The sequence below is a fragment of the Xenopus laevis genome, chromosome 3L (assembly GCF_017654675.1).
Source record: "Xenopus laevis strain J_2021 chromosome 3L, Xenopus_laevis_v10.1, whole genome shotgun sequence".
NCBI lineage: Eukaryota > Metazoa > Chordata > Amphibia > Anura > Pipidae > Xenopus > Xenopus laevis.
Genome location: NC_054375.1, coordinates 777368 through 917500, shown reverse-complemented (window position 1 = coordinate 917500; position 140133 = coordinate 777368). Strand labels below are relative to the sequence as shown.

Below are 140133 nucleotides of genomic sequence, written 5' to 3'. Positions count from 1 at the left end.
ACTGTTTCCATCTTGCCCTACTGTCTCCATCTTGTCCTACTGTCTCCATCTTGTCCTACTGTCTCCATCTAGTCCTAATGTCTCCATCTTGTCCTACTGTCTCCATCTTGTCCTACTGTCTCCATCTTGCCCTACTGTCTCCATCTAGTCCTACTGTCTCCATCTTGTCCTACTGTCTCCATCTTGTCCTACTGTCTCCATCTTGTCCTACTGTCTCCATCTGGTCTTACTGTCTCCATCTTGTCCTACTGTCTCCATCTTGTCCTACTGTCTCCATCTTGCCCTACTGTCTCCATCTAGTCCTACTGTCTCCATCTTGTCCTACTGTCTCCATCTTGCCCTACTGTCTCCATCTAGTCCTACTGTCTCCATCTTGTCCTACTGTCTCCATCTTGTCCTACTGTCTCCATCTGGTCCTACTGTCTCCATCTTGTCCTACTGTCTCCATCTTGCCCTACTGTCTCCATCTAGTTCTACTGTCTCCATCTTGTCCTACTGTCTCCATCTTGTCCTACTGTCTCCATCTTGCCTTTGCACCAATCATAGACAAAGGCTGGAGGTTATAGTGTGTCAGCCACAAGAATTTGGGGAGCTGAAACACCTCTGTTGATGGATGAGACATTTCTGAGAGACAAGTGAATCATTCATAAAGGAGAACTAAACCCTAAGAATGAATGTGGCTAAAAATGTCCTATTTTCTATAGTGAACTTATTGCAGGAGGCTAAAGTTTGAGCTTGTCAATAGCAGCAATGATCCAGGACTTCAAACTTGTCACAGGGGGTCACCATCTTGGAAAGTGTCTGTGACACTCACATGCTCAGTGGGCTCTGATTGGCTGTTGAGAAGCTAAGCTTAGGGCTCGTCACTAATTATCCAGCAGAAAATGAGCTTCCCTGGCTGTAATATAAGCTGATGCTACAGGTTTGCTGATTATTCCATTCTGATGCTAATTGCACTGGTTTCTGTGCTGCTGCCATGTAGTAATTATGTGTATTAATTACTAATCAGCCTTATATTGTGACATTTCTATTCTATGTGTACTGTATATTGTGAGTGGCTCCCTAAGCTCAGTAAGTGACAGCAGCACAGAGCATGTGAATCAGTGAATCAGCAGAAAAGAAGATGGGGAGCTACTGGGGCATCTTTGGAGACACAGATCTTTACTGCTAAAGGGCTGTGGTTGCTTTGGGCTGGTACAGAAGCACAAAATACAACATTTCTACCTACTTCTTTAGTTAGGCTTTAGTTCTCCTTTAAAGTCGTTGAAGAATTGAACTCGTCAGCCATAATGAATTAAATAGAAGAAGCCGCTAATCCTTTAATCTAATTGTACAAATCCGCAGATGAGGCTGATTCCTCCCATCACAAGTTACACATCCCAACCTGTGACGCAGGAACTATTAGTAGTAAGTAGCAAGACCTACTCACAGCTTCTCACATCTCTACTCACAGGAGCTGAAGAGCAAAGGATTTAGGGATAAATGGAATTCAGTCCCTGTCACTCACAAGCAGGGATTTGGGGATGTAACTGACTGTGCCCAGAGCATTCCTACTGATAATAATATTAATATAATAATAATAATAATAATAATAATAATAATAATAATAATAATAATAATAATAATAATAAATAGGAATATAATAATAATAATAATAATATAATACAATATTAATGCCCTGCCCACAGCCAGACTTTCTGTACCTCTTTTAGGAACCAGGCGGTGAGAGATCCAAATATGAGGGCGTCATTGGCTTCCCGGTCATTGTAGGGAATCCCCACGGTGCAGCAGTCCCAGAATTCCCCTTTCCACCTGTCCAAATTCCAGGCCGCCGACCCAATGTCAAACAGAACCACATATGGGTTTCCTTCAATCAGCCACCTCCCGAAATACACCTGCCAATAGACAAGCACTGTGGGCGGGGATACGGACACTGAGTCACATGGTACATTCAGCTGGTAAAAGAGACACACCTCCAATCTTATAAAGAGGCACCCGGCCCTTCCTTAAAGCTATTGAATGTATCTGCCCTCAGACTATACCAGTGCACTGGTTCTTGTAGCTTTGCTCTCCTACATTCTTATCCTGACTACATTTGAAGGGGTAACTGGGGTTCATTTTATATCCCATCACTACATTAGGGATGCACCCCATTTCCTTGCACTACAGAACTCACCAAGCAACCAATCACAGTGGGAATGGTAACATTTGACTCCTCCCTCTTGACTTTCTGTTGTCCCCTTCATGTAGCCCAACCCACTTCTCTCTGTGTTTCATGTAATGTCCCACTCACATCTCACTCACATCCTCACTCAAATCCTCACTCAAATCCTCACTCATAGCACTCACATCCTCACTCACAGCTCTTACTCACAGCCCCATTTACAGCTATTACTTATCTCTTACCTTATACTGCCAATGTTTTATTGGGGGACTGTTCCTGCTGAATTGTGCTTAGTACAGGGGATACCTATGTACCATAGTTTTATGGGATCTCTCTGTACAGACTATGAGCAAACTTAGGGGCTGTTCCTGCTGAATTGTGCTTAGTACAGGGAATACCTATGCTGCCATAGTTTTATGGGATCTCTCTGTACAGACTATGAGCAAACTTAGGGACTGTTCCTGCTGAATTGTGCTTAGTACAGGGAATACCTATGTGCCATAGTTTTATGGGATCTCTCTGTACAGACTATGAGCAAACTTAGGGACTGTTCCTGCTGAATTGTGCTTAGTACAGGGAATACCTATGCTGCCATAGTTTTATGGGATCTCTCTGTACAGACTATGAGCAAACTTAGGGGACTGTTCCTGCTGAATTGTGCTTAGTACAGGGAATACCTATGTACCATAGTTTTATGGGATCTCTCTGTACAGACTATGAGCAAATTTAGGGGACTGTTCCTGCTGAATTGTGCTTAGTACAGGGAATACCTATGTACCATAGTTTTATGGGATCTCTCTGTACAGACTATGAGCAAACTTAGGGGCTGTTCCTGCTGAATTGTGCTTAGTACAGAGGAATACCTATGCTGCCATAGTTTTATGGGATCTCTCTGTACAGACTATGAGCAAACTTAGGGACTGTTCCTGCTGAATTGTGCTTAGTACAGGGAATACCTATGTACCATAGTTTTATGGGATCTCTCTGTACAGACTATGAGCAAACTTAGGGGACTGTTCCTGCTGAATTGTGCTTAGTACAGGGAATACCTATGTACCATAGTTTTATGGGATCTCTCTGTACAGACTATGAACAAACTTAGGGACTGTTCCTGCTGAATTGTGCTTAGTACAGGGAATACCTATGCTGCCATAGTTTTATGGGATCTCTCTGTACAGACTATGAGCAAACGTAGGGGCTGTTCCTGCTGAATTGTGCTTAGTACAGGGAATACCTATGCTGCCATAGTTTTATGGGATTTCTCTGTACAGACTATGAGCAAACTTAGGGACTGTTCCTGCTGAATTGTGCTTAGTACAGGGAATACCTATGTACCATAGTTTTATGGGATCTCTCTGTACAGACTATGAGCAAACTTAGGGGACTGTTCCTGCTGAATTGTGCTTAGTACAGGGAATACCTATGTACCATAGTTTTATGGGATCTCCCTGTACAGACTATGAGCAAACTTAGGGACTGTTCCTGCTGAATTGTGCTTAGTACAGGGGAATACCTATGCTGCCATAGTTTTATGGGATCTCTCTGTACAGACTATGAGCAAACTTAGGGACTGTTCCTGCTGAATTGTGCTTAGTACAGGGAATCCCTATGTACCATAGTTTTCTGCCTGTGAGGTGGGTGCAGGGATTAGGCAGGAGGATGAGATTATTGTGGGTAAAGAAGTTAATAGGATGTCGGTTCCTGCTGTTCGTGACGTTTCTGTCCCTCCTGTGCTCGTTGCACCAATAAAGCATCAGAAGAGCAAATCGGCCCCATAATCCCATAGGAAAGTTTTTCGTTCCCATAGGAATGAGATTTCGGTACCTGACACCCCTGGGACTGCAGGACATCGATGGCTTTTCGGATGTGGCCGTTGGGGGGGTCACAAATCTCCACCTGAGTCCTGACGTTGTGCTCCATGTAGGGCCCCATCAGGAAGTAATTGTCCCCCCACTCGTCCGCCGTCACCTTGGCTTTGGTCTGGATAACGGTGTAAATTCCCCCCACTGTAACAAACACAGAGACTCGTCGTTAGCCTGACAACAGGAGCTCAGGAGCAGCACATCCTTCAATCACTGCTTTCAATTGGCGAGGAAGTGTGAGCTCTGTGGGATAGAGATTTTTCACGAGGGTGGGCTTGTGGGTCGTCCCTGGGTCCCCCTATAGTTATATAATATTTATTGGGGTGTCTGTCCCCCTGCCGTGGGAATAAAAACACAACAGAATCTTTGCTGGTTCTGTGCTGCCCCCTTGTGGTCCAATCCTGTCACTGCCTCATTGAACTAAATCCACTGCCTGTTGCTCAACCCAAATATTCTCCCAAATAACATTCGCCCTTTGCCTCCTCCTCAGTCTCTGAACTGGCCGATCCCATTAGAAATAACTGCCGTACCCCTTGCTCCTACATTTCTGTCAACAGACCCCGGGGAATCATTAACTCCATCAACTGATCTCGGCGCCTTTCTCCCATAGTGGTGCTTCCAAGGGAGATTAAAGGGGAAGTACACCCATGCTTCTGAAACCGAGGGAGCTTTTCTCGATTAGTAAAATAACGGGAGAGATATGGCTTGGAAGAAGCTGGAATTCTGCGACCTCTGCACAGGATTTTGGCTACTGGCTTTCAGGAGTCTTCACACTGAGAAAGCAATATGGCAGCTCCTACTGTCTCTCATGATTAGAAATAAGCTGATAAATAAAGTAGAATAATCTGTATCAATACTGTTTGTTATACAGAGAGGGAACAGGAAACTAAAGGGGAAGTACTCCATCTCTAATTGAGATATATCTTATAAATGCACTCATTTTATTCTATTTGAACTAGAGATATAGGAGAACTACAGACGTATATTAATAGATATTATCATTACTACCAGTTGCAGAGGGATCGTTGGGCTGGTGGGAGGCTATCCCTACAGGTGCACAAAAGGGGGCAGGTAAGTAGTGTAGGTAAGTAGCCCTGGTCTATAAAAAGCATAAATTGGGGGTTCCAGACCTTTGTTAGTGACCTCCCAGGCCACCTCGAAGAGCAGCAGGTCCTGTAGGGGCAAATCTTCATCCTGCCACAGGGGGAGGCCATTGAGAGAGGAGACAGACAGGGAGCGGCTCAGAGGCATGGCTACTGGTCCTTCCACAACGGCCGGGCAAGTTGGGCTACTGACCCAGGGGATGTGACATTCAGGGGTCGCTCTGCTGGATGACAAGTGCTGGATAATCCTCGGACTTAGAGTTGTGCCTGTGACACAGGGACTTACACAGATAAATCCCCTCTCTCTGGAGCCGCTAATTGGCCGGATCTGGGCGAGTGTGTGTGAGTCTCTGTTGGATCTGACCCAACCGCAGAACCTTGAAATGAACCAACCCCAGTGCTGCTGCAATCATTAGCCAGGGCTTCTCCTGGGCCGACAACTCCCCGTACCCTCTGCATCCCAATAACAGCAGGATAAAGTAACAACGTATTTCTAACCCAGTAACATTGTCACCCTATAAGAGTATTTATAGGAACGGAGTAACATTATTTTTTATAGGAACAGAAGCAGAATACAGAAACCAGGCTCTTCAACACAGACATAGACCTTGGCATTACAAGTACAGGGATTCCGTCCTACGTTTTTATTTCTAAATGACACTGCGAATAATTCACTGTACAATATAAAATGTCATTCCTGAAGCAGCAAGTGTATTTAGTTGTAATATTGGTGTGTAGGTGCATCTCAGGTCATTTTGCCTGGTCATGTGATTTCAGAAAGAGCCAGTACTGCACAATGGAACTGCTTTCTGGCAGGCTGTTGTTTCTCCTACTCAATGGAACTGAATGTGTCTCAGTGGGACCTGGATTTTTACTATTGAGTGTTGTTCTTAGATCTACCAGGCAGCTGTTAAAATACTACACTTAAAAATAACAACAAATCAAATAATCAATCTGTAACCTTCAATATTATCATTAAAGTTAGGGAACTTTCTATTCCTCAATCCATTTACTTTTACGGTTTCAGAGATTTAGCTGCTGATGTTCCCCGTTCTCCTGATCTTTCCTCCTGAACCCCACTCATTCCTGGGGATCCCTCATCCTCTTCTAAGAAGAAACTTTGCCCTTCACTTGAAACCTCCAACTTTCCCTTCTTTTTCTTCCCAGAATCCTCTTTCAGCCTCCTGAGACTTGTTGTTTTACAGGGGAGTCTAAAGTGCCCCCCAACTGCCCATCACCATTTCTTTCCTCCTCAGAACCCCCCACCTCTGTGTCTCTGCTTTTGTCTCTCTCCAACCGTTTTAGTTCCTCTTCCTCCTGTTCCCTCATCTCTCCCCAACTGTTGAAAAAAGAAGTTCTATTGGAGGTCATTGGTTTTGCCTTGGATGTAAATCTCTTCTTCCTTCTTTTGTTTCTCACCTTCTGCCACAACTAACCTTCTACTACTGCTCTGGTTACTTCAACCCTGACCTCCTTCATCTCTGTGTCGCCTTCCTCTCTCCTCTCTATGCTGCTCTTCTCCCTAGGGGTTTCCTGTTCTCTCTGCACCACACTTACTTCCTCCTGTCCCACCTGCACTTCCTCCTGCCCCTCCTTCAGTTCCTCCTGCCCCTCCTGCACTTCCTCCTGCACTTCTTCCTGCCCCTCCTGCACTTCCTCCTGCCCCTCCTTCAGTTCCTCCTGCCCATTCTGCACTTCCTCCTGCCCTTCCTGCCCTTCCTCCTGCCCCTCCTGCACTTCCTTCTGTCTCTCCTGCACTTCCTCCTGTCTCTCCTGCACTTCCTCCTGCCCCTCCTTCAGTTCCTCCTGACCCTTCTGCACTTCCTCCTGCCCTTCCTGCACTTCCTCCTGCCCCTCCTGCACTTCCTCCTGCCCCTCCTGCACTTCCTCCTGCCCCTCCTGCACTTCCTCCTGCCCCTCCTTCAGTTCCTCCTGCCCCTTCTGCACTTCCTCCTGCCCCTCCTGCACTTCCTCCTGACCCTCCTTCAGTTCCTCCTGCCCCTTCTGCACTTCCTCCTGCCCCTCCTGCACTTCCTCCTGCCCCTCCTTCAGTTCCTCCTGCCCCTTCTGCACTTCCTCTTGCCATTCCTGCACTTCCTCCTGCCTCTCCTGCACTTTCTCCTACCCCTCCTGCACTTCCTCCTGTCTCTCCTGCACTTCCTCCTGTCCCACCTGCACTTCCTCCTGTCCCACCTGCACTTCCTCCTGCCCCTCCTGCACTTCCTCCTGTCTCTCCTGCACTTCCTCCTGCCCCTCCTGTACTTCCTCCTGTCTCTCCTGCATTCCTCCTGCCCCTCCTGCACTTCCTCCTGTCCCACCTGCACTTCCTCCTGTCCCACCTGCACTTCCTCCTGCCTCTCCTGCACTTCCTCCTGCCCCTCCTGCACTTCCTCCTGTCTCTCCTGCACTTCCTCCTGCCCCTCCTGTACTTCCTCCTGTCTCTCCTGCATTCCTCCCGCCCCTCCTGCACTTCCTCCTGTCCCACCTGCACTTCCTCCTGCCCCACCTGCACTTCCTCCTGTCTCTCCTGCACTTCCTCCTGACCCTCCTGCACTTCCTCCTGTCCCACCTGCACTTCCTCCCGCCCCTCCTGCACTTCCTCCTGCCCCTCCTGCACTTCCTCCTGTCCCACCTGCACTTCCTCCCGCCCCTCCTGCACTTCCTCCTGTCCCACCTGCACTTCCTCCTGTCTCTCCTGCACTTCCTCCTGTCCCACCTGCACTTCCTCCCGCCCCTCCTGCACTTCCTCCTGTCCCACATGCACTTCCTCCTGCATTTCTTCCTGAGTTTTGGGCACTTGCTGCTTTGACTCCCCAGACTGCAATAGCTCCTGTTCCACCATGGGACAAGCCCTGAGGATATTGTGCGAGGCCTCAGGACATTTGGAGTGTGAGTGACCCAAGGCCCTGCACAGGTTTATGTTAGGGAGCTGCTATCTGATTACCTTCCCATTGCTGGGGAGGGGATGATAGCATTCCAACTTGCAGCACAGCAGTAAAGAGTGATTGAAGTTTATCAGAGCACAAGTCACATGACTGGGGGCAGCTGGGAAACTGACAATATGTCTAGCCCCATGTCTGATTTCAAAATTGAATATACCAAAATCTGTGGAGCAGCACTATTAACTGATGAAAACATTTTTTCCCATGACAGTATCCCTTTAAACAGCCCCCAGCAGCCCACTAAATAGTGAGTGTCTATGGCATGTTCCAGCAGCCCCGCAGACTCTACAGATTGGCCTGTTCTCTCCTCATGCCCCAGTGTTGCAGGTGAGCCAGTTACTAGAGTATTGTTACAATTACAATGCTGCCGGCTCTAAAGGGTTAACAGCTGTTATGGACTAATGTATGTGATATGGGGGGGGGGGAATGTGAATAGAATAAAAACCTGCTCCTGGGGGGGTGACACCCAATGGGAGTGAAGGGAAAATGACTGGATCGGGAGAAGCTCTAGAGATAATGGCAGTTAATAGGCGCAGTAAATGGCAGTTAATAGGGGGGCACCTGGGTGTAACCAGCACAAACTGTCAGTTCTTGGAAAAAGACAATTAGGCTCACAACCAAAAACTCCATGAAAATCCTACTCAAGCCCCCCCCCCTTTCTTCAACATAAAATGACTGCGGCCGCAAAGATAAGTCGCATAATTTAACTCTTCCGTCTCTGCGGGTTCCCCCCCCCACCGTTATCATCTTGTAATAGGCATTTAGTCTATGGGGGTCTGCGAGGCCCCCCCCCCCAACTCTACTTTTATTGTTCAGGAAACAAAGGGCAATTAATTTCCCTGATAATAAAGTCACCGTCTTATTGGGAATAAATCGCAGCTGTGCGTGTGGGGGAGGGGTTTGAATCCAAAACACAGGAATTTGATTGGACATAAGAGAAGATTCATTGTTTCTCTGCCCACAACGTTGGCTCCTGAGACCAAACAAACAGTGATGTGTCCAGAACCCGACAAGAACCACAGACTCAACTGATGTACCAAATCCACTAAATAACCACAATCTCCAGACACCCCCTCTGATATCTCAGTCTTTGCTCTGGATAATGGGCTGGGGCTGTTTTGTCGGTATGGGCCTTTGGTTCCAGTCAAACCTTGAAGTTATAGAGATATTCCTGACAATTCCATGCTTCCTACTTTGTGGAACAATTTGGGGGAACAGTTTCTGTTTATTGCCCTTCTGTCTCCATCTTCTCCTGCTGTCTCTGCCTTGTCCTACTGTCTCCATCTTGTCCTACTGTCTCTGCCTTGTCCTACTGTCTCCATCTTGTCCTACTGTCTCCATCTTGTCCTACTGTCTCCATCTTGACCTACTGTCACCATCTTGCCCTACTGTCTCCATCTTGTCCTACTGTCTCCATCTTGCCCTACTGTCTCCATCTTGTCCTACTGTTTCCATCTTGTCCTACTGTCTCCATCTTGTCCTACTGTCTCCATCTTGTCCTACTGTCTCCATCTTGTCCTACTGTCTCAGTCTTATCCTACTGCCTCTGTCTTGTCCTACTGTCTCAGTCTTGTCCTACTGTCTATGTCTTGTCCTATATATAGTCTGTAGTGTATAAAGTCTGTATTATATATAGTCTGTAGTATATATAGTCTGTATTATATATAGTCTGGAACAATTTAAGTGAACAGTTTCTGTTTATTGCCCTTCTGTCTCCATCTTCTCCTGCTGTCTCTGCCTTGTCCTACTGTCGCCATCTTGTCCTACTGTCTCCATCTTGCCCTACTGTCTCTATCTTGCCCTACTATCTCCATCTTGCCCTACTGTCTCTATCTTGCCCTACTATCTCCATCTTGTCCTACTGTCTCAGTCTTGACCTACTGTCTCCATCTTCTCCTACTGTCTCCATCTGGTCTTACTGTCTCCATCTTGCCCTACTGTCTCCACTTTACCAGACTCTCCATTTTCCCTGTCTCCATCTTGCTCTGCTTTACTATAGTCATCTTGTCCTATTGTCTCCATCTTGTCCTACTGTCTCTATCTTGCCCTACTGTCTCCATCTTGTCCTACTGTCTCTATCTTGCCCTACTGTCTCCATCTTGACCTACTGTCACCATCTTGCCCTACTGTCTCCATCTTGTCCTACTGTCTCAGTCTTGACCTACTGTCTCCATCTTGTCCTACTGTCTCCATCTGGTCCTACAGTCTCCATCTGGTCCTACAGTCTCCATCTGGTCTAACTGTCTCCATCTTGCCCTACTGTCTCCACTTTACCAGACTCTCCATTTTCCCTGTCTCCATCTTGCTCTGCTTTACTATAGTCATCTTGTCCTACTGACTCCATCTTGCCCTACTGTCTCCATCTTGCCCTACTGTCTCCATCTTGTCCTACTGTCTCCATCTTGTCCTGCTGTCTCCATCTTGTCCTACTGTCTCCATCTTGCCCTACTGTCTCCATCTTGTCCTACTGTCTCCATCTTGTCCTACTGTCTCCATCTTGCCCTACTGTCTCCATCTTGTCCTACTGTCTCCATCTTGTCCTACTGTCTCCATCTTGCCCTACTGTCTCCATCTTGTCCTACTGTCTCCATCTTGTCCTACTGTCTCCATCTTGGCCTACTGTCTCTATCTTGCCCTACTGTCTCTATCTTGTCCTACTGTCTCAGTCTTGACCTACTGTCTCCATCTTGTCCTACTGTCTCCATCTTGCCCTACTGTCTCCATCTTGTCCTACTGTCTCCCTCTTGTCCTACTGTCTCAGTCTTGTCCTACTGTCTCTGTCTTGTCCTATATATAGTCTGTAGTATATATAGTCTGTAGTATAGTCTGTAGTATAGTCTGTAGTATATATAGTCTGTATTATATATAGTCTGGAACAATTTAAGTGAACAGTTTCTGTTTATTGCCCTTCTGTCTCCATCTTCTCCTGCTGTCTCTGCCTTGTCCTACTGTCGCCATCTTGTCCTACTGTCTCCATCTTGCCCTACTGTCTCTATCTTGCCCTACTATCTCCATCTTGCCCTACTGTCTCTATCTTGCCCTACTGTCTCCGTCTTGCCCTACTGTCTCCATCTTGCCCTACTATCTCCATCTTGCCCTACTATCTCCATCTTGTCCTACTGTCTCAGTCTTGCCCTACTGTCTCCATCTTCTCCTACTGTCTCCATCTTGTCCTACTGTCTTCATCTGCTCCTACAGTCTCCATCTGGTCTTACTGTCTCCATCTTGCCCTACTATCTCCACTTTACCAGACTCTCCATTTTCCCTGTCTCCATCTTGCTCTGCTTTACTATAGTCATCTTGTCTATTGTCTCCATCTTGTCCTACTGTCTCTATCTTGCCCTACTATCTCCATCTTGTCCTCCTGTCTCTATCTTGCCCTACTGTCTCCATCTTGACCTACTGTCACCGTCTTGCCCTACTGTCTCTATCTTGTCCTACTGTCTCAGTCTTGACCTACTGTCTCCATCTTCTCCTACTGTCTCCATCTTGTCCTACTGTCTCCATCTTGTCCTACTGTCTCCATCTTGTCCTACTGTCTCCATCTTGTCCTACTGTCTCCATCTTGCCCTACTGTCTCTATCTTGTCCTACTGTCTCCATCTTGTCCTACTGTCTCCATCTTGCCCTACTGTCTCTATCTTGTCCTACTGTCTCCATCTTGTCCTACTGTCTCCATCTTGCCTACTGTCTCCATCTTGTCCTACTGTCTCCATCTTGTCCTACTGTCTCCATCTTGTCCTACTGTCTCCATCTTGTCCTACTGTCTCCATCTTGTCCTACTGTTCTCCCTCTTGTCCTACTGTCTCAGTCTTGACCTACTGTCTCCATCTTCTCCTACTGTCTCCATCTTGTCCTACTGTCTCCATCTTGTCCTACTGTCTCCATCTTGTCCTACTGTCTCCATCTTGTCCTACTGTCTCCATCTTGCCCTACTGTCTCTATCTTGTCCTACTGTCTCCATCTTGTCCTACTGTCTCCATCTTGTCCTACTGTCTCCCTCTTGTCCTACTGTCTCAGTCTTGACCTACTGTCTCCATCTTCTCCTACTGTCTCCATCTTGTCCTACTGTCTCCATCTTGCCCTACTGTCTCCATCTTGTCCTACTGTCTCCATCTTGTCCTACTGTCTCCATCTTGCCCTACTGTCTCTATCTTGTCCTACTGTCTCCATCTTGTCCTACTGTCTCCATCTTGCCCTACTGTCTCCATCTTGTCCTACTGTCTCCATCTTGTCCTACTGTCTCCATCTTGTCCTACTGTCTCCATCTTGTCCTACTGTCTCCATCTTGTCCTACTGTCTCCATCTTGTCCTACTGTCTCCCTCTTGTCCTACTGTCTCTGTCTTGTCCTACTGTCTCTGTCTTGTCCTATATATAGTCTGTGGTATATTTAGTCTGTAGTACAAATAGTCTGTAGTATATATAGTCTGTAGTATATGTAGTCTGTAGTATAGTTTGTAGTATAGTCTGTAGTATATATATATATATATATATATATATATATATATATCCACCATTAAGGTCCGCACTCGTCGTTATAAATCCAGACTCGGGTGCTGTGTATAGATCGTGAAATCCAGAAGTCCAGTGGTTACACGCACACCGATGTTAATATTAAAATTAATTTATTGGAAAATCATTGAAAATACATTGCATCAACGTTTCGGTTCGGAGTTTAGAACCTTTCTCAAGATGCCTTTCCCTCTCCATATATATAGTCTGTAGTATAGTCTGTAGTATATATAGTCAGTAGTATAAATAGTCAGTAGTATATATATAGTCTGTAGTATAAATAGTCTGTAGTATATACAGATGAAGCCACTTGGATTTGTGAGATAAATGCGTCATGACTCATGGTTAATTGAAGAAACTGCGTTATCTAAAGTTATCTTAACTCATTTAATGCATTTAACCTTTTCATTAGCATACCAAAGCACCATTGTTCACAATGGTGAATGCCTTAATTAGATGGGATGTTGTGACACAGTTTTCTGTGTTAAATGAGATAAATGGGATATCTGTGTTTAGTTATTCTGTGTCAAACAGAAGTGGCTGCATCTGTATAGTCAGTAGTATAAATAGTCAGTAGTATATATATAGTCTGTAGTATAAATAGTCTGTAGTATATATAGTCAGTAGTATAAATAGTCAGTAGTATAAATAGTCAGTAGTATATATATAGTCTGTAGTATAAATAGTCAGTAGTATATATAGTCTGTAGTATATATAGTCTGTACTATAAATAGTCTGTAGTATATATAGTCAGTAGTATAAATAGTCAGTAGTATATATATATAGTCTGTAGTATAGTCAGTAGTATAAATAGTCTGTAGTATATATAGTCTGTAGTATAGTCTGTAGTATAGTCTGTAGTATATATAGTCTGTAGTATACATATATATATAGTGTGAGAGGAGAGAAATGAATGTGTTGATATGAGGGAATGTTTATGAGAAGTTGGGGTGCAGGTGGGTGATTATTGGGAGGCTGCAGTTCACAGACAGGAGCAGTAGGTGGCGCTATCCACATAAACATGACAATTATTGTCTCTCTGACGAGGGAACCTATTATAATAATTATGATTCATGGAAAGAGTCTCAGTATAAATCCCATGAAGGTGCCGAGTTGGAGCAGAAAAGAGACGCACAGAGTTGGGCTCAGTCTGTACAAAGGCGACAGAGAGAGGTAAGTACTTTGCCTGGGGAAGGGGGGAAGTAAGTGGGGGGCACCAGTGTAAAGTGAGGGTCACAAACTGTTACATTCTGACAGAATTCTGATGTAAATATGAAGCAAAGGGAAAGTATCACTTACAGGCAAACAATGTGGCACCAGGAGCAGCAGCTTCACCCCTAGTTGTGCCCATGAAATGCCCCAATACCTGAGATTTACCCCAAATTCCTGCAGGAAAAATTACACTTTCTATTTCCCCTTTATGGAAAGCAGAATAGGAACATCGGGGGCTTCTTTCATTTACTTTTGTGTCAAATATTCTTGCTGAGAAGATTCATATACTTGATGGATTTCCAACTGTAGGATAAGTACGATACAGTCTTGGGGTAGATATATTTATGGAGTAGAGTAGAGTTATGGGGTAGATACATTTATGGAGTAGAGTAGAGTTATGGGGTAGATATATTTATGGAGTAGAGTAGAGTTATGGGGTAGATACATTTATGGATTAGAGTAGAGTTATGGGGTAGATATATTTATGGAGTAGAGTAGAGTCATGGGGTAGATATATTTATGGAGTAGAGTAGAGTTATGGGGTAGATATATTTATGGAGTAGAGTAGAGTTATGGGGTAGATACATTTATGGATTAGAGTAGAGTTATGGGGTAGATATATTTATGGAGTAGAGTAGAGTTATGGGGCAGATACATTTATGGAGTAGAGTAGAGTTATGGGGCAGATACATTTATGGAGTAGAGTTATGGGGTAGATGTATTTATGGAGTAGTGTAGAGTTATTGGGTAGATACATTTATAGAGTAGAGTTATGGGGCAGATATATTTATGGAGTAAAGTAGAGTCATGGGGTAGATGTATTTATGGAGTAGAGTAGAGTTATTGGGTAGATACATTTATGAAGTAAAGTAGAGTTGTGGGGCAAATACATTCATGGAGTAGAGTAGAGTTATGGGGCAGATACAGTTATCGAGTAGAGTTATGGGGTAGATACATTTATGGAGTAAAGTAGAGGCATGGGGTATATACATTTATGGAGTAAAGTAGAGTTATGGGGTAGATATATTTTTGGAGTAGAGTAGAGTTATGGGGTAGATATATTTATGGAGTAAAGTCATGGGGTAGATATATTTATGGAGTAGAGTAGAGTCATGGGGTAGATATATTTATGGAGTAGAGTAGAGTCATGGGGTAGATATATTTATGAAGTAGAGTCATGGGGTAGATATATTTATGGAGTAGAGTAGAGTCATGGGGGAGATATATTTATGGAGTAGAGTAGAGTTATGGGGTAGATATATTTATGGAGTAGAGTAGAGTCATGGGGTAGACATATTTATGGAGTAGAGTAGAGTCATGGGGGAGATATATTTATGGAGAAGAGTAGAGTCATGGGGTAGATATATTTATGGAGTAGAGTAGAGTCATGGGGTAGATATATTTATGGAGTAGAGTAGAGTTATGGGGTAGATATATTTATGGAGTAGAGTACAGTTATGGGGTAGATACATTTATGGAGTAGAGTAGAGTTATGGGGTAGATATATTTATGGAGTAGAGTAGAGTCATGGGGTAGACATATTTATGGAGTAGAGTAGAGTCATGGGGGAGATATATTTATGGAGAAGAGTAGAGTCATGGGGTAGATATATTTATGGAGTAGAGTAGAGTCATGGGGTAGATATATTTATGGAGTAGAGTAGAGTTATGGGGTAGATATATTTATGGAGTAGAGTACAGTTATGGGGTAGATACATTTATGGAGTAGAGTAGAGTTATGGGGTAGATACATTTATGGATTAGAGTAGAGTTATGGGGTAGATATATTTATGGAGTAGAGTAGAGTCATGGGGTAGATATATTTATGGAGTAGAGTAGAGTTATGGGGTAGATACATTTATGGATTAGAGTAGAGTTATGGGGTAGATATATTTATGGAGTAGAGTAGAGTTATGGGGTAGATACATTTATGGAGTAGAGTAGAGTTATGGGGTAGATACATTTATGGATTAGAGTAGAGTTATGGGGTAGATATATTTATGGAGTAGAGTAGAGTCATGGGGTAGATATATTTATGGAGTAGAGTAGAGTTATGGGGTAGATATATTTATGGAGTAGAGTAGAGTTATGGGGCAGATACATTTATGGAGTAGAGTAGAGTTATGGGGCAGGTACAGTTATGGAGTAGAGTTATGGGGTAGACATTTTTATGGAGTAGAGTAGAGTTATTGGGCAGATATATTTATGGAGTTGAGTAGAATTATTGGGCAGATACATTTATGGAGTAGAGTAGAGTTATGGGGCAGATACATTTATGGAGTAGAGTAGAGTTATGGGGTAGATGTATTTATGGAGTAGTGTAGAGTTATTGGGTAGATACATTTATAGAGTAGAGTTATGGGGCAGATATATTTATGGAGTAAAGTAGAGTTATGGGGTAGATGTATTTATGGAGTAGAGTAGAGTTATTGGGTAGATACATTTATGAAGTAAAGTAGAGTTGTGGGGCAAATACATTCATGGAGTAGAGTAGAGTTATGGGGCAGATACAGTTATCGAGTAGAGTTATGGGGTAGATACATTTATGGAGTAAAGTAGAGGCATGGGGTATATACATTTATGGAGTAAAGTAGAGTTATGGGGTAGATATATTTTTGGAGTAGAGTAGAGTTATGGGGTAGATATATTTATGGAGTAAAGTCATGGGGTAGATATATTTATGGAGTAGAGTAGAGTCATGGGGTACATATATTTATGGAGTAGAGTAGAGTCATGGGGTAGATATATTTATGAAATAGAGTCATGGGGTAGATATATTTATGGAGTAGAGTAGAGTCATGGGGGAGATATATTTATGGAGTAGAGTAGAGTTATGGGGTAGATATATTTATGGAGTAAAGTCATGGGGTAGATATATTTATGGAGTAGAGTAGAGTCATGGGGTAGATATATTTATGGAGTAGAGTAGAGTCATGGGGTAGATATATTTATGAAATAGAGTCATGGGGTAGATATATTTATGGAGTAGAGTAGAGTCATGGGGGAGATATATTTATGGAGTAGAGTAGAGTTATGGGGTAGATATATTTATGGAGTAGAGTAGAGTTATGGGGTAGGTATATTTATGGAGTAGAGTAGAGTCATGGGGTAGATATATTTATGGAGTAGAGTAGAGTCATGGGGTAGATATATTTATGAAGTAGAGTCATGGGGTAGATATATTTATGGAGTAAAGTAGAGTTATGGGGTAGGTATATTTATGGAGTAAAGTAGAGTTATGGGGTAGATATATTTATGGAGTAGAGTAGAGTTATGGCGTAGGTATATTTATAGAGTAGAGTAGAGTTATGGGGTAGATATATTTATGGAGTAGAGTAGAGTCATGGGGTAGATATATTTATGGAGTAGAGTAGAGTCATGGGGTAGATATATTTATGGAGTAGAGTAGAGTTATGGGGTAGATATATTTATGGAGTAGAGTAGAGTCATGGGGTAGATATATTTATGGAGTAGAGTAGAGTCATGGGGTAGATATATTTATGGAGTAGAGTAGAGTCATGGGGTAGATATATTTATGGAGTAGAGTAGAGTTATGGGGTAGATATATTTATGGAGTAGAGTAGAGTCATGGGGTAGATATATTTATGGAGTAGAGTAGAGTTATGGGGTAGATATATTTATGGAGTAGAGTCATGGGGTAGATATATTTATGGAGTAGAGTAGAGTTATGGGGTAGATATATTTATGGAGTAGAGTAGAGTTATGGGGTAGGTATATTTATGGAGTAGAGTAGAGTCAAGGGGTAGATATATTTATGGAGTAGAGTAGAGTTATGGGGTAGGTATATTTATGGAGTAGAGTAGAGTCAAGGGGTAGATATATTTATGGAGTAAAGTAGAGTTATGGGGTAGGTATATTTATGGAGTAGAGTAGAGTCATGGGGTAGATATATTTATGGAGTAGAGTAGAGTTATGGGGTAGGTATATTTATGGAGTAGAGTAGAGTCAAGGGGTAGATATATTTATGGAGTAAAGTAGAGTTATGGGGTAGATATATTTATGGAGTAGAGTAGAGTTATGGGGTAGATATATTTATGGAGTAAAGTAGAGTTATGGGGTAGATATATTTATGGAGTAGAGTAGAGTCAAGGGGTAGATATATTTATGGAGTAAAGTAGAGTTATGGGGTAGATATATTTATGGAGTAAAGTAGAGTTATGGGGTAGATATATTTATGGAGTAAAGTAGAGTTATGGGGTAGATATATTTATGGAGTAGAGTAGAGTTATGGGGTAGATATATTTATGGAGTAAAGTAGAGTTATGGGGTAGATATATTTATGGAGTAAAGTAGAGTTATGGGGTAGATATATTTATGGAGTAAAGTAGAGTTATGGGGTAGATATATTTATGGAGTAGAGTAGAGTCAAGGGGTAGATATATTTATGGAGTAAAGTAGAGTTATGGGGTAGATATATTTATGGAGTAAAGTAGAGTTATGGGGTAGATATATTTATGGAGTAAAGTAGAGTTATGGGGTAGATATATTTATGGAGTAGAGTAGAGTCAAGGGGTAGATATATTTATGGAGTAAAGTAGAGTTATGGGGTAGATATATTTATGGAGTAAAGTAGAGTTATGGGGTAGATATATTTATGGAGTAGAGTAGAGTTATGGGGTAGATATATTTTTGGAGTAAAGTAGCGTTATGGGGTAGATATATTTATGGAGTAGAGTAGAGTCATGGGGTAGATATATTTATGGAGTAAAGTAGAGTAAGATGAGTAAATAGATCCCTTGGTATTACAGAAATCTGTCCCTTTCTGGGGGTAGCGCAGCAACAGGAACACATTGTATTATTGCAGCCTCCAGCTGTTGCTGAACTACAACTCCCTGACAGCAGGCGGGTCATAGGCTGGTGAATAAGGTTTCTCCCCAGCACTCATTAAGGGCAGCCCAGTATATTAACAAAGATTCTAAATGACAAAAAAAAGACAATTTTATGAATCCTGATTTTCCCTTTTCTTCTCCTCAGCTGACGGCAATGACCAGGGCAAAGCTGCTCCTCCTTCTCACGCTGCTCATTTACCAAGACGCTGCCGGGGGGCCGCTCTACGGGGGGAATGAGGAGGGTCTGGGACTGGAGGAGATTGCGGGTCAGTATCTACCAATCATAAGCGCAATAAAGGGGAAGTAAAGAAGTAACTGTACATTATACACGGGGGTCCCACAGGCAATTTGAATGAAAAGATAAAGAATTCTGTTCCTCCCACCGAAAAATTTGTGACAAATCTGCACCTTAAAGGGGAACTGCGCTCGTTCTCATTCTCTAATGAAAGAAAACGTCACGCTAAGCAACTTTACATGATGGTTTTGGGTGGAGTTCCCCTTTAATAAAAGAAGAGGAGTAGCAGCAGAAATATAAGTGTAGTACTGGGGCAGTACCACTTGGGGGCAGAAAGTGGCAACAGATTCCGACCCCTTAGTATTTCCCAGAATTCTCCCTTAGACACAGATTTCTGTGCAGTGAGAGCGGCTCCCAGTCATTGGTCCCTAGAGACATCCCATAATAAACCTAATGTCTTATCCAATGATAGTGACAGCACCAATCACTCCATCAGGAATAAGGATTCTCATTCCACGAATCACTCCATTTAGTCACGGAATGTGGGACAGGGACCTGTCAGCGAAAATTCCTTCTACTCATTTTATTTCCCCAAGGGGCCCAGTTCTACCCACTTAAAGGGGAACAACTTTATTATCTGTTAAACATTAAGTGCAGGATGGGTATTCATGTTACTGTGTGCCCAGAGCATTCCTTCTCTGTATATTTGTATTTATACATATGGGAGGAGGTGCCATATTGATTCCCTTAGACAGTACAGTATGAATGTCTAGCTTATTGTGTGCCCAGAACATTCCTTCTCTGTATATTTGTATTTATACATATGGGAGGAGGAGGTGCCATATTGATTCCCTTAGACAGTACAGTATGAGGGTATAGCTTATTGTGTGCCCAGAACATTCCTTCTCTGTATATTTGTATTTATACATATGGGAGGAGGAGGTGCCATATTGATTCCCTTAGACAGTACAGTATGAGGGTATAGCTTATTGTGTGCCCAGAACATTCCTTCTCTGTATATTTGTATTTATACATATGGGAGGAGGAGGTGCCATATTGATTCCCTTAGACAGTACAGTATGAGGGTATAGCTTATTGTGTGCCCAGAACATTCCTTCTCTGTATATTTGTATTTATACATATGGGAGGAGGAGGTGCCATATTGATTCCCTTAGACAGTACAGTATGAGGGTATAGCTTATTGTGTGCCCAGAGCATTCCTTCTCTGTATATTTGTATTTATACATATGGGAGGAGGTGCCATATTGATTCCCTTAGACAGTACAGTATGAGGGTATAGCTTATTGTGTGCCCAGAACATTCCTTCTCTGTATATTTGTATTTATACATATGGGAGGAGGTGCCATATTGATTCCCTTAGACAGTACAGTATGAGGGTATAGCTTATTGTGTGCCCAGAACATTCCTTCTCTGTATATTTGTATTTATACATATGGGAGGAGGAGGTGCCATATTGATTCCCTTAGACAGTACAGTATGAGGGTATAGCTTATTGTGTGCCCAGAACATTCCTTCTCTGTATATTTGTATTTATACATATGGGAGGAGGAGGTGCCATATTGATTCCCTTAGACAGTACAGTATGAGGGTATAGCTTATTGTGTGCCCAGAACATTCCTTCTCTGTATATTTGTATTTATACATATAGGAGGAGGAGGTGCCATATTGATTCCCTTAGACAGTACAGTATGAGGGTATAGCTTATTGTGTGCCCAGAACATTCCTTCTCTGTAATTTGTATTTATACATATGGGAGGAGGAGGTGCCATATTGATTCCCTTAGACAGTACAGTATGAGGGTATAGCTTATTGTGTGCCCAGAACATTCCTTCTCTGTATATTTGTATTTATACATATGGGAGGAGGAGGTGCCATATTGATTCCCTTAGACAGTACAGTATGAGGGTATAGCTTATTGTGTGCCCAGAACATTCCTTCTCTGTATATTTGTATTTATACATATGGGAGGAGGAGGTGCCATATTGATTCCCTTAGACAGTACAGTATGAGGGTATAGCTTATTGTGTGCCCAGAACATTCCTTCTCTGTATATTTGTATTTATACATATAGGAGGAGGAGGTGCCATATTGATTCCCTTAGACAGTACAGTATGAGGGTATAGCTTATTGTGTGCCCAGAACATTCCTTCTCTGTATATTTGTATTTATACATATGGGAGGAGGAGGTGCCATATTGATTCCCTTAGACAGTACAGTATGAGGGTATAGCTTATTGTGTGCCCAGAACATTCCTTCTCTGTATATTTGTATTTATACATATGGGAGGAGGAGGTGCCATATTGATTCCCTTAGACAGTACAGTATGAGGGTTGAATAGTAGAAGTAGAAGTAATTGCCCCTCTCTCTCCATTCAGGCCCAGAGACAAGTTACCCAGAAGGAGACCCCCAGGAGAAGAGTGAGTCCTATGAGCTGTTCTCCAAAGCTGACGCTCTACGCTGGCCAGGTCGCTCCAACATCTGCTACTTTATCCGCCAGGGGAGATTAGAGAGTCAGCTCTCCTGCCACCTTCGTTTCACCAGGAGCAAATTTAACTTTAACCCTTTCGGACTCCGTTTCGGGAAGCGAGAGACTGATGTCCCACCTGCTGAAACTGAAAGACAAACGGATAATGTGCTCCGGGGGCTCCGGGGAGACTTGTTCAATCCCTTTATTTAGAGTCTTTTGTAATTAAAGGTAAAACACACTCAGATATTTTGTATCCAGAACAGGGGGCGTGGCCTATGTCTACTGTGTATTGTGCTGCTTTTGGTTTACTTTGCCTTTATCTTTCCAATGTCTCATTAAGTGGCATCTCCTCTCCATGTTGGTGGTGGGCTCAGAGCTCAGCCGGACCCCCGGCACAAGGACTCTTTCAATGGACACAAAGGGGGGCTTTTTTGTACCCCTAAGTGTCGTAGCAGAGTCCAGGGTCAGAACTAATTACCTACACATTTCTCAAATGTCTCATATCCCTCCAATATTCTGCCCTGAGACCCCCGGTACTAATACAGGCAGCAACTCCCTGGCACCTGCAGAAAATGCCTGAATACCCCAACTCCCTGGACTCAAGCTTTAAAGGGGCTGTTCACCTTTAAATTAGCACGATGGAAGATAAGTTGTAGTTGGTTATCAGTTTTTATTATTTGTGGTTTTTGAGTTATTTAGCTTTTTTTTCAGCAACTCTCCAGTTTGTCATTTAAGTAGTCTGGTTGCTAGGGTCTGAATTCCCCTAGCAACCATGCATTGACTGGAATATGAACAGGAGAGACCTGAATAGAAAGTAATAAAACGTAGCACTAACAATACATTTGTACCCTTACAGAGTATTTGTTTTTTAGATGGGGTCAGCGACCCCCCTTTTGAAAGCTGGAAAGAGTCAGAAGAAGAAGGCAAAAAGCTATGAAAAAAGAATAAAGACCAATTAAAAAGTTGATTAGAATTAGCCATTCTATAATAGACTACAAGTTAACTTAAAGGATGAACCGCCCCTTTAAAAAAGAGTTTATGTTGCAAAGGAATTTTCTGCAGGGTTAATTATTGTTATTATTATCCTCTATTTACCCTGTGCTGATGTATTCCCCTGTGCTGTGCAGTATCTGTCCCACTGAGCTTACAATCTACTTTTCACACACACACTTGCTCATTCTTCCCGGGGGCAGCACAGTGGTCCCTATTGTAGGTCACTGGGGCAGGGACTGATGGCAATGTGATAGGGACCTTAGATTGTAAGCTCACTGGGACAGGGACTGATGGGAATGTGATAGGGACCTTAGATTGTAAGCTCACTGGGGCACGGATTGATGGGAATGTGATAGGGACCTTAGATTGTAAGCTCACTGGGACAGGGACTGATGGGAATGTGATAGGGACCTTAGATTGTAAACTCTCTGGGGCACGGATTGATGGGAATGTGATAGGGACCTTAGATTGTAAGCTCACTGGGACAGGGACTGATGGGAATGTGATAGGGATCTTAGAGTGTAAGCTCACTGGGGCAGGGGCTGATGGGAATGTCATAGGGACCTTAGATTGTAAACTCACTGGTACAGGAGCTAATAGGAATGTGATAGGGACCTTAGATTGTAAGCTCACTGGGGAAGGGACTGATGGGAATGGGATAGGGATCTTAGAATGTAAGCTCACTGGGACAGGGGCTAATATGAATGTGATGGGGACCTTAGATTGTAAGCTCACTGGGGAAGGGACTGATGGCAATGTGATAAGGACCTTAGAGTGTAAGCTCACTGGGACAGGGGCAAATAGGAATGTGATAGGGACCTCAGATTGTAAGCTCACTGGGGAAGGGACTGATAGGAATGTGATAGGGACCTTAGATTGTAAGCTCACTGGGGCCGGGATTGATGGGAATGTGATAGGGACATTAGATTGTAAGCTCACTGGGGCAGAGGCTGAAGGGAATGTGATAGGGACCTTAGAGTGTAAGCTCACTGGGGCAGAGGCTGATGTCTAATCTCTATACAGCATTGCGGTGTATGCAGGCGCTATATATATATATAAATAGAGGATAAATACGAGGGATCACTTGCATTGTTGTATTGTCGCTTTGTGGCATTGGCTCCAGTCATGTTGTTATCATATCGTTGTGTTTCTGTGAATGTGAAACAATAAAACTGTGACTGTGTCATTGGTGAGTGGGAAGTGATTGTGTCACAAAGAAAAGCCCTTTGTCCTGGAATTCGTCACAGAGAAACGATTCCTCCCCCGGCATTGGCACCTCTTCCTATTGCCCCAAACCCATTGGCACTGCCCCAGGGCACCAGTGATACGTCGCGGAGAGGCTGAATTATTGCCTAAATGAGCTCAGTTCTGATAAATAAAACTGCACAACAACATGGAACCAATGATTCCTGGGGACACACTCTGACTTATAATTCTCACAATCAATATAAAGTGATAGAAATATGTATTGGGCCAGTTCCACTTCCCTATCAGCAGGAAACTTCCTCATTGCTTCCTGTACTTCCTGCAATATCCTCTGCTGATCAGGAGGTGGCGATAGAGATCTCACATTAATAGGGAACAGAACCAGTTACTGGGGATCCCACTCCTACTGAAACCTTTATCTCTCCCCCACTAACCAGGCCTAACGAGCACAATTACTAATCTCTACATCGGTGGGAGGAGCTAGAAGAACCCAAGGGCCAATAACAAAGCAGAACTTGTAATGAAAGTAACCACATATACTCACTCCAACTCTCCAAACTACACTCACTCTATTGGATAGAAACACTCACAAGAGTACCAGGAAATACCCTCCCCCGTGCAAAGGAAGTAGAGACAGTCACACGAGTACCAGGAAATACCCTCCCCCGTGCAAAGGAAGTAGAGACAGTCACACGAGTACCAGGAAATACTCTCCCCCGTGCAAAGGAAGTAGAGACAGTCACACAAGTACCATTAAATACACTCCCCTGTGCAAAGGAAGTAGAGACAGTCACACGAGTACCAGGAAATACACTCCCCTGGGCAAAGGAAGTAGAGATAGTCACACGAGTACCAGGAAATACACTCCCCCGTGCAAAGGAAGTAGAGACAGTCACACGAGTACCAGGAAATACACTCCCCCGTGCAAAGGAAGAAGAGACAGTCACACGAGTACCAGGAAAAACTCTCCTCCATGCAAAGGAAATAGAGACAGTCACTGAGTACCAGGAAATACACTTCCCCTTGCAAAGGAAATAGAGACAGTCACACGAGTACCAGGAAATACACTCCCCCGTGCAAAGGAAGTAGAGACAGTCACACGAGTACCAGGAAAAACTCTCCTCCATGCAAAGGAAATAGAGACAGTGACTGAGTACCAGGAAATACACTCCCACATGCAAAGGAAGTAGAGACAGTCACACGAGTACCAGGAAATACACTCCCCCGTGCAAAGGAAGTAGAGACAGTGACATAAGTACCAGGAAATACAATCCCCTGTGCAAAGGAAGTAGAGACAGTCACACGAGTACCAGGAAATACACTCCCCCGTGTAAAGGAAGTAGAGACAGTCACACGAGTACCAGGAAATACACTCCCCCGTGCAAAGGAAGTAAAGACAGTCACACGAGTACCAGGAAATACACTCCCCTGTGCAAAGGAGGTAGAGAAAAGTCACACGAAGTACCAGGAAATACACTCCCCCGTGCAAAGGAAGTAGAGAAAGTCACACGAGTACCAGGAAATACACTCCCCCGTGCAAAGGAAGTAGAGACAGTCACACGAGTACCAGGAAATACACTCCCCCGTGCAAAGGAAGTAGAGACAGTCACACGAGTACCAGGAAATACACTCCCCCATGCAAAGGAAGTAGAGACAGTCACACAAGTACCAGGAAAAACCCTCCTCCATGCAAAAGAAGTAGAGAAAGTCACAAGAGTACCAGGAAATACACTTCCCTATGCAAAGGAAGTAGAGACAGTCACACGAGTACCAGGAAATACACTCCCCCATGCAAAGGAAGTAGAGACAGTCACACAAGTACCAGGAAAAACCCTCCTCCATGCAAAAGAAGTAGAGAAAGTCACAAGAGTACCAGGAAATACACTTCCCTATGCAAAGGAAGTAGAGACAGTCACACGAGTACCAGGAAATACACTCCCCCGTGCAAAGGAGGTAGAGACAGTCACACGAGTACCAGGAAATACACTCCCCCGTGCAAAGGAGGTAGAGACAGTCACACGAGTACCAGGAAATACACTCCCCCGTGCAAAGGAGGTAGAGACAGTCACACGAGTACCAGGAAATACACTACCCCTGTGCAAAGGAGGTAGAGACAGTCACACGAGTACCAGGAAATACACTCCCCCGTGCAAAGGAAGTAGAGACAGTCACACGAGTACCAGGAAATAAACGCCCCCTGTGCAAAGAAAGTAGAGACAATCACATGAGTACCAGGAAATAAACTCCCTCTGTGCAAAGGAAGTAGAGAAAGTCACACGAGTACCAGGAAATACACTCCCCCGTGCAAAGGAAGTAGAGACAGTCACACGAGTACCAGGAAATACACTCCCCCGTGCAAAGGAAGTAGAGAGACAGTCACACGAGTACCAGGAAATACACTCCCCTGTGTAAAGGAAGTAGAGACAGTCACACGAGTACCAGGAAATACACTCTCCATGCAAAAGAAGTAGAGAAAGTCACACGAGTACCAGGAAATACACTCCCCCATGCAAAGGAAGTAGAGACAGTCACACGAGTACCAGGAAATACACTCCCCCGTGCAAAGGAGGTAGAGGCAGTCACACGAGTACCAGGAAATACACTCCCCCATGCAAAGGAAGTAGAGACAGTCACACGAGTACCAGGAAATACACTCCCCCTGTGCAAAGGAAGTAGAGACAGTCACACGAGTACCAGGAAATACACTCCCTCTGTGCAAAGGAAGTAGAGACAGTCACACGAGTACCAGGAAATACACTCCCCTCTGCAAAGGAAGTAGAGACAGTCACACGAGTACCAGGAAATACACTCCCCCATGCAAAGGAAGTAGAGACACTCACATAAGTAAAAGGAAATACACTCCCCCGTGCAAAGGAAGTAAAGACAGTCACACGAGTACCAGGAAATACACTCCCCTGTGCAAAGGAGGTAGAGACAGTCACACGAGTACCAGGAAATACACTCCCCTGTGCAAAGGAAGTAAAGACAGTCACACGAGTACCAGGAAATACACTCCCCCGTGCAAAGGAAGTAGAGACAGTCACACGAGTACCAGAAAATACACTCCCCCATGCAAAGGAAGTAGAGACACTCACATAAGTAAAAGGAAATACACTCCCCCGTGCAAAGGAAGTAAAGACAGTCACACGAGTACCAGGAAATACACTCCCCTGTGCAAAGGAGGTAGAGACAGTCACACGAGTACCAGGAAATACACTCCCCCGTGCAAAGGAAGTAGAGAGACAGTCACACGAGTACCAGGAAATACACTCCCCTGTGTAAAGGAAGTAGAGATAGTCACACGAGTACCAGGAAATACACTCCCCATGCAAAAGAAGTAGAGAAAGTCACACGAGTACCAGGAAATACACTCCCCCATGCAAAGGAAGTAGAGACATCCACACGAGTACCAGGAAATACACTCCCCCGTGCAAAGGAGGTAGAGACAGTCACACGAGTACCAGGAAATACACTCCCCCGTGCAAAGGAGGTAGAGACAGTCACACGAGTACCAGGAAATACAATCCCCCGTGCAAAGGAAGTAGAGACAGTCACACGAGTACCAGGAAATACACTCCCCCTGTGCAAAGGAGGTAGAGACAGTCACACGAGTACCAGGAAATACACTCCCCCATGCAAAGGAAGTAGAGACAGTCACACGAGTACCAGGAAATAAACGCCCCCTGTGCAAAGAAAGTAGAGACAATCACATGAGTACCAGGAAATAAACTCCCTCTGTGCAAAGGAAGTAGAGAAAGTCACACGAGTACCAGGAAATACACTCCCCTGTGCAAAGGAGGTAGAGACAGTCACATGAGTACCAGGAAATACACTCCCCCGTGCAAAGGAAGTAGAGACAGTCACACGAGTACCAGGAAATACACTCCCCCGTGCAAAGGAAGTAGAGACACTCACATAAGTAAAAGGAAATACACTCCCCCGTGCAAAGGAAGTAAAAGACAGTCACAACGAGTACCAGGAAATACACTCCCCCGTGCAAAGGAGGTAGAGACAGTCACACGAGTACCAGGAAATACACTCCCCCGTGCAAAGGAAGTAGAGAGACAGTCACACGAGTACCAGGAAATACACTCCCCTGTGTAAAGGAAGTAGAGATAGTCACACGAGTACCAGGAAATACACTCCCCATGCAAAAGAAGTAGAGAAAGTCACACGAGTACCAGGAAATACACTCCCCCATGCAAAGGAAGTAGAGACATCCACACGAGTACCAGGAAATACACTCCCCCGTGCAAAGGAGGTAGAGACAGTCACACGAGTACCAGGAAATACACTCCCCCGTTGCAAAGGAGGTAGAGACAGTCACACGAGTACCAGGAAATACAATCCCCCGTGCAAAGGAAGTAGAGGACAGTCACACGAGTACCAGGAAATACCACTCCCCCTGTGCAAAGGAGGTAGAGGGCAGTCACACGAAATACCAGGAAATACACTCCCCCATGCAAAGGAAGTAGAGACAGTCACACGAGTACCAGGAAATAAACGCCCCCTGTGCAAAGAAAGTAGAAGACAATCACATGAGTACCAGGAAAATAAACTCCCTCTGTGCAAAGGAAGTTAGAGAGAAAGTCACACGAGTACCAGGAAATACACTCCCCTGTGCAAAGGAGGTAGAGACAGTCACATGAGTACCAGGAAATACACTCCCCCGTGCAAAGGAAGTAGAGACAGTCCACACGAGTACCAGGAAAATACACTCCCCCGTGCAAAGGAAGTAGAGAGACAGTCACACGAGTACCAGGAAATACACTCCCCTGTGTAAAGGAAGTAGAGACAGTCACACGAGTACCAGGAAATACACTCTCCATGCAAAAGAAGTAGAGAAAGTCACACGATTACCAGGAAATACACTCCCCCATGCAAAGGAAGTAGAGACAGTCACACGAGTACCAGGAAATACACTCCCCCGTGCAAAGGAGGTAGAGGCAGTCACACGAGTACCAGGAAATACACTCCCCCATGCAAAGGAAGTAGAGACAGTCACACGAGTACCAGGAAATACACTCCCCCTGTGCAAAGGAAGTAGAGACAGTCACACGAGTACCAGGAAATACACTCCCTCTGTGCAAAGGAAGTAGAGACAGTCACACGAAATTTCCAGGAAATACACTCCCCTCTGCAAAGGAAGTAGAGACAGTCACACGAGTACCAGGAAATACACTCCCCCATGCAAAGGAAGTAGAGACACTCACATAAGTAAAAGGAAATACACTCCCCCTGTGCAAAGGAGGTAGAGACAGTCACACGAGTACCAGGAAATACACTCCCCCATGCAAAGGAAGTAGAGACAGTCACACGAGTACCAGGAAATAAACGCCCCCTGTGCAAAGAAAGTAGAGACAATCACATGAGTACCAGGAAATAAACTCCCTCTGTGCAAAGGAAGTAGAGAAAGTCACACGAGTACCAGGAAATACACTCCCCTGTGCAAAGGAGGTAGAGACAGTCACATGAGTACCAGGAAATACACTCCCCCGTGCAAAGGAAGTAGAGACAGTCACACGAGTACAAGGAAATACACTCCCCCGTGCAAAGGAAGTAGAGAGACAGTCACACGAGTACCAGGAAATACACTCCCCTGTGTAAAGGAAGTAGAGACAGTCACACGAGTACCAGGAAATACACTCCCCTCTGCAAAGGAAGTAGAGACAGTCACACGAGTACCAGGAAATACACTCCCCCATGCAAAGGAAGTAGAGACACTCACATAAGTAAAAGGAAATACACTCCCCCTGTGCAAAGGAGGTAGAGACAGTCACACGAGTACCAGGAAATACACTCCCCCATGCAAAGGAAGTAGAGACAGTCACACGAGTACCAGGAAATAAACGCCCCCTGTGCAAAGAAAGTAGAGACAATCACATGAGTACCAGGAAATAAACTCCCTCTGTGCAAAGGAAGTAGAGAAAGTCACACGAGTACCAGGAAATACACTCCCCTGTGCAAAGGAGGTAGAGACAGTCACATGAGTACCAGGAAATACACTCCCCCGTGCAAAGGAAGTAGAGACAGTCACACGAGTACCAGGAAATACACTCCCCCGTGCAAAGGAAGTAGAGAGACAGTCACACGAGTACCAGGAAATACACTCCCCTGTGTAAAGGAAGTAGAGACAGTCACACGAGTACCAGGAAATACACTCTCCATGCAAAAGAAGTAGAGAAAGTCACACGATTACCAGGAAATACACTCCCCCATGCAAAGGAAGTAGAGACAGTCACACGAGTACCAGGAAATACACTCCCCCGTGCAAAGGAGGTAGAGGCAGTCACACGAGTACCAGGAAATACACTCCCCCATGCAAAGGAAGTAGAGACAGTCACACGAGTACCAGGAAATACACTCCCCCTGTGCAAAGAAAGTAGAGACAATCACATGAGTACCAGGAAATAAACTCCCTCTGTGCAAAGGAAGTAGAGAAAGTCACACGAGTACCAGGAAATACACTCCCCTGTGCAAAGGAGGTAGAGACAGTCACACGAGTACCAGGAAATACACTCCCCCGTGCAAAGGAAGTAGAGACAGTCACACGAGTACCAGGAAATACACTCCCCCGTGCAAAGGAAGTAGAGAGACAGTCACACGAGTACCAGGAAATACACTCCCCTGTGTAAAGGAAGTAGAGACAGTCACACGAGTACCAGGAAATACACTCTCCATGCAAAAGAAGTAGAGAAAGTCACACGAGTACCAGGAAATACACTCCCCCATGCAAAGGAAGTAGAGACAGTCACACGAGTACCAGGAAATACACTCCCCCGTGCAAAGGAGGTAGAGGCAGTCACACGAGTACCAGGAAATACACTCCCCCATGCAAAGGAAGTAGAGACAGTCACACGAGTACCAGGAAATACACTCCCCCTGTGCAAAGGAAGTAGAGACAGTCACACGAGTACCAGGAAATACACTCCCTCTGTGCAAAGGAAGTAGAGACAGTCACACGAGTACCAGGAAATACACTCCCCTCTGCAAAGGAAGTAGAGACAGTCACACGAGTCCCAGGAAATACACTCCCCCATGCAAAGGAAGTAGAGACACTCACATAAGTAAAAGGAAATACACTCCCCCGTGCAAAGGAAGTAAAGACAGTCACACGAGTACCAGGAAATACACTCCCCTGTGCAAAGGAGGTAGAGACAGTCACACGAGTACCAGGAAATACACTCCCCCGTGCAAAGGAAGTAGAGACAGTCACACGAGTACCAGGAAATACACTCCCCCATGCAAAGGAAGTAGAGACACTCACATAAGTAAAAGGAAATACACTCCCCCGTGCAAAGGAAGTAAAGACAGTCACACGAGTACCAGGAAATACACTCCCCTGTGCAAAGGAAGTAGAGAGACAGTCACACGAGTACCAGGAAATACACTCCCCTGTGTAAAGGAAGTAGAGATAGTCACATGAGTACCAGGAAATACACTCCCCATGCAAAAGAAGTAGAGAAAGTCACACGAGTACCAGGAAATACACTCCCCCATGCAAAGGAAGTAGAGACATCCACACGAGTACCAGGAAATACACTCCCCCGTGCAAAGGAGGTAGAGACAGTCACACGAGTACCAGGAAATACAATCCCCCGTGCAAAGGAAGTAGAGACAGTCACACGAGTACCAGGAAATACACTCCCCCTGTGCAAAGGAAGTAGAGACAGTCACACGAGTACCAGGAAATACACTCCCCTGTGCAAAGGAAGTAGAGACAGTCACATGAGTACCAGGAATACACTCCCCCGTGCAAAGGAAGTAGAGACAGTCACACGAGTACCAGGAAAGAGTATTTCTATGTCCTGTGTGATGACACTTCCCTGGTTCCCTGGAGGTTTATATGCAGATACTAAACAGTTTATGATTATTATAAAGAAGTAGCTTTAATTGTAATGACATATACATCCCTGAATCATATAGTCCCCCCCCTGTATCTACTGTAGGAGTTATTTTAACCCTCTGGCTGCTGGTTGACTCCAGCCCGACTGGTTTATTTGCGGTTGGTCATTTCCCTGCAGTTTCCAATTACACGAGTTCCATTATGTGTGATTTTCTCGAGGGTTTCTGCTGTATTTGCACCAAATTACATGTCATTTACAGCAGATGGGACATTGGTGATTTAAAGAGTCAAAATGTCTCTGTTACGTGATTGGCTTGTGCCGAGCGCTTGGGAGACTTCTGAGTGGAGATTGGGGGGGGGGGTTTATATGTCAGAGACACCGCGTTGGTCTATAATTCTTGGAAATTAGATTTTCTGCTGCATTTAGAGTTAGTCATTTAATTGACAGTTGATATAATAGGGACTTTAGATTGTAAGCTCTTCTGCGGGAAGTACAATGTACGGTGCTGGGTGTCAGGTCCAATAGGAAGAGGCAACTTAAATAACTAGAAATAAGGCCAATATATATTACCCAGAATGCTCCTCGCCTGAATAGTAACCCCTTCTCTAACATGTCTATAGAACCGCTGCCCCCCTACATTCATGGCTTAGTATGTTCCAGCAGGTTCTAATGGCTCCCCCCACCCCCTTCTGCGGGGGGAATATTTTGAGGGTCACTCCACAGAAATGGGCTCATTTACAAATGTCATTTGACAGAAAATTACTTTGTGTTTTTTCCCGTTCCCTTCGGTGCAATTTCCTGCTGTAAATTTAGGGCTCACAGTTTATCTGCCACTCGTGGGATCCTCTGTATTAAATGGAACCCGTAATTTGCCCTTTTATTACTATTATTATTATTATCCTTATTATTAGTACTATTATTATAATAATAATGGGGAGGAGGTGAGATGGGAGAATAACAGAGATACCCAGAATAAAATGCGAATATTCTGTAGCGCCGCCAGATCAAGATTTGCACAGAAATTCTATATTTACAGAAATTCTATATTTTATAGGGACACGTTCAGTATAGTGACTGGTCCTGGTTGGCAGCAGATTTGGCATCTAAAGATTCAGGTTCATCTAATTAGACGTAATTAGAGAAGCAACAGAAGCGACATTTGAACATTACGCCCACATCTTGCTGTTATTGTCCATAGGGAGATTATCGGGCTCTGTACATGGGCCCCATAGTGTTACACTGACATCAGGAGGGAGGACAGACTGCTGGACGGCTGTTTAGGGAAACTGGGTTTAACCCTTTCAGGTCCAGTTGCAGGAACAAAGAACCAGAATTACACAGCTCGATTCCTTATTGAAGCATTCACTTGAATATTAATATTCCAAGGCTTATTTATGTTATAGCCAATTAGAACATTCCCAAGGTCGGACCAACATGTAGCCAATCAGAACATTGGTACATTCCTAGGACCACACAAAACTGTACAAATCAGATCATTGGTACATTACAAGGGCCACGACAACCTTTAGCCAATCAGATCATTGTTACATTCCCAGGGCCACACCAACCTGTAGCCAATCAGATCATTGGTACATTACAAGGGCCACAACAACCTTTTTCCATTCAGATCATTGGTACATTCCGAGGGCCACACCAACCTGTAGCCAATCAGATCTTTGGTACATTATCAGGGCCACACCAACTTTTAGCCAATCAGATCTTTGGTACATTTCACTAAATTTCAGACGTGCAAACTTTGACAGTATAAGGGCATCTCTGCAACATATTAAGTGGGAAATGCTTTTCACAGGGTTAAACACAGAACAAAAATGGGAAGTCTTTAAAATGCTGCTTAATAAATCTACTTGTCAGTATATTCCACTTGTAAGCAAGGAACGTCGTTGCAAAGCAAAACCTTTTTGGTTCAATAGAAGCGTTGGTGTTGAGGTGGGTAAGAAAAGACGTGCTTTTAAGGCTTTCAAGTTAGCTGGTACAGCCGAAACATTTATAAGGTACAAGGAGGCCAATAAATCATGCAAAGAAGCTATAAGGCAAGCTAAAATTGCTATAGAAAAGGATATTGCAGCAAGCAGTAAAAAAAATCCCAAATTATTTTTTAAATATGTCAATAGTAAAAAAATGAAGCAGGAAGGGGTGGGACCCTTACTATCAGAGGGGGGTCAGCTGGTTGATGAAAACAAAATAAAAGCGCAGATTCTGAACTCGTATTTTTCATCTGTTTACACAAATGAAGAACCAGTAAGTGAAGGTTTCCTTCTTAACACTCCCAATTCTAGTAATACAACTAATGATGCATGGTTCACACAAGAAGAAATTCAAAAGAGACTTGAACAGGTTAAGATTAACAAAGGTCCAGGGCCAGATGGTATTCATCCCAGGGTAATTAGCGAGCTTAGCTCTGTGATTGCCAAACCTCTTTACTTAATTTTTCAGGATTCATTGAGATCTGGCATAGTGCCGAGAGACTGGCGAATTGCTAATGTGGTGCCTCTATTCAAAAAAGGATCCCGTTCTCAGCCTCAAAACTATAGGCCAGTTAGTCTGACGTCAGTGGTAGGAAAGATTTTCGAAGGGTTAATAAAGGATAAGATACTGGACTTCATAGCAAATCATAATACTATGAGTGTGTGCCAGCATGGTTTTATGCGTAATAGATCTTGCCAGACTAACTTAATTTCTTTTTACGAGAATGTAAGTAGAGACCTCGATTCTGGGATGGCAGTGGATGTGATTTACTTAGACTTTGCTAAAGCATTTGATACAGTGCCACACAAAAGGTTACTGGTTAAATTAAGGAATGTTGGCCTGGAACATAGTATTTGTACCTGGATAGAGAACTGGCTAAAAGATAGACTACAAAGAGTGGTGGTAAATGGAACATTTTCTAATTGGACCAGTGTTGTTAGTGGAGTACCGCAGGGCTCTGTACTAGGTCCCTTGCTTTTCAACTTGTTTATTAATGACCTGGAGGTGGCCATTGAAAGTACTGTTTCTATTTGTGCAGATGATACTAAATTGTGCAGAACTATAGGTTCCATGCAGGATGCTGCCACTTTGCAAAGTGATCTGTCTAAACTGGAAAACTGGGCAGCAAACTGGAAAATGAGGTTCAATGTTGATAAATGCAGGTTATGCACTTTGGCAAAAATAATATAAATGCAAGTTATACACTAAATGGCAATGTGTTGGGAGTTTCCTTAAATGAAAAGGATCTAGGGGTCTTTGTAGATAACACGTTGTCTAATTCTGGGCAGTGTCATTCTGTGGCTACTAAAGCAAATAAAGTTCTGTCTTGCATAAAAAGGGCATTAACTCAAGGGATGAAAACATAATTATGCCTCTTTATAGGTCCCTGGTGAGGCCTCATCTGGAGTATGCAGTGCAGTTTTGGACTCCAGTCCTTAAGAGGGATATAAATGAGCTGGAGAGAGTGCAGAGACTAAGTGCAACTAAACTGGTTAGAGGGAGGGAAGAGTTAAATTATGAGGGGAGACTGACAAGGTTGGGGTTGTTTTCTCTGGAAAAAAGGCGCTTGCGAGGGGACATGATTACACTTTACAAGTACATTAGAGGACATTATAGACAAATGGCAGGGGACCTTTTTACCCATAAAGTGGATCACCGTACCAGAGGCCACCCCTTCAGACTAGAAGAAAAGAACTTTCATTTGAAGCAACGTAGGGGGTTCTTCGGAGTCAGGACAGTGAGGTTGTGGAATGCACTGCCGGGTGATGTTGTGATGGCTGATTCAGTTAATGCCTTTAAGAATGGCTTGGATGATTTTTTGGACAGACATAATATTAAAGGCTATTGTGATACTAAACTCTATAGTTAATATAGGTATGGGTATATAGAATTTTAATTAAAAGTAGGGAGGGGTGTGTGTATGGATGCTGGGTTTTCATTTGGAGGGGTTGAACTTGATGGACTTTGTCTTTTTTCAACCCAATTTAACTATGTAACTATGTAACTATGTAACTATGTACATTCCCAGGGCCACACCAACCTGTAGAAAATCAGATCATTGTTACATTTCCAGGGCCACACCAACCTGTAGCCAATCAGAACATTGGTACATTCCCAGGGCCACACCAACCTGTAGCCAATCAGAACATTGGTACATTCCCAGGGCCACACCAACCTGTAGCCAATCAGAACATTGGTACATTCCCAGAGCCACACCAACCTGTAGCCAATCAGAACATTGGTACATTCCCAGGGCCACACCAACCTGTAGCCAATCAGAACATTGGTACATTCCCAGAGCCACACCAACCTGTAGCCAATCAGAACATTGGTACATTCCCAGGGCCACACCAACCTGTAGCCAATCAGAACATTGGTACATTCCCAGGGCCACACCAACCTGTAGCCAATCAGATCATTGTTACATTCCCAGGGCCACACAAACCTGTAGCAAATAAGGACATTGGTACATTCCCAGGGCCAAACCTGTAGCCAATCAGAGCACAGATATTTGTGGAAGTGCCTGAGGGAGTAGGAGCACTAAGATCACAAAAGAAGGAAGTCTCATATACTGAATAGATGTCAATGTTTGGGGTGAACAAGGAGATTGAACTTGGGGTGCAGTTAGTTCTTCAGTGAGTAATAGTGTCTCTAATGATCCCTGTGAGTAGAATGGACACTAGGTGGCACTGAGAGACTGTTGCACGTATTGTTCAAATCTATATTTCCTTTAGTGAACTGATTCCTCGGTTACACTGGTTTTACTCTGCTCCCCATTTCTATTGGATACCCCTGAATCCCAGTATATTATGAACCAGAACTTCCTATTTGAGTTCAAGTACAGTGACTTTTACTTCAGAATCTGAACTATAGCAAGATATGTATATATATATAGTGAATAAAGTAGCCCCTCTTGTAAAATATAAGGATATTATAAGTTACCGAGGAGTTTCATGACCATATAAAAGTACGAGGCCAAAGGCCGAGTGTTTTTATACAGGTCATGGAACTCCGAGGTAACTTCTAATATCCTCATATTTTACAACTGGGGGAACTTTATTTATTATAATACACAAATTTCAGTGAGTCATGTGACAGAAATGACATCACTACTCACCGTTTATAACTGATGACATCACTACTCACCGTTTATAAGGATATAATTTACAAGATATTCATGGCTTTTGTGTATTATATAGTTATATGAAGTATAGTTATAAAGATCTATCTTGTCCTACTGTCTCCATCTTACCCTACTGTCTCCATCTTGTCCTACTGTCTCCATCTTACCCTACTGTCTCCATCTTGTCCTACTGTCTCCATCTTACCCTACTGTCTCCATCTTGTCCTACTGTCTCCATCTTACCCTGCTGTCTCCATCTTACCCTACTGTCTCCATCTTGCCCTATTGTCTCCATCTTGTCCTACTGTCTCCATCTTGCCCTGCTGTCTCCATCTTGTCCTACTGTCTCCATCTTGTCCTACCGTCTCCATCTTGTCTTACTGCCTCCATCTTGCCCTACTGCCTCCATCTTGTCCTTTTGTCTCCATCTTGTCCTATTGTCTCCATCTTGCCCTACTGCCTCCATCTTGTCCTACTGTCTCTTGTCGTACTGTCTCCATCTTGTCCTACTGTCTCTTGTTCTACAGTCTCCATCTTGCCCTACTGTCTCCATCTTGTCCTACTGTCTCTTGTTCTACAGTCTCCATCTTGCCCTACTGTCTCCATCTTGTCCTACTATTTCCATCTTGTCCTACTGTCTCTTGCCCTACTGTCTCCATCTTGCCCTACTGCCTCCATCTTGCCCTACTGTCTCCATCTTGCCCTACTGCCTCCATCTTGTCTTACTGTCTCCATCTTACCCTAATCTCTCCATCTTGTCTTACTGTCTCCATCTTGTCCTACTGTCTCCATCTTGTCCTTCTGTCTCCATCTTACCCTACTGTCTCCATCTTGCCCTACTGCCTCCATCTTGTCTTACTGTCTCCATCTTGTCCTACTGTCTCCATCTTACCCTAATCTCTCCATCTTGCCCTACTGTCTCCATCTTGCCCTACTGTCTCCATCTTGCCCTACTGCCTCCATCTTGTCTTACTGTCTCCATCTTGTCCTACTGTCTCCATCTTGTCCTACTGTCTCCATCTTGCCCTACTGTCTCCATCTTGTCCTACTGTCTCCATCTTGTCCTACTGTCTCCATCTTGCCCTACTGTCTCCATCTTGTCCTACTGTCTCCATCTTGTCCTACTGTCTCCATCTTGTCCTACTGTCTCCATCTTGTCCTACTGTCTCCATCTTATTCTACTGCCTCCATCTTACCCTACTGTCTCCATTTTGTCCTACTGTCTCCATCTTGTCCTACTGTCTCCATCTTGTCCTACTGTCTCCATCTTGTCCTACTGTCTCCATCTTGCCCTACTGTCTCCATCTTGTCCTACTGTCTCCATCTTGTCCTACTGTCTCCATCTTGCCCTACTGTCTCCATCTTGTCCTACTGTCTCCATCTTGTCCTACTGTCTCCATCTTGTCCTACTGTCTCCATCTTATTCTACTGCCTCCATCTTACCCTACTGTCTCCATTTTGTCCTACTGTCTCCATCTTGTCCTACTGTCTCCATCTTGTCCTACTGTCTCCATCTTGTCCTACTGTCTCCATCTTGCCCTACTGTCTCCATCTTGCCCTACTGTCTCCATCTTGCCCTACTGTCTCCATCTTGTCTTACTGTCTCCATCTTGTCCTTATGTCTGGTTAAATTTCCATGGCAAGGGCTTGTTAACAATGAATCAATGAATAACCTTCTGCTTATTTTGTTATTTTTCACAGGGGACAATCTATTAAAGGGCCAGTAACGTATATAGTTGTATAGTAGTAAATGTATTGTAATGTAATGTAAATTCCCTGTTACAGACCCTTCCTCCACTGTAACACTGAACCCACATCAATGAGAATGTTTCAGCTCTGACCCCCCAGGTCCTATTCCTGGTCCCAGTCCATTTAACTCTCTGTGTCGCTTGTTCCAGAAATTAGATTGTAAGCTGCTCAGGTCAGTCCTTTCCTGTAAGAGCCATTGATACAAAGAGGAAAGAGAACAACAATGTCCCACGTGTGATTTCTGCCCCAGGGTGGGGAATGTTCCGGCGGTTCCTCAGGGACACAAACCTGATAAAAAGCCACAAAGTGACATTGAGGATTGGGGGAGATTGAACGTAAGGGGTCGAGTTCTTACTTGTGTATTAACCCTCGCTGGGAGACAATGACTGATTTTCAGGATCATGTTCCTATTGATACAAGTTGCTGTGATGTTACCATGGCGATTGCCTGTCAGGGCTAAATCCCCGGTTACTGACACTGTGAGACAATTATTGGCGCTGAGAGCTCTGGGCTTGAGTTTATTTCCACCCCTTGCGTTTGGCTGATCATTTGACCCCCGGCCCTGCACTTTTGTCTGTTTAGTCGATGTTTTCCCACGGTTCCTTCATGAGTCGCTTCCTGTGCGATGAGCTGACGTCCCACATCTGTCCGGGGTTTGGTCCTGGGACATGACTCGTCAGAGAGGGTTCAATTCTCATTGGGGTTAATACAGAACCTTAGTAAGGCTGTAACTGGTCAATGAGGGGCCCTCAGTCTTGGGGCGACGGTTCCTGCTGTCTCCATTGTGACATCACCTGTCATACATGTATCATACGTGTTAATGTGAATTCGTGGATATAGGAAAGTCTTTGGCACTGTCTGTGGGTATAAAATATCTCTACTGCCCTCTGGAGGCCACTCTGTGCCAGTGCATGTCGCTACCAACAGTTCCACTGAAATTCTATTTATTTCCAGAGGATCATTTTATCTCTGTGAGCCAAATAAATGGGCTAATTCCCCACTGGCTCTTATCTCTGTATTCCAGCCTTACTGGCACCAGCCGCTCTTTCTCTAAATTCTCTGGCCAACATTCCCACAAGATGCCCAGGAGATGCCAGTAACGGGCACAGGCCATTGACTCACTCTCTGGGGCACGACCACCATTATTTGTTATTATTCTCTATTTATATGGAGCTGATATCTTCCATAGAACAGGGAGTGTTCCTATTAGGCTCAGCCTATCAGACACCTCCATGTAACTGGATTAGTGCATTTAGTGAATGAGGCCCATTCAGGTTTATTATGGTTTATTATGGAGCAGCAGAGGTCTGGTTCCTGGGGGTGTGGGGGGGTTGATTATTAATGAGTTGTTACATTTACAGATAATCTCAATATGGAACATCTGGGCTCATTGCAGGGGGAGGTCGTGGGAAACGGCATCAGCCTAAAGTGACATCCCCTCAGCTAATAAACAGATTTAACAGCCGCCATTGGGCCCCTGAGGAGTTGGGATCAGACCCCCTGGCACCCGGCCCGTTCTGCAACTTGTTCATTTGAACATCAACGTCCCCGAAATGAAGAGAAAATCACGTTCAAATGGAAAAGGCTTTGGCCTCTTTGTCCTGTGGATAAGTTTCCCTTCTCCTCCCAAATTAATCTTCCAGGAAGCTGCGATCGTTATGGAGAAAGAAAAAGTCAATTTCTCACATGTATCGGGGGTCACTTATTTTGTTTAAAGAATTCAGGGATATTTATCCTGTCTCCCCCCTGTGCCAACCCAACTGCCAACCTCAATACCAACCTCACTGCCAACCTCAATACCAACCCCACTGCCAACCTCAATAACAACCTCACTGCCAACCTTAATAACAACCCCATTGCCAACTCCATGGCAACCTCACTACCAACCTTAACACCAACCCCACTGCCAACCTCAATACCAACCTCACTACCAACCTCAATACCAACCCCACTGTCAACCTCAATACATACCCCACTGCCAACTCCATGGCAACCCCACTGCCAACCTCAATACCAACCTCACTGCCAACCTCAATACCAACCTCACTGCCAACCTCAATACCAACCTCACTGCCAACCTCAATAGCAACCCCACTGCCAACCTCAATACCAACCTCACTACCAACCTTAATACCAACCCCACTGCCAACCTCAATACCAACCTCACTGCCAACCTCAATACCAACCTCACTACCAACCTTAATACCAACCTCACTGCCAACCTCAATACCAACCTCACTACCAACCTTAATACCAACCCCACTGCCAACCTCAATACCAACCTCACTGCCAACCTCAATACCAACCTCACTGCCAACCTCAATACCAACCCCACTGTCAACCTCAATACCAACCCCACTGCCAACCTCACTACCAATCCCACTATCAACCTCAACAGTTTGGGTTGTGGCTGCCAGGAGGATTTACTACTTCATATTGTAAGTTTTCCTCTGTGTAGTTGGGATGAAACATTGTCTACAATTCTTATCTAAATAAGGAAATGAATTACACTAAATACTGTAACTGATGTTATTTTAGTTACATTCATCTGGAAATATTTCTCTCCCAAACCAGTGATTTATGAAGAATTTTCTTAGCAAAACCTTAGTTGTCTTATTATTAGTAGTAACCTTTATTTATATAGCTTTGTACAGATATGATAAGGTCCCTATCACATTCTCATCAGTCCGTGCCCCAGTGAGCTTACAATCTAAGGTCCCTATCACATTCTCATCAGTCATTTCCCCAGTGAGCTTACAATCTAAGGTCCCTGTCACATTCTCATCAGTCCTTTCCCCAGTGAGCTTACAATCTAAGGTCCCTATCACATTCTCATCGGTCCCTGCCCCAGTGAGCTGACAATCTAAGGTCCCTATCACATTCTCATCTGTCCGTGCCCCAGTGAGTTTACAATCTAAGGTCCCTGTCACATTCTCATCAGTCCTTTCCCCAGTGAGCTGACAATCTAAGGTCCCTATCACATTCTCATTAGTCTTTGACCCAGCGAGTTTACAATCTAAGGTCCCTATTACATTCCCATCAGTCCCTGCCCCAGTGAGCTTACAATCTAAGGGCCCTATCACATTCCCATCAGTCCCTGCCCCAGTGAGCTTACAATCTAAGGTCCCTATCACATTCTCATCAGTCCCTTCCCCAGTGAGCTTACAATCTAAGGTCCCTATCACATTCCAATCAGTCCCTGTCCAAGTGAGCTGACAATCTAAGGTCCCTATCACATTTTCATCAGTCCCTTCCCCAGTGAGCTTACAATCTAAGGTCCCTATCACATTCCAATCAGTCCCTGTCCAAGTGAGCTGACAATCTAAGGTCCCTATCACATTTTCATCAGTCCCTTCCCCAGTGAGCTTACAATCTAAGGTCCCAATCACATTCCAATCAGTCCCTGTCCTAGTGAGCTGACAATCTAAGGTCCCTATCACATTCTCATCAGTCCCTTCCCCAGTGAGCTTACAATCTAAGGTCCCTATCACATTCCCATCAGTCCCTGTCCTAGTGAGCTGACAATCTATGGTCCCTATCACATTTTCATCAGTCCCTTCCCCAGTGAGCTTACAATCTAATGTCCCTATCACATTCCAATCAGTCCCTGTTCCATTGAGCTGACAATCTAAGGTCCTTATTCATGATTCACAGAATGGCCCAAGAATCTGATTTGAGGCAAAAACAAACTTAAAGTCCTTGTAGTTTATTTTTCTCTTGTTGCCGTTGGCTCCAGTCTCTATGTCTGATGCCGGTGCCGGTTACTAACAAAACAGTTAAAGGTTGTAATTGGGTTCTCAACATATTTATTCTGAACAAAAGCCAAAAAAGCTTTTTTTATAAATTGAATTTTCAGAAAGTTCTTTTCAGTTGTAAAAATCAGTTTATAAATCAATTTCTGTGAGTATTTTATTTATTTTCAAATTAATCTTCAAACAATGCTTCTCCTGCTTTTGTTCACCTTCAACTTCCCAAAGAGAAAAAAGGCCCCCAAAAAACCCAGACTGTGGAACTTTCCTTTCTTACTTCCCTATAAATTAATGACGATGATGATGACGATGATGATGATGATGATATGCCCACTGGGAAGGCTGCACTTGAGTCTCAGTCCTTTCACTTGTTTCTCATGTAACGTCCAACTTAAAAGGATTCCAACTTGCTCTAAATAAAAAGCTGCCCTCCTGCCAGAAGCCAAATCTTGGGGCCACATCTAAACAAACAGCAACAAGACTTGTACTGGCAGCGAAGGGAACCCCGAGAATCATCAGTCGCTACCAATAAACCATTGCTTGTCTTTCACCCCCAGATTGTTGGGATTGTTGAAGGAGCCAATGGGAATCTTCATCTAAAGACCAAACCATAAGAGGGTTGGACAGTGCAATGATGGACCTGTGGGACAGACTCAATTATCTGTTGGGTGGGGCTCTAGGCTGTGCCCCCATATTGCATTAACCCAAGTTTGACCTTTCAGAGAGGTGGGACTGTAACTGAGCCACATTTACTAGGAATCCTCTCTGGGTGGGACGTAGACTAAGACCCCATTGTATGTGCACCCACCAATCTTCTCTCAGATGGGACTGTAGACTTTGTATCGACAGAACACTGAATCTTCTCTAAATTGTGTATATTTGATATAACGTTTGTGATTGCCCCCCCCCTTTGGATGAAGATGTCACAGGCCCCTTTCTCCCCCACTCTCATCCCCTGATATATGAAATATATATAGAAATAAAGCTCCCATTGAACTTCAACTAGAAACTCATTGCTCTTCTCTGTTTATTTAACAAAATACAAATGTGCCCTCAAGGCTTACGTTAAAGTGATTTATGGAATGAGCCGATATGAAAGCGCTGGATGCAGGTCCATAACAGGATCGTACAAAGCTTTACGCACTCTTGCGCACAGGCCAAACCGCCGGTGATAAATGATCATTTTCCATTCTTGAGTCGAGGCGGCAGCACTTATCTACAGGGGCCAATGTCACACTGAGGAATTGGCACCACTAGAAAACTGGCCCCGTCCCAAATCCCTCTCCAAATACTTTTGCTAAGGATGGAAAACCTGGGACATGAACTGCAGAATTATAGCCCAGATACTCATTACTGCTCTACAAACTTCTCTGGGTCCTGTCTTCTCCTGAACTGGCAACCATCACCCCCACTCACTGAGATGACTTGTCCCACCAGGAGTCTCATATAAATACCAACTCAATATAAGTCCTGAATGGAGGTCTACCAGGGAATGTAGGAGAAGGGAGAGGGGGTTGGGGAGTAGAGAGACAAATGGAGAGAAATATAGAAGGGGAGAGAAGAGGGAGGATGGGGGAGAGTAAGGCCAAACAGTTGGGGAGAAAAGGAAAGGAGAGGGGATGAGAGACAGAAGGAGAGAAGGGAAAGGGGGTTAGAGAGACAAATGGGGGAGAGGAGAAATATAGAAGGGGAGAGAAGAGGGAGGATGGGGGAAAGTAAGGCCAAACAGTTGGGGGAGAAAAGGAAAGGAGAGGGGATGAGAGACAGAAGGAGAGAAGGGAAAGGGGGTTAGGGAGTAGAGAGACAAATGGGGGAGAGGAGAAATATAGAAGGGGAGAGAAGAGGGAGGATGGGGGGAGAGTAAGGCCAAACAGTTGGGAGAGAAAATTAAAGGAGAGGGGGTGAGAGACAGAAGGAGAGAAGGGAAAGGGGGTTAGGGAGTAGAGAGACAAATGGGGGAGAGGAGAAATATAGAAGGGGAGAGAAGAGGGAGGATGGGGGAGAGTAAGGCCAAACAGTTGGGGAGAAAAGCAAAGGAGAGGGGGTGAGAGACAGAAGGAGAGAAGGGAAAGGGGGTTAGGGAGTAGAGAGACAAATGGGGGAGAGGAGAAATATAGAAGGGGAGAGAAGAGGGAGGATGGGGGAGAGTAAGGCCAGACAGTTGGAGGAGAAAAGGAAAGGAGAGGGGATGAGAGACAGAAGGAGAGAAGGGAAAGGGGGTTAGGGAGTAGAGAGACAAATGGGGGAGAGGAGAAATATAGAAGGGGAGAGAAGAGGGAGGATGGGGGAGAGTAAGGCCAAACAGTTGGGGGAGAAAAGGAAAGGAGAGGGGATGAGAGACAGAAGGAGAGAAGCAAAGGGGGTTCGGGAGTAGGGAGACAAATGGGGGAGAGGAGAAATATAGAAGGGGAGAGAAGAGGGAGGATGGGGGAGAGTAAGGCCAAACAGTTGGGGGAGAAAAGGAAAGGAGAGGGGATGAGAGACAGAAGGAGAGAAGGGAAAGGGGGTTAGAGAGTAGAGAGACAAATGGGGGAGAGGAGAAATATAGAAGGGGAGAGAAGAGGGAGGATGGGGGAGAGTAAGGCCAAACAGTTGGGGAGAAAAGGAAGGGAGAAACAAAAAAAAGGGGATGACGGGAAAAGAGAAATAAAAGAGAACATTAGATAAGAAGGGAACAAAGAAGAGAACAGTTACAATATGACAGAAGAGATAAGAGGATTAATAGAAGAGGGAAGGAGTTGGAGGGCCCCGTGCCTGACGTTTCCTGGAGGGCCCCAGTCACACATTGAATCTATAGGCCTCATTGCAGGTTAGGAAGTAACGGGACATTCAACCCACATTGGGGCCCTCAGGCCGGGCTGTAAGGAATGGGCTGGGCTGCTGGTTCTGGAGGATCAGGGTTGACAATATTTCTGGAGTTTATTGGGCAGGAGGCAAAGGCTGGAGCAGAAATTCAGGTGAGAAGCGAGTGAGTTGGGGCTGATATTGTGAATAAAACTCAGTGTCGGACTGTGAGTGTCTGACACTGGGGCTGCCGCAGACTGTGCAGGAATAAAACAAGGACATGAGAAGAGGAAGCAGCTCAGTAAATGTATCCAGATGAGAGAAGTTCTACATCTCTGGGATGTGACTGGATCTTTGGACCAACATTATCCCTTGGGCTCATGACAATCTGTGAACTTCCCACGGTTCCTAGTGATCAGCTGCCCCAGCGAGGGGCCCAATACAGAGTGAGCTCCATATTATTTCTAATATAATATTTCTATACTGACAAACTGAACAAAAGTGGGAGCTGCAGTTGTACCAAGTGAAATGAAATGTGACTCCTGGGGCGTCAGACATACAAGGTTCCATGAGTTTAATCAGTTGGGACTTTGGGTTAATCAAGAAGGAACAGCCGTGTTATACATTAGTAATTCTCTCTAAAAAGCACCCGATACACAGACAGAGCCAACTCACGCAGTGGGCGGGGCTAGAACACTATGATGGAAGCTTACAGGGGAGGGGCAAGGAGACTGTAACTCAAGGAGTGGCCGGGGCTAGAATATTTTGATGGAAGGCCATGGGGGAGGGACAGGGAGCCTGGAACTCAAGGAGTGGGTGGGGCTAGAATACTCTGACAGAAAGCCATGGGGGAGGGACAGGGAGCCTGTAACTCAAGGAGTGGGTGGGGCTAGAATACTCTGACGGAAAGCCATGGGGGAGGGACAGGGAGCCTGTAACTCAAGGAGTGGGTGGGGCTAGAATACTCTGACGGAAAGCCATGGGGGAGGGACAGGGAGCCTGTAACTCAAGGAGTGGGTGGGGCTAGAATACTCTGACGGAAGGCCATGGGGGAGGGACAGGGAGCCTGTAACTCAAGGAGTGGGTGGGGCTAGAATACTCTGACGGAAGGCCATGGGGGAGGGACAGGGAGCCTGTAACTCAAGGAGTGGGTGGGGCTAGAATACTCTGACGGAAGGCCATGGGGGAGGGACAGGGAGCCTGTAACTCAAGGAGTGGGTGGGGCTAGAATACTCTGACGGAAGGCCATGGGGGAGGGACAGGGAGCCTGTAACTCAAGGAGTGGGTGGAGCTAGAATACTCTGACGGAAGGCGATGGGGGAGGGACAGGGAGCCTGTAACTCAAGGAGTGGGTGGGGCTAGAATACTCTGATGGAAGGCCATGGGGGAGGGACAGGGAGCCTGTAACTCAAGGAGTGGGTGGGGCAAGAATACTCTGACGGAAGGCCATGGGGGAGGGACAGGGAACCTACAATTCAAGGAGTGGGTGGGGCTAGAATACTCTGACGGAAGGCCATGGGGGAGGGACAGGGAGCCTGTAACTCAAGGAGTGGGTGGGGCTAGAATACTCTGATGGAAGGAGGGGGAGGAGCAGGCAGTCTGTGAAAATGATTGACAAGTATTCAAGGGTCACAAAGAAACAAACGCGGTCACAATGAATGACCTGAGTGTAAAGGGTTTATTGAAAGTGCCTAATGTATCCCAGTCCTCTAGTGCTCTGTATATACAATAGAATAAATATATATAAGACATACTATCATCATTCATTACCCTACTGCAGAATCCCAACCCCCATTTGACTGCTGTAAAGCCTATCTATCAAGCTGCCCAGGCTCACTTTCTGTCAGTCAGTGACATCACTGGGGGGGCGGGGCATCTAAAGGAAACGCTTTGAGAGGACGCGGTTTAAAAAGTAGGGCAATATATGGCAATAGTGATTTTTTGTACAATGTCAGATGAGTAGAAATGTAACCACATCAAGTATCAACCTGCTCTGGTGCCATAAACTGGACTTTGTGCATAATCAGGCCCGAGTTGTTGCGTCTCATTGAGTTGTTCCTTCTCATGGAGTTGTTGCGTCTCATGGAATTGCGTTTCCTCAGCGAGTTCTGGTGGGAGAGTTCGCTCTTTTGTAGGGCTTGGATCAGAATGGAGGGCTTTTCGTCCAACTCTCTGGCGCTGCATTGCGGAGCCGCCACTTTCACTATGTTCCCAAACTTGGAGTAATCCACCGAGTAGACTCCTTCTTCCTCCGTCACGATGGACACAAAGCGATGACCCCAGCGGATTTCGTCGGTGATGTAGGACGTTCTGGCTTGGGTGGTGATGCCGGTGGTTTCCACCACTCCTTCCAGGATAACGATCACTTCCAAGTCCTGAGTCGACAAATCGGAATAGGAAATCTCGTATAATGGGCTCCTCTTGTCTATCACGTGGCAAATAATCAGGGGGGATACGAGAAAAATATTGTTGCTCTCGATGTGATTTTCCACTGGAATGTCGATTTGGTGAATGGGAATGACCTCACCTTCCGGGGTGACAGTTTTCCTCACCACCTGTATGCGCACCGAGGCGCTGATGATCATGCTCTTGCGCAGGTCTCCGACCCGGAACATGAAGCAAAGTCGGTTGTTCCTCACGGCAATGACAGCATGGCGGCTGAATATCAGGGTCTCAGCCCGCCGGTGGGACTGCGCCGTCTTCATAAAAATGCACCCCAACATGACGGCGTTGACAATTAAACCCACAATGTTTTGCATTATCAACAGGGTGATGGCCAGGGGGCATTCTTCCGTCATCATCCTCCCTCCAAAGCCAATAGTCACTTGCACCTCGATGGAGAAGAGAAAGGCCGATGTGAAGGACCTAAAGTCAAAAAAAACCATCACTCAAATACAATATCCAATCAACATTTGAACATTAAAAGTTGGGGGGACATGGAGCAAAATGCTAATAAACTGACAACAAGCACCTTGTATTTTGGCCCACAATGCACCTGCACTCTCATGCCTTGCTCCACAAGTTAATAGTTGCTACTCTTCTACAAGATAGGTATCACATGAGTAGGACATGGACATTCCTTTGGCATGCCTCATTCTTGTGTTCCATCAGGAGTTGCAAGGGAGTAGCACTAGGGGCCCAAGGCATTCTACAGTTCTGTACACTCTACATGACTCCATGGGAATTTAGATGGACTAATGCATGTTATCTCCAACTCTTAAAGTATAAGCCTTTGTTGATATTTCGTGTTTGAGGAAGCTATACAACTTGGAAGCCATTGATACAGTATGAATGACCTACAGAAATGTGAGGCAAAGAGCTACTTTTAGGAACCTCTTGGTGCTCACAAGGAAAATATTAATAATACAGACTTACTTGACATTGGTCACACATGGCTCCAGGTTCTTAATGTTGTCCCTGATGTCCATGTCTCCATGTGCAAAAGCCACCAGCCACCACATCATGGCAAAGAGCAACCAGCTGCAGAGGAAGGACATGGTGAAGATGACCAGTGTGTGCCGCCATTTCAGGTCAACCAACGTGGTGAAGACGTCCTGTAGGAAGCGGCCTTGCTCCCGGATGTTTTTGTGAGCCACATTGCATGCCCCACTCTTGGCTACAAATCTGGCTTTGCGCTGGTGATCATGGACTCTTGGCTTCCTGAGATTCTCAGCTGCAATTCTGGCTAGGACATATTCTTCTGGAATGATGCTCTTCCGTGCTAGCATTTTGCCTCTGGCATATTCTGCTGCCCCCCAGGAAAATGCTGCTTAGGTGGGTGCTATAGCTCCAAGGGGATCTTCTGTCATCGAAAAGTGGACTCTAAAGCAAATGTAGTATTTCAGAAGGATTAGGTAACAATAGGCTTCAGTTTAGCAAACATTTAGCACTTCCAAGTAGATATCAAGGTCTCTGGTGGCCCTCAGGAGGTCCAGTCTGACACTAAATACATTTTAGGGTATAGTGAAACAAAGAAGAGAAAGGATCTCAAAACACAGAGATATCCAGGACATAGAGGGACTGTAAATTTTATGGAGACCGAGATATAGAGGAACTACAAACATTAAACAGATGTCTAGAGGTTAGATGTTTTGGTAAATAGAGTTTAGTGTCATGGAGGCACCAGAGTGTTTATCAGGGTACACTTGTAGTAGATGGACTGCACAGCTGGGGTCAGCAGCCAGATGATAGGGTGTAGTTAGGTAGCAGTCAAGGGTAAGTGGTTGACTGCAAGAAATAGTGGGTGCATGCTTTGATGCATTGATGGTAGATACTAGTCAATGGTGGAGGTTTAGGTTGAAGGGAAGTGGCCAATGTTTGACCAGTAGGATACACTATAGACTGAAGGTTAGTTGTATTGACATTGTACTAGAGGGAGGCATTATTTGGGGGATAAGTTGAGCAAGGAGCTTGTGGCTTGTGATACGTTGGCCTTTATACTACTATATGTAATGGGTCAAAGTTGGAATGCACTATATGGGGTAGTAGACGAGGGTAGGTTGCCCTGCAAGATGTAGCAAATGGAAAATTTGGCATTCCAAGCAATTAGCAAAAACAGTTTGTAGAGAGGTAGTGGTTGTGGTAGGTTGCACTGAAGACTGTAGTGGTTGGGGTTAGGTTTGACTGTAGGAGGTAGTGCACGAGTGCTAGAATTTACTGTTGAGAAGAAGGAGGAGGTGACACTGGGGAACCAGACATTGAAGGTCAGACTGCAAAGTAGTGAGTGGGGTAGGTTGCACTGTAGGTGTTAGTAGATAGAACACTGCTAGGGGTTGTGCCCAGGACAAAGGCAAAAGCAGCAGGTTAGGTGGCACTAACAACATTGAGTCTGGAGGTAAGTGTATGTACTGGAGGTGGGTAGGAGATGTAGGTGAGGCTCCCTGTAGGTACAGAAGAGGTTGGGAATACGCTGCATTGTAGGTGGAACTTGCACATTAGAGAACAATGCAGGGAGGTTATAGGGCAATGTTCATACATTTTGGGGTTCATTTACTCTATAGGTGGTTAGAGCTTGTTGACTGTTGGTGGGTGGGTAGGAAAGTGCACATTGTGCAGGGAATGTTAGAGTCCCCTGTATGGAGGGAAATGTTGGGTTTGGGATGCAGAATAGGGTTACAGGTTGGGGGGCACTGCAAGGAAGGGAATGTTGGGGTTCGGGGGGCACTGCAGGGAATGAGAGATAAAGATACACAGTGGGGGCAGTAGCACAGTTCACCCTATACACAGCACATTCCTTAGATCAGAGGGTGCAGGGTGAGAGGGGGGCAGAAAGAGAACTGAACCCCCATTCATCACCCTAACCCTTAAGTGTCTCCTCGGCTGCCCAGTTTGGCCCCACAATCCCATTAAATCCCACCCCCCAGATCAGCACAATGTGTGTCTCTTCCCCAGTAAGACTTTATTACTGCACCCAAATAATCCCCCCCCCAGGTTCTCTGCAGACAAGGGGGCGACTAAAAGATCCATAGGAACAAGAGAGACTCACCTGAGGGCCACATTGTAGCACAGACTGGGGGCTTCTCTGGTGGGTGGGGGTTCAGTTCCTGTATCAGTTGCTCTTTGCACCCCAAGACTCTGTAGCAGGTCCCCCCTTATTATCAGTCCAAGTGGTGAGTGTCCCAGACGAGTGATGCCCCCTCCCTGCAGAGCCGTTGTCCCCTGTCAGACTGGGAGTCGCTCCGGTGGGACCCCTGTGTCTCTCACAAAGTTTCTGTGCAAGTTCTCCTTTAATCAGCGAGAGCCCCAGGCAGTGACGTAAAGGGGAGGAATGTGAGGGTCTGGGCTGAGGAGCAGATGTTCCACTCACTGGATCAGTCACACGGGGGTCCTGGGGGAGGCTGAACCCCAACAACGATGTCCCTGGCACAGAGGGGCCCCGGCTGATCTCTGGCTCCAGCCCTGACTCAGGTTATCACAAGACAAATATTTGTACTGACTGGGACAGAACACAAACAGCTCAGGGGCACTGGGAGTTGATCATTTCCCTGACTTTTATCCTCTCCCCACTGACAGGGGGGGGGCACCAAACTGACCCAATAACTCAATCTCAACCCTCATTTCACATTCAGCTCTGAGGAAATTCAAAAATTCAATCAATTGTGAACAGAAAAGATTTCTGATTTCGCTTCTACTGGACTTGGTGCCTCTCTACCGGGAGCGAAAGGAAAGGCTTTAGTATTGGGGCGTCAGTATTGGGGCGTCAGTATTGGGGCGTCAGTATTAGGGCGTCAGTATTGGGGCATCAGTATTGGGGGGTCAGTATTAGGGCGTCAGTATTGAGGCGTCAGTATTGGGCCGTCAGTATTGGGGCGTCAGTATTGGGGCGTCAGTATTGAGGCATCAGTATTGGGGCGTCAGTATTGGGGCGTCAGTATTGAGGCATCAGTATTGGGGCGTCAGTATTGGGGCATCAGTATTGGGGCATCAGTATTGAGGCGTGAGTATTGAGGCGTCAGTATTGGGGCATCAGTATTAGGGCGTCAGTATTGGGGCATCAGTATTGGGGCGTCAGTATTAGGGCGTCAGTATTGAGGCGTCAGTATTGGGGCGTCAGTATTGGGGCATCAGTATTGAGGCGTCAGTATTGAGGTGTCAGTATTGAGGTGTCAGTATTGGGGCATCAGTATTAGGGCGTCAGTATTGTGGCGTCAGTATTGGGGTGCTAGTATTGGGGCATCAGTATTGGGGCGTCAGTATTGAGGCATCAGTATTGGGGAGTCAGTATTAGGGTGTCAGTATTGATGCGTCAGTATTGGGGCATCGGTATTGGGGAATCAGTATTAGGGCATCAGTATTGGGGCATCAGTATTGGGGTGTCAGTATTGGGGCATCAGTATTGGGGCTTCAGTATTGAGGCGTAAGTATTGGGGCGTCAGTATTGGGGCATCAGTATTGGGGCACAAGTATTGGGGCATCAGTATTGGGGCACAAGTATTGGGGCGTCAGTATTGGGGCATCAGTATTGGGGCACAAGTATTGGGGCTTCAGTATTGGGGCATCAGTATTGGGGCACAAGTATTGGGGCATCAGTATTGGGGCACAAGTATTGGGGCGTCAGTATTGGGGCATCAGTATTGGGGCACAAGTATTGGGGCTTCAGTATTGAGGCGTAAGTATTGGGGCATCAGTATTGGGGCACAAGTATTGGGGCATCAGTATTGGGGCACAAGTATTGGGGCGTCAGTATTGGGATGTTATAAGGATGTCATATTGTGTATCAACCAGTAGGGATGCACCAAATCCACTATTTTGGATTGGGCCGAATCGGGCAGAAGGAGTCATCCAAATCCGAATCCTGTTGAAAAAGGCAGATTTCTGCCCGAATCCTGAACTGAATCCTGGATTCAGCGCATCCCTATAAACCAGGAAGTTGCCTAATTCAGGATTTGGAACCAGTTTCTGATTCATCCACAACCTAAATGTGTATCCCAAACGGATCCGAACCCTGGGGCACCTCAATAGGAATAGGACTCATTTGTGCTTTAGGCTTTGGGTTTGTTTGGGATTTGAACCAATCTCTTGTGGAACCCAAATATTAAAAGGTTTCAGTGGATCCCTAATAACAACTCCCAGTAGCCCCTCCCCACTGCCAGACACAGCTCTATACACAGCATAGTTCCCCTTTAAATACTGATTTACTTCCTGCATGAAAAAGTGTCCTTAGAACCCCATTACATGATGATATGAACCCCAACTCCTGTGGAACCCCATTATTGTAATAATAATAAGAAAGACTTTACCCCAGTCCAACCCATAGCCTTGTTATATGATCCCCCCCCCAGAGGCTGAACTGAAGGTCCATTTGAAGTTTTTAAAGGACCAGTAACATCAAATTTTTTATTTTAAAAATCGCTAAATCTTTATTACGAAATAACTTACCTAAACTCCGCCTGCATTCCTCTTCAGAAAAGGCAACAGGGCAAGGATCCATCGTGCGGCGCTCGATTTCTCCTCCCTGGGTATCTCCTATAAGGAAGGCAGGGAGAAGAAATAGAGCGCCGCATGATGGATCATTGGATCAACTTTTCTGAAGAGGACTTTCACAAGTTATTTCTTAATAAAGACTTAGCGATTTCAAAGTTTAATTTGTATGTGTGTTTTTTTTTCCCGTTGTATACTAACGATTTTTTTTAAAAAAAAATTTGATGTTACTGGTCCTTTAAGGCTTTACCCGTTTATTCGCTCCTGGCGAATAAATTCTCCCATCACTACTGTTTAGATGAATAAAATCCAAGGTCTATTTATTGCTCTTGAGTTGTTGCTTAGTCAAATAGCCAGGGTTGTCATCAGGGGGTACAGGGGGTACCCCAGTCAGGGGCCCAATAGTAGAGGGAGGTCGGAGGAATGCAAAGGGCCAATAGGTGGGCAGCAAATGGGACTGGGCTTGTGTGCTGGGCATGGTTTGGGTGGATTGTGGGTGTATTTGGGTATAATACACAAAAGCCATGAATATCTGTAAATGATATCCTTATAAACAGTGACTAGTGATGTCATCAGTTATAAACGGTGACTAGTGATGTCATTAATTATGAACGGTGACTAGTGATGTCATCAGTTATAAACAGTGACTAGTGATGTCATCATTTATAAACATTGACTAGTGATGTCATCAGTTATAAACGGTGACTATTGATGTCATTAATTATGAACGGTGACTAGTGATGTCATCAGTTATAAACAGTGACTAGTGATGTCATCATTTATAAACAGTGACTAGTGATGTCATCATTTATAAACAGTGACTAGTGACGTCATCAGTTATAAACGGTGACTAGTGATGTCATTAATTATGAACGGTGACTAGTGATGTCAACAATTATAAACTGTGACTAGTGATGTCATCAGTTATAAACGGTGAGTAGTGATATCATCGATTATAAACGGTGACTAGTGATGTCATCAGTTATAAACAGTGACTAGTGATGTCATCATTTATAAACAGTGACTAGTGATGTCAACAATTATAAACTGTGACTAGTGATGTCATCAGTTATAAACGGTGAGTAGTGATATCATCGATTATAAACGGTGACTAGTGATGTCATCAGTTATAAAGGGTGACTAGTGATGTCATCAGTTATAAACGGTGAGTAGTGATGTCATTTCTGTCACATGACTCACTAAAATTTGTGTATTATAATAAATAAAGTAGCCCTTGTTGGAAAATATGAGGATATTAAAGCGACTTATAATATCCTTATCTTTTCCAGTAGTGGGGACTTTATTCACTATATAATGGAGGCATTTTTCCCTTTAGGCCCCATTCTACTTAATGGGCAGGATCCACTAGTCAATGGGCCCCGGTTGTTGGGGGATTATTAAGGCAGACCGGGTGTAAGTGAGTAGTGTGGGACCCCATGATCTGCCGGTGGCCCTGGGAATAGTAGAGAAAGTATTTTCCTTTGGCCCAGGCTTTGTGGAGCTGAAATAGAAATACAAAGAGGCCGTTTGTTTCGCCATGCTGAAAGTTTATTTGCGTGTGAGATACAAACATAGGAAACGTTCGATTAAGAGACGCCGTGGTTTAAATACAAAATAGAAATTTCCTTTTATTAAAAAAACACACAAAAATCTATAAAAATCCTCGTTCCGTTAGAAAACGCGTCACATGTCGGCGTGGACGAAGGAAGCGAAAATGCTGCCCTCCTGCTCCAGGAGGTTCCCCGGGGTGTCGGACTCCAGAATATTCCCGCGCCGCATTACGATCACCAGATCCGCCGTCAGGATGGTGTGAACCCGATGCTGGAGACAGAGAATAAAAGAATCAATGTTTCTACAACTGTCACATCCCATAGCAACGGGTCCAACTGTCATTTCATTCATTCCCAACAGGCACATCCCTCATCCACCATCTTATACTGAGGGGGAACTGACAGTGCAGCAGAGGAGAAGCACAACAGGTCAACTCTGGGGTTTCTATACCAGGAAGTGGCCAGGTTTCTTTTTAGGGGTACATTTGGGGTCATTTATTAACGTCCGGATACTTAAAACTGGGAAAATTGCTATAAAATCCTAATTTTTAGTGGAAAAAACCCTTAAAATTTTTTGTGATTTATTATAACCGGAGGATGGAAAAAATTCCAATCCGAAAATACTCCATCTCCGGGCTGTCGGGGTCCTATCGAGGTCAATGGCAAAAAACCCATTTCAAATTTTTTTTGAAAAAAATTGGGGGTTTCAAGTGATTTTGATTTGAAAGTTTCGGCCATGAAACCTGAAAAAATCCGTTTGTTTTTTTCGTTTCCGAACTGATTTTATTGAGTTTTTTCAATGATAAATAAGGTCAAAGCGTGGATTCTAGTTTGGTCGGACTTTTTTTTACTGAAAAAAACGGAGTTTTGATGAATAACCCTCATTCTCTCATTGGGGGGGTCAGTTCTAGGGTTCTGGGGGAGACTGAAAGTAAAATTGCTGTATTTGCTGGTGACACAAGGGGAGCAATAAAGTCCAGACCCGCTGTTTCACGGCAGAGAAAGAAAATGCGTGAATTTTCTGCGAAATTCACAAAACGGTGAAAAATTTGCTAAAAAATTGTGAAAATTTATGTCAGCATCACTTTTGGACGCACATCCGAAAAGTCGCTTGTGTCAATTTTGACGTAGGCGTTAAAGTCAATGGGCGTCCGAATAGTGTTGACGCACATTGTTTTTGACGCTAGCGACTTTTCGGACACTCTTGTGAATTATACGCGGGAGTTTTGCGAATTTATTGCCGGCGGCAAAGCGCAGAAATTAGCGCCTGCCAAATGTATTCGCCCCTCACTATTATTCACTTTATAGAGACTGGGAAATGGACAGAGAGAGGCAACAAAACGAATAAGGGGCTTGGTGTGACAATTGGGGAGAAGAGGAAGTGGATGGGGGATGTGATCACAGAAATATAGTGGAGAAAAGACTTAAATGACAGAAAGAAGAGCTGGGCCTGTTTAATATAATCTCTCCTGACAGCATTATGGGTGGTCTAGAGACTCCCCCCTACAAACACTCCCCATTCCTGCCAATGTCTCTTATCTGAGCAAAGAAAGGGGGAGGGGGTCTGGAATTTTTATACTGATGGAGTGTTTCCTCTCGTTAGTTACTAGGGATGCACCAAATCCGTTATTTTAGATTCGGCCGAACCCCCCGAATCCTTTGTGAAAGATTCGGCCGAATAACAATCCGAATCTGAATCCTAATTTGCATATGCAAATTAGGGGTGGGAAGGGGAAAAATGTTTTACTTCCTTGACAAAAAGTCACATGATTTCCCTCCCCACCCCTAATATGCATATGCAAATTAGGATTCGGATTCAGTTCAGCCGGGCAGAAGAATTCGGCCGAATCCTGCTGAAAAAGGCTGAATCCTGGATATGGTGCATCCCCATTAGTTACACATCGGCCACTTACTGGGGGGAACGACCCCAAACCAGCAACGTTCATTTACTAAATCTGTATCCCAAACTGCCGGCCAATGAGCTGAACTGACAGTTACAATCCAAAGGTCACATGTCTGCCTGGCACCGAAATCTGGGCATGAGCCAGAGCTGACTCTCATTTATAAACACTGGGCACATTTGCACCTGGGCAGTGACCCATGGCAACCAATCAAATGCTTGCTTTCAGCGCTCAACCTGCAGCTGCCTGAATAAAAGCTAATCTCTGATTGGTTGCTATGGGTTACTGCCCAGGTGCAAATTTGCCCCGAGTAATGGATAGAAATGAATTGACATTGAATCAGTAATAAATGAGCAGATTTAGCAAACGCTGGCTGTGTATGAGGGGTGCAATTCCTTTATTCTCAGTAGTGAGAACTGATAGTGCCACTTAATGAACCGCAACCAACATCAGGCCAGGAGTTAACTCTTGGTTTATCACGTGAAAACTCACGGACGAGATTCAATTCGAGGAGAAAAAACTTCTCCAAATTCACAATGGAGTTTTCGAACCTTTTTCTCCGTGAATTTAACTCGGCCGATTGTTAGTAAATATCGCTCGGTACCAACCGGCCGATCTACTTGTGGCTCTTAACCAGGTAAGTAAAGAGACCGTCTGCGTTGGCGAGCAACTGGGTGGGCGTGTCGCTCTCTATCAAAATCCCCTCGGAAAAGACAAATACGAGATCTGCGTCCAGAATGGAGGAGACTCGGTGCTACGGAGAGAGAGAGAAGGAGAAAAAAGGAAGAAAAGAAGCAGAAGAGAGAAACTGGGAAAGAAAAGCAAACGCAGCAGAACAGGAGGAATTAAAGGAGAGAAACGGCGACTTTCTGCCTGACGCACAGAGATTTCGCCGCCGCACCCTGGGTTCTGACTCCTGAAACAATGTAGCAGCAGCCGGTGAACAGATCGGTCTGAACAAAATGACTCCTGCGACATGGTTTCAGGAGTCAGAAGCGGAGAAAATAAAGGGAAAGGAGCAATTAATAGATGTTTCGAAGTTACTGCCAGTTGGGTTTCCTTTCTTCAGGCAAAATGTTGTTTTTGAGGTTGACTTCCCCTTTAATAGCCTCAGCACAATGAACCAAGAGCTGAGCAGCCGCTACTTACTGCAATGGTGACTACGGTGCGGTCAGCGAACGCCGTCATTACTACTTTCTGCAAAATGTTCTCCTGCAAAAGAAAGTGCCAGCTCAGGGGACGAGGGTATATATAACATATAACAGAATATATAATGGGGTCCTAGGGAGGCTTAATGCATCGACATTTATTTCTCACATATACAAATAGCGTGGCCTTTACTTGTAATGGTGGGACTGGAGGGGTCGGACCTCAGACAGATACAAGGGCAACTAAGCCACGAGCCAGGGCTACTTACAGTGGCCATATCAATGGAGGCGGTGGCCTCGTCCATAATGAGAATACTACTGTTCCGTACAAACGCCCGGGCCAAGCAGAACAACTGCCGCTGCCCCACACTGAAATTCTCCCCTCCTTCCGTCACCATGGCATCTGCAATACAGCCAGCGCGTGGCAATGAAAGGGTTAACAGAGCAAGCTCATCCACAGGTCACCTAATTAGAGTATTCGCCCAACTACAGCACCATGTGACCTTTCATCATGTGACAGCCCATCCCCTTTATTCATCCTATAGATCTTATGATCCTCCATTGCACTGCAGGGAAAGTAGGACTAAATATCTTCCCTCTCCTCCTACACTGATTCTGCAGACTGAGTGTAATAACAACTACACTAATCTCCTCCTACAGTGATTCTGCAGACTGAGTGTAATAACAACTACACTAATCTCCTCCTACAGTGATTCTGCAGACTGAGTGTAATAACAACTACACTATTCTCCTACAGTGATTCTGCAGACTGAGTGTAATAACAACTACACTAATCTCCTCCTACAGTGATTCTGCAGACTGAGTGTAATAACAACTACACTATTCTCCTACAGTGATTCTGCAGACTGAACGTAATAACAACTACACTAATCTCCTCCTACAGTGATTCTGCAGACTGAACGTAATACTCATTGAACGAATGGGCAAAAGATGCTCCAACTACAAAAATAAATGCCCCACAAATAAATGACCCCACCCCCAGTGCTAAAAATCCCCAAATTTGAGCAGCAGCAAGTTTTGGAATTAGAGCAACTTTGTGACATACCCAGACCCCCGGGCAGAGCCTTGACCAGGTTCTTGAGCTGAGCGATGTCCAGAGCCTCCCAGAGACGATCGTCGGTGCATTTACACTCAGGATCCAGGTTGAACCTGGGCACAAAAGAGAAAAAACTGGGGCTGAATTGGGGTTCAGTTGTTCAGTAAAGTTCTTTTATCCCATTCATCCAACCAGTATATCTAATCTGAGTTCTGTAACTCTTTGTATGGCTAGCTAAGCATGCTGGGAGTTGTAGTTCACAAGAGCTGGATATATAGAGAAAAGACAAGTAGAACTCAAATCAACATAAACTGATTTATGCTCCCATTACTGCCCCAGTCCCAGAGTCAACCATTACTGCCCCAAATTCATCCATTACTGCCCCAGATTCAACCATTACTGCCCCAGATTCATCCATTACTGCCCCAAATTCATCCATTACTGCCCCAGTCCCAGAGTCAACCATTACTGCCCCAGATTCAACCATTACTGCCCCAAATTCACCCATTACTGCCCCAGATTCAACCATTACTGCCCCAGATTCAACCATTACTGCCCCAAATTCATCCATTACTGCCCCAGCCCCAGATTCATCCATTACTGCCCCAGATTCACCCATTACTGCCCAAGATTCATCCATTACTGTCCCAGATTCATCCATTACTGCCCCAGATTCAACCATTACTGCCCCAAATTCATCCATTACTGCCCCAGTCCCAGAGTCATCCATTACTGCCCCAGATTCACCCATTACTGCCCAAGATTCATCCATTACTGTCCCAGATTCATCCATTACTGCCCCAAATTCACCCATTACTGCCCCAGATTCAACCAATACTGCCCCAGATTCATCCATTACTGCCCAAGATTCATCCATTACTGCCCCAGATTCATCCATTACTGCCCAAGATTCATCCATTACTGCCCCAGATTCAACCATTACTGGCCCAAATTCATCCATTACTGCCCCAGCCCCAGATTCATCCATTACTGCCCCAGATTCATCCATTACTGCCCAAGATTCATCCATTACTGCCCCAGATTCAACCATTACTGGCCCAAATTCATCCATTACTGCCCCAGCCCCAGATTCATCCATTACTGCCCCAGATTCATCCATTACTGCCCAAGATTCATCCATTACTGCCCCAGATTCATCCATTACTGCCCCAGATTCAACCATTACTGGCCCAAATTCATCCATTACTGCCCCAGATTCATCCATTACTGCCCCAAATTCACCCATTACTGCCTCAGTCCCAGATTCACCCACTTCTGCCCCAGTCCCAGATTCCCCCATTACTGCCCCAGATTCCCCCATTACTGCCCCATCACCCCCTCTGTGTTACTGACCGGATGGAGCCGCTGAACAGGATGGGGTCCTGCAGGATGATGGAGAGCCTGGAGCGCAGGGTGTTCAGGGGCAGCTTGGAAATGTCAATTCCGTCTATAACAATTTTTCCTGCAAATGGAAAGAGCCGTGACCTTTAGCCTGTGCCCCCTCTGACTGTACCCCCAAACCCCCCAGATATCTGACAATAACCACCCACAAGTCATTCCAGTTCACCCTCCTATCTCTTCCCTGCAGCACATATTAGAGGGGGGCGCTGTTCTGTTGCAGCCCAATGGGGAACATTGATGATTTGCTGATGCTGGTGGGTAGCGGTACTGCAACTAATCAAACCTCTTTTCTGATATTTGCATTAAGCTTTAATATAAGGCAGTTTAAGGGTCAGTTTAAGGGTCCAGCTGAAAGGGCCCACTGGGATAAAGAATGGGCATAATACAGAATATTCATGGGAATATCCAAGCTGCGGCCCTCCAGCTGCCCCCCAGTATTATACATACCCCCATGTACTGAATAATGATGTGGGGATATTACTGTACCCCCTGTCGGAGGAGCTTGCACTTCAGCAGAGGTGACTAAGCCCCCATGTAACCCCCAGCTGATGTGTATATTGAGTTGTAACAATGACACACAGTGTAGATCTGATTCCTGCATGAGATCTTCCAACACGGGCCCAGCTGTCAGCCCCCCGTCCCTCTCTTGCCCTTATATGTCCCTGAGGAGCACAAGTGCCCAATAATATTTACATGCCGGGGATATTAGTGTCATCACCTCACGGTCTGCCCGGGATATTACTCATGGCTGGGGGGTCGATACCTGCACCCTCTCTACTCAACTTCCCCTTTAATTCTAATATTTCTATAGAGGAATCCAGAAGTACAATAATCCAAATTTGTATCAAACCCACCATCAAATATATCCACCATTCTGAAAAAAGCCAGGGACAGCGAAGACTTCCCACTTCCAGTTCTTCCGCAGATTCCCACCTGCAAAATAGTCACATGATCCGAGGAACCAGAAAGACCAGACACGTCAATCATTCACAATTGTGGCACAATCATTATTGTATCCCTAGTGGATCGTTACTGGGTCTCATTTCAGAGGATCACAGGCCACTAAACTATATTACGGCTGATTATGACAAGGGTCGGTACCTTCTGTCCAGGTTTAATGTAGGCCTTGAGGTGCTTCAGGACCGGTTTGAAGTTACTCTCGTATCTGACGCACAAGTCACTGATCTTTATCTCCCCATTCTGGGGCCAGTCCTCCGGTACTTGCTGCTGATCTGGAATAGCAGAGAGATGTCTTAGATGGTACCACACGGAACCGGAATATTTGCACATGGCTGGGAGCCAGCGTTTGCTTTGGACATACAGACATGTATATATTTGTTGGACCCACAACAGGAACAGCATTGCAAAGCTTCAGCTCACACAGTGAGACAAAACAAAGTCCTAACCCATTGTTCTTATCCTACTGTCTCCATCTTGTCCTACTTTCTCCATCTTGCCCTACTGTCTCCATCTTGCCCTACTGTCTCCATCTTGTCCTACTGTCTCCATTTTGTCCTACTGTCTCCATCTTATCCTACTGTCTCCATCTTGTCCTACTTTCTCCATCTTGTCCTACTGTCTCCATCTTCTCCTACTGTCTTCGTCTTACCCTACTGTCTCTATCTTGTCCTACTGTCTCCATCTTGTCCTACTGTCTCCATCTTGCACTACTGTCTCCATCTTGTCCTTCTGTCTTTATCTTACCCTACTGTCTCCATCTTGTCCTAATGTCTCCATCTTGTCCTACTGTCTCCATCTTGTCCTGCTGTCTCCATCTTGTCCTACTGTCTCCATCTTGCCCTACTGTCTCCATCTTGTCCTACTGTCTCCATCTTGCACTACTGTCTCCATCTTGTCCTTCTGTCTTTATCTTACCCTACTGTCTCCATCTTGTCCTAATGTCTCCATCTTGTCCTACTGTCTCCATCTTGTCCTGCTGTCTCCATCTTGTCCTACTGTCTCCATCTTGCCCTACTGTCTCCATCTTGTCCTGCTGTCTCCATCTTGTCCTACTGTCTCCATGTTGCCCTACTGTCTCCATCTTGTCCTACTTTCTCCATCTTGCCCTACTGTCTCCATCTTACCCTACTGTCTCCATCTTGTCCTATTGTCTCCATCTTGCACTACTGTCTTCATCTTGTCCTACTGTCTCCATCTTGTCCTACTGTCTCCATCTTGCCCTACTGTCTCCATCTTGCCCTACTGTCTCCATCTTGCCCTACTGTCTCCATCTTGCACTACTGTCTCCATCTTGTCCTACTGTCTTCGTCTTACCCTACTGTCTCCATCTTGTCCAAATGTCTCCATATTGTCCTACTGTCTCCATCTTGTCCTGCTGTCTCCATCTTGTCCTACTGTCTCCATCTTGCCCTACTGTCTCCATCTTGTCCTACTGTCTCCATCTTGCCCTACTGTCTCCATCTTGTCCTACTGTCTCCATCTTGTCTTACTGTCTCCATCTTATCCTACTACCTACATCTTGTCCTACTGTCTCCATATTGTCCTACTGTCTCCATCTCGCCCTACTGTATCTATCTTGTCTTACTGTCTCCATCTTACCCTACTGTCTCCATCTTACCCTACTGTCTCTATCTTGTCCACTGTCTTCATCTTGCCCTACTGTTTCCATCTTTGAACAGGACTGGCCTTGCAAAGCTTCACCCCTCGCCGTGAGACAAAACCAAGGCCTTACCCATGGATCCCTCGTAACACTCCGATTCAATGTTCAAGAAACTGTTGACTTTTTTCACGGCTCCTATTTGCACTTCCAAGTCTGCAAGGTTCCGGACGACCCAGTTCAAGTAATTTGTAACCTACAAGAACAACAGACATTTATGTCTTAGGGAGAACTGTAGACGCGCTCAGATCAATGGATCATCTACTCTATAGTCTCAGAGTCTTGGGTCACTTACAATGGGATTGTTCCTCTGTTACATTTCAACAAATACTGCCCTGCCCTTTACTTGTTTAAAGATGGGATTTTCAGTAGAAGACTTTCTCCTGGACAACCTGCCCATGGACATTTCTAGAATTGTATGTAATCTCATTTATTACTAAGAGGGAAAATACCAAACCAAAAAGATAACTTGAAATATAATGCTGGTAATTCCACTCTTTCCCAGGAATACTCACATGCAAGTGCAGTTTGAATACAAAAATAATTTAGGGGGGAACTCACGTGTTCTTACTGATGTTCAGTGGCCTCCATGTCAGATTCCTTTTTTTCTATTTTAGTCATAAATTAAGTACACCTAGATTTCTCATCTGATGACCAAACCTACCGTTAGAGCATACGTGAGGCCCAGTCCAACAATCCCAGAGTCAAGTCCATATGTGATTGAGAACACGGCTGCGGTCAGGACAATACAAGCTCCAAGATAATCCTAAAGGAAAAACCATGTGTTAAAAGAACAGATACACAATTAAACGCCCTGCCGATTAACCAAATGATTATGTTTCTATCTCCATACCCAGCTGTCTTCAGCTTGCCCTACTTTCTCCATCTTGACCTACTATCTCCATCTTGCCATATTGTCTTCATCTTGTCCTACTGCCTCCATATTGCTCCACTTTCTCCATATTACCCTACTGTCTCCATCTTGTCCTATTGTCTCCATCTTGTCCTACTGTCTCCATCTTGTCCTACTGTCTCCATCTTGTCCTACTGCCTCCATATTGCTCCACTTTCTCCATATTACCCTACTGTCTCCATCTTGTCCTATTGTCTCCATCTTGTCCTACTGTTTCCTTAATGTCCTACTGTCTCCATCTAGCCAAGGATATGGGGGTTGCGGACACCGCCAGCTGGTATCAGTAAATGTGAACCGGAACGTATTAAAACAAATCCATCTTTATTAGACAATTTAAAAAATAGCGGGCAGGGGAAAGGAGAACAGGCTTGACGCGTTTCGTGACGTCTAGGTCACTTCATCACAAGCTTCTGATGAAGTGACCTAGACGTCACGAAACGCGTCAAGCCTGTTCTCCTTTCCCCTGCCCGCTATTTTTAAATTGTCTAATAAAGATGGATTTGTTTTAATACGTTCCGGTTCACATTTACTGATACCAGCTGGCGGTGTCCGCAACCCCCATATCCTTGGATTGTTGTTTGCCGCGGCCAGAGCGGACCCAGCGGTTACATCCACCAGGCTGTCTGTGCATGCTCACCTCTCCAAGTTTGGATCGTTCTCGTTTGAATTGTCTCCATCTAGACCTACTTTCTCTATCTTGTCCTTCTGTCTCCATCTTTCCTTACTGTCTCGATCTTGTCTTTCTGTCTCCATCTTGCTCTACTGTCTCCACCTTGTCCTAATGATTCCATCTTGCCCTACTGTCTCCATCTTGCCCTACTTTCTCCATCTTACCCTACTGTCTCCATCTTGCTTTACTGTCTCCACCTTGTCCTACTGTCTCCATCTTGCCCTACTGTCTCTATCTTGTCCTACTGCCTCCCTCTTGTCCTACTTTCTCCATATTGGCCTACTGTCGCCATCTTGCCCTACTGTCTCCATCTTGCCCTACTGTCTCCATCTTGTCCTACTGTCTCCAGCTTGCCCTACTGTCTCCAACTTGTCCTACTGTTTCCATCTTGTCCTACTGCCTCTATCTTGTCCTACTGTCTCCATCTTGCCCTCCTGTCCCAATCTTGTCCTACTGTCTCCAACTTGTCCTACTGTCTCCATCTTGTCCTACTGTCTCCATCTTGTTCTACTGTCTCCACTTCGTCCTACTGTCTCCATCTTGCCAAACTGTCTCCATCTTGGCCTACTGTCTCCATCTTGCCCTACTGTCTCCATCTTGTCCTACTGTCTCCATCTTGTCCTACTGTCTCCATCTTGCCCTACTGTCTCCTTCTTGTTCTACTGTTTCCATCTTGTCCTACTGCCTCTATCTTGTCCTACTGTCTCCATCTTGCCCTCCTGTCCCAATCTTGTCCTACTGTCTCCAACTTGTCCTACTGTCTCCATCTTGTCCTACTGTCTCCATCTTGTTCTACTGTCTCAACTTTGTCCTACTGTCTCCATCTTGCCAAACTGTCTCCATCTTGGCCTACTGTCTCCATCTTGCCCTACTGTCTCCATCTTGTCCTACTGTCTCCATCTTGTCCTACAGTCTCCATCTTGCCCTCCTGTCCCAATCTTGTCCTACTGTCTCCATCTTGTCCTACTGTCTCCATCTTGTCCTACTGTCTCCATCTTGCCCTACTGTCTCCATCTTGCCCTACTGTCTCCACTTCGTCCTACTGTCTCCATCTTGTCCTACTGTCTCCATCTTGTCCTACTGTCTCCATCTTGCCAAACTGTCTCCATCTTGGCCTACTGTCTCCATCTTGCCCTACTGTCTCCATCTTGTCCTACTGTCTCCATCTTGTCCTACAGTCTCCATCTTGCCCTCCTGTCCCAATCTTGTCCTACTGTCTCCATCTTGTCCTACTGTCTCCATCTTGTCCTACTGTCTCCATCTTGCCCTACTGTCTCCATCTTGCCCTACTGTCTCCACTTCGTCCTACTGTCTCCATCTTGTCCTACTGTCTCCATCTTGTCCTACTGTCTCCATCTTGCCCTACTGTCTCCATCTTGCCCTACTGTCTCCATCTTGCCTTACTGTCTCCATCTTGGCCTACTGTCTCCATCTTGGCCTACTGTCTCCACCTCACTCCACTATCTCTGTCTTGCCCTACTGTCTCCATCTTGTTTTCCATTTTGCCCTATTATCTCTATCTTAAGACAGGTCCTTCAGACATAATGAGCAATTTCTGTGTTTGTGCCTTTCCTGGGGCAGCAAGTTGTGCTGCGGAAGGAATAAAACTGCATCTGTTCTACTCATAGAAGCAAACCAAGTCCTTCCTAAATCTACAAACATATAAACGTCTTTATGGGGTTGTAAAGGGCCGAGAACATTTACCAGACCAGAGCAATACCAACAGCCTAAACATTTCCCTTGTGTTTATTCGGCTTGTGGAGAAAGAAGAAAAGGCTATGTGCTGTCATTATAGCAGTTAAAAGGGCCCATAAAATGTACAACAAAGCTCAAATTGTAAAACAAAAGAAAATAAAGTAAGTTCTCAGATTTTTTTCATGGTTTTAAAGGGCCTATAAACCTTTGATAAGTCTCTCCCCTTGTGCTCCTCAAAGCCAGAGGGCAATAGGGCAATATGGTGCAGACTGACCAATAAGAATCCCCCCCTTTCTCACCATCAGAAGGGGCGGGTGCATGGTATTGTTTATGTGTGTAATAGCAAATACAATGATTTATATGCCCCTCCCCCAGCTCTGAGCCCATGAACATAGAGCAGGCAGGGGTCTAATATATATATAGGAGGATTCGCTTCTTCGATTTAACCCTTGATAGACCAAGCACCACAGCCATAAAGAAGTTTAAAACCCTCTTAATGGCCATTAAATAAAGCAAATAGTAACAAGGTGAAACTGAATCTGACCTCTTTCCCCTCCCCCCGGGGAGTTATAGGCGCAGTGACACCTGGGAAACTGCCAGTATTTGCTTTGGACTCGTTCTGAGGTGTTCAGGGATGTGAGCCGCTCTCTGCCCCGTGTCCCATCCAAGTTCTCATCTTGTCTTTGTATAAATATTTAGATCCTCACCCCCAGGTGTCACCCCTCCGGCTGTACTTCCAATGGAAAAACACCAAATGATGGAACTGTGTTTGTGCAATTGGTTTCAAACCCCGGGGCACTTTGTCCATAAACAAACCCCTAAACACAGTCTGGAATCAGCCCAAATGTAACACCTTCATGTTTAGTTTCATCACTTGTGGGATTTAAAGGGACATTTCACCAACCAGCCAAGAATAGATCTATCTATATATATATTGCCTGTACAGAGGGACTGGTGTAGGAACAAACAGCACTGGATACAACAGATGGCATATACTGTAACTGGGTGGAATTTAACTAAATGGAATGTAACGGATGGCACAGAACTGGATGGAATGTAACTGGATACAATGTAACTGGATACAAAGTAACAGGTTATAATGTAACTGGATACACTGTAACTGGGTGGAATGTAACGGGATACAATATAATTGAATACAGTGTAACTGGATACAATGTAACTGGATGGAATGTAACTGAATACAGTGTAATTGGATTCAATGTAACTGGATACAATGTGACTAGATACCATGTAACTGGATACAAAGTAACTGAATACAGTGTAACTGGATACAATGTAACTGGATATAAAGTAACAGGATACAATGTAACTGGATGGAATGTGACTGGATACAATGTAACTGGGTGGAATTTAACTAAATGGAATGTAACGGATGGCACAGAACTGGATACAATGTAACTGGATACAATGTAACTGGATATAGTGTAACTGAATACAGTGTAAGTGGATTCAATGTAACTGGATATAATGTGACTAGATACCATGTAACTGGATAGAGTGCAACTGTATACAATGTAATTGAATACAGTGTAACTGGATACAATGTAACTGGATACAATGTAACTGATGAAATGTAACTGAATACAGTGTAATTGGATTCAATGTAACTGGATACAATGTGACTAGATCCCATGTAACTGGATGGAATGTGACTGGATATAAAGTAACGGGATATAATGTAACGGGATACAATGTAACTGGATATAAAGTAACAGGATACAATGTAACTGGATGGAATGTGACTGGATACAATGTAACTGGGTGGAATTTAACTAAATGGAATGTAACGGATGGCACAGAACTGGATACAATGTAACTGGATACACTGTAACTGGGTGGAATGTAACGGGATACAATGTAACTGGATACAATGTAACTGGATATAGTGTAACTGAATACAGTGTAAGTGGATTCAATGTAACTGGATACAATGTGACTAGATACCATGTAACTGGATAGAGTGCAACTGTATACAATGTAATTGAATACAGTGTAACTGGATACAATGTAACTGGATGGTATGTAACTGAATACAGTGTAATTGGATTCAATGTAACTGGATACAATGTGACTAGATACCATGTAACTGGATACAGTGTAACTGGATGGAATGTGACTGGATACAATGTAACTGAATACAGTGTAACTGGATGGAATGTAACTGGATATAAAGTAACGGGATACAATGTAACTGGATATAAAGTAACGGGATACAATGTAACTGGATATAAAGTAACGGGATACAATGTAACTGGATATAATGTACCGGGATACACTGTAACTGGATAAGAAGTGAATTCACCAATGTGTAACCACAGACTCCCGGATGAAGACACAAATTTACGCACCGTTCTGACCTCTAACCATCTATTGGCGGCAGAAAGGAACAGGTAGGCCAGGTTATTGGTGTCGGTCAGCTCCAGCATCCGCTGCCTGAATCGGGTCTCATGCCTGTGGATAAGGGAAGGTTTAATGGAGCAAATACTTGGCTGTTAGTGTTGCAGAACTGACGTCAGTCCAACTCTCTAACAGCCTACTGACCCCCAACCCCTCATTCCAATGACTGATTTACATTTCATTTACATTCAGACACTCAGTTTCCCTATTCTGCTGATTCCTGTGGCTTTGAGGTGAAACAGAACAGGCGCTGGATCCAAATAGTGGACCTTGTGCAGAACACAGAGCAGCACCTGAGGGGCCCCCCTGCAATGTATCTGAGCCGCACATTTATCACCAGGATCTATTCTTAGACTACAGAGAGGGGGGGATTGAGGCTGAACATTCTTCCCTAATGATAAGACTTGGCTGCTGCCTGAGAAACCTTCTCTGATAGATCCCAAGTCTTCCCTCTTCTAATCAACTGCACTGGCAACACTCACAGACTCGTCATTATTACTGAAATCGACTCAACTTCTTCCCAGAAAGAGACAATTCCAGCCAGTGGGAGTCACAGGGAGGGGAAGATGTGCTGAAATATCCCACCTTTATATAAACACAGAGTACAGGCTGGAATTGTCTGCACTAAATTGCAACTGTCTGCGACTAACATCACATGTTCCACCTTTATATTCCATCCAGCAGCCGGTATATACCAGAGTGTACATAGAATCTCAGCTCATCGCAAACTTATCTCTGTGTCCCTTTATTTTTACCACCTACAGGTACCTTACTGTCACCCCGTGCACTTTCAGCACCCTCCTCCATTCCTTTATTATATTAGTCCCACCACCCCTGCTGGGAGTCTGTTCCCTGTAAAGTATCACTTCCTAATGTTCCCTTTCACTCTCCCTCCTATTCCTTTACTGTATTAGTCCTACCACCCCTGCTGGGAGTCTATTCCCTGTATCTATCCCCCTTTCTGTAAAGTATCACTTCCTTATGTTCCCTTTCACTCTCCCTCCTATTCCTTTACTGTATTAGTCCTACCACCCCTGCTGGGAGTCTGTTCCCTGTCTCTATCCCCCTTTCACTCTCCCTCCTCTTCCTTTACTGTATTAGTCCCACCACCCCTGCTGGGAGTCTGTTCCCTGTATCTATCCCCCTTTCTGTAAAGTATCACTTCCTTATGTTCCCTTTTTCTCTCCCTCCTATTCCTTTACTGTATTAGTCCTACCACCCCTGCTGGGAGTCTGTTCCCTGTATCTATCCCCCTTTCTGTAAAGTATCACTTCCTTATGTTCCCTTTCACTCTCCCTCCTATTCCTTTACTGTATTAGTCCTACCACCCCTGCTGGGAGTCTGATCCCTGTATCTATCCCCCTTTCTGTAAAGTATCACTTCCTTATGTTCCCTTTCACTCTCCCTCCTATTCCTTTACTGTATTAGTCCTACCACCCCTGCTGGGAGTCTGTTCCCTGTATCTATCCCCCTTTCTGTAAAGTATCACTTCCTTATGTTCCATTTCACTCTCCCTCCTATTCCTTTACTGTATTAGTCCTACCAACCCTGCTGGGAGTCTGTTCCCTGTATCTATCCCCCTTTCTGTAAAGTATCACTTCCTTATGTTCCCTTTCACTCTCCCTCCTATTCCTTTACTGTATTAGTCCTACCACCCCTGCTGGGAGTCTGTTCCCTGTCTCTATCCCCCTTTCACTCTCCCTCCTATTCCTTTACTGTATTAGTCCCACCACCCCTGCTGGGAGTCTGTTCCCTGTATCTATCCCCCTTTCTGTAAAGTATCACTTCCTTATGTTCCCTTTCACTCTCCCTCCTATTCCTTTACTGTATTAGTCCTACCACCCCTGCTGGGAGTCTGTTCCCTGTATCTATCCCCCTTTCTGTAAAGTATCACTTCCTTATGTTCCCTTTCACTCTCCCTCCTATTCCTTTACTGTATTAGTCCTACCACCCCTGCTGGGAGTCTGTTCCCTGTATCTATCCCCCTTTCTGTTAAGTAACACTTCCTTATGTTCCCTTTCACTCTCCCTCCTATTCCTTTACTGTATTAATTCCACCACCCCTGCTGGGAGGCTGTTCCCTGTAGAAATCCTTATTTATGTAAAGACCACTGAGTGGAACATGGACCAGCAAATGATTGCATTTAGTGTAGAACCCCAGCTAAAGGGATTATAGAGCAAATACTTGACACCGTCATAAGAACAGTGACACAGAACTTCCCAAAATGACCTCTGGTGATGTTGGAACAGGACTGAATGCAAAGTTCCTGATCCCAGAGCTCCACACTCACATTACCTGAAGGCCCGAATGGTGGTGAGTCCTTCTGCTGTCTCTGAGAAGTGGCACAGCAAGGGCAGCTGGGTACTGTCATCAAGTTCTTGAAGGTCCCTGTATTGATGAGACAAAAGGGTGGAAAGCTAAGGAGACCTCTTATTGGGCACAAACAAGAAGATCATCAGAGAGCTCTCGCAATTGGATGGAGCTAGCAATGGCTGAAGGTTTAACATCTCTTGGGAGTTGAAGCATGGGAGGTTGCACTTACTTGGAGGCAACTCTAAAGTATTTCTGGATGAAGTAGAAGGCCACGCCAAGTGGGAGAAGAGCGACCATGGAAATTGGGGTGGCATAGGAAATGACTCCAATGGCCGAGAGACACAGCAAGGTTGATCTGGTGAGCGATTCCAGTGTTGGGGGGATGTGCTAAGGAAAATAATCATCATTAGAACCCCAAATCTCCCTGTATTTCTCATATCATGAAACAGGAATATCACTTTTGACAGGTCAGTAATTAATGTGACACCTGGAGGTAAGAGGTGCCCCTCATTTACTCTTGTCTTACCCTATTGTCAGTAGGAAGTGATGTGAGCCATTCCCTGGAATTCTTACCTGATCTATGATGTTTGTGTCGGCCGAAAAACGATTCAAGATCAAACCAAGAGGGGTCGTGTCAAAGAACCTGAGTGAAACATAAAGAGTCTGTAAATACTGTACAAATAGTGGCCAAAGTCTCGGTTATTATTTTTAAAGGATGTTTTATGGCTTAATGAGGTTATGGGATTCCCTACCAAGAGAGGGTAATGAATTATTCATTGGTGGGGAGGAAAGGAGATCTCACCATCAGCATAGGAAGGGGTTCTTTACTGTAAGGACAGTCAGGTTATGGGATTCCCTACCAAGAGAGGGGGAATGAGTGATTCATTGGTGGGGAGGAAAGGAGATCTCACCATCAGCATAGGAAGGGGTTCTTTACTGTAAGGACAGTCAGGTTATGGGATTCCCTACCAAGAGAGGGGGAATGAGTGATTCATTGGTGGGGAGGAAAGGAGATCTCACCATCAGCATAGGAAGGGGTTCTTTACTGTAAGGACAGTCAGGTTATGGGATTCCCTACCAAGAGAGGGGGAATGAGTGATTCATTGGTGGGGAGGAAAGGAGATCTCACCATCAGCATAGGAAGGGGTTCTTTACTGTAAGGACAGTCAGGTTATGGGATTCCCTACCAAGAGAGTGGAATGAGTGATTCATTGGTGGGGAGGAAAGGAGATTTCAGCATCAGTATAGGAAGGGGTTCTTTACTGTAAGGACAGTCAGGTTATGGGATTCCCTACCAAGAGAGGGGGAATGAGTGATTCATTGGTGGGGAGGAAAGGAGATCTCACCATCAGCATAGGAAGGGGTTCTTTACTGTAAGGGCAGTCAGGTTATGGGATTCCCTACCAAGAGAGGGGAATGAGTGATTCATTGGTGGGGAGAAAGGGAGATCTCACCATCAGCATAGGAAGGGGTTCTTTACTGTAAGGGCAGTCAGGTTATGGGATTCCCTACCAAGAGAGGGGGAATGAGTGATTCATTGGTGGGGAGGAAAGGAGATTTCACCATCAGCATAGGAAGGGGTTCTTTACTGTAAGGGCAGTCAGGTTATGGGATTCCCTACCAAGAGAGGGGGAATGAGTGATTCATTGGTGGGGAGGAAAGGAGATCTCACCATCAGAATAGGAAGGGGTTCTTTACTGTAAGGGCAGTCAGGTTATGGGATTCCCTACCAAGAGAGGGGAATGAGTGATTCATTGGTGGGGAGGAAAGGAGATCTCACCATCAGCATAGGAAGGGGTTCTTTACTGTAAGGACAGTCAGGTTATGGGATTCCCTACCAAGAGAGGGGAATGAGTGATTCATTGGTGGGGAGGAAAGGAGATCTCACCATCAGCATAGGAAGGGGTTCTTTAATGTAAGGACAGTCAGGTTATGGGATTCCCTACCAAGAGAGGGGGAATGAGTGATTCATTGGTGGGGAGGAAAGGAGATCTCACCATCAGTATAGTGGAAGGGTATTTTTCATTTCTCTTTCTTTGGTTGAACATGGAGAAATTTCCTAAGGTGTAACCAGATGTAACTGGGCATTTTGCATAAAGCCAATGGATTTATTAGGGAGATACAGTTAGTATTTACCTAATTGGTGCCAGAATGATTTTCTTCAGTAGGTTATGGTGAAGGTTCTTGGCTGCGTTGAGGCCCATCCACTCCACAGTCAGTGATGCGATGAGACAGAGGACTATTCCCATGGCGCTGAGAATGCTGAACCAGGTCACATAGTAGCTCTGGATGTTGCTGAGCTGCAGAATGGGCCAGAACATTCCCACAAGGGATAGAATAACATAGTATTCATACGGTTCATTTCCCTTTGTGTTTCTTTAACAGATACATAGTACAGCTCACTTCTTATGGCCCTTTGAAGGTTCAGCCTCCCCTTTGGTACCAGCATCTCACTAGGTTGTACTGGTGAGGAATTAATGAGCACCCTCTATGTACTCTCAGCTAATTAACTCATCATCCTGCTCCATCACTATATAGAGTAACATCACTTGATACATTCAGTAGATGCACATGGGTTGAGCCATACAACTGACTCCATAATTACCTCACTGTCTGACGTTCCGTTATCACTCTGGATGTTACTGATGTTGCTGATTTTTGATGTCCAACTAGCCAGCCAGTAGTCAATGGCCACAATCACTGAGTGTTTCAGAAGCTTGGAGAATATCATGAGGAAGAGTAAGAGATATCCCCCAGAGGTGAGATATCTCCAGCATGTTCTCCAAGGCATCTTGGTCCTCAACCGCATGGCCGTGGACATGGTTTCATCTTCATCTTCCTCTTCTTCCTCCTCTGGATATAACAAGCAGAGAGAGTGTATGTTAAGAGTTTGAATACCAACCACCAGATGGTCATGATGCCTTTATGAGAAGGAGCTAATGGATATACCCATGGGTTTTGAACTTTACTTTGTTCAAGTAGCTTTGGAGCAGATCACATTAAGAAGTCAGGGACTCTTCTAGATTTTGAAAATGCAACATATGCAACAATTGCACTTAATTTAACACATTGTAGTGTAGCCAAATGTATTGCATTTATTAGCAATGTCACTTTAGTGGGACATCTAGACTATGGTCTTGTGAGAAGAATATGGTCAATGAGGCCCAAAAGATGTTCTTTATGAAAATAAACTATGGAGAACAAGAACCTTGTTGACCAAGTGATGAGTGGGAATGTATGTGCCAAGGGAATTGACAGGGAGATGGGTCATGAAGTATTCCTTGGCCACCAATGTTGTCTAGCTCTGGAAAGGGGTTAGTGAATGTTATATTAATAAGAGATTCACTACCTTCTCCTTCATCCTCAGCTTGTACTTTGGCTTCCCGTGAGTACATTGCTCTCCGGAGAGTTTTTCTTTCCATTGTCGCCTGATCTGCATCTGTGTCCTGCAGTGACATGTGTTAGTGCCATGCAGAAGGTACAAATTGTGGTAACCATAAAACACTCCACTACCATCTCATCTAGGGCCCCAAAACAGTTGTATGTACGTGGGTTATAGAAGAAGTTACAAGGAGACATTTGGAGACTTAAAACAATATGTTTGGTGGCAGGCAGTAGAAAAAGATGGTGGAAGTAAAACAAGATTGAGAGAGCAGGGCAAGATGGAGACAGTAAGACGAGATGTAGACAATAGGACTAGATTGAGACAGCAGGGCAAGATGTAGACAGTAGGACAAGATGGAGACAGTATGACAAGATGGAGAGAGTAGGGCAAGATGGAGAGGGTAGAACAAGATGGAGACAGTAGGACAAGATGGAGACAGTAGGACAAGATGGAGACAGTAGGACAAGATGGAGAGAGTAGGACACAATGGAGACAGTAGGACATGATGGAAAGAGTAGGGCAAGATGGAGATTGTAGGGAAGATGGAGACAGTAGGACAATATGGAGACTGTAGGGCAAGATGGAAGAGTAGGGCAAGATGGAGATAGTAGGACAAGATGGAGATAGTAGGGCAAGATGGAAACAGTAGGACAAGATGGAGACTGTAGAGCAAGATGGAGAGTGTAGGGCAAAATTGAGACAGTATGGCAAGATGGAGACAGTATGATATGATGGAGACAGTAGGACAAGATGGAAACAGTAGTACAAGATGGAGACTGTAGGGCAAGATGGAGAGAGTAGGGCAAGATGGAGGCAGTAGGACAAGATGGAGACAGTAGAGCAAATGGAGACAGTAGGACAAGATGGAGACAGTAGGACAAGATGGAGAGAGTAGGACAAGATGGAGACTGTAGGGCAAGATGGAGAGTGTAGGGCAAGATGGAGACAATAGGGGAAGATGGAGATAGTAGGGCAAGATGGAGACAGTAGGACAATATGGAGACTGTAGGGCAAGATGGAGAGGGTAGGGCAAGATGGAGATAGTAGGGCAAGATGGAGACAGTAGGACAAGATGGAGACTGTAGGGCAAGATGGAGAGAGTAGGGAAATATGGAGACAGTAGGATTAGATGGAGACAGTAGGGCGAAATGGAGACAGTAGGGCAAGATGGAGACAATAGGGCAAGATGGAGATAGTAGGGCAAGATGGAGACAGTAAGAAAATATGGAGACTGAAGGGCAAGATGGAGAGAGTAGGGCAAGATGGAGATAGTAGGGCAAGATGGAGACAGTAGGACAAAGTGGAGACTGTAGTACAAGATGGGACAAGATGGAGAGAGTACGGCAAGATGGAGGCAATAAAACAAGATGGAGACAGTAGGGCAAAATGGAGACAGTAGGGCAAGATGGAGACAATAGAGCAAGATGGAGACAGTAGGACATTATTGACTCTACAGGCTATATATGTTACCTAGCACTTCAGCACCCAGTGGGACTTATTTATCAACACTGGACAAATTTGCTTGGGGCAGTAACCCATAGCAACCAATAAGTGTTTGGCTTTTTTTCAGGCAGCTGCAGGTAGAACAATGAATGCAACAATTTGATTGGTTGCCATGGGTAACTGTCCACCAGTACATTTGCCCAAAGCTTTATAAAGTCCCAGGCTTGTTCAGCACTCACTGGAATTTACAGCACTGCCCAAATCTTCTTTATTTCAATTTCCATGATAAAAATAGCTCTGGAGCAGATGAGAGGATCCGATTAGAACTAGATTACAGGATTTATAGAAAGTCATAAAGTTGAAGTGAGATAAATAAAAAGCTTGGATCCATAAACCCCTGAGGCCACTCCCAGATAAACATTCGTTATATATCATTATAAACACGGAATAATTACCTTCTCCAGTTCCTGGTCCTGGCGGTTCATTAGAGTTTTCCAGTGCTCATAAAGCTCATTGTCGTTATTCTGAATATCTTTTAAAGTTCCCTCTCTGAGCACAAAGCCATCCTTCATGGCAATGATCTAGATAAAGTCCAGCAACACAAGAGGATAAACAGAGCGACGCCTCATGTAAAGTTCTCAGCAAAGACATCGGGGCAAAGATATTCAATTTACTTTAATTGAACTTGTATTTTATTATATTGGGGTTTCTTTATTCTTTCCTCCATATTCAATCTGGATGTTCTCTCTGTGTCTGCCTGGGATTTCCTTCCATAGGGTAAAAACATACAGACAGAATAACTGGCTCCTGATCAAACTAGTCTTAATGTGTGTGAATGGGATAGGGCCTTAGATTGTAAGCTCTCTGGGGCAGGGACTGATGGCAATGTGATAGGGACCTTAGATTGTAAGCTCTCTGGGGCAGGGACTGATGGCAATGTGATAGGGACCTTAGATTGTAAGCTCACTGGGGCAGGGACTGATGGGAATGTGATAGGGACCTTAGATTGTAAGCTCACTGGGGCAGGGACTGATGGGAATGTGATAGGGACCTTAGATTGAAATATTACTGGGAAAGGAACTGAAGGGAATGTTATAGGAACCTTAGATTGTAAGCTCACTGGGACAGGGACTGATGGGAATGTGATAGGGTCCTTTGAAAGCTCATTGGGATAGGATGGGAATGTGATAGGGACATTTGATTGGAAGCTCACTGGGGCAGGGACTGATGGGAATGAGATAGGGACCTTAGATTGTAAGCTCACTGGGGCAGGGACTGATGGGAATGAGATAGGGACCTTAGATTGTAAACTCACTGGGACAGGGACAGATGGGAATGTGATAGGGACATTAGATTGTAAGCTCACTGGGCAGGGGCTGATGGGAATGTGATAGGGACCTTAGATTGTAAACTCACTGGGGCAGGGACTGATGGGAATGTGATAGGGACCTTAGATTGTAAACTCACTGGGGCAGGGACTGATGGGAATGTGATAGGGACCTTAGATTGAAAGGTCACTGGGGCAGGGACTGATGGGAATATGATAGGGACCTTAGATTGTAAACTCACTGGGGCAGGGACTGATGGGAATGTGATAGGGACCTTAGATTGTAAGCTCACTGGGGCAGGGACAGATGGAAATGTGATCGGGACCTTTGATTGTAAGCTCACTGGGGCAGGGACTGATGGGAATGTGATAGGGACCTTATATTGAAAGGTCACTGGGGCAGGGACTGATGGGAATATGATAGGGACCTTAGATTGTAAACTCACTGGGGCAGGGACTGATGGGAATGTGATAGGGACCTTAGATTGTAAGCTCACTGGGGCAGGGACAGATGGAAATGTGATAGGGACCTTTGATTGTAAGCTCACTGGGGCAGGGACTGATGGGAATGTGATAGGGACCTTAGATTGTAAGCTCACTGGGGCAGGGACTGATGGGAATGTGATAGGGACCTTAGATTGAAAGGTCACTGGGGCAGGGACTGATGGGAATGTGATAGGGACCTTAGATTGAAAGATTACTGGGAAAGGAACTGATGGGAATGCTATAGGAACCTTAGATTGTAAGCTCACTGGGGCAGGGACTGATAGGAATGTGATATGGACAATAGATTGTGAGCTCACTGGGCAGGGGCCCATGGGATTGGTCTAGTGGAATATATTTTGTCTTAATAATATCTATTGGTGGAACTAATGAGCCTGGGGAAGTAGCAGGAGAACTGAGACCACTGCCAATAGGATGGCATGGATCCAGCCCAGAATGGTGAGCCCAAACTTGAGGAGGAAGATGGCGCCACCTTACCCAGTCGGCATGAGGAAGATATTGTAGTTTATGAGTGACCAGAACAACCGTCCGCTTATCATCGCTGAGGAACTTCAGAATCCCCTCCTGCATCAGGTGGTCACTCAGGTGAATATCCAGAGCCGAAAATGGGTCATCCTGGTACAACACAAACGAGGAAGCTTTGTCACCCCAATAGTCACCCCAATATTTGCCTGAAAATACAATAATCCTTATCCTATAACATCTCCTCTGCCTGTTACTGACTGACTCCAATTTCCCCAAATCACCAGAATATTAGGAGATATTAACGAAGTGGAGAACATCTATTGACCCAATTTCTTCATTCTGCCCATCACATGGTCTCCAATGGGTCCCTCCTGCCTCTTGTGATGAAGGGAAAGAAGATGGTTAACAATTTCACAAATGAGCAGAAAAGCAAAAAGAATGTTCCCACGCAGCCCCCTCCCTGCTGGGGGATAATTGGCCATTTCCTTGGCCTCTGTGTGAGAAGGAAGAAGATTGGAATTATATGCGGGAGAAGACTCAATCACGCAGGTACTTCCCCTTTAAGAGAAATGAAAGACATAAGGAAATGAGGGGGTTCTTACCAGGAAGACAATGTTGGTATTCTGATATAGAGCGCGAGCCACACAGATCCTCTGCCGCTGACCCCCACTTAGATTAATTCCCTAACGAAGAAACAATCAGAGTCTCAGACAAAACAACATGAGCCTTGGCAGGTGCCGCCGCTCACACAAACATCTGATAACTGAACCCAAACAACTGCCCCGGGTTCTCAGAAAGGGACACATGTTCCATCTCTTATTTTCTCTTACGAGTTACTGTATTTCGGGTTAAACGGATCCGGCAAATTTCCTGGAATTTTCTTGAGGTCATAATCACCCCCCCCTTTTCTTTTTCCAGTTTGTGTCAAAACTACCCCCTTCTAACTAATCTTCATACAGTGCAGCTGGCAGATACCATCTCCCATAATTATGGGGGGGGGGATAAGGACAAGAGATGTGGGGGATTCACTGGCTCTTTAGGGGGAAATTACATGTAAGGAAATACACTTTCCTGGTCTATGTCTTAGGAATGTTCTAATGCTCTCATTGGCTACAGGTTGGTCTGCCCCTGGGAATGTTCTAATGCTCTTATTGGCTACAGGTTGGCCTGGTCCTGGGAATGTTCTAATGCTCTTATTGGCTACAGATTGGTCTGCCACTGGGAATGTTCTAATGCTCTGATTGGCTACAGGTTGGTCTGCCACTGGGAATGTTCTAATGCTCTGATTAGCTCCAGGTTGGTCTTGTCCTGGGAATGTTCTAATGCTCTGATTGGCTTCAGGTTGGTGTACAACTGGGAATGTTCTAATGCTCTGATTGGCTTCAGGTTGATGTACAACTGGGAATGTTCTAATGCTCTGATTGGTTTCAGGTTGGTGTACAACTGGGAATGTTCTAATGCTCTGATTAGCTCCAGGTTGGTCTTGTCCTGGGAATGTTCTAATGCTCTCATTGGCTTCAGGTTGGTCTACAACTGGGAATGTTCTAATGCTCTGATTTGCTCCAGGTTGGCCTGCCCCTGGGAATGTTCTAATACGCTGATTGGCAACAGGTTGGTCTACCCCTGGGAATGTTCCAATGTTCCCATTGGCTACAGGTTGGTCTGCCCCTGTGAATGTTCTAATGCTCTGATTGGATCCAGGTTGGTCTGCCCCTGGGAATGTTCTAATGCTCAGATTGACTACAGGTTGGTCTGCCCCTGGGAATGTTCTAATGCTCTGATTGGATCCAGGTTGGTCTGCCCCTGTGAATGTTCTAATGCTCTGATTGGATCCAGGTTGGTCTGCCCCTGGGAATGTTCTAATGCTCTGATTGGATCCAGGTTGGTCTGGCCCTGGGAATGTTCTAATACTCTGATTGGCTACAGGTTGGTCTGCCCCTATGAATGTTCTAATGCTCTCATTGGCTACTGGTTGGTCTGCCCCTGGGGATATTCTAATTCTCCCATTGGCTCCAGGTTGGTCTTGTCCTGGGAATGTTCTAATGCTCTCATTGGCTTCAGGTTGGTCTACACCTGGGAATGTTCTAATGCTCTGATTTGCTCCAGGTTGGTCTGCCCCTGGGAATGTTCCAATGCTCTCACTGGCTACAGGTTGGTCTGCCACTGGGAATGTTCTAATGCTCTGATTGGCTCCAGGTTGGTCTGGTCCTGGGAATGATCTAATGCTCTCATTGGCTACAGGTTGGTCTGCCACTGGGAATGTTCTAATGCTCTCATTTTGCTCCAGGTTGGTCTGGTCCTGGGAATGTTCTAATACTCTGATTGGCTCTAGGTTGGTCTGCCCCTGGGAATGTTACAATGCTCTCATTGGCTACAGGTTGGTCTGCCACTGGGAATGTTCCAATGCTCTCATTGGCTCCAGGTTGGTTTGGTCCCAGGAATGTTCTAATACTCTCATTGGCTCCAGTTTGGTCTGCCCCTGGGAATGTTCTAAAATTCTGATTGGCTCCAGGTTGGCCTGGTCCCCGGAATATTCTAATGCTCTGATTGGCTACAGGTTGGTCTGCCCCTGGGAATGTTCTAATACTCTGATTGGCTCCATGATGGTCTGGTCCCGGGAATGATCTAATGCTCTCATTGGCTACAGGTTGGTCTGCCACTGGGAATGTTCCAATGCTCTCATTGGCTCCAGGCTGGTCTGGTCCCAGGAATGTTCTAATACTCTCATTGGCTCCAGTTTGGTCTGCCCCTAGGAATGTTCTAATGCTCTGATTGGCTCCAGGTTGGCCTGGTCCCCGGAATATTCTAATGCTCTGATTGGCTACAGGTTGGTCTGCCCCTGGGAATGTTCTAATACTCTGATTTGAGCCAGGTTGGTCTGGTCCTGGGAATGCGCTAATGCTCTGATTGGCTACAGGCTAGTCTGCCACTGGGAAAGTTCTAATATTCTGATTGGCTCCATGTTGGCTATGGGCCAGTCTAGGTCCTGGAAATACTCTGATTCTCTAATTGGCTACTGGTGGGTCCTGCCCTGGGAAAGTCCTAATGCTTTGATTTCCTTTAGTCTGGTCTAGGCGAGTAAGTCTATCCTTGAGCTCACATAGATGAAAAAGTAATTACAATTAAATCCTAGTAAAGACACCTACCAATTTTAATTGGTATTGCCTTAGGGATGGGCAAATTTTTTTCTCATTGTGCCTCAAAAATAATGTTGACGTCCATAGACTTTAATGGGCATCAGCTACATTTCGCCTCCGGCGAATTTTTGCCTAAACGAAACGGGTCAAATTCGCCCAAGCCTAGCCTGTGTTCTTCTCTGCTTACCCCTCCAATGTAAAATTCAGTAAAATAAATTAATTAATATAATAAAATAACTCCACCAAAACATAAATCTTCAGCAATAAATTGATTACTGTTAATTACCCTCTCTCCAATCTCAGTTTGGTCTCCAAACGGCAACAGGTCAATATCAGGCTGGAGGGAGCAGGCGTCTGTTACAGCTTTGTACCTTCAGGAAGACATACAGGGGAGAAGATCAGTTAGAATGAGGTTGCCCATATGTTCCTCGTCGACTCAGTAGTAGTTGGGAACTTCTAATTATACTTGAAAATCTGATTTTATCTGGAGGTCTGGGATTGAACACTTAACATTGCTCCAAGAAACCACATTAATCCCACCCATTTTTATTTCAGTCCCACCCCCACCTTAAGACCTGCCCCACCCCCAAGGAGCATCAGTCTCTAGGCATACAATCGTTAGTACATGAGTCACCTCAGCTTGTTGAAAGGACTCCCAAAAGTGATGTTCTCTTCTAAGGTGGCATTTAGGAGCCACGGCTTTTGTCCCGCGTAGGCCACTGAATGCCTGTTCTTGCTGTGAAGGAACACATGAAGGATAAATGATTTGACATCAGCTCTGTACCCCCCAAATCCCACTGATTTACACACAATGAATGGAAATAGAAGACAAAAGCAATGGGAGTGGAAAAAAAATCCTCCCCAATCATTGGGTTACTATAATGGTAAAACCAGTGGTGGAGACATAGGCTGAGATTTGACCCTTCTCAGGAAATAAATGGTGATGTTTTGGGGTTCTAGTCCATCTAAATCAGCCCAGGCTGGGGGTGCCAATGCTTTTAAGTTTCCTAAACCAAATGGGTGAAATCCAGTCCTACTATAAGAACATATTGACTCTGTCTGCTCATATGTATTCAAAAACACTGGCACCATCATTTTGTCACTAAAGGCAAAACACGGTTAGACATCTTGTCATAAGTCCCACCCACTTACCTATAATTCTGAATGTATGTGTCACATGGTATAATGGAATCAGTGAAGACAAAACCTTCTAGATCTAGATGTGAGGAACATCCCACCCCATACCAATTTATGGCTATGGGCTTAAAAATGACCCAACTAAGGGACATGCACAAAAAAGTCCATTGAAAAGTGTCACTATTGCTCTGTTGCAAATATGATTTTCGGATAATTTTATAAAATTACAGTCAACTTTAAAGAACATTCAAACAATGAGAATAAAAGGGAAGAAGAGAATCGTCAGAATCAGGAAATATAAGAAAAAGTGAAGAATGAAGGAGAATGAAATAATTTGTTTCATGTCAAAGTCCTAAAAAAGCGGGTCCAGCACAAAATAATGATGTAATTTTCTAAATATTGATGAAGACAAATGAGTTTCAGGATGAAGAGAAACGTGTGTTGACACTTTCATGTTCTGATGTTAAATTTGTATCTTGGGGAGGGGAAAGAAACTGATGTTACAAATGTATCACTATAAAGTACAGGGTTACTGTAGAAACAGATGGAGGCACCATAAGAGGGATCGCTGTACAGATCATGGACCTTTATCCTCCGATTGCAACTGGAAGAGCCACGGGCATGAGCCACGGTTAGGGGTAAAATCACAGCACAACAGACAGTGAGAAGCGTTAGCGTCACAGAAAGCAATTGGGTTTTTAATCCAAGTCACACAGAACAAGTGGTACCTTCTCTCTGTTCCGCAGGCAGAATCACCTCCATTTCCACTGCAAGTTGGCAAACAAGGTTCAGTGTTTAAAAGACAGAAATTATAATGGAAAAAAAACATTATTGGGGTAAAGGGGGGCCCCATGACACTCTTGCCATAGTCACTAGGCTGGAGTAATGTAGTAACAGCAGTTGCCAATTAACTAAGTAACAGTCTTCTCATTGGTTTCTATATGGTTCATGGTCATTATGGCCCCACTGGACGTCGTGACTCCCCCGGATGCAAATTGCGGCCAATATTTTCTGACTAGGAATTGGATCACTAACAACTAACATAAGTCTGCTCCACCTATAGATGCAACCTACCCTGGAAACCCTGGAATTACTGCCAAATTCAGGGTGGTGGCAGCTCCAGGGGTCCCAAGCATCAATAGACCCTCAATTCATCAGAAGAGCCAAGATGGACCCAATAGCCCTTGGTGCAACTATACAGAAGATCAAGGAACATTTTTGGGCAGAACTTCCTTTAATGAATAGTGTCAGTAACCCAATATTTGTATCTATCTCATTTGCAGCTGCATTCATAAATGACCCTTTGGCCCCCATATATTATATATGCCTTATTGTGATATGATGAGTCATCACACCCAGAAATATATTTAAATTTGTTGCATTCATACAGGTTAATCAACTAGGCCTCACTGCTCTTCTCACTCATTATTGGAGTCAATGGATTTGTTTCCTGTTGGTCACTATAATGTACAATTACAAAAAACACAGTTCAAACGTATTAAGTTGCTATTCCAAAATTAGTCAAGTGGTCAGTGATTTAGAGCCATTAGATAAAAACCTATAATCCCATGCTGTAATTTGCAAATGGAGCATTTGGGAAGATTATGGGCATAAGTACTAAGCATTAGGGTTAGGGCAAGTGAGACGCTCAATGGTTGCTAATGAAGGAAATCCACTACTAGGAAAGGCAGCAGGAGATGCTATTAGCAGCTAACGAGGAGACTATTAATGCCACTTTATCAAACATTGGAGTGACCTCACCTACTGTATTGTGTCCGTCTCTGGAAACCAAATCTACAGAAGGACATAGATAAAGCAGAAACCATTGAGAGTTTGGCTACAGAAGTAGAGTATGGGATAAAAGAAAAGGCTAAAAGAATGTGTAGGTTGAAGGAGGAAATCTAAAGGTGTTATGGAAGTATCTTAGGAGAAAAAATAAAGTTTCTGAATACATCAACTGCTGTTAATTCTAAACTGCCCCCAGATTAAATTGAAAGATTGACAAAGGTAGAGTCCAATGATATGTTACAGATGGTCCAAAGAAGAGGATGTAGGAAGAAACAGAGAACCGGACCAGATGAGTAGGACACACCAAGAGAAGAGGGTGACACAGAGTAGTTGACTGAGGAACTGACCAGATCAGTGGGAGAGATGACAGTCAAGAGAGGTAGTCAATAGCAGTTGGTTTAGGAAGAGACATTTAGAGGTAGCTATGTTTGAGTGAGAACAGATAAGTCCAGTTGACAGGCAGATGGGGCAGGCGTGAAGAAGGTACACGGAGTGAGACAGGTGAGTTCTTAGAGGACATGACTACAGAGACACATGATTTGCATGAGAAACATGAAATGACCCAAGAGCTTGAGGTGTGTGGAGTTGGTGAGATGGTTGGGTGCATCACAGGACATAGTGAAATGAAGGTCAGAAAAGACTGGAGAAAGAACACAATAGAAATAAAATATAAATATTTGAGTTGCTTGTTAAATGTTCTGTCATTGGCTGTTGGATAAACAATGGAGAACATTGTCTCTGATACTTCTGCCTAGGAACGTGCCCAACGAATGCAGAATAAACTGATACCACAGAATCACTTCATGAAAAACAATATTACACAGTACTAGGTACATAATGATTCCTGAAGGGCTTAGTATCAGTTGGTCAGCAATCGGCCATCACATGGTCACACAACGGAATGTATGGCTGTATATCCTCATCATTTCAATGCAACTAAAATGATTTATTCCAAGCATTGGTACCTTAAATGTCCATCTGTACTGACATCCCCATCAGGCAGTCTGTAAGGATCAGCAAGATATACAGTAATTACGTTTCATTAACCTGAAACAACTGATGTTTCACAAGAACAGAACCAACACAAGTGACTAAATGCAACAGAATAGGTCCAACCCCCAGCACAGGTCAGAGGTACCAGGAGCTGAGGAAAAAATCAATGGTTTCTTTCATCTTCCTTCCAGTCAATGGGTTCCATTCCCATTGTACATAATAAGGAACATCATCACACTAGGTTTCCATTAGAGAATTTGTATTGAGATTTTAACCCTAACCCTAACCATAACCCTAACCCTAACCTTACCCTAACCCTAACCTTACCCTAACCATAACCCTAACTGTAACTGTAACTGAGCTGAAAGATATTTCTTATTATCCAAACAGGGAAGGAATCTGAGTCAGTTTCTATGTTTTGTTGCCACTTCCTTATCAAGTGAAGATTTGGGATATATACATGCAAAAATGGCCAACTTAAACAGCAAGTAGGGCTCAAAAATAAAATGGGTTAGGGTTAGGGTTAGAGTGAGGTCCAAAGAGTAGAACCAGACAATGCTAATGTCCCCTATATGACAATAACCCTAAAAACATCAAGGATTTTGTTCCTCAGAGGGTTCCATACATAGGCACATGATAGCACAGAGCAATACGCAGCCCATTGAACATATGGGTGACTGTTGGTGAATAAGAGGAGAATTGAGAATAAGGAGAATGTTTAGAAAAGAAACCAATGAAAAACCAATATGAAATGAATTTGATACAAGAAAAATAATGAAATGAAGTAATAAAAGAGAGTTGATTGAGATTCTGGGAATGGTTTAGCTGAGCTGGTTGGTACCTAGAGAGAAATTTAGAGGGTAACAGACTGAGCATGGCCCAAGGGTGGGGAACAGCAGCTGCCCTGTCTTATAAAGCCAATCTAACCGTATAAAGGTCCTAGAGATGCCATCCTGGCAGGTAAGTGGATCTGAAAGCTGGAAATGAAGAGAAACCAAACAAGACACTGTCATCAAGTTCTGTCTCCATGTCCATGGGGAGCACTTATGCCCCAGCCCCCCTGATTGAGTGCAGAGAGTCTTTATATATACTGTAGGAGGTGAAACAATGCAGTGTTCTTAAATAAAAATCATCACATGATCCAACTGCCCCCTTCCCCTCAGAATATCCCCGGTGTGCAACTCACTTGTTCCAAACCACTCGTCCTTCCAGCGTCTGCATCTCCCCCAGTATCGCCAGCAGCAGGGAAGACTTGCCACAGCCAACTTGCCCCACAATCATTGTCAGTTCCCCTTTATTAAAGAGGAAACAAGGTAATTAACTTGAATCTGCTGAATTTCTACCTTATAAACCAAAGTCATGGTGGGAGGGCAGGTGACGGGGCAAATCACTAGATATCAGGGACTAACAAAGGGAAAGACTTACCTGTAGGTATCTGGATGTCTATGTTGGATAATGTGGCCAATCCAGTGCCCCAGGAGAAGAAGCCACCACACACCTACCCACAGACAGACACAAACAGATACTATTAGTGTGCATAGCAACTGAGACCCGATGTAAAACCCTGAGCCGAGTGTAGGACCAGGTGTTATTCTACCCCAATGGGAAGATGCCCAATCTACAGGAGTAAAGAGAGTTGGGTAGTGGGTGATAAACCAGTATAAGGGGTAGGGATGCACCAATCCAGGATTCGGTCTGGGATTCGGCCTTTTTCAGCAGGATTCGGATTGATCTGATTCCTTCTGCCTGGGTGAACCAAACCCAAAACCGAATTTGCATATGCAAATTAGGTGCGAGGAGGGAAATCACAAAACTTTTTGTCAACAAGGAAGTAAAAAATGCTTTCCCCTTCCCACCCATAATTTTTCAAATGCATATGCAAATTAGAATTCCGCTTTCGCGAAGGATTAAGGGGTTCGGCGGAATCCAAAATAGTGGATTCAGTGCATCCCTAATAAGGGGTACTTTCAATCTCTGTCAATTGTACAAATGACTAGAATAATGTATTTCTTAAACCGTTCATTACAGCTCATCTCCCCAAGTCAATGAATTAAAAGGTAATAACAGAAACCTTTAATGCCGCCTCTTCCAACTCCATTGTACGGACTTGTTTTTTGGGAGACTGATCATATTTGTCCAGCTGGTACCTCAGGGGCTGTTTCCTATTAAAGGCTCTTGAATGCTGTAAAATACAGAAACTAAGATGCTTATCTGTTAAGATCACATACAAGTTTGCCTTAACTTCTAAAATTCGTGGGAAAGGAGGTTCACTTATTTGCCCATCACTTGGTTGCCACTAGTAAAGATCAGCACAAGTAGGTGCAACCATGTCATGCTTGGAGCAAAAGGCTCTGGTCATTGTGGGTCCTGGTAGTGCACTGATCGTGAGTGGGCCCTCAGGTCTCTTATATCTGTTAACCACTAAGAGCGCTCCTAGAGAAAGAAATTTCTAGCCCCTTCCCTGAAACCATAAATGTGACCCTCAATCCCTAGTCAAATCATATCTATGGGGTCAACAAGAAGATCAGAGCTGCCCTTAGACTCCAAGTGTAGAAGAGTTGGGTCCAGTGGCTTAGAAAGTGATAGCAGAAAAGGGATTATTTAATTGCGTTGTTAATCATGGAAACAGATACATGGAACAGGCTCTAGCAGAAGACTTGCAGGCCAGTAAGTCAAACAGCCACCTGTATTTATTTTCACAAGAGTGTGACTAGGGCATAATAGGGTGTACCCAGGTCAGGGGACCTGAGAATGTGCCTAAAAATAACCAAGATTTGCTTCCAGTTTGACATCTCTGGACAGTTTACAGTCAGAAACTCACAATTCCGGGGTGTTTCCTGCAAGATTCAAAGGGCAGGGTGGTGTCTCCATTCCTGTGTCCGTCTTCTCTGATCTCATCGCTGGTGAAAAATTCATTCAACTTCTGGACGCTGGGAGGGAAAACACAAATTCTGATATAAATTATCCATGAAGATTTCAAAATTTAAAATCCGGCTGGAGATTTCTGGTACCAAGGGCCTCGACTTGGCTCTGAGAGATAAGTTGGCCAATAAAGGCAAATTGCAGCTGGATTTAACTTGGAGAAATATCACTCAGAACGAAATGCAGCTTCCCCAATAAGGCTTGGGGAGCACTATGATTGGCTGCACCTAGGCCAACCCTTTGTGTAGGCAAACCCACATGATCAAATGATTGTGTATCAACCAGTAGGGATGCACCAAATCCACTATTTTGGATTCGGCAGAACCCCCGAATCCTTGGCAAAAGATCCGGCTGAATACCGAATCCGAATCCTAATTTGCATATGCAGGGGTGGGAGAATTTTTTTAACTTCCTGGTTTTTTGACAAAAAGTCACGTGATTTCCATCGCCACCCATAATTTGCACATGCAAATTAGGATTTTGGTTCGGCCGAATCTGAATCCTGCTGATAAAGGCCGAATCCTGGCTGAATCCCGAACCAAATCCCTAAATGCCAGGGAAATCATCAATTATTGCCACCCCCCTTATCCACCCATGGCCCCAATGGGCATTTTCTGGTGGTGGAAAAAAAGACTCATGAAGACAATAAATAATGAAATATAAGTGAATATGGTTCCTGTATGTACCTCACAAGAGCCTTTACTGCGAATCTGACCACCGTGGAGAGCAGAAAGAGGGGCGTCACCAGGATGTGAAACAAAGCGAGGGACGCAAAGGCATTGGCTGGCGTCAGATGGGAGGAGCTCACGTATGCATGAGTAACAAAGGTCTATGAAACACAATTCTACAGTAAAATTCTATTCATCCACCTTCTCAACTGCAATTCCCAGCATGCACAGCACACTCCCAATACTACAGAACTAAAGTGCATCAGGAACAATAAGAATAGAATCAAAAATTTTGGAAAATTTAAAATGCATTAAATTTCTCAAAATCTACAACAAAAATGTTTCTAGATTCATATTTGAGAACAATAATGTAAGAAGGATTGGGAAATAAAAAAAAAAATAGCTCTTACTGCAAGCACAGCCGCAATGGGAATGGCCGCGTTCATGAAGACTGAAAGAAAACACATGGATGTAAGGGTTAACTACAAGGCAAGGGGCTTAGATTGGGTGGAGTAGACTAGATGAAGATTTATAATGGTCAATCACATGCAATCGCCCCACATGTTAATGCTCATTCTGAAAATAATGGTCAATAACGGTGGAAATGTAACAAGAATATACAATTCCTTTCGAGCATTTTTTAATAAAATGCAAAACTGGCTTATGAAGTTCTAACAGGGGGACATGCACCCTGCAATCTATCCTGTCCTGAGCGGTAGTTGCAGAACTACATATGTATTATAAATCCATGATATTCTGTACTAGAGAGAGACGTGTGAAGCGCAAAGGTTTTCAGGCTCTTCAGTTCCTTTATGCGGGTCTCCTCGACGCTGCTGCAGAAGATGTTCTCCCAGGCGTAGAGCTTTAGGAGCTTGATCCCCTTCAGGATCTCGTTGGTTTTCTTCAACCGCTCAGTGGAATAGTCCTTAGAGGAAGAAGAAGCAGCACATTCAGATCTCCAGGGGCCAATAGTGTGAGCCTCCATTGAGGCCATCACATCTACCCACCATCATGTATATACAGTAGGGTTAGTTAGATCTACAGTAACGTCTAATTTTCTTGGTGAAGATTGGATATTTTACAGGACACACAAAACTATATACATATGAAGAGAATTCCTTCAGTTATTGAGCAAATAAGTCCTGGCAATTGGCCAGCAGATTGGACTCACCAGCGTGTTCTTCTGAACCTCTGCAAGTTTTGTGGCAATGAAGTACTGAATGGGGGCCAGCAGAACTATCACTGCCGCACCTACCAGGGCACTGATGCCAACCAGTTTGTACAGGAGGATCACACCCATTATAATCTGAGAAAGAGATAATTACAAAAACTCTCAGAAATCTCCCAAATGGAGGAGGAGGCACTGAGTATACATATAATACAATGGGCATGACTTTGTCTGGATAAGAAATAAAAAAAGTCTGAACTCAGCAGAGCTGAGAGCAAATGTAGAGCCAAAGAAAAAAGACAGACCTCTGCTTGAAGGTGAACTTAAAGGGATACTGTCATGGGAAAAATTTTGTTTTTCAAAATGAATCAGTTAATAGTGCTGCTCCAGCAGAATTCTACACTGAAATCCATTTCTCAAAAGAGCAAACAGATTTTTTTATATTCAATTTTGAAATCTGACATCGGGCTAGACATTTTGTCAATTTCCCAGCTGCCCCTGGTCATGTGACTTGTCCCTGCACTTTAGTAGAGAAATGCTTTCTGGCAGGCTGCTGTTTCTCCTTCTCAATGTAACTGAATGTGTCTCAGTGGGACCTGGATTTTACTATTGAGTGTTGATCTTAGATCTACCAGGCAGTTGTTATCTTGTGTTAGGGAGCTGCTATCTGGTTACCTTCCCATTGTTCTGTTGTTAGACTGCTGGGGGGGGTGATATCACTCCAACTTGCAGTACAGCAGTAAAGAGTGATCGAAGTTTATCAGAGCACAAGTCACATGACTTGGGGCAGCTGGGAAATTGACAATATGTCAAGCCCCATGTCAGATTTCAAAACTGAATATAAAAAAATCTGTTTGCTCTTTTGAGAAATGGATTTCAGTGCAGAATTCTGCTGGAGCAGCACTATTAACTGATTCATTTTGAAAAAACATTTTTTTCCCATGACAGTATCCCTTTAAAGGTATTAAAAAAAATAAACATCAGGTTTAAAGTGATACCGACACTAAAAAGCTACTTTTTTATTATATAAATGTACATCAAAAGTTGACTATAGGTCATGTTTATCGTTTTTGTTGCTGGGAGTTTTGTTTTTGTAAGTAATTGTTAGTGGAAGTTTCTAAACCTGACTGTTTTGCCAACCTGACTGTCCCATCTCAGCCTGTCAGTTAAAGTTTCTAATGGACTCCTGTTGCACAAATATGGCAGCCCCCTCATACAGAAACATGGGGCATCAGACAGGTAATGTGCAAATACTTTATGGCAAAGTTATAAGTAGCTTTCAAATGATATTATTATGATACATGTGAAAAAGAGTTTCTGGTGTCAGTATCACTTTAAGTGTATATTGCTCAATAAAAGCCAAATCAAATTATTGACTGTTTAATGTCACCATAGTATATTTATAACATATGTAGAAACGGATATCAACTATCTGACCAAAAAAAAAAAACCCCCCACTCTTATTGGATTTGGAGTTGAGCAGATTATACTGACTTGTTAGACAAAAAGTTTTTGGTACAGAAAAAATCTGTCATCTAAATCATCGTGAGAGAAATGTAGAGCAAAGGGATGATTTTTAGGATCTTTATGGGTTAAAATAAAATATAACAAAATGACCAAGTTCTCCAGTTTTTCTATTTCAGACTTTTATACATGGACAATAATCATCTTTACTCCAATTAGCAATGTATCAATTCAATATAAAACAGAAGCATGAGTTACTCTTTTATCTGGCATTATACTGTACATGTACAAACTCCTGCCCTACCTGAATAGGCATTGCCCATAGATTAGGGCAAAGGAACAAGAACCACATCAACTGGTTAGTTTCTATGGCAACCAAATTATTTATCTGCCCCAGGGTCATCTCTCCCATAGACATGTTGGATGTTGAAAGTTTCAGTATCTTGTTATAGATCATGGACTGCAAAAATAATGGCCAATATTAGATGTCAAATCAAAGAGAGTACTACAAAATACAATATCCCTTGCAAAGGAAGTAGAGACAGTCACATGAGCACCAGGAAATGTATTCCCCAATGCAAAGGAAGTAAAGACAGTCATATGAGTACCAGTTTATACACTCCCCCATGCAAAGGAAGTAGAGACAGTCACACGAGTACCAGGAAATACACTCCCCCGTGCAAAGGAAGTAGAGACAGTCACACGAGTACCAGGAAATACACTCCCCCGTGCAAAGGAAGTAGAGACAGTCACACGAGTACCAGGAAATACACTCCCCCGTGCAAAGGAAGTAGAGACAGTCACACGAGTACCAGGAAATACACTCCCCCGTGCAAAGGAAGTAGAGACAGTCACACGAGTACTAGGAAAAACACTCCTCTGTGCAAAGGAAGTAGAGACAGTCACACGAGTACCAGGAAATACACTCCCCCGTGCAAAAGAAGTAGAGACAGTCACACGAGTACTAGGAAAAACACTCCTCCATGCAATAGAAGTATGGACAGTCACATGAGTACCAGAAAATACACTCCTCCAGGTAAAGGAAGTAGAGACAGTCACATGAGTACCAGAAAATACACTCCTCCAGGTAAAGGAAGTAGAGACAGTCACATCAGTTCCAGGAAATACACTCTGCCATGCAGAGGTAGTAGAGACAGACACATGAGTACCAGGAAATACACTCCCCCGTGCAAAGGAAGTAGAGACAGACACACGAGTACCAGGAAATACACTCCTCCAGGTAAAGGAAGTAGAGACAGTCACATCAGTTCCAGGAAATACACTCTGCCATGCAGAGGTAGTAGAGACAGACACATGAGTACCAGGAAATACACTCCCCCATGCAAAGGAAGTAGAGACAGACACACGAGTACCAGGAAATACACTCCCCCGTGCAAAGGAAGTAGAGACAGTCACATCAGTTCCAGGAAATACACTCCGCCATGCAGAGGTAGTAGAGACAGACACATGAGTACCAGGAAATACACTCAACCATGCAAAGGAAGTAGAGACAGTCACACGAGTACCAGGAAATAAACTCCCCCATGCAAAGGAAGTAGAGACGGTCACATGATATGGTTATATACACAATTAAATTAATGGCAGAATTCTTACTTGCAAAATCCTCATTATAACCTTATGAATTCATACTATACTGGAAAATATACTTATATAGAATGGTACTGATTCATTTTCTGAAGTGAATAATCTCTGCATATATTAAATTATTGAATTATTCCATATTATTGCCAAATTTCCACGCAGAAATACTGAAATTATGTCATAGGGAATACATTACCAGTAAGGCACCCCGCAGGTTAACTCCAGTCTCTATGGTAACATAATAGGAGGCTTGTAAGAAGGTTCTTTGTAAAATGAGGGCCATAAAGAGTAGAACGGCGAGAACATAATAATTCTCTATTAACCCTTTTGATGAGAGGAAGTACACGCTGCTAAAATTAGTCTTTGGGAAATCCTAAAGGAAGAGGAAACACATCAACTTTAACACAAATATTTACATATCTATGATAGAAACAACATGTTTATTATAAAATAATGTTTTTGGGAGAAAAAATGTATCAAATCTGATATATAATAATATACAATAAATTGACACCTTAAACGAAGGAAATAATTAAACAAGAGGCTTGTGGGAAAAAACAAATAAGAAAAGCCTGAGCGATAATAAAATGAAAGAGAATTCGTTTTTTTAGCTGAAACTTTTTGTTTTATTGAAAATAAAAAATCATTAAAATGATAGAACCCAAGAAACTAGAAAACTGGTGAATGGGAGAAGGTTGGCAGACAATGACCTGATCTGACGAGTCTTTATTCTTATTCTCCAGCAGCTGAACAATTCCAGAAATGCACAGTGGACCTGCGAAACCCAACAGGTCGGCCAAGTATCGGAAGGTGCTGCTCAGGAGAATGGGCCGACCAAAGGCACTGTAGATGGCCTTCCAGATAGAGGGATTTTTATGAGGTCGATCAGCCAGTTTCTTCTACGGGGCAAGGAAAGAATTATGGAATAAAAAACACAAGAATAAGAGAAGCTCCTTGATGTCTCCAGAAATGGATGCACATGGCCTAGTCCGTTGATTTTTTATGAAAATTCCCATTTTTACCAAATATAATTGTTGCTAACAGACCCATGGAAGGAGGGCCAATGTCGTTGGATAGACAAAGACCTAATACCCTATTTATAGTCTATACCTGCTTTCTATTTCTCACCTTCTGTTCCTCGTAGGCCGTCTTCAGGCTGAGATAGTTGGTGAGCGCTCTCATGGCTATGGGCAACTTGCCGATGGTTCTCAGGTCAATAGGGCGCTTATGGGCTGAAATGATCAGCGGGTTCATCCACCAATAAGTGGCCTTGGACAGCAAGTTGACGAAGGGCTGCAAGAACCTCACCCCTAAATCCTGCAGGTCCTCGGGGGGCTTCACTTTCTGTTGGCTTGAGAAAAACACATATTTCTACAAATAAATAAAAATAGAAAAGATGATTATTAAGGGTAGGATTTTGGAGGAAACTTTCCTGGGGGTAAAGCCCAATAACAGTTGAGTGAGGAGAATAAGGCAAACCTACCCGCACGCGAATGACGTTTATCTCCACAGCCATGAGGAGACCATAGAGAATGACCATGATGCCCGTGATGCAGAAACGCAGCTGGTGCAGCCCGATCCCATTCTCAAAGTATTTCACCAGCTTGATGGTCTTTGAGATAAATGCCAGCACCCAATAGAGAAAAAGGGCTGCCAGTAGCAAATACAGTGGTCAACATTGGATCCACAAACATTCCCCAACTTCTCCATCACTTCCTACCAAACCCCAAAATTCCACCTTCCCCTGTTCAGAGACCAACATTGGATCCACATACATTCCCTGGCTCCTCCATCACTTCCTACCAAACCCCAAAGTCCCACCTTCCCCTGTTCAGAGAGCAGAACTGGATTCACATACATTCCCCTACTCCCCCATCATTTCCTACTGAACCCCAAAATCCTACCTTCCCCTGTTCAGAGACCAACATTGCATCAACATACATTCCCTGGCGCCTCCATCACTTCTTACCAAACCCCAAAGTCCCACCTTCCCCTGTTCAGAGAGCAGAACTGGATCCACATACATTCCCCTACTCCCCCATCACTTACTACTGAACCCCAAAATCCTACCTTCCCCTGTTCAGAGACCAACATTGCATCCACATACATTCCCTGGCTCCTCCATCACTCCCTACCAAACCCCAAAGTCCCACCTTCCCCTGTTCAGAGAGCAGAACTGGATCCACATACATTCCCCTACTCCCCCATCACTTACTACTGAACCCCAAAATCCTACCTTCCCCTGTTCAGAGACCAACATTGGATCCACATACATTCCCTGGCGCCTCCATCACTTCCTACCAAACCCCAAAGTCCCACCTTCCCCTGTTCAGAGAGCAGAACTGGATCCACATACATTCCCCTACTCCCCCATCACTTACTACTGAACCCCAAAATCCTACCTTCCCCTGTTCAGAGACCAACATTGGATCCACATAAATTCCCTGGCTGCTCCTTTGCTTCCTAGCAAACCCCCAAATCCCACCTTCCCTCTTCAGAGACCAACATTGGATCCACATAAATTCCCTGGCTCCTCCATCACTCCCTACTGAACCCCAAAATGTCACCTTCCCCTGTTCAGAGACCAGAACTGGATCCACATACATTCCCTGGCTCCCCCATCACTTCCTACTGAACCCCAAAATCCTACCTTCCCCTGTTCAGAGACCAACATTGGATCCACATACATTCCCTGGCTCCTCCATCACTTCCTACCAAACCCCAAAGTCCCACCTTCCCTTGTTCAGTGACTAGAACTGGATCCACATAAATTCCCCTACTCCCCCATCACTTCCTACTGAACCCCAAAATCCTACCTTCCCCTGTTCAGAGACCAGAACTGGATCCCCATACATTCCCTGGCTCCCCCATCACTTCCTACTGAACCCCAAAATCCCACCTCCCCTCATCAGGCTGGGAGTGGCTCATGGCTCCTACCTAGCAGCAGTTTGGGAAAATTGGATGTTTCGATGTTGTGGTAATAGATGATGGATGTGGTGGCCGCTATAAAACCGATGATGGCCGGCATGAAGAGGTGCAGGTGGCATGATAACATTTTTCTAGGGGAAAAATAATAATTGTTATATTATAATGTAAAAAAATTGTATTTTAATTAGTTATATAAAGCAACACAATCAATGGAAAGTCTATGATCCTCAGCACAAAGGAACATCTCTGTAGCCTTAACACAACACCCACCATGAGAAAGGTCGGATTATTATTGAGGGGGAACTAAGGGGCCACTTACGTATCGGACACGATGCCTTCGGCAATTTCGCAGACGTGAACAAACAAAAGGGCGAACGTCAAGATCCATCGTAAGTTGTGCCCCGGGAAATGCAGCCAAGTGTTGTGATGGATCTGAACCTTAGAACTTTGGCTTCCCCAGCCTGAAAATTCCCATAGAAACAAAGGAAATATCAATGTCGTTAGTTATATTGTGACACTCATCACAGAATTCACCAATATGATCCCAGCCATGTGTTACCCCATTATAAAAAAACTTTGTAGGAAAGGAAGCTGCCATAGTGGTTGTTACTTGTTGCAGCATCACACTCTACTGACCAATAGGTGGAGCTGCTGGACTGTAGAACTCCCATTCCCAGATCAATATGTAGCCAATCAGAGCATTACAACATTCCGAGGGTGAGAAGAACCTGCAGCCAATCAGAGATCAGGGACTCACCTATAAATAATATGGGGAAGGTGATGAAGAGCAGGAAGACGTGGGGCACCAGATTGAGGGCATCCAGGAAGCAGATGTTGTTCAACACCCCATTGTTAACGTTGTACGAGAAGTTTGTGTTGCTGCCGCAGAAGGAAAGTGTCATTTCTCTGGGGAAAATCTGATGTGAGGGCAAAAAAGAGGTGTAAGGAAAGGGTTAATATTATCATTCCACTCAATGAGTTCTGAAGGCAGGTAGCCCCATGGTGCTGTGGTTTAGTTCCCCTTTAAATATAGTCAAGCTGCAGCCCTTGTGCTCACAATGTTGTCACAATCACTGGCGATCAGAACACGTTGTACATTCATTTGTGTACAGAAAACCCAACGGGGCAGCACATTTACTATACCCCCAGCATATGTCTACTATACCCCCAGCATATATCTACTATACATATATTTACTATACCCCCAGCATATGTCTACTATACCCCCAGCATATATCTACTATACCTCCAGCATATATCTAAAATACATATATTTACTATACCCCCAGCATATATCTACTATACCCCCAGCATATATCTACTATACATATATTTACTATACCCCCAGCATATATCTACTATACTCCCAGTATATATCTACTATACCCCCAGTATATATCCACTATACCCCCAGTATATCATTACTATACCCCAGCATATATTTACTATACCCCCAGCATATATCTACTATACCCCAGCATATATCTACTATACCCCCAGCATATATCTACTATACCCCAGCATACATCTACTATACCCCCAGTATATATTCACTATACCCCCAGTATATCACTACTATACCCACAGCATATATCTACTATACCCCAGCATACATCTACTATACCCCCAGTATATATCCATTATACCCCCAGTATATATCTACTATACCCCCAGCATATATCTACTATACCCCCAGCATATATCTACTATACCCCCAGCATACATCTACTATACCCCCAGCATATATCTACTATACCCCCAGAATACATCTACTATACCCCCAAGATATATCCACTATACCCCCAGTATATCACTACTATACCCCCAGCATATATCTACTATACCCCCAGCATATATCTACTATACCCCCAGCATATATCTACTATACCCCCAGCATATATTTACTATACCCCAGCATTTATCTACTATACCCCCAGCATATATTTACTATACCCCAGCATTTATCTACTATACCCCCAGCATATATCTACTATACCCCAGCATTTATCTACTATACCCCCAGCATATATCTACTATACCCCCAGCATATATCTACTATACTCCCAGCATATATCTACTATACCCCCAGCATATATCTACTATACCCAGCATACATCTAGTATACCCCAGCATATATCTACTATACCCCAGCATATATCTACTATACCTCAGCATATATCTACTATACCCCCAGCATATATCTGCTATACCCCCAGCATATATCTACTATACCCCCAGTATATACAGTATCTACTATACCCCCAGTATATATCCACTATACCCCCAGTATATCACTACTATACCCCAGCATATATTTACTATACCCCCAGCATATATCTACTATACCCCCAGCATATATTTACTATACCCCCAGCATATATCTACTATACCCCCAGCATATATTTACTATACCCCCAGCATATATCTACTATACTCCAGTATATATCTACTATACCCCCAGTATATATCCCACTATACCCCCAGTATATCATTACTATACCCCAGCATATATTTACTATACCCCCAGCATATATCTACTATACCCCCAGCATATATCTTACTATACCCCCAGCATATATCTACTATACCCCCAGCATACATCTACTATACCCCCAGTATATATCCACTATACCCCCAGTATATCACTACTATACCCACAGCATATATCTACTATACCCCCAGCATACATCTACTATACCCCCAGTATATATCCACTATACCCCCAGTATATATCTACTATACCCCCAGCATATATCTACTATACCCCCAGCATATATCTACTATACCCCAGCATACATCTACTATACCCCCAGCATATATCTACTATACCCCCAGCATACATCTACTATACCCCCAAGATATATCCACTATACCCCAGTATATCACTACTATACCCCCAGCATATATCTACTATACCCCCAGCATATATCTACTATACCCTCCAGCATATATCTACTATACCCCCAGCATATATTTACTATACCCCAGCATTTATCTACTATACCCCCAGCATATATTTACTATACCCCAGCATTTATCTACTATACCCCCAGCATATATCTACTATACCCCAGCATTTATCTACTATACCCCCAGCATATATCTACTATACCCCCAGCATATATCTACTATACTCCCAGCATATATCTACTATACCCCCAGCATATATCTACTATACCCCAGCATACATCTAGTATACCCCAGCATATATCTACTATACCCCCAGCATATATCTACTATACCCCCAGCATATATCTACTATACCCCAGCATATATCTACTATACCCCCAGCATATATCTGCTATACCCCCAGCATATATCTACTATACCCCCAGTATATACAGTATCTACTATACCCCCAGTATATATCCACTATACCCCCAGTATATCACTACTATACCCCAGCATATATTTACTATACCCCCAGCATATATCTACTATACCCCCAGCATATATTTACTATGCCCCCAGCATATATCTACTATACCCCCAGCATACATCTAGTATACCCCCAGCATATATCTACTATACCCCCAGCATATATCTACTATACCCCCAGTATATCACTACTATACCCCAGCATATATTTACTATACCCCCAGCATATATCTTACTATACCCCCCAGCATACATCTAGTATACCCCCAGCATATATCTACTATACCCCCAGCATATATCTACTATACCCCCAGTATATCACTACTATCAGGACCGGACTGAGAATTAAAGTAGGCCCTGGCATTTCAGGTACATAGAGGCCCAAACAGCCCCCACCAGCCCACTAAATACTGACTTTCTATTGCACATTATAGCAGCCCCTCTGGCATTTGCCAGAACCCACAGATTGCCAGTCCGGGCCTGACTACTATACCCCAGCATATATTTACTATACCCCCAGCATATATCTACTATACCCCCAGCATATATCTACTATACCCCCAGCATATATCTACTATACCCCCAGCATATATCTAATATACCCCCAGCATATATCTACTATACCCCCAGTATATATCTACTATACCCCAGCATATATCTACTATACCCCAGCATAAATCTACTATACCCCAGCATATATCTACTATACACCCAGCATATATCTACTGTACCCCCAGCATATATCTACTATACCCCAGCATATATCTACTATACCCCAGCATAAATCTACTATACCCCAGCATATATCTACTATACACCTAGCATATATCTACTGTACCCCCAGCATATATCTACTATACCCCCAGCATATATCTACTATACCCCAGCATACATCTAGTATACCCCAGCATATATCTACTATACCCCCAGTATATATCTACTATACCCCAGCATATATCTACTATACCCCAGCATATATCTACTATACCCCCAGCATATATCTGCTATACCCCCAGCATATATCTACTATACCCCCAGTATATATCTACTATACCCCCAGTATATATCTACTATACCCCAGCATATATCTACTATACCCCAGCATATATCTACTATACCCCCAGCATATATCTGCTATACCCCCAGCATATATCTACTATACCCCCAGCATATATCTACTATACCCCAGCATATATCTACTATACCCCCAGCATATATCTGCTATACCCCCAGCATATATCTACTATACCCCCAGCATATATCTACTATACCCCAGCATATATCTACTATACCCCAGCATAAATCTACTATACCCCAGCATATATCTACTATACACCCAGCATATATCTACTGTACCCCCAGCATATATCTACTATACCCCCAGCATATATCTACTATACCCCAGCATACATCTAGTATACCCCCAGCATATATCTACTATACCCCCAGTATATATCTACTATACCCCCAGCATATATCTACTATACCCCAGCATATATCTACTATACCCCCAGCATATATCTGCTATACCCCCAGCATATATCTACTATACCCCCAGTATATATCTACTATACCCCCAGTATATATCTACTATACCCCAGCATATATCTACTATACCCCCAGCATATATCCACTATACCCCAGCATATATCTACTATACCCCCAGCATATATCTGCTATACCCCCAGCATATATCTACTATACCCCCAGCATATATCTACTATACCCCAGCATATATCTACTATACCCCCAGCATATATCTGCTATACCCCCAGCATATATCTACTATACCCCAGCATATATCTACTATACCCCAGCATATATCTACTATACCCCAGCATATATCTGCTATACCCCCAGCATATATCTACTATACCCAGCATATATCTACTATACACCCAGCATATATCTACTATACCCCAGCATATATCTACTATACCCCAGCATAAATCTACTATACCCCAGCATATATCTACTATACCCCAGCATATATCTACTATACACCCAGCATATATCTACTATACCCCAGCATATATCTACTATACCCCAGCATAAATCTACTATACCCCAGCATATATCTACTATACCCCAGCATATATCTACTATACACCCATCATATATCTACTGTACCCCCAGCATATATTGTGAGTAAATGGTTTCTACAGAGAATTATTTCCCATCCATTCTATGAAACAGATCCCTCAGTCCCATGAACTCTCAGCCCTTTAAAATGGGCCCTTCTACTGATTATTTGACACTTACTGACCTCATATATCTTGGCTCACAATTACTACTACTAATAATAATAATTACTATAGGCATATACAATATTACACATAGGGGGGACACAACCATTAACACACCCACATGTAAACACACAAGACACTAATTATTCTATACTAAGTGGCATCACCCAATATGTTTTATTATATTAGTAACACCCCCCAAACCTAACTCAGTGGGGCGATTAAAAGGAAAGTAAAGCAGGTCAATGTCCCATGTGGTTAGTGGAATATTTCTGTATAAATCCCCCCCATATTGTCAGCCAGGAATATTCCCCTGGTCCCAATGGGCCACAGGTCACCAGCCCATGCCCAATAATCTGGGGGTCCTCCTGCCCCTAATAAAGTGAGAGGTTAGTAAGAGGGGAGCCCCATTACCTGCTCTACATGTAGCGGTGCTGCTGGGTGTGGGGCTCCAGGACAGGCTCAGCTTGGGGATATTTTTAGGCTGTGAGATCAGTTGTTTCTCCTATCGGGTTTCGCACTGACTGCTCCGGACTCGGGACATTCCCTGGGGGGAGAACGGGGGTTCCGACCTCCTTGTCTGAGGTCACGTGACTGACACCTGTCCCAGGGGTACAACAAGCTGGGGGGCAGCCTTCTAACCCCCTGTCCCAATTAAATAACCAACATGGAGCATGTGAGTGTGTAACTGTGTGTGTGTGAGTGTGTGAGTGTGTGAGTGTGCAACAGGGGGTGTGGCTGTGAGTCTGTGTAGGAATAAAGAGTGTGAATTTACAGTTTGACAGTGTGTGTAGGTGAATGTGTGTCAGTGAATTGCTGTTTGTGTGTGTGTATCAGTGTGACAGTGTGTGTGTATCAGTGTGACAGTGTGTGTAGGTGTGTGTGTGTGTGAGTGTGTGTATCAGTGTGACAGTGTGTGTAGGTGTGTGTGTGTGTGTGTGTATCAGTGTGACAGTGCTGGAGTAGCCCAGTGTATCAGAAAGTGTGACATCACAGTTTGTGAGTTGATGGTGAGGGAGAAGTGTAATAGTGAGTTGTACACTGTGCAAGTGTGTATTAGTTCAAGTGCACAAATCATGTGTTTATATAGCGCTGAGAGATGCCGCAGTGTTGTACAATAAATAGGTGTATCCAGTAAACATGGCAGGGGGAGCAATAGTATCTTTCTAGCAAAGTGCTTGGGCTCTCCAGCTGTGGGTGGTCACATTGGGGTACAGGGGTGCTCTTAATCAGCAAGTGTCAATCCTATGTATACACATCATAAGCAACCCTACTACACCCTACTACACCCTACTACACCGTGAGCTTTTTACTGTATTCTACACATAATAGAGAATGAAACACACAATTAAAGCTTGTGCATCTGTTCTGTGACCCAGTTTTGCTGTAAAATGTTGCAGTGCAGGAATGAGGGAACACAAGTGCAGCACACACAGGGCAACACAACATACTACAGGTCACACACATATAGATATGCTCCTATACAACTACGCACAAATATACTGAGCCAACAGAGCAGTCCAGTCACACAGAGCCTATAGGTCACACAGACAGTATGGGACACACAGAATGAATGAGACACACAGAGCCCATGGGACACTCAGAGCCTATGGGACACACAGAGCCTATGGGACACACAGAGCCTATGGGACACACAGAGTCTATGGGACACACAGAGCCTATGGGACACACAGAGCCTATGGGACACACAGAGCCTATGGGACACTCAGAGCCTATGGGACACACAGAGCCTATGGGACACTCAGAGCCTATGGGACACACAGAGCCTATGGGACACACAGAGCCTATGGGACACACAGAGCCTATGGGACACACAGAGCCTATGGGACACACAGAGCCTATGGGACACACAGAGCCTATAGGACACTCAGAGCCTATGGGACACTCAGAGCATATGGGACACTCAGAGCCTATGGGACACACAGAGCCTATGGGACACACAGAGCCTATGGGACACACAGAGCCTATGGGACACACAGCAGTACAGAGCAAAGGCAGTGAGAGGTTATATAATTCAGGAAACACAGGAATTCTTTCCAGTGATAGTAAAGTGGATACAGAGCTGGGGATCAGAGTAAATAGATGAGAGAACGTTGGTTGTGAGGCCAGTGTATAAGAGAGAAATCACCCAGTCACTGGGGAGACTTACCAGTAGGAAAGTGGGGATCAATCCATTTGGTTGTGGCTTCAATGAGCCCGAGGAGCTGCTGCAGATGCAGTGACGGAATCCTCCAGTTCAGCCAGGGAATTCAGCCGTGAGACTGATCTGCAGCAAATACAGTGTTGGGGGTTGGGATGACACTGCACATACACAGCCGGAGAATAGAGGGGAAGGACATCTCCTGTACAGACACCCAAAGTCTGCCACCCAACTGCACCCCAAACTATGTGATAGCACCCCCACAGCCTGACCCACGGGTAAACCCACACGTCTCACCAAACTGATGGATAGGGTATATATATATATATAATATACAGTAAATCAAGGGTATATATAATATAAATAAAGGGAATATATATAACATAAATAAAGGGTATATATAATATAAATAAAGGGTATATAAATAAATTTATATATATATATATATATATATATAAATATATATATATATATATATAAATATATATATATATATATATATAAAGTATATAAAGGGTGTATTTAATATAAATAAAGGGCATATATATATAATATACAGTATATAAAGGGTGTATATAACATAAATAAATGGTATATATATATATATAATATTAATAAAGAATATATATATAACATAAAGGGTATATATAATATAAATAAAGGGTATATATAATATAATTAAAGGGTATATATATATATATATATAATATACAGCGCTACGCAATATGTTGGCGCTATATAAATACTATGTATTATTATACTAACATGTTAATAAATAAATAAAGGGTAAGTCATCTGGGACACACTATAGAGGAAAGTGCTGGTGTGGGAGACAATGTTACATTATACAGTTCTGCTTTGGGGGGCAATATATGTGGAAATTGTGGGTTTGGGGGGGGGCACATATTTCAGGAGTCACACATGGGTTAAGACTGAACTTCCATCTGCCCCGCCCCCCGCCTGTGACTTTATTAACTCCTGATCCACCTCCACACTCCAGGCTTTTATAGACTAGCGCCTGCTTGCCCCGCCCCTTCAGTGACATCAGAGGTAGGCAGGCCAGACCCAGGTCTTTAAATACCACAGGTTAGCAGTTAGAGCCAGGTACAGATCAGGAGTACTTGGTTAGGGTTGGGTGTGGGTCGACTTTTCATATCTCATTCCCATCAGTCCTTCTCCCAGTGAGCTTACAATCTAAGGTCCCTATCACATTCCCACCAGTCCCTGCCCCAGTGAGTTTACAATCTAAGGTCCCTATCACATTCCCATCAGTCCCTGCCCCAGTGAGCTTACAATCTAAGGTCCCTGTCACATTCCCATCAGTCCCTGTCCCAGTGAGCTTACAATCTAAGGTCCCTATCACATTCCCATCAGTCCCTGCCCCAGTGAGCTTACAATCTAAGGTCCCTGTCACATTCCCATCAGTCCCTGTCCCAGTGAGCTTACAATCTAAGGTCCCTATCACATTCACATCAGTCCCTGCCCCAGTGAGTTTACAATCTAAGACCCCTGTCACATTCCCATCAGTTCCTCTACCAGAGAGCTTACAATCTAAGGACCCTATCACATTTCCATCAGTCCCTGCCCCAGTGAGCTTACAATCTAAGGACCCTATCACATTTCCATCAGTCCCTGCCCCAGTGAGCTTACAATCTAAGGACCCTATCACATTTCCATCAGTCCCTGCCCCAGTGAGCTTACAATCTAAGGTCCCTATCACATTTCCATCAGTCCTAGTCCCAGTGAGTTTACAATCTAAGGTCCCTATTGCATTCCGATCAGTCCCTGCCCCAGTGAGCTTACAATCGAAGGTCCCTATCACATTCACATCTGTTTCTGTTACTCATGTGACTGTCTCTACTTCCTTTGCACTGGGGAGTGTATTTTTGAAATGTGAAGCTGGTATTGGACCAGGCTCCCAGTTTTATAGCAAGTATAAGTTCCCCTTTAATAGACATTTGCTGTGGAACTCAGGGGGCAGATGTTGAGTCCATAGAGATGAAGAGGAGTTTGGGCCAGAAGATACTTTCTCAAACAGTGAGGGAGGAATATTTAGGGATAGGGAAGAGTGGGAGGACCCTATGGACCAGTTGGTTCTTCTCTGCTGTCAGACTCTGTGTTTCCAAATGATTTTCCCCCTGTTGGAAGTTGGGTCCCAAGAACATGAGCAGCAGGACGGGTGCCAAATAACCCCGAGGTGCAGCTGTTCCCAAGGAGTCATGTGATTCAGGATTGTCCCAAACGACTTCCTCAGTGTCGCTCCAGCTGCTTCTCTTCCCTTATACAACCTCCCAGTGCAGCGGCCTCCCAGCAGAGATGGTTTGTATCACTGTACATGGTCCAATAGGAAGGCAACTTGCCGTTGCTGAGTCAGTAGTCAATGGCTGCCCACGGGGTAGGGGTTTTAGGATTAATTGGGGTCCCCTTTGCCAAGAGAAGGGTTTGGGGTGAAGCTTCAGTGAGACATAGTAAAGCTTTGGGACCCTGTGTTTGTTGCTACAACTGGAACATCCACATTTATAAAGTAACAAGAAACAGTTGAAAGTGAAAAAACACCATTTAGTTCATTCCTGTGAATTTCTCACTGACACTGATAGGGGGGGGTTTCCTACAAATGGTGCAGCTGGACCGGACCAATTTCTTGTATCTTCATATTTCCCATGATCCTCTCTGCACCGTCTTGGGACTCTCAACTACAGCACAATCCCTGCAGAATGGGACAGGGTCAGAGATCTAATAGATCCACAGCGCCCCCTGATGGACACAGCTCACTATTTCTCCTCATACAAACTCTGTCTGAGTCATGGGGGGTCTCTTCTTTGACTCCCCTGATGTTGCTGGACTACAACTCCCACAATGTTTTCACCAGTGATTATTTGTTAATTAATGCTGGGAGTTATATGCTGGGAGTTGTTGTCAACTAACAAACTTAAGATGTTTAGGGTACCTTTGAATGTAAGCTCACTGGGACAGGGACTGATGGGAATGTGATAGGGACCTTAGATTGTAAACTCACTGGGGCAGGGACTAATGTGAATGTGATAGAGACCTTTGAATGTAAGCTCACTGGGACAGGGACTGATGGGAATGTGATAGGGACCTTAGATTGTAAACTCACTGGGACAGGGACTGATGGGAATGTGATAGGGACCTTAGATTGTAAACTCACTGGAACAGGGACTGATGGGAATGTCATAGGGACATTAGATTGTAAACTCACTGGGACAGGGACTGATGGGAATGTGATAGGGACCTTAGATTGTAAGCTCACTGGGACAGGGACTGATGGGAATGTGATAGGGACCTTAGATTGTAAGCTCACTGGGACAGGGACTGATGAGAATGTGATAGGGACCTTAGATTGTAAGCTCACTGGGGCAGGGACTGATGGGAATGTGATAAGGACATTAGATTGTAAGCTCACTGGGACAGGGACTGATGGGAATGTGATAGGGACCTTAGATTGTAAGCTCACTGGGGCAGGGACTGGTGGGAATGTGATAGGGACCTTAGATTGTAAGCACACTGGGACAGGGACTGATGAGAATGTGATAGGGACCTTAGATTGTAAGCTCACTGGGGCAGGGACTGATGGGAATGTGATAAGGACATTAGATTGTAAGCTCACTGGGACAGGGACTGATGGGAATGTGATAGGGACCTTAGATTGTAAGCTCACTGGGGCAGGGACTGATGGGAATGTGATAAGGACATTAGATTGTAAGCTCACTGGGACAGGGACTGATGGGAATGTGATAAGGACATTAGATTGTAAGCTCACTGGGGCAGGGACTGATGGGAATGTGATAAGGACATTAGATTGTAAGCTCAATGGGACAGGGACTGATGGGAATGTGATAGGGACCTTAGATTGTAAGCTCACTGGGACAGGACTGGTAGGAATGTGATAGGGAGATTAGATTGTAAGATCACTGGGGCAGGACTGGTAGCAATGCTGTATGATATATATAAAGTAGAATAACGTCAGAGTGAGTCTCTGCAGGAAGACCAGCCAGTCAGAGAACACGTGGAAGAGATGAGCGGAGGAGTCAGCTGACTAGAGGGGGCGGTGCCTAGTCCCGGCATGCAGTGCGCGCGCTGAGCTGGAGGGGGCGGAGACAAGATGGCTGACGGGGAGCGGAGGAGACACCTGTGTGCGCTGGTTCTGGCCCGCGGGGGGAGTAAGGGGATTCCACTGAAGAACATCAAGGACCTGGCGGGGAGGCCGCTCATTGCTTGGGTGCTGCGCGCCGCGCGGGATTGTGGGGGATTCGATAGGTAACTGTTCCCATAGCAACGGCCCGTCACTTCCTTTCCCTCAGTCTCTTCCTCTGTGTGTGTGTGTGTGTGTTGTCTAATGAGCGCTTTATTTAGCCCTCGCTGGTACTGCAGGAGCCCGGGCCCATTTGTTCTCTTCATGATCCTCTCAGGGACCCCAGCTAAGCCCCGCCCAGCTAAACCCCGCCCACTCTGTGCAGCAGTGGGAGGAGCCCCAGATATTTGCCCCTAGTGGGTTTGGTCCTGAGGGTCCCTAGTAGCTGAGGAAGGGCTCCATTATGGCTATGTATTTCCCCTTTATGTTCCCTGTATTTCCTTTATTTCCCCTGTATTTCCTCTTTATTTCCCCTGCATTTCCTCTTTATGTTCCCTGTATTTCCTTTATTTCCCCTTTATGTTCCCTGTATTTCCCCTGTATTTCCTTTATTTCCCCTTTATTTCCCCTGTATTTCCTCTTTATGTTCCCTGTATTTCCTTTATTTCCCCTTTATGTTCCCTGTATTTCCCCTGTATTTCCTTTATTTCCCCTTTATTTCCTTTACAGTGTGTGGGTCTCCACTGATAATGACGACATTGAGGAAGTGGCCCTGGAGTACGGAGCCAAGGTTCATCGCAGGAGCCCCGACGTCTCCAAAGACACCAGCTCCTCCCTAGAGACCATCCAGGAGTTCCTCAAGCACCACCCAGGTCTGTACCCCTCTATTTACTAATATTATCTGTGCCAGGGGTCCTGTACCCCTCTATTTACTAATATTGCCTGTGCTGGGGGTCCTGTACCCCTCTATTTACTAATATTATCTGTGCCGGCGGTCCTGTACCCCCTCTATTTACTAATATTGCCTGTGCTGGGGGTCCTGTACCCCTCTATTTACTAATATTATCTGTGCCAGGGGTCCTGTACCCCTCTATTTACTAATATTGCCTGTGCTGGGGGTCCTGTACCCCTCTATGTACTAATATTGCCTGTGCTGGGGGTCCTGTACCCCTCTATTTACTAATATTGCTCCAGCCTGTGCTGAGACTCTATCTCTTGTGCAGAGGTGGATATTGTGGGGAATATCCAGGCCACCTCCCCCTGTCTGCACCCCGAAACTCTCAGAAAGGTGATTGAGATGATCCGCAGGGACGGCTACGATTCAGTCTTCTCTGTAGTCCGACACCATCTCTTCCGCTGGTCCGACGTCAGTAAATCAGGTACCTGTCACTCCCGGGAGTTATACCAAACCTAGGGCCCCACGAGGCCCCCTCAGCAGTCAGAGGGTTAATAAGTGGTTATTAGAGGTGTGGGTGGGAGCTGCCTTATGGCTTGCCTGGGACCCCCTGATTTTGTATAATGAGGAGGATGATGATGATGTATCACATGACAGTGACTCAAGTGTTTCACATTTAGGAGGAGAGACCAAAGCTGAGAACTTTAACCCCAACCGTAGGCCCCGGCGTCAGGACTGGAATGGGGAACTCTATGAAAACGGCTCCTTTTATTTTGCGACAAAGGAACTAATTGCACAGGGGAAACTGCAGGTTTGTACTGAGTCTTCCTGGGACGGTGGAAATGTATCAGTCGGGCTCCTCCCTCTCTTTCTGTCTCCTCCCCTTTTCTTCCCTTTGATCTTCCCCATTTCTTCTGGGTTTTTTTCCAGGGAGGAAAAATTGCTTATTACGAAATGAAACCGGAACACAGCGTTGATATCGATATTGACCTCGACTGGCCAATCGCTGAGCAGAGAGTGAAAAGGTACCGCTGTAGCTGCAATCCCATTGGTCGGGGGCTTTGTGGTTCTTATTTATAGGAAAAGATGCCAATTAAAGGGGTTGTTCATCTTTGACATAACTGTTGATGTAGAGAGGGATATTCTAATAATAATAATTTATTATTATTTAAGGTTTTTAAATTATTTAGCTTTTTATTCAGCAGCCCTCCAGTTTGTCATGTCAGCCATCTGGTTGCTAGGGTCCAAATTCGCCTAGCAACCATGCATTGATGTGTATAAGATACAGGAATATAAATAGAATAAAAAGTAGCAATAAACATATATTTGTAGCCTTACAGAGCATTTGTTTTTAGATGGGGTCAGTGACCCCCGTTTGAAAGCTACAAAGAGTCAGAAGAAAAAGGCAGAATAACCATAAAACTCAATAAAATAATGAAAACCAATTGTTGCTTGGAATTGGCCATTATATAACATACTAAAAGTTACCTGTAAGGTGAATCACCCCCTTTAACTAGTCAGTGTCTCGGCCTGCAGTGACCACATACTTCCTCTAGGTGGCGCCGCTATATTATCTTCCCATTAACATCACTACTGGCATCTATATGATACGTGCCCAGCACTTGTTTAATAGGGGGCAATAAAGGCCCAATCAGATTCTTTGCTCAGCAGAAGGTTCTGCGAATCGGGCGAGTCCTCGTGTCTCTGCTTCCTGGTTGTGTGTTTGGCACAAGAGCTTGCGGCTTCAGGTGACTGCCATGTATTTGCCTGTAGGTATGGCTATTATGGGAAGGGGAATCCAAAGGTGGTGAAGCTCCTGGTGTGTAACCTCGATGGCTGCCTCACGGATGGGCGGGTCTACGTCAGCCGAAATCACGACTTACTCTCCTACAGTCTCAAGGACTTGGATGGAATCCAAATGTTGCAGAGAAAAGAGGTGGAGGTGAGTGATCGGTCCATAGTCAGGTATCCTATACACCTCTGTGTTCAGTGCAGCTTCCAAATGCCACTTGTAACTGGCAGAGCACTACCTCCTACTAGTCACATGTCTCATAGGGTCTCTGTGCTGACAGGTACGTTTTGTCTCAGAGAGGGACCTGGGCTCAGCACTGCTGGACACCCTCAAGCTTCCCTGTAAGGTGGAGACCAATGTGAGTGACAAGAAGCAAGTGGTGGAGCAATGGATGGAGGAGCTGGGATTATCCTGCTGGGAACAGGTCGCTTATATGGGTATGTGATCAGTGTATCCACCATCGTTGTCTTTTATTATGTGAGAAAATATTCCACATTCCGACCTAGAATTACCCAATTCCCTCTGATTTCCCTTTGATCACTATATATACATCTATAAGGGGGATATGATCACTATATATAAATATATAAGGGGATATGATCACTATATATAAATGTATAAGGGGATATGATCACTATATATAAATATATAATGGGGATATGATCACTATATATAAATATATAAGGGGATATGATCACTATATATAAATATATAAGGGGATATGATCACTATATATAAATATATAAGGGGATATGATCACTATATATAAATGTATAAGGGGATATGATCACTATATATAAATATATAAGGGGGATATGATCACTATATATAAATATATAAGGGGGATATGATCACTATATATAAATATATAAGGGGATATGATCACTATATATAAATATATAAGGGGATATGATCACTATATATAAATATATAAGGGATATGATCACTATATATAAATATATAAGGGGGGCAGTAATGAAATAGAGAAAGTACAGAGAAGAGCGACTAAGCTGATAAAGGGAATGGAAGGGATCAGTTATGGGGAAAGACAAGTTGGGATTGTTACACTGGAGAAGAGACAGTTAAGGGGATATGATCACTATATATAAATATATAAGGGGGATAGGATCACTATATATAAATATATAAGGGGATATGATCACTATATATAAATATATAAGGGGATATGATCACTATATATAAATATATAAGGGGATATGATCACTATATATAAATATATAAGGGATATGATCACTATATATAAAAATATAAGGGACAGTAATGAAATAGAGAAAGTACAGAGAAGAGCGACTAAGCTGATAAAGGGAATGGAAGGGATCAGTTATGGAGAAAGACAAGTTGGGATTGTTACACTGGAGAAGAGACAGTTAAGGGGGATATGATCACTATATATAAATATATAAGGGGATATGATCACTATATATAAATATATAAGGGGGATAGGATCACTATATATAAATATATAAGGGGGATATGATCACTATATATAAATATATAAGGGGATATGATCACTATATATAAATATATAAGGGGGATATGATCACTATATATAAATATATAAGGGATATGATCACTATATATAAATATATAAGGGGATATGATCACTATATATAAATATATAAGGGGGATAGGATCACTATATATAAATATATAAGGGGGATATGATCACTATATATAAATATATAAGGGGATATGATCACTATATATAAATATATAAGGGGGATATGATCACTATATATAAATATATAAGGGGATATGATCACTATATATAAATATATAAGGGGGATATGATCACTATATATAAATATATAAGGGGATATGATCACTATATATAAGGGATGTGATCACTATATATAAATATATAAGGGAATGTGATCACTATATATAAATATATAAGGAATATGATCACTATATATAAATATATAAGGGGGATATGATCACTATATATAAATATATAAGGGGATATGATCACTATATATAAATATATAAGGGATATGATCACTATATATAAATATATAAGGGGATGTGATCACTATATATAAATATATAAGGGGATATGATCACTATATATAAATATATAAGGGGGGGGCAGTAATGAAATAGAGAAAGTACAGAGAAGAGCGACTAAGCTGATAAAGGGAATGGAAGGGATCAGTTATGGGGAAAGGCAAGTTGGGATTGTTACACTGGAGAAGAGACAGTTAAGGGGGATATGATCACTATATATAAATATATAAGGGGATATGATCACTATATATAAATATATAAGGGGGGATAGGATCACTATATATAAATATATAAGGGGGATATGATCACTATATATAAATATATAAGGGGATATGATCACTATATATAAATATATAAGGGGGATATGATCACTATATATAAATATATAAGGGGATATGATCACTATATATAAATATATAAGGGGGATATGATCACTATATATAAATATATAAGGGGATATGATCACTATATATAAGGGGATGTGATCACTATATATAAATATATAAGGGAATGTGATCACTATATATAAATATATAAGGAATATGATCACTATATATAAATATATAAGGGGGATATGATCACTATATATAAATATATAAGGGGATATGATCACTATATATAAATATATAAGGGGATATGATCACTATATATAAATATATAAGGGGATGTGATCACTATATATAAATATATAAGGGGATATGATCACTATATATAAATATATAAGGGGGGGCAGTAATGAAATAGAGAAAGTACAGAGAAGAGCGACTAAGCTGATAAAGGGAATGGAAGGGATCAGTTATGGGGAAAGGCAAGTTGGGATTGTTACACTGGAGAAGAGACAGTTAAGGGGGATATGGGGGTATTAGAAAGTTGGAGGAGGATGATTTAGATGCTATTGATTGTGTCTCTACTCAGGGTGCAGCTATTCGGATGTGCAGTGCCTGAAGTTGGCGGGTACCAGTGGGGTCCCATATGACGCCTGTGTGGAAGCCAAAATGACCGACTGTTTGGTGTGTAAATATTCCGGGGGAGGCGGCGCAATCCAGGAATTTGCTGAATACATTGAACATTCCAAGGAGTCGAGGAAGCGGAAGTTTTATAACAACCAGGAATCATGAGCCTCGTTACCATCAGCAGATCCCAGTCCTCCCCATTGTTGGGGGTCAGAGAGTCCCTCTATATAATCACAGTTTTAAAACCATCAAAAAAAAAATGTTATTTTAATTTTACGGGTGTCAATGAGAAATCAGTGGAGGGGTGACGTGATTGGTCTTTATTATTATTTAGGGGTGTTCCTGTTTGTCAAAGACGCGCTTACCCTCTCCAGGAGACAACTATGGATTGTAGGGATGCACCGAATCCACTTTTTTGGATTCGGCCGAACCCCCGAATCCTTCGTGAAAGATTCGGCCGAATCCGAACCCTAATTTGCATATGCAAATTAGGGGTGGTAAGGGGAAAACATTTTTTACTTCCTTGTTTTCTGACAAAAAGTCATGCAATTTCCCTCCCGCCCCTAATTTGCATATGCAAATTAGGATTCGGTTCGGCTGGGCAGAAGGATTCGGCCGAATCTGAATCCTGCTGAAAAAGGCAGAATCCTGGCCAAATCCCGAACCGAATCCTGGATTCGGTGCATCCCTAATGGATTGTACTAAAGAGAATCTTGTGTTTCCATGTGGGAGCTGCCATAGTGCTGGTCTTAGACACCATTGACGTCTTGTATCCCCGAGCCTGTGATTGGCTGAAGAGCTGTTTACATGAGTCTGTTGCTTTAAGAGACCGTTTACACCTATAGATGGAGGCGGCGCCTTGTTTACATTACTGGTTCTGTATCGTTTCTATGGATATAGGAAATATTCCCTTCTCCATCAGATACAATGTACCCCTCGCCCTCTGTGTTAGATACAACTCTGGGCATAGGAACTTTCTTTTGTTGCACAATGATCTTAATTGAGGAAACCAAAGTGTTTTTATTTATTTTATTTGTATTTAAAACCGGGCTGATCGTTTGATTTGGGAAAATGATTGGATTTGTGTTGTTTTTTCTTCTTGCAGTAACTGCCGGGTTTCTGTTCTTTTAATAAAATAGTTTTATTTCAATTTGAGAAAATGTCCGTTGTGTGTGTGTTTGAGTCATTCTTTGGTATATTCGCTGCTCTCAGTCACTTCTCTTGTGTTTCTGCCCTTCCAGCGGGGGGAGGGGCGCTGTCCCGCTGAGCTTGCTCTCGTTTCAGGCTGAGGAGGATGAAAATGCAGGGGACGTAGGAAGACATCCGTATGACGCACTGGATCCCGTTGAACAGGTACCTGGGAAAATAAACCCGAGAAATGCTATGAATATCCCTCTAAATTGTCTTCCAATCAGGAAACCTGGGGTTTTTATTACCTGAATAGATCAGTGTCGTAAATACGGCAAGCCCCGGGCTCCCCGCATTCCAGAACCCCCCATTTCAGACACGTGGAATCCACTAATACTCCAAAGGAAACTAAGGAAGGGATCCCACCTGATCAGAGAGATAGAAGTCAGTCTTATAGTGTCATATACAGGCATGGGACCTGTTATCCAGAATGCTAGGGGCTTTCTGGGTAATGGGTCTTGGTTCTTCAAACCTTAAAGAAACAGTGACACCAAAATATTTAAGTGTTTTATAGTAATGAAAATATAATGCAGTGTTTCCCTGCACTGCTAAAACTGATCTGTTTGCTTCAGAAACACTACTATAGTTCATATAAACAAGCTGCTGTGGAGCAATGGCGGAAATTGAAAAACGGCTATATGGCACAGGATAACGAATGGATAACAGATAACACCATTAGACAGACAGAGCTTATCTGCTATCTGCTGTGTAACCTGAGCCTTTTCTCCTTTGAATGGCTGCCCCCATTGCTACACAGCAGCTTGTTTATATAAACTATAGTAGTACTTATCTGTTATCTACTGTGTATCCTGTGCTTGAATGGCTGCCCCCATGGCTACACAGCAGCTTGTTTATATAAACTATAGTAGTACTTATCTCTTATCTACTGTGTATCCTGTGCTTGAATGGCTGCCCCCATTGCTACACAGCAGCTTGTTTATATAAACTATAGTAGTACTTATCTGTTATCTACTGTGTATCCTGTGCTTGAATGGCTGCCCCCCATGGCTACACAGCAGCTTGTTTATATAAACTATAGTAGTACTTATCTGTTATCTACTGTGTATCCTGTGCTTGAATAGCTGCCCCCATGGCTACACAGCAGCTTGTTTATATAAACTATAGTAGTACTTATCTGTTATCTACTGTGTATTCTGTGCTTGAATGGCTGCCCCCATGGCTACACAGCAGCTTGTTTATATAAACTATAGTAGTACTTATCTGTTATCTACTGTGTATCCTGTGCTTGAATGGCTGCCCCCATGGCTACACAGCAGCTTGTTTATATAAACTATAGTAGTACTTATCTGTTATCTACTGTGTATCCTGTGCTTGAATGGCTGCCCCCATGGCTACACAGCAGCTTGTTTATATAAACTATAGTAGTACTTATCTGTTATCTACTGTGTATCCTGTGCTTGAATAGCTGCCCCCATGGCTACACAGCAGCTTGTTTATATAAACTATAGTAGTACTTATCTGTTATCTACTGTGTATTCTGTGCTTGAATGGCTGCCCCCATGGCTACACAGCAGCTTGTTTATATAAACTATAGTAGTACTTATCTGTTATCTACTGTGTATCCTGTGCTTGAATGGCTGCCCCCATGGCTACACAGCAGCTTGTTTATATAAACTATAGTAGTACTTATCTGTTATCTACTGTGTATCCTGTGCTTGAATGGCTGCCCCCATGGCTACACAGCAGCTTGTTTATAGAAACTATAGTAGTGTTTCTGAAGCAAACACAGCAGTTTTACCAGTGCAGGGCAACGCTGCATTATATTTTCATTACATTAAAACACTTTTATTTTTTTTGACGTTACTGTTCCTTTAAGTCTACTAGAAAAGCACTGAACATTGAATAAACCCAATAAGGTGGTTCTGCTTACAGTAAAGACTTTATTGTATCTTACTTTGGGTCAAGTACAAGTTACTATTTTATTATTACAGAGAAAAAATGGGTAAATTTCTGGATAATGGGTTTCCAGCTAACGAATCCCTTAGCGTATGATCTATAGGCACATATAGCCCCCCAGTACATACACAAACTTACCAACAGTCCGTGCTGCCAGTAGATGGAGGCCGAGTCCCAATGACTTTTCTTCAGGTTTCAGGCTCCTAAGATCCGACAGAGACAGTAATTCACTCGGGGAAATAATCACACTAAAGGCTCTATGACCCTGAATCATGATTCTTATTATTATTATTATTCTCATTATTATTCTTATTATTAAGGTGCAGTTTAGAAGAGGAGGAGGCAGTGAGATGAGAGGCTGCAGAACATCAGTGTAGGTGAGAGAGAATGAGGGAAATCCTGTATATGAGATATTCTATATATACTATTCTATATATACTTGTGTGACTAAGTGGCGCCGCTCTGCTGGTTCCAGTGATATCTCAGCGCTAATGTGGTGGCAGTGACTTTATTAAAGGGATCCTGTCATCGGAAAACATGTTTTTTTTTCAAAACGCATCAGTTAATAGTGCTGCTCCAGCAGAATTCTGCACTGAAATCCATTTCTCAAAAGAGCACACAGATTTTTTTATATTTAATTTTAAAATCTGACATGGGGCTAGACATTTTGTCAATTTCCCAGCTGCCCTTGGTCATGTGACTTGTGCCTGCACTTTAGGAGAGAAATGCTTTCTGGCAGGCTGCTGTTTTTCCTTCTCAATGTAACTGAATGTGTACTATTGAGTGTTGTTCTTAGATCTACCAGGCAGCTGTTATCTTGTGTTAGGGAGCTGCTATCTGGTTACCTTCCCATTGTTCTGTTGTTTGGCTGCTGGGGGGGGGGGAAAGGGAGGGGGTGATATCACTCCAACTTGCAGTACAGCAGTAAAGAGTGATTGAAGTTTATCAGAGCACAAGTCACATGACTGGGGGCAGCTGGGAAACTGACAATATGTCTAGCCCCATGTCAGATTTCAAAATTGAATATAAAAAAATCTGTTTGCTCTTTTGAGAAATGGATTTCAGCGCAGAATTCTGCTGGAGCAGCACTATTAACTGATGAGAGTATCCCTTTAAAGGGGAAGGAAACCTAGTCGGCGCAAACCCCCCCACCCGTTTGTTGCCCACCCTCCCTCCTCCCCCCTGGCCTACCCTTCCCGCTGGGCAAATGCCCCTAACTTGTTACTTACCCTTCTGCGCAGGTCCAGTCCAGGGAGTTCACAGACGATCTCCGCGTGGAAGAAGATGTCGTCGGTGAACTCCCTGGACTGGACCTGCGCAGAAGGGTAAGTAACAAGTTAGGGGCATTTGCCCAGCGGGACGGGTAGGCCAGGGGGGAGGAGGGAGGGTGGGCAACACACGGGAGGGGGGGTTTGCGCCGACTAGGTTTCCTTCCCCTTTAAGGACTAACTGCAACTGTGCAATGAACTTCACATGCGCTAACAAAGTGTAAGCCCAAATCTTGCCCCGGTTACCGGATCAGCACCATATACGCCGGCATGGCTCCGAAGGAGAAGATCAGACAGCAGATGAAAGACATGACCATGAAGTATATGAGCATGGAGTCACATGTCTCCTCCCGGGGGCACTGGCCCAGCGTGGCGCTGCCATTGGATGGGAAGGGTGAGGCCAACACACAGCTGCAGTTCTGGAAGATCTAGGGGGTTAAATATTCAAAGCAGATATGGTACCCCAAGTTTTGAGATCATTGTGATATCCCTCTTGCCGCCCCGCTGACTTACTGTGTTTTGCCCCTCCCCTACAGATGCCGTACAGCCGGCGTGACAAGCCGAAATATAGACCAGGCCGTTATCCCCGCACACCGGGTCCCACACGTCCCACGGGCAGTCGCAGGGGCTGTTGCAGCTGGACGTAAAGTTGTTCAGGTAGGAAATGTGATCAGTGCTGCAATATAATAAGTAATAATTGGATATATTCCTCCGGCCTGCAGCTCTCGGCCCAAAGCTGTCAATTAGAAGCCCAGAACTATTCTGACATCACCCCAACCAATGCCTGGACCTCCCAGTTACACCTCTATTCTAGGTCTGTATACCCTGGGGCCACAGATTCTCAAAGCAGGAATCGTGGGGGGGGGGGGGGGTGCTCCGAGCCAGACCGTACCCATCATACAACACGGTGAGATCCATCACTGGTGAATTCTTGCAGCCCATTACAAACACCGAGAAATTAATGGAAAACGTCATGATTTCAGAGATGAATCCGATCTGAGCCGCCCGATAGGTGGAAACGTTAAACCTCTTCATGTAGTATCCGCCCAGGAAGTACCCCAGGCTTATTATGGGCAGGTTGTACACGCCTACAGGAAAGAGATTTAATTTAAGCGTCACGGCAATAAATCCAGCCTATCAGCAACTGATACAGGGGGCAGCATTTTGTAGCATGAGAGGCTCCTCGGGGGCGGGGCTTGAAATACAGACCATGCTTGTGAAACTGTCCCCTTAAGAGACGACATTCCGGCTGTCATGTATCAATAGGGAGGAGCCTCAGCCCCTTCTCATTCTTTCACAAAATAAAGATAGAAGGCGCACACCCTAAAGTTAAACTACAGGGTGCTAAATCCATAGGTGACTCCCCATAAGGGTCTCCATATGAATTACAAATATAAAAATAATGGATAGCACACCCGATTTGAAAAGCAATGAATTTATTACAAAAAAGAAAAATATACAAGAAATTTAATAATAAAGTGAGCCCAACGCGTTTCAAAGCTGCCTGTTTGATTTTTTGTTTATTTTGTGCCCCTGAGGAAGACCCTTAAAGGGATCCTGTCATGGAAAAACATGTTTTTTCTTAAACGCATCAGTTAATAGTGCTGCTCCAGCAGAATTCTGCACAGAAATTAATTTCTCAAAAGAGCAAACTGATTTTTTTATATTCAATTTTGAAATCTGACATGGGGCTAGACATATTGTCAATTTCCCAGCTGCCCCTGGTCATGTGACTTGTGCCTGCACTTTAGGAGAGAAATGCTTTCTGGCAGGCTGCTGTTTTTCCTTCTCAATGTAACTGAATGTGTCTCAGTGGGACCTGGATTTTACTATTGAGTGCTGTTCTTAGATCTACCAGGCAGCTGTTATCTTGTGTTAGGGAGCTGTTATCTGGTTACCTTCCCATTGTTCTGTTGTTTGGCTGCTGGGGGGGAAAGGGAGGGGGTGATATCAGTCCAACTTGCAGTACAGCAGTAAAGAGAGACTGAAGTTTATCAGAGCACAAGTCACATGACTGGGGGCAGCTGGGAAATTGACAATATGTCTAGCCCCATGTCAGATTTCAAAATTGAATATAAAAAAACCTGTTTGCTCTTTTGAGAAATGGATTTCAGTGCAGAATTCTGCTGGTGCAGCACTAGTAACTGATTCATTTTGAAAAAAATTTTTTCCCCATGACAGTATCCCTTTAAGATCGAAACGCGTTGGGCTCACTTTATTTAATTTTTTGCACATTATTTTTGTATATTTTTCTTGTTTGCAATAAATTCATTGCCTTCTCATTCTTTCCACTCTTCTCTTTGGGACCCCTGGGCCGTCCCCCCCCTTACCTACCAATCAGAAAGATGGCCTCCGACGGGGATTTGCCGTACTGCTGCTCCACAAACTTGGGCAGGAAGGAGAAGTAGCCGGAGAATGCGTTAAACTGCAGAACCGTGACGATCATGAACAGCATGTAGATTTTATTTCGGAACAGACTTTTAATCATTCGCAGGAATTCTGCAAGAGAAAATGGCAGGGGTTTCCTAAACTGGGCCACCGGCAACCAATCTCCTTATAAATATCGATCCAATAAGGTGGGGCACCTACTCCGGATAGGAGCAACCAATGGAAAAGCTAGCTCCTCCCATTCAGGTTCTCATACCCCACCCCTATATTTCTACTTTGGCAATACCTGTATCCAGTGGCTTTGGGTAGCTGCTATGGAGGCATGAAGCAAATAGGGCAAATTGTAGACTTACCACTCAGCCCGGGGGCTTGTTCATTGCTGGTGTTTTGCCCCTTCTGTTCCTCCGTTGCCAGGGTGAGGGTCTCACTGGGTTCTGTATCCCTTTCCCCTCCCTCCCTGGGCAGAGATTTTGGCAGGAACCAAAAGAGTAGAGTGGCCAAGAAACATGCCCCTGAGCTGGCAAAAAACCCAATCCACCATGCGCCAACCCACCGGATATCTGTTTGTGCGATTGTGACGTCATCTGTGATACAAGAGACACGGAAAACGTTAATGTTCCTGCACCGAAGGTTCTGGCTTCAGAGAGTGAGAACTTTACCCAAGTTTATTGATCCAATATCCACATAGAGCTGGGCACAGAGAGCCGCCAGTAGGTACCCCAGGAGTGGCCCCACAATCGATATGGTCTGTATTATCCCTGGAAATAGGAAGAAGAGTCACAAGTAGCAGGAAATACACTCCCCCCGGTGCAAAGGAAGTAGAGACAGTCACACGAGTAGCAGGAAATACACTCCCCCGTGCAAAGGAAGTAGAGACAGTCACACGAGTACCAGGAAATACACTCCCCCGTGCAAAGGAAGTAGAGACAGTCACACGAGTACCAGGAAATACACTCCCCCGTGCAAAGGAAGTAGAGACAGTCACACGAGTACCGGGAAATACACTCCCCCACACACACCATGCAGACACAAAGAAGGTACTTGCACGAAATAATTGTCCACCCCAAATTAACTTTTCTATTTTGAAGAAAATAAATTAAACCATTGAAAAGTTAGTTACTGGGAATGAGTCAAAGTTTTTTTAGTTTAAGTTCCCCTTTAAAAGAATCATTATTAACCAATTAGAATAAATAGAGGATGTAATCAGGATAACAATAGGGAAATAATATAGTGAATAAAGTACCCCCTTTTGTAAAATATAAGGATATTATAAGTTACCGAGGAGTTTCATGACCATATAAAAGTACGAGGCCGAAGGCCGAGTGTTTTTATACAGGTCATGGAACTCCGAGGTAACTTCTAATATCCTCATATTTTACAACTGGGGGTACTTTATTTATTATAATACACACGTTTCAGTGAGTCATGTGACAGAAATGACATCAGAACTCTCCGTTTATAACTGATGACATCAGAACTCACCGTTTATAAGGATATCATTTACAGGATATTCATGGCTTTTGTGTATTATAGGAAAATAAAGCACTGAGTAACTTGGCGCTATATAAATAATTAAATGATGATGATAATAATTACCAATATAGAAGGGAGAATTTTCTTTTTTTGAGAACTCGTCCACATATGAGAGGCCCAATGGTTCTACTGGGGTCTCCCCGATTCCCTTCAGGAGATTTCCCACCAGCACAAAGATCCACATCAGGGACATGGAGCCGCCCAGACACTCTGTGGGACAGAGACAACGTCATTATTTGGCCTTTCACTTCCCGTAGGAATTTATTTCTATCTGACTGGGGCAGAACCATAATGTGCATATCTCCAGTCACTCCAGCCCCCACACGCTCCCATGGCCCAGGTTAGAGAACAAGGGTGGGCATGATAGAAATCAAGGATGTGGGACACAAACACCAGCCACTTAATTCTGAGCCACACAGAGCCCAGACCTTAATGCCAGTGGTACCCATGGCCGTCCCCTGCTGAGCTTTCATGTCCCACCTCCTGGGAGCTCCACGTTGTGTGAGAGACTCTGGTTGGCCAGACAGAGAGGGACCCGACTTGTGGAGTTGCTTGTTGTCGAGACTGTGCTCTCATATTCATATCTGGAGAAGCAGAGAGATACAAGGACAACATGAAATGTGGAGCTCAAACAGAGCGTGGCCAATGATAAAAGTATGGCTTCCAATGAACTCAATGAACTCTCTGACTATTCAGCACCTCTTCTCAGACCCCATTGACCCTCAGTGGAACAGTTACTATCCATGAGGCTTGGGTGCTGTCCAGAAAGAGCATCTCTAGACCCTGCTGAGGACATAAGGACATGTGAGGATTGGAAGAGGCTAGCTCATGGTACTGGGCAGAGCTAAATTTGTCAGTTAGTAGTTTGCTGAGAAGAAGACTTGGACAAGTTTGGTTCTGGTTGATGGGCAGTAGACTTCTCCATGACATTTAACTTGCTGGAAATTCTGATGTGTAAACCCTTCCACCAACTGGTTCTTCAAGTGCTCACTTTATTCAATTGCTTCCTGATAGGGTGCTCAGTGTGTGGAAACATAGGGTCTGACCATCTGAGGCATGTTCAAATCGAAATACAAAGTTGTACTGTACTGGCGTCCATAAGGGCAACTAAGGGGCCAGGGGCAGATCTCAGGAAAAGGCACTTGGTTAGAGATTCCATTACTATGGGTTGAGTTTCATGGACACCAGTCCAGTTCTTTCACAAGAAGAACAGGACAAAGATGTTCTTCAACATCATGATGGGCTGGGAAATGGCCTATTGGGAGGAAGAGATGCAGACTGTTCCCATTATATCTCTGAGCTCAGAGAAGTTGCCAGTGAATGAGCAAAGAGATGCCCAAAATACAGGTTGACTAATGGTGTCTCTCACGAAAGGTGAACTTGTCCTTCAACATAGAATAAACTCTGCCAGACTCGATCAAATCTTCATCTGCTGCTAAATCCGTGTTTAAAATCATGATAGATTTCCTTACCACTTGGGCAAATCATTGGCAAAATCTGCCCTATCCACGATCTGTGGGGGGGGGGAACTCACCACTCACCTCGGCATCAGCAAGTGGGGTAACGCCGCCAGACCACTCCCAAGGGACATGATCAAGCACCCCAGCCCAATTACTTTGGGTCGATGTAGTTTGGCACCGAAGTAGCTCACAAAGGCAATTACCAGCACGTTCCCTATGGGAAATGGGATTATTTTGTTAGAATAGAAATGACCAACCGCAAATAGTTCATCAGCCAGAAGAATGGTACAAATTGTCTCAAAAGAGCCCGCCTACAATAAAATACATGAAATCCTGATATATTTCAGAAGGCAGTGACCATTCCTGTGCCACACACCCTTGTAGCAGGGCCCACTACCCACGAGAAACCAGGTGACCAATCATAGTTGGATCATCCATCAGCCAATGGTTTGATCTTTCCCTTTCAATCAAGGATCTTGGTCCTACTGTACTACTGACCTGTACCTACCTGCTTTTCAGATTTCTAGAACTAAATCATTTTGGGAATGGGAGAAGTAAAAGTACCGATGGTGAAGCTGCCATTGATGATGCCGATGGTGGAGGACGGGATGTTGAACCTTCTCTCTATCTGGGTGATGATGCTTTCCGAGTAGGCATAGGCCAGGGTCTTGGCAACGTAGGCGTACGATAGAGCGAAGATAAATATCTGAAATTGGATCAAAAAGTTTCAGTAGAAACCAAATCTGGTATTTTTGTCAATTCCTTCAAATATTTCATATTCAACTTGTCCCACTTCCTGAACCCGCCACACTCATGGATCCAGTTCTGTTATGAAGGTTCTGTTTGGACCAGAAATCTGTTTAGCCAAGACTAAAGGGGGTCAGACGTGTATGGTGGCCCACCTGATCCATGTACTTTGGATATTGGATCGGTTTGGGAATGGGGCAGGTGGCAAAAGTCCATCTGTTGAAGGTCCATATCGGCCAATGCATGGGGCACCTCATATGATATAGGGAGCCTGTGCGCTGCTAACTTGGTCCCCACCCCAAGCAGCAATGGAAGGGAAGCCCGTGTCTAGGGACAGATTGTATACCAGATATATATATATATATACACAGTAAGTCCCTCTCGGCAGACTTGTTGGGCAGAGGGGAAAGTCACTTACCTTCAGTTTGGAGATGCCACGTGGCTTCTTGGCTGACCCATTCCGAGCCACTTGGCCCATTGTTCCTCTTGAGTTGCCTTACCCTAGTGTCTTGAGGTATTTCCAGCCCGGGGTATTGGCACAGACGATGACCTACCAAACAGAAAAGTGTCGGTCTGTGTATCAGGTGGGTTCCTCATACAGCCCCCCGTAGTGAACGATCAAGAAACACACAGAATAACAGCAAACGAGTCAGTGCAATAAAGCCTATCTAGCAAGTCTTCCTCTCAGTCTGGGACATCACGGTCAGGGCGAGAGATGGATTCTCAGATTCCTGTTGGAGAGATACAAGAAGTAGGAGCCCTTCCCTCACTGACCACCCCTGAGGACTCCAGCAAAGAACGTGACCAATCCCTGGATCCCGACCAAACCATTTCACACTTTTGGGTTAATTTCTAAGCAAGAGTCCAAAGGCCGGGCTAACAAAGTCATAGCACCCCCCTTCCCATCTGCTAATGTTTGTATAAGGTGGGTACTCCTAGGGTGGGGTTAGACGGGGCAGGACTAAAAAGCAAAGCAGTGTGTACCCCCCCTAGTTCCCTGTTTTTCCTTAAAAAACAGCAGTGAGGTCAGGTGAGGACATGGGACAATACGTTACCAATTCCTTCTCGTTTCTACCAGAATGTCCAGTGGGACGGGGGTTATTTAAAGGGCCCCACATCCCAGGAAAACTCAATCTCAATACCTCCAGGGGCATTTGTGTCTCCGGGGGTCACTTCTCAGTCAGTACATGGGAGATATATACAGTATATATATTTATTGCTAGAGGCTGAGCAGTAACCAGGGTATCATTCCCAGGTTGCTATGGGGGAGTCAGGGTAAGAATGCTGAGTAAAGGCAGGGGAAACAAAACTACACTCACATCTTACTAACAGGTTCAAAGGTGGCAGCATTTAGTAAATGGGATTATTCTATAAAAAAGGAGGATATTAGTGCAATGAAACCCCTATAATTGCAGTGGGTGTTTTTGATAGAATTACCATTTTTTTCCCAGCATACCCCATAATAACGGTGCCCACTGCTCTGCACCTGTATATCCCATAGTAATGCCTATTCATGGGACACTGGGTGGAGCACCTATGGGTGCAGGGCCTGGGAACGGCCCAGTAAAGGGGGGTTCAGACCCACGTTATATGGCAGGAAAGGAATCAGCGGCTAATTAATAACCAGCAATAAACAGCCCGTGCAGTGCCAATGTATGTGCCGACCCGCACTAACTCATATATTGGCCCAGTTTTGTTACCATGGAAATTCAGTGAGGCCGATATTGGTCAGATCTTCCAGAGTCCCACTGGGTCGCCGCCGATCCGACTTTTCAGAACCGCCAGTGAGAGGCACAAATTTCCGGCAGCAGATTAACTTAAATGGGACTTTGACCCCTGAGAGAGAATCTTCCCCCTCCCAACCCAGTGATGCAATCTCTTTGTACTGGAGGGTGCAAAACTGAACTGCTGCGGTTACCATAGCAACCAATGAGGGGTTTCCCTAGACTGACTGAAAGGGGGGCTGCTGTTTGGGCAGATCTGACCTTTTGTGAACGACGGATCGGCCAATCATTTCATCAAATAAAACCAACTTTATTGAATTCATGTTAAAATCACAAAAGTGCGAAGGGATGCCTCCCCAAAAGTCATAGCACCCCCTCTTTATAACCAAATCCGTAAACCCCAGACGGGGTCCATAGTAAATGGCACATAAAACAGATAAGAAATCCATTGCCAGTCAAATCTATAGTGTACCCCAGCATTAAAGGGGTGCGTCACCTTCAAATTCAATTTTTTTTTATGTCAACAATGATATTCACAGGCAATTTTTTTTTTTATTGGTATTTTTTTTATTTTGGTTGCTATGGTGCAATTTAGCCCAGCAACCAGGCCGCGGTTTGCATGAGAGACAGGAGACAGGCTGGAATAGAAGAAATAAAAAGTCACAGTATCCATAAAGCTGCAGCCAAGCAGAGTAATAGTCTCTTGGCTGCCGGGGTCAGCGACCCCCTCCATTTTTACAACTAGAAACAAAGATGGCAATTTAACAACCACTAGTGAAAAGATACTGGAAATTAGGACATTCCTGTGCCCAGGGCTGCAGTTAGCATAATGGCCTCTAGGTGTCACCAAAGTACACGGTTCTGTTTAATTTCTAAGGAAAATCATTTCTAAAAAAATTACAATTATTTGCTTATTATAGACGTCTGGATTTCTGATTTCCATGGGTGTGAGCCAGTGAGTGACCCAATGGGCTGCACCGCTGGTATCACTGGCATAGATGTGTTATGAGTAACCCCACTGTACCCCACATTTATTCAACTGCAGCAAAGGGAATGAGTTGTGGTCTGTGGGTGCTGGGAAACGTTAGGCGCCACCTACTGGGTGCCAAATATATTTAAAGTGACAGCGCCCATTTCCCAAGCCAGTTACGTCCGGAATTACCCAGAAGGCTCTTGGAGAATGGCTGTGGCCAGTGCTGGGATCTACTAGTCACTGGCTCAAGATCTACTGGGGGGCCCCCAGCTAAGAGAGAGAACAGGGGGTGCATTATCTACTGAGTCCAGTTCTGGTGGGGACCATTTCCCATTAAATATGAGTTTCTTTCTCCGCCTGGAACGCGGCACATTCCTCGGCACTGGCTCCGTTGCTATAAAGCTCCTTCTTGTCGCTCTTCTCCGCAGGTTTGGGGGCTGCGCCGGTGCCCGTGGGGAATTGTCTCGTCGCCATCACAATGAAAATGAAGAAGAGGATATAGGAGGGGGCGCGGATCCCAGTGGTCAGACCCAGGAACCTCGTCCTGCAAAGACACAGACACCCCAAATTTGAATGGGGTTACAAGGCAGCCATAGAGAATCTTACTGTACCCCCTTGATGGCAACCCTGGATGCAACCATATGAATGTGGGGGGTCCCTGAGATCTTTAGTGAAGAATAGGGGGGTTTTACCTGAAGGAGTCGGCATCGTACAAGCGACAGGCCCCTCTCCCGCCGCACTGCCTGGTCCCCCATTTCAGACAGGACTTGTCAATTATTGTGCCAAAGTATATTGGGGCCGGAATCCCCGCTGAGAAGCAAAAACGCTGATTAATGAGCAGTAATGACCCCTTCTAACCCCCCATGGGGCCAGTGCAGGGGTCCCCACTTACCCAGTGTGCGTATGAGCAGCATAAAGACCCCCACGGCCAGTGACTTCAGCTCTGGACTCACACACCTGAGACACAAACACAATCGCATTCAGGACATCGGCCGACCCAGTGGCTTCTACAGGTTTATCTGCCCCTTTAACTGCCCCAGGCCCGTACTTACCAGAGCAGCAGGACGTAAGCCGAGGAGGCCCCCAAGGCATATATAAATGTGAGGAGGGCTTGTGTGACTACGTAAATCAGAAACATTGTGCTGCAATCGGACCCTCGCGGACAGACCCCCAAATGGGCTGAGGAATTGACTGCTGGGGAGAGTGCGGAGTCAATGCACGAACAGTTGTGATAGACCTGAAATGAACCCCAAAATAATCACCTGTATCATATATACAAAGGATAGGTCTGGTGTGGGGGAGGCAAGTTCCCTCATGTATTATAAGGGATAATGTACCCCCTACTGTAAATGATAAGGATATTAGAAGTCACTGAGGGGTTGTTCTGTGACCATATAAAGGTACAAGGCTGCAGGCTGAGTTATACAGGGAACTCTGAGTATCACTCATGTATTATAAGGGATAATGTACCCCCTACTGTAAATGATAAGGATATTAGAAGTCACTGAGGGGTTGTTCTGTGACCATATAAAGGCACAAGGCTGCAGGCTGAGTTATACAGGGAACTCTGAGTATCACTCATGTATTATAAGGGATAATGTACCCCCTACTGTAAATGATAAGGATATTAGAAGTCACTGAGGGGTTGTTCTGTGACCATATAAAGGCACAAGGCTGCAGGCTGAGTTATACAGGGAACTCTGAGTATCACTCATGTATTATAAGGGATAATGTACCCCCTACTGTAACTGATAAGGATATTAGAAGTCACTGAGGGGTTGTTCTGTGACCATATAAAGGCACAAGGCTGCAGGCTGAGTTATACAGGGAACTCTGAGTATCACTCATGTATTATAAGGGATAATGTACCCCCTACTGTAACTGATAAGGATATTAGAAGTCACTGAGGGGTTGTTCTGTGACCATATAAAGGCACAAGGCTGCAGGCTGAGTTATACAGGGAACTCTGAGTATCACTCATGTATTATACGGGATAATGTACCCCCTACTGTAAATGATAAGGATATTAGAAGTCACTGAGGGGTTGTTCTGTGACCATATAAAGGCACAAGGCTGCAGGCTGAGTTATACAGGGAACTCTGAGTATCACTCATGTATTATAAGGGATAATGTACCCCCTACTGTAAATGATAAGGATATTAGAAGTCACTGAGAGGTTGTTCTGTGACCATATAAAGGCACAAGGCTGCAGGCTGAGTTATACAGGGAACTCTGAGTATCACTCATGTATTATAAGGGATAATGTACCCCCTACTGTAAATGATAAGGATATTAGAAGTCACTGAGGGGTTGTTCTGTGACCATATAAAGACACAAGGCTACAGGCTGAGTTATACAGGGAACTCTGAGTATCACTCATGTATTATAAGGGATAATGTACCCCCTACTGTAACTGATAAGGATATTAGAAGTCACTGAGGGGAGAATGTGAGACTGTATTATACTCACTGTGCCCCTCCCAGTTCCAGCTGAAGCCTTGCACCCGGCTAAACAAGCGGACATGTAGGTGACGCCATTGTCTCCACACACGGGGTCCCATTGCTTTGATGAACAGTGACAGTCAGAGTTACAGGGTGAATATATAATTCTGTCTTGAATATGATCCACTTTTACCCTAAATGGAAAGAAATGAAGGATATGAGAGTTTGGATGATGAGGACAGAAGGTTCAGTCTCTTTGTGACAAACAAACACAGTATGAAATAAAGGACAAGTATGAGCTTTGTATGAAAGTAAGAAGCATCACAGTTGCCTTTTAGTGGGGTGCAAGCAGAACTGACTATGTAAAACCCCAGTATTCATGGGCCCCACAAAGAAGGCTTTGAGGCGATTCTGAGAACTTTGATCAACAATATCTGGAAAGGTGCAGGTTGTGTAAAGGACCCCAAAACCGCTAAAGATTGCCCATCATTCACATCATCTTCTTCCATATTTTAAACAATATAAATGTCCACTCTAATACTTATTAATACTATAAAATCCTTATTATCTACTTCTCTAGGAGGGGTTACTCAGTGGAGGGAATGAACAACATAGAAGTCCTGATCTCTTGGTTTAACCCAAATGAAAGCAGTTTTGTGCCAGTTCATAAATCGCTACACAAACCAAAATGGCTTCCCCTTTGTAATGCATCATAACCCCATGGTTTTGGGGGAACGGAATTGTAGGGTTAGGGTGTATGAACTTACCCATCATATGTCACTGTTATTCCTGCAACATTGTTGTTTTTGCAACCAATGAAAAAAGCTGAAAGGGACAGGAGAAACGCCAGGAGGGAGGTGCAAAATGCCATCTTAGATGCCCCCAGTAGTCCAAACTTGTACCTCTTCATAATCAGACCCCCGAAGAACATCCCCAGTGCTGCTGCTGGTAATGTAGCTACCCCTGCAAGAGAATGACATCAAAAGTGAGTGTTGTACTAGCGATTCTTTCCTAATTATTGAGAAATGAAGAATTAAGCGCGAGGGTCTCCACGGTGGGTCGTGTCAGTAGAAACAATATGTCATGGCACTTGGCTTAAGCCATTCACTCACCAGTAACAAAGTTGGCCTTGGAGATGGACTGGCCGTATTGCTGCTCCATGTATTTGGGTTTGTATGTAATAAAGCCAATGAAGCTGTTGGTCTGCATGAGGGTGATACAAATCAACATGACGAATAACCGGTTGAAACACAATTTCTTCAGGGCAGCAAAGAAACCTACAATGAAAATGAAATGGAAAAATCTTAATTCATTCGCAGGACGTCCAACTATTCTTCAATGTCAAACCAAAGAACGAGACACTCACCTTGCACTGTGGGCTTTTCCTTCCGTTTGTCTTCCTTTCCTTCCCCTTCCTTAGCTTGGAGTTTCAGCTCCTCTGACTTCTCTTCTTTCAAGCTCTTGGGTAGGAAAAAGAAGGGGATGGCAGACATGAGTGTTATGGTTCCGGCAAGAAGAAAACCGATCCACCAGGCGCCAACCCAACGTGTATCCTGTGGTGTAATGGTTATTGTATCTGGAACAGAAACTTGTGTCAGTCCTGACCTGCCGTCTTCTAATTTGAGGTAATACTTGGAAAAGAACCAACCTCCCAAAACTCCACAAACCATCATTTGCTCTTATATACCCCCCCTTCCCATTCAGCGCATTCCAAAAGGATTTGTGAAATATTTTTGCCATCTTTATTTGTACAAGGAGCTTTGTATTGGAAAGAAGAAATTAATTCATTGTCATGGTTAGTTGTTAAAATCCCATGGCAGAGCACCTGTTTTATAAATAAAACCCATCACCATTTTTGGACAACGCCAAATACTGAGCCAAGTCCAAACCACAATTTGCATATTTAAATCTGAGAAAATCTGAGCTTTTAAATCACTAGACTAATAGGGGTTGGATTTGGTACAGCAGATTATGTCCTCCAAAAAGGGCTCAAACTAAATCATATGCAAATCAGGGTTTGGACTGGGTTCAGTATTTGTGCATCCATAATTAACTAGCTGCATGTTCCACAAAGGAAAAGAAAAAAGAAGAAGAAACAGGGTGATTAAACAATAAGAAGAAAGAAAAGGAAGATCAAAAGAAGATAAAGAGGGAAGACAATAAAAGGGAAATTAGAAAAAGAAAGAAAAAAAGAATTAAAAAGAACAAAAACAAGACATTGGAATATCAAAAGAAGAATGAAGAGAAAGAGGAAAGAAGGATAGATAAATATTAAAGAACTAGCGAAGGAAGAAGAAAAAAGAAGATGGAGAAAAAAAACAGGAAAAGTAAGAGAGCAAAAGAAGGAAGATGAAAAGGGAGTAAAAGAGAAAGAATACGATTAAATATGAAGATAAAGAGGGAAAATGATACAAGGGAAATAAGAAAGAAAAAAGAAGGAATAAAAAGGAGAAAACTAAATTGTAAGATTAAATAAGAAGAAAGAAGAGAGAGAGGAAGGAAGAATGAGAATGAGAAAAAAAGAAGAACGGAAAGAAGAGAAGGAAGAAAAACAAGAAATGAGAAGATTAAATAAGAGAAAGAGGAATAAGGAAAGATGAAAGAAAAATATAGAACAAGAGAAGAAAAACAAAGAATGCTAAAAAAAGAAGAAAAAGAAGAAAATAAGAAGGAGAAAGAAGAGGAAAGAAGTAAGAAGAAGGGAGAACATTGTTGAAAGAAGAATGAAGGAAGAAGACAAAAGAAATAAGAAAGAAAAAGAGAAGAAAGAAGGAAAAACAAAGGAAGTATGAGGAAAAATGAAGAAAGATGAACAATAATAAGAAATGTGATTAAACAAGAAGAGAAAGAGGGAGGAAGAAGAAAGAACTAAAAAGAGAAGAGGAGCAAAAAAGAAAGAAGAATTAAACAAGTTTCAATGAATGATAAACAGAATCCTATTGTAACATTAGTAAAATATTTACTGCAAAATGTTTAGGTTATGGCCAAATGCCAAACTGTATGCAAATTGTATTTGTTCATTCATAATTAATTAGCTATTTGTGTCATAAAGATGAAGAAGAAAAAACTAAAAAAGAAGAAGAAAGATGACGTGAACAAGTTCCAATTAATGATCCACAGAAAGGATTGTGGGATTCCCAGTTACCTGTATCCACAAAGCCAATGTCGACATATAGTCTTGCGAGATAGGAGCCCAACATGAAGCCAGTCATAGGGCCAAACATGGCTACGGTGTGCAAACAAGCTGCCGAAAAAAAGGCTAGTTACTTCTCATCCTCTATATTGGGGAACAATATGTTTTTTTTATAGGGACAGGACAAACGTCGTTCCACTGAAAATGGAACCAAGACAAGGCATAAGTCCGGATTCATCCAAGGCGATATCTGCTTAATTGGGAAAAGGATCCTTTCAAATGAATTTTAGTGAGTGAGAGTTGGATATAAAAACTTACCAATATGTAGGGGAGTGTTTTCCGGCCTTGAAAAATCATCCAGGTAGGAAATTCCGAGAGGAGACACCGGAGTTTCCCCGATTCCCCGTAAAACATTTCCCACTAGTAGGAAAACCCACATGTAGGAACCATTTTCTGTTACACAATCTGAAAAGGAAATTCCGTGATTAAATATCACTTTGGTGGAAAAATCTACATATCAAGGGCAAGTAACATATATAATGAGGCCACTTCAGCATCAGTCGGAGCCTGAGTTGCTGAGAGTGGGATTTTGGGTGAGATTGAGTCACACAGGTATAAATTTGGTAATTCCAAACCAAGAAAGGTAGAATGGCACATATACATGTATGCCATGAAAACAGGCAAAGTGTTATTATAACACAAGACTCCACCCAGAAACATGGAGGGTTTACCTGGTTTTGGGGTGTTGTCCAGTGATTGATTAGCCAAACAGGGAGACATGCTGAAAGAAGCGTTGCCCTGTAAAGAGGTAGGGCCTCTCACTGTCTCGTACTTGTACCTAAAAAATAAGATCAATATAATTACTTTTATTAATAATTAGTATGTGATTACATTATTAAACCCTCCTCTAGGGCAAAAATGGTTCATATAGTAGAGATGTGATGGGTATCTGTACATGTAGTAGAGTTGTGAGAGGTACCTGTATGTGTAGTAGAGTTGTGAGGGTTACCTGTACATGTAGCAGAGTTGTGTGGGTTACCTGTACATGTAGTAGAGTTGTTATGGTTACCTGTATATGTAGTAGAGTTGTTAGGGTTACTTGTACATGTAGCAGAATTGTGAGGGTAACCTGTACATGTAGTAGAGTTGTGAGGGTTACCTGTACATGTAGCAGAGTTGTGAGAGTTACCGTACATGTAGTAGAGTTGTGAGAGGTACCTGTACATGTAGCAGAGTTGTGAGAGTTACCCGTACATGTAGTAGAGTTGTGAGAGTTACGGTACATGTAGCAGAGTTGTGTGGGTTACCTGTACATGTAGTAGAGTTGTGAGGGTTACCTGTACACGTAGCAGAGTTGTGAGAGGTACCTGTAGATTTAGTAGAGTTATGAGGGTTACCTGTACATGTAGTAGAGTTGTGAGGGTTACCTGTACACGTAGTAGAGTTGTGAGGGGTACCTGTACACGTAGCAGAGTTGTGAGGGGTACCTGTACATGTAGTAGAGTTGTGAGAGTTACCTGTACATGTAGCAGAGTTGTGAGGGTTACCTGTTCATGCTGTAGAGTTGTGAGAGTTACCTTACATGTAATAGAGTTGGGAGGGTTACCAGTACATGTAGTAGAGTTGTGAGAGTTACCGTACATTTAGCAGAGTTGTGAGGGTTACCTGTACATGTAGTAGAGTTATGAGGGTTACCTGTGCATGTAGTAGAGTTACCTGTACATGTAGCCGAGTTGTGAGAGGTACCTGTACATGTAGTAGCATTGTGAGGGTTACCTGTACATGTAGTAGAGTTACCTGTACATGTAGCAGAGTTGTGAGAGTTACCGTACATGTAGTAGAGTTGTGAGAGGTACCTGTACATGTAGCAGAGTTGTGAGAGTTACCCGTACATGTAGTAGAGTTGTGAGAGTTACGGTACATGTAGCAGAGTTGAGTGGGTTACCTGTACACGTAGCAGAGTTGTGAGAGGTACCTGTACATTTAGTAGAGTTGTGAGGGTTACCTGTACATGTAGTAGAGTTGTGAGGGTTACCTGTACATGTAGTAGAGTTGTGAGGGTTACCTGTACATGTAGCAGAGTTGTGAGAGTTACCGTACATGTAGCAGAGTTGTGAGGGTTACCTGTACATGTAGTAGAGTTGTGAGGGTTACCTGTACATGTAGTAGAGTTGTGAGGGGTACCTGTACACGTAGCAGAGTTGTGAGGGGTACCTGTACATGTAGTAGAGTTGTGAGAGTTACCTGTACATGTAGCAGAGTTGTGAGGGTTACCTGTTCATGCTGTAGAGTTGTGTGAGTTACCGTACATGTAGCAGAGTTGTGAGGGTTACCTGTACATGTAGTAGAGTTATGAGGGTTACCTGTGCCTGTAGTAGAGTTACCTGTACATGTAGCAGAGTTGTGAGAGGTACCTGTACATGTAGTAGCATTGTGAGGGTTGCCTGTACATGTAGTAGAGTTACCTGTACATGTAGCAGAGTTGTGAGAGTTATCGTACATGTAGTAGAGTTGTGAGAGGTACCTGTACATGTAGCAGAGTTGTGAGAGTTACCTGTACATGTAGTAGAGTTGTGAGAGTTACGGTACATGTAGCAGAGTTGTGTGGGTTACCTGTACATGTAGTAGAGTTGTGAGGGTTACCTGTACACGTAGCAGAGTTGTGAGAGGTACCTGTACATTTAGTAGAGTTGTGAGGGTTACCTGTACATGTAGTAGAGTTGTGAGGGTTACCTGTACACGTAGTAGAGTTGTGAGGGGTACCTGTACACGTAGCAGAGTTGTGAGGGGTACCTGTACATGTAGTAGAGTTGTGAGAGTTACCTGTACATGTAGCAGAGTTGTGAGGGTTACCTGTTCATGCTGTAGAGTTGTGAGAGTTACCTTACATTTAGTAGAGTTGGGAGGGTTACCTGTACATGTAGCAGAGTTGTGAGAGTTACCGTACATGTAGCAGAGTTGTGAGGGTTACCTGTACATGTAGTAGAGTTATGAGGGTTACCTGTGCATGTAGTAGAGTTACCTGTACATGTAGCAGAGTTGTGAGAGTTACCTGTACATGTAGTAGCATTGTGAGGGTTACCTGTACATGTAGTAGAGTTACCTGTACATGTAGCAGAGTTGTGAGAGTTATGGTACATGTAGCAGAGTTGTAAGGGTTACCTGTACATGTAGTAGAGTTACCTGTACACGTAGCAGAGTTGTGAGAGGTACCTGTACATTTAGTAGAGTTGTGAGGGTTACCTGTACATGTAGTAGAGTTGTGAGGGGTACCTGTACATGTAGTAGAGTTGTGAGAGTTACCTGTACATGTAGCAGAGTTGTGAGGGGTACCTGTACATGTAGTAGAGTTGTGAGAGTTACCTGTACATGTAGCAGAGTTGTGAGGGTTACCTGTTCATGCTGTAGAGTTGTGAGAGTTACCTTACATGTAGTAGAGTTGGGAGGGTTACCTGTACATGTAGCAGAGTTGTGAGAGTTACCGTACATGTAGCAGAGTTGTGAGGGTTACCTGTACATGTAGTAGAGTTATGAGGGTTACCTGTACATGTAGTAGAGTTACCTGTACATGTAGCAGAGTTGTGAGAGGTACCTGTACATGTAGTAGCATTGTGAGGGTTACCTGTACATGTAGTAGAGTTAACTGTACATGTAGCAGAGTTGTGAGAGTTACCTGTACATGTAGTAGAGTTGTGAGAATTATGGTACATGTAGCAGAGTTGTGAGGGTTACCTGTACATGTAGTAGAGTTGTGAGGGTTACCTGTACATGTAGTAGAGTTGTGAGGGGTACCTGTACATGTAGTAGAGTTGTGAGAGGTACCTGTACATGTAGCAGAGTTGTGAGAGTTACCTGTACATGTAGTAGAGTTGTGAGTGTTACCTGTACATGTAGTAGAGTTGTGAGGGTTACCTGTACATGTAGCAGAGTTGTGAGGGTTACCTGTACATGTAGTAGAGTTGTGAGGGTTACCTGTTCATGTAGTAGAGTTGTGAGGGTTACCTGTACATGTAGTAGAGTTGTGAGAGGTACCTGTACATGTAGCAGAGTTGTGAGATTTACCTGTACATGTAGCAGAGTTGTGAGGGTTACCTGTACATGTAGTAGAGTTGTGAGGGTTACCTGTACATGTAGTAGAGTTGTGTGGGTTACCTGTACATGTAGTAGAGTTGTGAGAGTTACCTGTAGATGTAGTAGAGTTGTGAGGGTTTCCTGTACATGTAGTAGAGTTGTGAGGGTTACCTGTACATGTAGTAGAGTTGTGAGAGTTACCTGTAGATGTAGTAGAGTTGTGAGGGTTTCCTGTACATGTAGTAGAGTTGTTAGGGTTACGTGTTCATGTAGTAGAGTTGTGAGGGTTACCTGTACATGTGGTAAAGTTGTTAGGGTTACGTGTACATGTAGTAGAGTTGTTAGGGTTACCTGTACATGTAGCAGAGTTGTGATGGTTACCTGTACATGTAGTAGAGTTGTTAGGGTTACGTGTACATGTAGTAGAGTTGTGAGAGTTACTTGTAAATGTAGTAGAGTTGTGAGGGTTACCTATATAAACATTAGAATGCTAAGGGTTTCATGTAGCTATTAGGGAATTGTGAGGGCCTAGTCATGGTACTAGGCTGGGTAGGGTTGATGGGAATGCCAGCCTCTCTAGGAATGGGAAGTGATGTGGTTATTACGGAAGATTTAGGATATTACATACGGTCCCATGAAGAAGTGCGGCATTGCAGTGAGGAAACTCCCAATGGACATCAAGATACAGCCGGCTGCGATAATTCTTGGCCTGTGAAACTGTGCTCCAAAGTAACTAACGAAGGAGATCACCAATAAATTGCCTACAACCAAAAATTCACATGAGTGCATGGCAGTTACAGCAAAGCAGCGAAAAGAGTCAAGAGTCAGTAGTTACCAATCTCAAAACTTCCATCGATCATCCCCACAGTGGATGATGAGATGTCAAACCTCCTCTCAATCTGCGTGATGGAGCTTTTCATATAACTCCCTGAGAAAGCTTTGGCAAAGTAGCTGAAGCACAGGGCCACCAGGAACATCTGCCAGGAGAAACATCACGTTGACTTAGGTCTACTGGTCAACTGCTGAATGGACAATTCCGACTTCTGACTACCTTGATACCTTTCCTTGGTTGCATGAATGCCTGATTCCATGGACATTTTTAAAGCTTAATGAATAGTCACGTCCAATAGAAACCACAAGAGGTTATTGAAAGAACAACGATTGTTCCATTAGTTCCTCTGTTAAAGGTGCCCATAGAAACCATCAGAACCGGAACAGGTTCTCCATTGTTTTTCCTGTTCACATTTATTTTGAGTAAAAAAGTTTATTCTTGTTTCCTTCTCTTCTACTTATGAAGTATTTTATTGAAAATCTGAATGAAAATGTTGATGGATCTTTGGCCAAGTGTAGGATGGCTCAAGCTGTTGCAGCTAAAACTATCACTGGAAGGACTTTATAAATTGGAGGAGATGAGAATAAACATTTAAAAATCAAAATGAGAATTTTATGAACAGGGGAAATTAAATTCATTATTCCAATGAGAGGCTCTTCAGCCTCAGGTAGAACATTTTTGACTTGGCCAAGAATGGGGCAGTGGGAAACAAGGTCAACATTTACATGCAAATAATTACTGAAAGTATATATAGAATTAGGAGGAAATTCAAATACATTTTTTTTCATCAAAGTCAGAATTTTTTGAAGAGGAGAAAGGTCCCAGTTGTGATGGTTGATGAGGACCTTGGGTGGTTTCCATTGGAGTTGTCTATTTATGAAGCTGGAAACCAGTGTAGAAACCATCAGAACCGGAACAGGTTCTCCATGGTTTTTCCTGTTCACATTTATTTTGAGTAAAAAAGTTTATTCTTGTTTCCTTCTCCTCTACTTATGAAGTATTTTTGGTGAAAATCTGAATGAAAATGTTGATGGATCTTTGGCCAAGTGTAGGATGGCTCAAGCTGTTGCAGCTAAAACTATCACTGGAAGGACTTTATCAATTGGAGGAGTTGAGAATAAACTTTTTAAAATCAAAATGAGAATTTTATGAACAGGGGAAATTAAATTCATTATCCCAATGAGAGGCTCTTCAGCCTCAGGTAGAACATTTTTGACTTGGCCAAGAATGGGGCAGTGGGAAACAAGGTCAACATTTACATGCAAATATTTACTGAAAGTATTTTATATAGAATTAGGAGGAAATTCAAATACATTTTTTTTTTATATCAAAGTCAGAATTTTTTGAAGAGGAGAAAGGTCCCAGTTGTGACAGTTGATGAGGACCATGGGTGGTTTCCATTGAAGTTGTCTATTTATGAAGCTGGAAACCAGAGGATCTCTCTATCCACAAGGAAAAGGTTCTGAGATAGAGAAAGACTGTGTGACAGCACCAGATTTGCTTACATTTGACTGAAGATTTTATCTGTACAAGTTTGGGCTGGTGTTGGGGTTCACGTGTCTTTGTTTAACATTCTATTGACCGGTCAGGGATGAAACGTTTCAAGGGATTAAATATTACCCAGAGCACAATCCTTGCTGCCCCTTCCTATCTAACTCAAACAACCCTCTGAACCCGAGCCAAGGTCACAGCTGGATTTGCCACAATTATCATGGGTCATCGGGTTGGGCGCAAACTGTTGGCGGAATATCTTGATGGACCCAATGGTCAATAAGACCCAATGTACAAGGGATGGACCTGGAAATGAGACTTCAGTAAAGGGTCAGACATCATTTCATAGATTAATAATAATAATGTTACCTTCAGGTTGGCGCAACAGGAAACCTTTTTGGGTGGAATTTCCCCTCCGCCATTGCTAATCAGAACCTGAGGTGGATCCATGTTTGGGTTGTTCGAGTCCTTCTCTGCCATCATCTTGTGCGATTAGAGCAGTTATCTGTCGGGGGGTGAAAGGGTTAAATGTTACAGTTGCCCCCCGTCAGAGTTCAATGGAACCCAATGGAATTCACGTTTCTGAACCTTTTTCAGTTTGGTAGTCACAACCAAAAACTGGTGTAAAATAATTTTTTTATGGATTTTATTTATTTTATTTGAATGAGATTGACCTGCCCAGAAATAGATGCCCCGGGGGCCCCTTTGGTAGGACTGGGGCCACAGTAACAATGATTAACCTGTGAATTCCCAGAGCAAACACAGAACCTAAACCTCCCCTTCCAACCCAAGGCCTTCTGGGGGGGCACGAATGTGCAATCCCAAGGGATAAAATACCCCCCCCATTTCTGACTGGCACCTGCCTTATTATTATTATTAATATTATTGTTGTTATTATTATTATTATTGGGCACATGGTGGGACAGGGCCCCCCCATACATTATATTACATAAATATAACATGGAGGTGGGATAGGGCCCCCCCATATATTATATTACATAGATATGGTGTTTGGTGCTAATGAGAGAAATTCCTTCTATAGTAACGAGGGGGGGGCAGACTAAAGGGCAAGTGATACTGAAATCCATTTATTTCTACATATTTCTGGGGGTCCTTACGGATATGGTTTTGGGGCGACACATTTTATAGGATAAAGTCCACTGGCCCCCAAATGAACAAACTCCTGCTCAGCACCCCCCCCCCAGCAGATCTCTTATTCACAGGTGCAGATAGAGAATTCATCAGGGGCTCTAACGACCCCGGGGCCCCTCTCCTTAATGTGACACCCCCAAGGAAAGGAAAGTTTGCTCAGATCACTGTCTCTCCAGGGAATAACTGTAATTATATTATTATTATTATTCTCGTTCCCTCCCATATAATAAACCCTCATTACTTACCCCGTGTCAAAGTCAGAACCTACGGTGCAGCTCTGTGGGACTCTCAACTGTGGAACATTTCTCCTTTGGCCAAACTCCCTACAACAGGGCAGGACATGACTGGAAGGGACAGCCCCTCCCCAATGCAAAGACCGGGGGCTCTTGTTTATTGTACTGAGAAGGTGTAGTCTCACCTGTCACTCACCTGTCCCACTGGATAGTCACTCACCTGTCGGGTCAGGGGTTACAGTTTCTTTGCTGTGTGGGTTATTATTATTTGTAATTATGTGTAATTATTATTATTTGTATTCCCTACCAAGAGAGGGGGAATGAGTGATTCATTGGTGGGGAGGAAAGGAGATCTCACCATCAGCATAGGAAGGGGTTCTTTACTGTAAGGACAGTCAGGTTATGGGATTCCCTACCAAGAGAGGGGGAATGAGTGATTCATTGGTGGGGAGGAAAGGAGATCTCACCATCAGCATAGGAAGGGGTTCTTTACTGTAAGGGCAGTCAGGTTATGGGATTCCCTACCAAGAGAGGGGGAATGAGTGATTCATTGGTGGGGAAGAAAGGAGATCTCACCATCAGCATAGGAAGGGGTTCTTTACTGTAAGGACAGTCAGGTTATGGGATTCCCTACCAAGAGAGGGGGAATGAGTGATTCATTGGTGGAGAGGAAAGGAGATCTCACCATCAGCATAGG

General features: G+C 44.0%; 7 protein-coding genes across 14 annotated transcripts in view; 2 read left to right on the top strand and 5 right to left on the bottom strand.

Moving 5' to 3' along the window:
- The window catches only part of gys2.L (glycogen synthase 2 L homeolog), a 21186-nt gene extending 15713 nt beyond the window's left edge, over positions 1-5473 (bottom strand). The window contains exons 1-3 of the mRNA XM_041585774.1: positions 5157-5473; positions 3989-4170; positions 1704-1895 (exon numbers count right to left, since the gene is read on the bottom strand). Coding sequence (XP_041441708.1) covers positions 1704-1895; positions 3989-4170; positions 5157-5277 — 495 coding nt within the window. The 5' untranslated portion in view covers positions 5278-5473. The remainder of the gene's footprint in view (positions 1-1703; positions 1896-3988; positions 4171-5156) is intronic.
- Positions 5474-13703: 8230 nt separating this feature from the next.
- On the top strand, positions 13704-22312 carry kiss2.L (kisspeptin 2 L homeolog; the record flags this gene model as incomplete). The annotated part of the gene is given in 3 exon segments (NM_001137577.1): positions 13704-13756; positions 18790-18910; positions 21276-22312. Coding segments are annotated over 2 exon segments (414 nt in total). The 5' UTR covers positions 13704-13756; positions 18790-18798.
- A 24152-nt stretch (positions 22313-46464) lies between these two features.
- Positions 46465-50707, bottom strand: kcnj8.L (potassium inwardly rectifying channel subfamily J member 8 L homeolog). Its single transcript, XM_018251820.2, has 3 exons — positions 50291-50707; positions 48181-48627; positions 46465-47670 (listed from the first exon to the last, which is right to left on the bottom strand). Exons 2-3 carry the CDS (start codon positions 48531-48533, stop codon positions 46782-46784), a joined length of 1242 nt encoding a protein of 413 aa, XP_018107309.1. The 5' UTR covers positions 48534-48627; positions 50291-50707; the 3' UTR covers positions 46465-46781.
- A 3548-nt stretch (positions 50708-54255) lies between these two features.
- On the bottom strand, positions 54256-103272 carry LOC108710176 (ATP-binding cassette sub-family C member 9). Of its 7 annotated transcripts, none has more exons than XM_041585768.1 (42): positions 103134-103272; positions 96097-96256; positions 95659-95800; positions 95349-95470; positions 93895-94061; positions 93540-93782; positions 93122-93310; positions 92608-92784; positions 91114-91269; positions 89349-89483; positions 88940-89102; positions 88588-88628; positions 88196-88338; positions 87409-87517; positions 86659-86769; positions 86013-86085; positions 85774-85879; positions 84560-84598; positions 83568-83600; positions 82535-82573; positions 81304-81405; positions 80956-81040; positions 78135-78215; positions 77545-77682; positions 75692-75817; positions 73758-73854; positions 73014-73261; positions 72545-72708; positions 70982-71051; positions 70638-70795; positions 70391-70483; positions 68047-68149; positions 63064-63165; positions 62475-62595; positions 60884-61014; positions 60637-60715; positions 59735-59843; positions 58391-58494; positions 57594-57727; positions 57326-57388; positions 56785-56930; positions 54459-54546 (listed from the first exon to the last, which is right to left on the bottom strand). In XM_041585768.1, the coding sequence occupies exons 2-41, from the start codon at positions 96239-96241 to the stop codon at positions 56793-56795; spliced, it is 4779 nt and encodes a 1592-aa protein (XP_041441702.1). In that variant the 5' UTR covers positions 96242-96256; positions 103134-103272; the 3' UTR covers positions 54459-54546; positions 56785-56792. The 7 variants fall into 7 exon arrangements, with proteins under 7 accessions (XP_041441701.1, XP_041441705.1, XP_041441702.1 ...); XM_041585769.1 differs by lacking the exon at positions 103134-103272 and adding an exon at positions 101378-101623; XM_041585767.1 differs by lacking the exon at positions 56785-56930 and having other exon boundaries at positions 54256-54546.
- Positions 103273-107193: 3921 nt separating this feature from the next.
- On the top strand, positions 107194-114035 carry cmas.L (cytidine monophosphate N-acetylneuraminic acid synthetase L homeolog). The gene is made up of 8 exons (XM_018251818.2): positions 107194-107402; positions 107947-108089; positions 108441-108596; positions 108793-108923; positions 109043-109137; positions 109886-110054; positions 110185-110341; positions 112848-114035. Exons 1-8 carry the CDS (start codon positions 107248-107250, stop codon positions 113048-113050), a joined length of 1209 nt encoding a protein of 402 aa, XP_018107307.1. The 5' UTR covers positions 107194-107247; the 3' UTR covers positions 113051-114035.
- slco1a2.L (solute carrier organic anion transporter family member 1A2 L homeolog) lies at positions 113982-125171 on the bottom strand. Of its 2 annotated transcripts, none has more exon segments than NM_001089702.2 (15): positions 113982-114242; positions 114322-114439; positions 116129-116193; positions 117505-117686; positions 117772-117934; positions 118151-118346; positions 119593-119757; positions 120000-120230; positions 120306-120404; positions 121243-121389; positions 121660-121763; positions 122721-122853; positions 123204-123345; positions 123805-123936; positions 125087-125158. In NM_001089702.2, coding segments are annotated over 14 exon segments (1950 nt in total). In that variant the 5' UTR covers positions 123865-123936; positions 125087-125158; the 3' UTR covers positions 113982-114097.
- A 482-nt stretch (positions 125172-125653) lies between these two features.
- Positions 125654-138657, bottom strand: slco1b3.L (solute carrier organic anion transporter family member 1B3 L homeolog). Its single transcript, XM_018251815.2, has 14 exons — positions 138421-138657; positions 136564-136705; positions 136357-136489; positions 132389-132495; positions 131976-132122; positions 131670-131768; positions 129891-130100; positions 129637-129801; positions 129292-129487; positions 128553-128718; positions 127136-127320; positions 126976-127040; positions 126776-126893; positions 125654-126627 (listed from the first exon to the last, which is right to left on the bottom strand). Exons 1-14 carry the CDS (start codon positions 138532-138534, stop codon positions 126417-126419), a joined length of 2058 nt encoding a protein of 685 aa, XP_018107304.1. The 5' UTR covers positions 138535-138657; the 3' UTR covers positions 125654-126416.
- Positions 138658-140133: the final 1476 nt, after the last annotated feature.

Coding starts and splice junctions, on each gene's coding strand:
- kcnj8.L (XM_018251820.2), bottom strand. CDS start 48,533: ATGCTAGCACGGAAGAGCATCATTCCAGAAGAATATGTCCTAGCCAGA. Junction 47,671..48,180: donor CCATGTGTGACCAATGTCAA/GTAAGTCTGTAT, acceptor TTTTGACTTTAG/GTCCTTCACATCGGCCTTTC.
- LOC108710176 (XM_041585767.1), bottom strand. CDS start 96,241: ATGACACTTTCCTTCTGCGGCAGCAACACAAACTTCTCGTACAACGTT. Junction 86,770..87,408: donor GCAGGAAACACCCCGGAATT/GTGAGTTTCTGA, acceptor TGTATTTTACAG/CATTCAAGAGCCTTTAATAG. Junction 85,880..86,012: donor AGACATCCAGATACCTACAG/GTAAGTCTTTCC, acceptor TCTTTAATAAAG/GGGAACTGACAATGATTGTG.
- cmas.L (XM_018251818.2), top strand. CDS start 107,248: ATGGCTGACGGGGAGCGGAGGAGACACCTGTGTGCGCTGGTTCTGGCC. Junction 110,055..110,184: donor TGCAGAGAAAAGAGGTGGAG/GTGAGTGATCGG, acceptor CTGTGCTGACAG/GTACGTTTTGTCTCAGAGAG. Junction 110,342..112,847: donor GGAACAGGTCGCTTATATGG/GTATGTGATCAG, acceptor GTCTCTACTCAG/GGTGCAGCTATTCGGATGTG.
- slco1a2.L (XM_041585008.1), bottom strand. CDS start 123,864: ATGGGCCAAGTGGCTCGGAATGGGTCAGCCAAGAAGCCACGTGGCATC. Junction 117,687..117,771: donor TAGGGGAGGGGCAAAACACA/GTAAGTCAGCGG, acceptor TTAACCCCCTAG/ATCTTCCAGAACTGCAGCTG. Junction 116,194..117,504: donor GCGTATATGGTGCTGATCCG/GTAACCGGGGCA, acceptor GTCGGATCTTAG/GAGCCTGAAACCTGAAGAAA.
- slco1b3.L (XM_018251815.2), bottom strand. CDS start 138,534: ATGATGGCAGAGAAGGACTCGAACAACCCAAACATGGATCCACCTCAG. Junction 129,488..129,636: donor CAAGGCCAACTTTGTTACTG/GTGAGTGAATGG, acceptor ATTCTCTTGCAG/GGGTAGCTACATTACCAGCA. Junction 126,628..126,775: donor TACGATGCCGACTCCTTCAG/GTAAAACCCCCC, acceptor GTGTCTTTGCAG/GACGAGGTTCCTGGGTCTGA.